This window comes from Bos indicus, chromosome 1 (assembly GCF_029378745.1).
Source record: "Bos indicus isolate NIAB-ARS_2022 breed Sahiwal x Tharparkar chromosome 1, NIAB-ARS_B.indTharparkar_mat_pri_1.0, whole genome shotgun sequence".
Classification (NCBI taxonomy): domain Eukaryota; kingdom Metazoa; phylum Chordata; class Mammalia; order Artiodactyla; family Bovidae; genus Bos; species Bos indicus.
The window spans coordinates 91,430,285-91,574,463 of NC_091760.1; the positions used below are offsets into that span (position 1 = coordinate 91,430,285).

Consider the following 144,179-nt stretch of genomic DNA (forward strand, 5'->3'; position numbering starts at 1 on the left):
GTTGGTGATGGATAGGGAGGCCTGGCGTGCTGTGATTCATGGTGTTGCAAAGAGTCGGACAGGACTGAGCGACTTAACTGACTGAAAATGGAATTATGGTCTTTATCCTGATGAACTGTCAGTTTAGTTTGTCCTGTTTATCTGTAGGGTCTGCAACCAGAGATTCAATTAATCTCTTGTTGAGTTGGTTGAACTCTCAGATCCAGTATCCTTGGTTATGAAAGGCCGGCACAGATGCACCATTTTATGTTGGAGATTGCAGCATCCCTGTATTATTGTATCTACAAGGGATCTGAAACCAATCCCTTGACGATACCTCAGGAAGACTGTATTAGTGAATATGAATACTTCCTATTTAACAAATATTCACTGACAATAAGACCAATTCCATTCTCATTTCTTATTCATGTTTGACTTTACTTTTATTTCTCATTGAACCTATCTCCTGTCCTAAGGTTTATTCCACTTCTCTTCTAGAACTTTATATTTCCCCTAGGTGTTTGATCTTACCTCATAGCTTTAAAGACACTTCTAGATTATCTGAATTCCATATTTCATGTATTAAACTCTCCTACTTGAAATTTCCATTTGAGTAACAATGTATCAAAATCAACACATCTGGCATACAGTTATTCATTTTGGAGTGTGTAATTAATTTTACCCTAGCCTTTGCCGACCTCAACAAATTATACTTCTATCTACCTACCTTTTCAAGGCAAGAACCGGAGTCATCATGATTCCTTCCTTTAACTCACAATTCCACACATTCTACCCAACAGCAAGTATTATTTGCCTACTGACAAAATTTATATCTCAATTCATTCAATTCGCTCTACTTCTATGAACATTAGAATTGATCACTTCTGGTTTGTATGACCAAAGTAGCTTCCTGACAAGTCTGGTCTTCCCACTTGCTTACTTTATACTGGTTGACTATACCCAAAAACCAGAAGGATCATGTAAAGATATAAAGTGTATGACCTTACTCTGCAAGAAGAAAAAGCCAAACTTCTCATCCTACTCTACTTGGATCTGAAGACAAGGTTTCTGCTTATTTTCTCCCTTACTATATTTCAGTCACACTGTTTTTTAGGCTGTTTCTTGAGTAACCAAACTCATTTCTACCATCAAAATTTGACATTTGCAACTGTATTTAACGTGAACATTCTCTTGCAGATACTCTGCAGCTCTTTATAGAGCAAGGTTTCTTCTTACATTGTATGTCTCAACTCCATATTAACTCTAGCAAGTCCTTTCTCCATGATCCTATCAAATGTATGACTTAACCCTTCTTTATTTCATTCCTAGTATTTATTACTATTGGGTTATCCATTTTCTGCTTGTATATGTTATTTGAATATAAAATAATACAGTTTATGAGAGCAAATATTTTTATGCATTATTTGCTGCCATATTGCCAACTGCCTAGAATATTTCTTAGTGTATACTCATTCTCAATGTATATTTATGGAACAAATGAATGGATGGGTAAAAAGATGGTGTATGTATTCATAGATGATTAAAAAAAAGAAAGGCTAAAGGGGTTTTAAAAACCTTAACCAGAAAAATTAAGAATAAACAGAGTTAATGGAAATAGGTGATTACAAATTGTATGTGGCATATATTTATAAAAAGTTGACACATACGATGGATTTATAAAATATACCTTAAGGAATTCTTCAGAGTGAATGTTTCCCAACCATAAAGGTATTTTTGAGGACTAGTGGCTTCAACTTGTATTGAAATAGGGTTGGGGTTAGGGTTAGGGTTAGCTAGTCTTTCATATATCTTTACTCAAGTAATCATGAAATTAACTAAGATACAAATTTCTTTCCACAAAATTTCAATATGGAATTCAGTCTGTAGTCAAGGCTATGGTTTTTCCAGTGGTCATGTATGGATGTGAGAGTTGGACTGTGAAGAAAGCTGAGCACAGAAGAATTGATGCTTTTGAACTGTGGTGTTGGAGAAGACTCTTGAAAGTCCCATGGACTGCAAGGAGATCCAACCAGTCCATTCTGAAGGAGATCAGTCCTGGGATTTCTTTGGAAGGAATGATGCTAAAGCTAAAACTTCAGTAGTTTGGCCACCTCATTCGAAGAATTGACTCATTGGAAAAGACTCTGATGCTGGGAGGGATTGGGGGCAGGAGGAGAAGGGGACGACAGAGGATGAGATGGCTGGATGGCATCACTGACTCAATAGACGTGAGTCTGGGTGAACTCCGGGAGTTGGTGATGGACAGGGAGGCCTGGCGTGCTGCAATTCATGGGGTCGCAAAGAGTCAGTCACGACTGAGTGGCTGAACTGAACTGAACTGAATCAAATATGACTAAACTATTCTTTTACAGTTGTTATATTGTAGTACTACCTGACAATATGGCAATTAAGCACCACCAAAATAGCTATCATGGTATCTCATTCTGTGTAATATAAATGTGTCACCCCCAACTGGAACAGATGCAGGCAGGGTTCCACAATCTCTCAGCTTCAAAGATATCTTCTATTCTCCACCTTCTGATGGTATGTAATGAGATAGCTCTGGCGATGATTAGAGTTTCATCTTAGCCATAGTACATTAATTAATTTGCATTTTTTTCCAACTCTGCTTGCCAAAATTCCGGCTCAATAGTCACACATTAAATGTGATTGTTATTAGCTAGCATAATCAATTGTAATATTGTATTTTATGTAGGGAGGACACAGTAAAGACTTCCCTGGTGGCTCAGACGGTAAAGAGTCTGCCTGCAATGCAAGAGACCTGGGTTCAATACTTGGTTTGGGAAGATGCCCTGGAAACAGAAACCACAACCCAATCCAGTATTCTTACCTGGAAAATCCCATGGACAGAGGAGCCGAGAGGGTTACAGTCCTTGGGGTTGCAAAGAGTCAGACACAACTAAGTTACTTTCACTTCACAACATGATCCATGAAGAAGTATACCATTAAGGTTCCAGAAGAATCAGGCAGATTTTTTAAATTAATTTTTTATAGGGATATCCCCACTCCAGTACTCTTGCCTGGAAACTCCCAGGGACAGAGGAGCCTGGTAGGCTGCAGTCCATGGGGTCGCTAGGAGTCGGACATGACTGAGCGACTTCCCTTTCACTTTTCACTTTCATGCATTGGAGAAGGAAATGGCAACCCACTCCAGTGTTCTTGCCTGGAGAATCCCAGGGACGGGGGAGCCTGGTGGGCTGCCGTCTATGGGGTCGCACAGAGTTGGACACGACTGAAGCGACTTAGCAGTAGCAGCAGATGATTTACAGTGTCCCATTAGTTTTGGTGTACAGCAAAGTGAATCAGTTATACATATATGCACTCTTTTTTAGATCCTATTCCGAAATAGGTCATTATAGAGTATTGAGTAAAGTTCTCTGTGCTGTACAGTAGTTTCTTATTAGTTATCTGTGTTATATATTCAGTCAGTTCAGTTCAGTCGCTCAGTCGTCTCTGACTCTTTGCAACCCCATGAATCGCAGCACGCCAGGCCTCCCTGTCCACCACCAACTCCCGGAGTTCACTGAGACTCATGTCCATCGAGTCAGTGATGCCATCCAGCCATCTCATCCTCTGTCATCCCCTTCTCCTCTTGCCCCCAATCCCTCCCAGCATCAGAGTCTTTTCCAATGAGTCAACTCTTTGCATGAGGTGGCCAAAGTACGGGAGTTTCAGCTTTAGCATCATTCCTTCCAAAGAACACCCAGGGCTGATCTCCTTTAGAATGGACTGGTTGGATCTCCTTGCAGTCCAAGGGACTCTCAAGAGTCTTCTCCAACACCACAGTTCAAAAGCATCATTCTTTGGTGATTAGCTTTCTTCACAGTCCAACTCTCACATCCATACATGACCACTGGAAAAAACATAGCCTTGACTAGACAGATCTTTGTTGGCAAAGTAATGTCTCTGCTTTTTAATATGCTGTCTAGGTTGGTCATATCTTTCCTTCCAAGGAGTAAGCATCTTTTAATTTCATGGCTGCAGTCACCATCTGCAGTGATTTTGGAGCCCCAAAAAATAAAGTCTGACACTGTTTCCAATGTTTCCACTGTTTCCCCATCTATTTGCCATGAAGTGATGGGACCAGATGCCATGATCTTCGTTTTCTGAATGTTGAGCTTTAAGCCAACTTTTTCACTCTCCTCTTTCACTTTCATCAAGAGTCTCTTTAGTTCCTCTTCACTTTCTGCCATAAGCATGATGTCATCTGCATATCTGAGGTTATTGATATTTCTCCCAGCAATCTTGATTCCAGCTTATGCTTCTTCCAGCCCAGCGTCTCTCATGATGTACTCTGCATATAAGTTAAATAAGCAGGGTGACAGTTTACAGACTTGACATACTCCTTTTCCTATTTGGAAACAGTCTGTTGTTTCATATCCAGTTCTAACTGTTGCTTCCTGACCTGCACATAGGTTTCTCAGGAGGCAGGTCAGGTGGTCTGGTATTCCCATGTCTTGAAGAATTTTCCACAGTTTATTGTGATCCACACAAAGGCTTTGGCATAGTCAATAAAGCAGAAATAGATGCTTTTCTGGAACTCTCTTGCTTTTTCCATCATCCAGCGGATGTTGGCAATTTTATCTCTGGTTCCTCTGCCTTTTCTAAAACCAGCTTGAACTTCTGGAAGTTCACAGTTCACATATTGCGGAATCCTGGCTTGGAGAATTTTGAGCATTACTTTACTAGCATGTGAGATGAGTGCAATTGTGTGGGAGTTTGAGCATTCTTTGGCATTGCCTTTCTTTGGGATTGGAATGAAATCTGACCTTTTCCAGTCCTGTGGCCACTGCTGAGTTTTCCATATTTGCTGGCATATTGAGTGCAGCACTTTCACAGCATGATCTTTCAGGATTTGCAGTAGCTCAACTGGAATTCCATCACCTCCACCAGCTTTGTTCCTAGTGATGCTTTCTAAGGCCCACTTAACTTCACATTCCAGGATGTCTGGCTCTAGGTGAGTGATCACACCATCGTGATTATCTTGTATTATATATAGTAGTGTATATTTGTCAATCTGAATATCTGAATTTATCCCCCCTTGGTAACCATAAGTTTGTTTTCTACATCAATGGTTCTATTTCTGATTTGTAAGTAGGTTCTTCTATCTTATTTTTTAGGTTTTTCATATCCTATGTGATACCATGTGATATTTTCTTTCTCTCTCTGACTCATTTCACTCAGTATGACAATTTCTAGGTCATGTTGCTGCAAATGGCATTATTTCATTCTTTCTAGGGCTGAGTAATATTCCATTGTATATTATACTAATTATCAGAGAAATGCAAATCAAAAACTGCAGTGAGGTATCACCTCACACAAGTTAGAATGGCCATATCATAAAAAACCTATAAGTGATAAATGCTTCAGAGGGTGTAGAGAAAAGAGAACCCTCCTACACTGTGGGAAGGTAAATTGGTGTAGCCAGTATGGGAAGCAATATGGAGGTTCCTTAAAATAAAAACAGAGGTGCCATGTGATCCAGCAACCCCACTCCTGGGCATGTATCTGGAGAAAACCATAAATCGATAAGATACATGTACTTCAGTGTTCATTGTAGCAATATTTACAATTGCCAGGATGTGGAAGCAATCTAAATGTCTATTGATAGAAGAACAGATAAAGAAGATGTATAGCAGATTTTTGGGAGAAGGCAATGGCAACCCATGCCAATAGTCTTGCCTGGAAAATCCCATGGACGGGGGAGCCTGGTAGGCTGCTGTCTATGGGGTCGCGCAGAGTTGGACATGACTGAAACAACTTAGCAGCAGCAGCAGATTTTTGAGGTGAAAGCATTTAATTCTGCAGAAGAAAAGTTTCCAAATGACAGATGAGGCAGAATAGAAGTTGAGTTAATATCTAAGATGACTTTCATTTCATCTTTAAGGAACTACCCCCAAATAGCTATGCGGTATTATATAAATTCTGCTCCAACCAGAGAGAAGAAGAGAGATGGCATATCCTTTGAGATTAATTCTTTGAGCTTTGCCTTATTTCACTATTCCCCGCTGGAATCAACCTCGTTCTCTCTGAACTCCAAAGGGTATTGCTGCTGCTGCTGCTAAGTCGCTTTAGTTGTGTCTGACTTTGTGCGATCCCATAGACGGCAGCCCACCAGGCTCCCCCATCCCTGGGATTCTCCAGGCAAGAACACTGGAGTGGGTTGCCATTTCCTTCTCCAATGCATGAAAGTGAAAAGCGAAAGTGAAGTCGCTCAGTCATGTCTGACTCTTAGCGACCCCATGGACTGCAGCCTACCAGGCTCCTCCGTCCATGGGATTTTCCAGGCAAGAGTACTGGCGTGGGGTGCCATTGCCTTCTCCGCCAAAGACTATTACCTTATACCTTTTTATAGCACAACTTATCACATTTCAGATTGCAATATGGTCAACTGTACCCATGTCTTCTGTCTCACTCTAGCTTAAAACCTCCTCAAGGGAATGATCTGAGCTTTCTTTTTCTATTTCTCATGAATGCTAATAACATGCCATATACTATTTTGCTTTCAAAGTTAAATCAGTAACTAAAAATGCTCTTTTTAAGTGTTCATGAGACATTTGTTAAGTAAGTTGCAAACATTATCTGTTGGTAGAAAAATGAAAAAGAGAGGAAGAAAAGCAAAAAGGAAGGAAGGAGATGAAAAAGGAAGGAATAACCCTAATTAAAGTTACTTTTTAGACAGGAAGGCTTTGATCTAAGAGGTTTAGCTAAGAGGTAAATTTTCTTCTCACATTTCAAACCTTTAGGTCCACTGATTGTAGCAACACCAAATATCCAGACACCAAGTAACAGCTTTCATCAACAAGATGACAGCTTGCTCCTAATGTTTAGGCAGTTAAAAGATCTATTTGGGAGGCACTGGTCTTGCCAACATGAAAGTCTTCTGCCTCGGTGACTCTACCACACATTCCAATCCCCCAACATGTGTCCCATTGATCTCTTAAGAGAGTGGCAATTAATTTCCAGGTGTCTCTTTGGGCAAAGCATATTCTTGGCTCATTTGTAAAATTGCATGTCTTCTAACAAGTCTCTGCCTTCCACATTCAAAGGAAGTTCGTTTACCTCTTCATGATGCAGTGTGCTCTGAGTCCAAGTTTTCTCCAGCAAATGTTTGCTACAAATCTCCCGTGTCTCTCAGGGCTTACCTGTATGACCTCGGACAAATCCTTCAACCTCAATTCTCTCTCTTTTAAATGTGAATTGTAATCATACCACTAAATGCCTTACCTGAATAATGCTGCAAGGAAGGTGAAAGAGTAAAATAAAATACTACAAAAGTCAGAAATAAAGATGTAAGGTCATAGAAGAAAATGACAGATAGGTAGGCTCCTTCAGGGACACTGCATTTTATTGAAAATACTCAATATGGTAGCATGTGAAGAGCCAGTATCTTTGCCTAAATGGTTTGAAGAGAGACAAATAAAGCATCTAAGTGAAAATATAAAGTACAAAAAAATCATTTACATTATTTTCCCCCTCTCAAGATTAGAGGCAAAGTACAACTTTTCCATATCATTAGTGTAAGCTATAGTAAAGCACAAAAGATAGTAAGAGCAACTCAGGTTAAATAGGAAGGAATGGAGAATGGGAGGGAGGCAGGGTGGGAGGCAAAGAAAAAGAAAGAGAAAGCAAAGAGAGGAACGGAAGAAATTCCTAAATATATTCTATAACTGCTTTTATTTTATTTATTTTCCTATCACAATTTTTATAAAGTAATTATTACCAAGAACAATTATTTAGCTAAGAGCAAAAAAGCAAAGGAAAACATATTCCTTAGTTGTGAAATAGATTTGATGACAATAATGTAGACTTCTAAGGTGTATGCTTCCTCTAATCTGTTGACTACCTGAAAAGTCTCTTGTATCATTTCTTATTCAATTTTGACCCAAAGAAAATAATATATCTTTATATGATATTTTCCTAAGTAATAAGAATCTCAAGGAGTTCAAAGTTGTTGTAACATATGAGAACTTTTCACATGCGGGATTTAAAAACAGTCTCTTGTTTAATGCCTAGAAAATGAACTGCTGCTGCTTCTGCTGCTGCTTAGTCGCTTCAGTCTTGACTCTTTGTGACCCCATAGATGGCAGCCCACCATGCTCCCCCGTCCCTGGGATTCTCAAGGCAAGAACACTGGATTGGGGTGCCATTGCCTTCTCCAGAAAATGAACTAGACTACCTAATTTACCCCAATATTTTGTTATTTCACTTGTTAGATTTGTAGCTGGACAGGAAGGAGAGCAACATGGTTGCAATAAGGAAGCATACTTCTAAATTCTTAACTTCTATTACATATTACTTTAGTATGAGAAAATAATTCATTTTCATCTTCAATAACTTGCTTCATTTCACATTTTTATTGCAGTGATTTTGATTTTAGGCAATATTAATTATAAGAATGGAATTTGATAACTTGGATCTAATGGGATTTTTAAAGTGATTTTGTTTTTTTTTTTTTTTATGAGTACAGGAAATTATATTACCCCAATGATTATCTTTTCCAGTTTATCATTACAAGTATCTGTATAACTTCAAAGGGAAAAAAAAATAGACCTCCAATTAAGAAAATAAATGTGTACAACTAAACATCAGTACCTTCTTAGAAAATTTTTATAACTAATAGAACAAAAAAATATGGGTTAATAATAATAATGCTCAGAAAGAATTTTTAAAAGAGAATTAACATGTCTGTAATGGTAAACTCAACTGAGAACCTAGTTAATTTTAATTCAATGATTTAAAGCATATTTTCAGAGGGAAAATAAATCCATATATTCACCTCTCTAGACTAAGGTACTGTATTCTGAGACTTAATATTTCTAGTTCTCCCATGTCCTGGCTAAATGATCTATTTCCTGTGCTTTCAGAAATCAAAATCTGTGTAGGTCAAGATTTAAAATCTTGCCTATATTCTCCTCTAAGAGTTTTATAGTTTCTCGTCTTACGTTTAGATCTTTAATCCATTTTGAGTTTATTTTTGTGTATGATGTTAGAAAGTGTTCTAGTTTCATTCTTTTACAAGTGGTTGACCAGTTTTCCCCGCACCACTTGTTAAAGAGATTGTCTTTTCTCCATTGTATATTCTTGCCGCCTTTGTCAAAGATAAGGTGTCCATAGGTGCGTGGGTTTATCTTTGGGCTTTCTTTTTTGTTCCATTGATCTATATTTCTGTCTTTGTGCCTGTATCATACTGTCTTGATGACTGTGGCTTTGTAGTAGAGCCTGAAGTCAGCCAGGTTGATTCCTCCAGTTCCATTCTTCTTTCTCAAGGTTGCTTTGGCTATTTGAGGTTTTTTGTATTTCCATACAAATGGATTAAAGATCTAAACGTAAGACCAGAAACTATAAAAATCCTAAAGGAGAACTTAGGCAAAACACTCTTTGACATAAATCACAGCAGGATCCTCTATGACCCACCTCCCAGAATATTGGAAATAAAAGCAAAAATAAACAAATGGGATCTAATTAAAATTAAAAGCTTCTGCACAGCAAAAGAAACTATAAGCAAAGTGAAAAGACAGCCTTCAGAATGGGAGAAAATAATAGCAAATGAAGCAACTGACAAACAACTAATCTCAAAAATATACAAGCAACTCCTGCAGCTCAATTCCAGAAAAATAATGACCCAGTCAAAAAATGGGCCAAAGAACTAAATAGACATTTCTCCAAAGAAGACATACAGATGACTAACAAACACATGAAAAGATGCTCAACATCACTCATTATCAGAGAGATGCAAATCAAAGTCACAATGAGCTACCATTTCATGCCAGTTAGAATGGCTGCGATCCAAAAGTCTACAAGCAGTAAATGCTGGAGAGGGTGTGGAGAAAAGGGAACCCTCTTACACTGTTGGTGGGAATGCAAACTAGTACAGCCACTATGGAGAACAGTGTGGAGATTCCTTAAAAAACTGGAAATAGAACTGCCATATGACCCAGCAATCCCACTGCTGGGCATACACCCTGGGGAAACCAGAAGGGAAAGAGACACGTGTACCCCAATGTTCATCGCAGCACTGTTTATAATAGCCAGGACATGGAAGCAACCTAGATGTCCATCAGCAGATGAATGGATAAGAAAGCAGTGGTACATATACACAATGGAGTATTACTCAGCAATTAAAAAGAATACATTTGAATCAGTTCTAATGAGGTGGATGAAACTGGAGCCTATTATACAGAGTGAAGTAAGCCAGAAAGAAAAACGCCAATACAGTATACTAACGCATATATATGGAATTTAGAAAGATGGTAATGACAAGCCTGTATGCAAGACAGCAAAAGAGACACAGGTGTATAGAACAGTCTTTTGGACTCTGTGGGAGAGGGAGGAGGGGGATGATTTGGAAGAATGACATTGAAACATGTATAATATCATATAAGAAACAAATTGCCAGTCCAGGTTTGATGCAGGATACAGGATGCTTGGGGCTGGTGCACAGGGATGACCCAGAGGGATGGTATGGGGAGGGAGGTGGGAGGGGGTTTCAGGATTGGGAACACGTGTACACCCATGGTGCATTCATGTTGATGTATGGCAAAACCAATACAATATTGTAAATTAATTAGCCTCCAATTAAAATTAAAAAAAAATAAAAAATAAAAGACTGGAAGCATAAAAAAAAGATTAAAATCTTGTACTTTGCCTCTTATTAACTTTTACATTTCAGATTATATCTTTAAAAGAAAATGACAAATCCTTTTTGGTCTCAGGCTACATCAAAACTAATGACTTCTCACCTCAAGGTGGGATGATATCCAGTTCAGAAGGCAAGTGATATGACAGAAAAATAGGTGACACCTTTGGTATGAATTTTTAAGTACTTTCTAGTTGAGAAGGATGCTAATGGGATAAGAACACTGAAAAAACCCTGAAGTTAAGTTCAGAAAAAAGACAAAAATATATTCTTAAAATCAACATTTTCTTTGAGGAACATGAAATAGAATATTAATTTTCATTATTGTATATCAAAAAAGATCTTCTCGACCCAGATAATCATGATGGTGTGATCACTCACTTAGAGCCAGACATCCTGGAATGTGAAGTCAAGTGGGTCTTAGAAAGCATCACTAGGAACAGAGCTAGTGGAGGTGATGGAATTCTAGTTGAGCTATTCCAAATCCTAAAAGATGATGCTGTGAAAGTGCTGCACTCATTTTGCCAGCAAATTTGGAAAACTCAGTAGTGGCCACAGGACTGGAAAAGGTCAGATTTCATTCCAATCCCAAAGAAAGGCAATGCCAAAGAATGCTCAAACTCCTGCACAATTGCATTCATCTCACACGCTAGTAAAGTAATGCTCAAAATTCTCCAAGCCAGGCTTCAGCAATATGTGAACCGTGAACTTCCAGATGTTCAAGCTGGTTTTAGAAAAGGCAGAGGAACCAGAGATCAAATTGCCAACATCCGCTGGATCATGGAAAAAGCAAGAGAGTTCCAGAAAAACATCTATTTCTGCTTTATTGACTATGCCAAAGCCTTTGACTGTGTGGATCACAATAAACTGTGGAAAATTCTTCAAGACGTGGGAATACCAGACCACCTGACCTGCCTCTTGAGAAACCTATGTGCAGTTCAGGAAGCAAAAGTTAGAACTGAACATGGAACAACAGACTGTTTCCAAGTAGGAAAAGGAGTATGTCAAGTCTGTATACTGTCATCCTGCTTATTTAATTTCTATGCAGAGTACATCATGAGAAACTCTGGGTTAGAAGAAGCACAAGCTGGAATCAAGATAGCCAGGAGAAATATCAATAACCTCATATATGCAGATGACACCACCCTTATGGCAGAAAGTGAAGAGGAACTAAAAAGCCTTTTGGTGAAAATTAAAGAGGAGAGTGAAAAAGTTGGCTTAAAGCTCAACGTTCAGAAAACAAAGATCATGGCATCCGGTCCCATCACTTCATGGCAAATGGGGAAACAGTGGAAACAGTGGCTGACTTTATTTTTTGGGGCTCCAAAATCACTGCAGATGGTGATTGCAGCCATGAAATTAAAAGATGCTTACTCCTTGGTAGGAAAATTGTGACCAACCTAGACAGCATATTAAAAAACAGAGACATTGCTTTGCCAACAAAGTTCTGTCTAGTCAAGGCTATTGTTTTTTCAGTGGTCATGTATGGATGTAAGAGTTGGACAGTGAAGAAAGCTGAGCGCTGAAGAATTGATGCTTTTGAACTGTGGTGTTGAAGAAGACTCTTGCGAGTCCCTTGGACTGCAAGGAGATCGAACCAGTCCATTCTAAAGGAGATCAGTCCTGGGTGTTCATTGGAAGGACTGATGCTGAGGCTGAAACTCCAATACTTTGGCCACCTCATGCGAAGAGTTGACTCATTGGAAAAGACTCTGATGCTGGGAGGGATTGGGGGCAGGAGGAGAAGGGCACAACAGAGGATGAGATGGCTGGATGGCATCACCGCCTTGATGGACATGAGTTTGAGTGAACTCCAGGAGTTTGAGACGGACAGGGAGGCCTGGCGTTTTGCGTTTCATGGGGTCACAGAGTCAGACACGACTGAGCAACTGAATTGAACTGGTTAAATAGTAGGTATACAATAAAAGAATGTTCAAACTATAGAACAATTGCACTCATTTCACACTAGCAAAGGAATGCTCAAAATTCTCCAGCTAGGCTTCAACAGTACGTGAATTAAGAACTTCAAATATTCAAGCTGGATTTAGAAAAGGCAGAAGAACCAGAGATCAAATTGCCAACATCTGTTGGATCATAGAAAATGTAAGAGAATTCCAGAAAAAAACATCTACTTCTGCTTCACTGACTATGCCAAAGCCTTTGAGTGTGTGGATCACAACAAACTGTGGAAAATTCTTTAAGAAATGGGAATACCAGGCCACCTGACCTCCCTCCTGAGAAATCTATATGTAGGTCAAGTAGTAACAGTTAGACCGAGACATGGAACAGACTGGTTCCAAATTGGGAAAGGAGTATATCAAGGTTGTATATATATATGTCACCCTGCTTATTTAACTTATATATAGAGTACATTGTGAAATGCCAGGCTGGATGAAGCTCACGCAGGAATCAAGATTTCTGGGAGAAATATTAATAACCTCAGATATGCAGATGACACCACCCTTATGGCAGAAAGAAAGAGGAACTAAAGAGCCTCTTGATGAAACTGAAATAGGAGAGTGAAAAAGCTGGGTTAAAACTCAACATTCAGAAAACTAAGATTACAACATCTGGCCCCATCAGTTCATGGCAAATAAATGGGGAAACAATGGAAACAGTGACAGACTTTATTTGCTTGGGCTCCAAAATCACTGCAGATGTGACTGCAGTCATAAAGTTAAAAGATGCGTGCTCCTTGGAAGAAAAGCTATGACCTATCTAGACAGCATATTAAAAAGCAGAGACATTACTTTGCCAACAAAGGTCCATCTAGTCAAAGATATGGTTTTTCTAGTAGTCATGTATGGATGTGAGAGTTGGACCATAAAGAAGGCTGAGCACTGAAGAATTGATTCTTTTAAACTGTTGTGTTGGAAAAGACTCTTGAGAGTCCCTTGGACTGCAAGGAGATCCAACCAGTCCATCTTAAAGGAAATTAGTCCGAAATATTCATTGTAAGGACTGATGCTAAAGCTCCGACACTTTGGTCATGTGATATAAAGAGCTGATTCCTTAGAAAAGACCCTAATGCTGGGAAACATTGAAAGCAGGAGAAGGGGATGACAGAGGACTAGATGGTTGGATAACACCACCTCAGTGGACATGAGTTTGAGCAAGCTCTGGGAGTTGGTAATGGACAGAGAAGCCTGGTGTGCTGCAGTTCATGGGGTTGCAAAGAGTTGGACATGACTGAATGACTGAATAACAACAACAAAATAGTAAATATAATTAATTTGTTTTTCTGGGAAATAGGGTGGTATAATAAGTATGGCTTTAATGAAATTAACTCTTACTGGTTTGTTTCTATGTTTTATTCTTCATTCATGTGACAATTATCTACAAACTATTTACTGAAAGAATAATAATAGCTAAACTTTATTCTAAGTTCACTCTTTCTAGACATTGTTCTAAGTATATTTTTAATGAACTGACTCATTCTGTCCTCTTAAGAATCTGTGAGATCAGTATGCTTCTAATGTCATTTTTTGGTATGGAATCTGAAGCAGAAGAAAATAATTAGTTTTAAATCACATATATATTAAATGGCAGAGTCTGAATTCTGGCTGCAAATTTCACCACATCTTTATTATATAGGAGCAGTGATAGAGGATATACTTGTTATGATTTCAAAAGCTTAATCTCTAGAAAGAAGTTAAAAGTGTTTAAAGTATAGAATATTCAGTAGAAATTCTAAAGGAATATAGAACAAGCAAGGTCATGTCAAAGATGATGATGCCTTGAAGGGCCTCACCTTGGATCAGAAGTGAAAGTGAAAGTCAATCAGTCGTGTCTGACTCTTTGTGACTCCATGGACTATACGGTCTTTGGAATTTTTCAGGCCAGAATACTGGAGTGGGTATCCTTTCTTTTCTCCAGGGGATCTTCCCAACCCGCGGATCAAATCAACATCTCCCACATTGCAGGCAGATTCTTTACCAACTGAGCTATCAAGGATAGGTAAGGGAATGTCAGTAAATGCAGATGCATGGCAATTAAGCCAAAGAAAGGGTTAAATACTATGTTAGCATTGTGTAGCAATCATGATGGAAGCACAGGAGAGAAGGTAACCTGTCTTCCAACAGGTGCAGAGAATAGTAGAAAAAGATTTATTGGGCCTTGAAAGAAAATTAGATGATTCCAAGTAACAGAGGGCATATAGGACAAAGGGAAAAAGCCAAGAAAAGTGAGTACTAAGAAGAAATAAAAGGTCAAATGGAGCATGAGGTGGCCAGGCCTGTCTGAGAATAGCAGGGACTTCAATTTGCTGGCACATGAAAGATGGGGTGGATGTCCATTTCAGCATACAGCCTTAGCCTTTAGAAAAGAGGTTCATTAAGGGAAAGAGATGAAATGCTGTTTACTTTTCCTCAGTGAAAATCCTCAGCCAATCACAAACTATTTTTTATAAAAAGAAGCAAAGTGAAGTGAAATCGCTCAGTCGTGTCTGAGTCTTTGCGACCCCATGGACTGTTGCCTACCAGGCTTCTCTGCCCATGGGATTTTACAGGCAAGGATACTGGAGTGGGTTGCCATTCCCTTCTCCAGGGGATCTTTCTGACCCAGGAATTGAACCTGGATCTCCTGCATTGCAGACAGACGCTTTAAGGGGTTTGTCAAAACATGAATCCTTAGTAATAGAGATTACTATGGATCACCCTCTATATTTTATTCAATCATTTATTCATTCATTCAGCCATTTAGTCTTTTCAAGCCACCTGGGATCACCTGTTAAGCTCAAGGCAGTCTTTATTTAATTAGTGCCCAGTTGTGCCTCCCTAGGTTGCAGAATAAATTAGCACACCTAGGTCACAATGTAGAGAATAAACTATTTATCCTTGGAAGTCAAATATAATTACCATCTCAGTACTTTCTATAAAGACATCTACCAGCCAATGACCCCTCAAGGTCAACTTGAGTGACTTGCTTTTCATGTGCTCATGACATGTCCTCCACCCCTTTCATAGTGCTTATCATGTTGTGTCAGGGTCAATTTTTGTGCATTTTCTCCCACTGTTTTGTGATTTCCCCAATAAAGAGCAGTGTATACTCTGAATCCTTGCATCCAGAACATGGAATAGTCTTTGACATATATCTGGCATCCAGTAACAGTGTGTTAAATTGAATCAAACTAAATTGATATTCCCATAGGTAGACGGTTTCAGTGTTTGGCACATCATAGGCACAATTAGTTTTTTAAATTAGTATTTTGAGTATAATTACTTATATTTTTAACCACATTATCTAAGCTGGAAACGAATCATTTGAGACAGTAGATAGGGGCAATTCAGGCTACAGAAATTATCTAATGGATTTTGCTGATAACATTAGAGGCTAGCAATTCCATTTCATAATTATATGAAGCTTAGAATGGAGTTGAATAAATACAGGGAATCATAACCTTAGGATACATAAGAAAATGAGCCAAGAGTCTGATAGAGAAATATATGTAGTTATGTTTTTAAAAAAGAAATGGATACACTGAGAATCAAACCAAAGAAATGAAAAGCTTACTTCCAATTAGTAATACAACTCAGTATTCTGCATTACCTAATAAGACTTTGGGGTTAAGGGTAGGTAATTCTTAGAATGACTGAGCTATATTATAGTGTCATATAAATTCATTGAAGAAAGTGAAAGTAGAGTCTAGGGAAGAGGATGTAATCCTAGCAGTATATTAAGATACTAGACATTATACTCAAAATTATTACAAGGACTAAAGGCTAATATATGGGCTTTCCTGGTGGCTCTGGTGGTAAAGAATCTGCCTACCAATACAGGAGATGTATGTTCAATTCCTGGGTCAGGAAGATCCCCTGGAGAAGGAATTCTCCAGTATTCTTGTCTGGAAAATCCCAAGGGCAGAGAAGCCAGGTGGGATACAGTCCAGGGGGGTCACAGAAGAGTAAGACAGGACTTAGTGACTAAATGACAGCAAAAGGCTGATATATTTGAGCCATAAGCGTTGATATCTCCAAGATTTAAGGAATGTTCATTGAAAGTAAAACAAAAAATGGCAAACTTAATATACTACTTGAATATTTAGACCAATCCTAACTCAAGTGTTGTAAATAATTTATAACAAATGAAGTAAGGTATGGCTAGAACCTCCCAGAATATTGTCACTCTTCATTCTCTAAATGTCTGGTCATGGCTTCCCCAGATTTCCGTTTGAAGTCCAATAGATCCAGCTAACATCGACATAACATTTGCTGAAGTGAAATATTCTAACATGCTTGTTACTTTTCTCAGGATTTTCTCTATGATTTAATCCTGGAATGAAGAGAGACCCCTGCTTATGCTGAACCCTGAGCTTAGATAGCAGCAGGGACTCTGGGTGCAGTAGACTTGGGTATGGCATAAGCCTTCTTGGAGGCGGTTACCACTAACCCATCATAGAGCCACCAGAACTTACACAGGACTGGGGATACACACAACAGAACCTTGTGTGCACCAGGACCCAGGAGAAAGGAACAGTGATCTCACAAGAAACTGACTCAGACTTGCCAATGAGTGTCTAGGAGTCTCTGGTAGAGGCGTGGGTCAGTGATGGCCTGCTGCAGGGTTGGGGGCACTGAGTGTAGCAGTGTGTACATCAGACCTTTTAAAGGAGGTCACCATTATCTTCATTACCTCCACCATAATTTGGCCTCAGGTCAAATAAAAAGGAGGGAACACAGCCCTGCCCCTCAACAGAAAATTGGATTAAAGATTTATTGAGTATGGTCCCACCAATCAGAACAAGACCCATTTTCCCCCTCAGTCAGTCTCTCCCATCAGGAAGCTTTCAGGAAGCTTTCATAAGCCTCTGATCCTTCTCCATCAGAGGGCAGACAGACTGAAAACCACAATCACAGAAAACTAACCAATCTGATCACATGGACCATGGCCTTGTCTAACTCAATGAAACTGAGCCATGCCGTGTAGGGCCACCCAAGATGGATGGGTCATGGTGGAGAGTGACCACCGTGACAAAACGTAGTTCACTGGAGAAGGGAATGGCAAACCACTTTAGTATTCTTGCCTTGAGAACCGCGTGAACAGTGTGAAAAGGCAAAAAGATAGGACACTGAAAGATCAACTCCCCAGGTTGGTAGGTGCCCAGTATGCTAATGGAGATCAATAGAGAACCAACTTCAGAAAGAATGAAGAGACAGAACCAAAGTAAAAACAACAGCAAATTGTGGATGTGACTGGTGATGGAAGTAAAGTCCAATGTTGTAAGACCAATATTGCATAGGAACCTGGAATGTTAGGTCCATGAATCAAGGCAAATTGGAAGTGGTCAAACAGGAGATGGCAAGAATGAATGTCGACATTTTAGAAAGCAGTGAACTCAAATGGACTGGAATGGGTGAATTTAACTCAGATGACCACTATATCTACTGTTGTGGGCAGGAATCCCTTAGAAGAAATGGCATAGCCATATTAGTCAACAAAACAGTCCAAAATATAGTACTTGGATGCAATCTTGAAAACGACAGAATGATCTCCATTCATTTCCAAGGCAAACCATTCAATATCACAGTAATCCAAGTCCATGCCCAGACCAATAATGCTGAAGAAACTGAAGCTGAATGGTTCTATGAAGACCTATAAGACCTTCTAGAATGAACATGCAAAAAAGATGTCATTTTCATTATAGGGGACTGGAATGCAAAAGTAGGAAGTCAAGAAATACTTGGCATAAATCTGGCCTTGGAGTACCGAATGAAGCAGGCAAAGGCTAACAGAGTTTTGCCAAGAGAATGCACCGGTCATAGCAAATACCCTCTTCCAACAACACAAGAGAAGATGCTGCACATGGACATCACCAGATGGTCAGATTGATTATATTCTTTGGAGCCAAAGATGGAGAAGCTCTATACAATCACCAAAAACAAGACTGGGAGCTGACTGTGGCTCAGATGATGAACTCATTATTGCCAAATTCAGACATAAATTGAAGAAAGTAAGGAAACCACTAGAACATTGAGGTATGACCTAAAACAAATCCCTTATGACTATACAGTGAAAGTGACAAAGAGAGTCAAGGGATTAGATCTGATGGACAGAGTGCCTGAAGAACTATGGACAGAGGTTCCTGACATTGTACAGGAGGCAGTGATCAAGACCCGTCCCCAAGAAAAAGAAATGCAAAAGGCAAAATAGTTGTCTGAGGAGGCCTTACAAATAGCTGAGAAAAGAAGACAAGTGAAAGATAAAGGACAAAAGAAAAGATATACCCATTTGAATGCAGAGTTCCAAAGAATAGCAAGGAGAGATAAGAAAGCCTTTATTAGTGATCAATGCAAATAAATAGAGGAAATCAATAGAATGGGAAAGACTAGAGATCTCTTCAAGAGAATTAGAGATGCCAAGGGAGCTTTTCATGCAAAGATGCGTTCGATAAAGGACAGAAATGGTATGGACCTAACAGAAGCAGATGATATTAAGAAGAGGTGGCAAGAATATACAGAAGAACTATACAAAAAAAGATCTTCATGACCCAGATAACCATGATGGTGTGATCACTCACCTAGAGCCAGACATCCTGGAAAGGGAAGTCAAATGGGCCTTAAGAAGCATCACTAGGAACAAAGCTAGTGGAGGTGATGAAATTCCAGTTGAACTATATCAAATCCTAAAAGATGATGCTGTGAAAGTGCTGCACTCAATATGCCAGCAAATTTGGAAAACTCAGCAGTGGCCACAGGACTGGAAGAGTTCAGTTTTTATTGCAATTTTAAAGAAAGGCAATGCCAAAGAACGCTCAGACTACTGTGCAATTGTACTCATCTCACATGCTAGCAAAGTAATGCTCAAGATTCTCCAAGCCAGTCTTCCACAGTCCATGAAGTGAGAAATTCCAGATGTTCAAGCTGGTTTTAGAAAAGGCAGAGGAACCAGAGATCAAATTGCCAACATCCGATGGATCATCAAAAAAGCAAGAGAGTTCTAGAAGATAATCTACTTCTGCTTTATTTATTATAACAAAGTCTTGGACTGTGTGGATCAGAATAAACTGTGGAAAATTCTTCAAGAGGTGGGAATACCAGACCACCTGTCCTGCCTCCTTAGAAATCTGCGTGCAGGACAAGAAGCAACTGGACATGAAACAACAGACTGGTTCCAAATAGGAAAAAGAGTACGTCAAGGCTGTATGTTGTCACCCTGCTTATTTAACTTATATGCAGAGTACATCATGAGAAATGCTGGGCTGGTTGAAACATAAGCTGGAATCAACTTTGCTGGGAGAAATATCATTAACCCCAGATATGCAAATGATACCACCCTTATGACAGAAGGTGAAGAAGAACTAAAGAGCCTCTTGGTGAAAGTGAAAGAGGAGAGTGAAATAGTTGGCTTAAAACTCAACATTCATAAAACTAAGATCATGGCATCCGGTCCCGTCACTTCATGGCAATTAGATGGGGAAACAGTGAAAACAATGAGAGACTTTATTTTTTTAGGCTCCAAAATCACTGCAGATTGTGACTGCAGCCCTGAAATTAAAAGACAGTTACTCCATGGAAGAAAAGTTATGACCAACCTAGACAGCTTATTAAAAAGCAGACATTACTTTGCCAATAAAGCTTCCTCTAGTCAAAGCTATGGTTTTTCCAGTAGTCATGTATGGATGGTGAGAGTTGGGCTATAAAGCAAGCTGAGCACTGAAGAATTGATGCTTTTGAATTGTGGTGTTGGAGAAGACTCTTGAGAGTCCCTGGATGGCAAGGAGATAAAACCAGTCAATTCTAAAGGAAATCAGTCCCAAATATTCATTGGAAGGACCAATGCTGAAGCTAAAACTCCAATATTTTGGTGACCTAATGTGAAGAACTGACTCATTTGAAAAGACCCTTATGCCTGGAAAGATTGAAGGTGGAAGGAGAAGGGGATGACAGAGGATGAGACGATTGGATGGCATCACTGAATCAATGGACATGAGTTTGAGTAAACTCCAGGAGTTGGTGATGGACAGCGAGGCCTGGTATGCTGCAGTCCATGGGATTACAAAGAGTTGGACATGACTGAGAATGAGCTTGGACGTATACTTCTGAGTCCTGCAACTTACTAGATCTTTCATCTTGTGCAAGTTTTCAAAGTGGCTAAATATCAGCTTTCTTATATGAAAAAGAATGATGATAATGTCTTATACTGTAGTTATTAATGGATATCTGATATCTTAGTTTAAATACCAATTAAGCTTAATATTCTGGTATGTAGTAGGTGTTTCAGATACATATGATCTTTCTCCCTTCCTTATATGAGGGAACTGCCTTGAGATTGGGATTTACTCTTAAAACTCAAGGTTTATAAAGGTGTTATTCTCAATGCTTAGGGTGACACTACTCCCACATTTTCTACGCATCTTAGGGTTGAGCTATCTTTTGTTACATTTCTCTTTGTACTTATCTTTTGGGAATGATGGAGTGAGTCTTAAGAAAATTCTCTCATATTGTTAAGCTTTCTTACTGAATGATAAATGTGTTAGTTCTTCAGTCATGTCTAACTCTTTGCAATCCCATGGACTATAACCTGCGAGGCTGCCCTGTTCATGGAAATCTCCAGGCAAGAATACTGGATTGGGTAGTCATTCCCTTCTCCTGGGGATATTCCCAACCCAGGGATTGAACCCAGGTTTCCTGCATTGCAGGTGGATTCTTTATAGACTGACTCACCAGGGAAGCTGAATGATTTGCAGATGCTAGTAAAAATTAAAACTGAGTCACACTATTTTCAATTTGCAGAGGGGATCCTATAACTGGCAGCTAAGTTAAAACAAGAAAGTCTCTAAGTTCTATTTTTATTTCTCTCTAGGTCTGTATCTTGCTACTAAACCTGTGATGTTTTTAGAAAGTAGACTGAATCAGAAACAACAAAAACTCTAACTGCTACAAAATTTGACACTGGGTGTATGATGCTCACTTGCACTAGTGACCTAGAAGTGACAATTTTGTGTATGCCAAGAACTCTTTTTCTGTCATCAAACAGAAAATAAAATAATTCTACAGGTATGGATTCTTCTGAGTTTTGTTTTGTTAACCATCAAGGAACAGAAGATACAGAAGATAAATAGTGTGATTTGTTTCTTAGTTTTAAAAACACTGCAAAGCATATTAATTTGAATTTTTAATTTCAAATTTAATTTTAAAGAATCATTTTTAGGAACAGATAAATGATTATGCCAGGTCTAGTTCTTTCTTACCCGTATTCAATAAAGTCAATTTATAAGGCAGTCATTTAGCTATTACTGAATTGCTTTACTTAAGACATAAAATTCTTAACATTTAAAAAATTCAATTTCTTAACATGCCATTATGTTTAATCAGCTCTGGCTTTATTAACAATTTTAATAGTATGTTAAATAAATTTAAATTAAAAATTAATGATAAATTAATGAGAATTATTCTCATGAGTGAGGTTTCTGTCACATTTCTGAGTAAAAAAGAAGAGTGTGAGAATCATCTCACTTGACTTGGCAGCATAAAGATTATACAAGGAGCACTCATTTTAGATGAAGAAGACCCTAGTTCTTCTGCCTCTGCCATTACTGTCTGTTTGGTATTGGTCAAGTCATTTAAATTTTATAAAAGCAGCCATGTTAATTTCAGTGCTCTCTACCTCACATGATTTCTTATAAATATAAAAATATGAGCTATGGGAACACACTTTAATTTGTGTTCATCTTTGCATCCTCATGGACTGTAGTCCACCAGTCTCCCCTGTCCATGGGATTGTCCAGGCAAAAGTACTGGAGTGGGTTGCCATTTCCTTCTCCAGGGGATCTTTCCAACCCAGGGATCAAACGCAGGTCTCCTACATTGCTGGCAGATTCTTTACTGTCTGAGCTACCAGGGAAGCCCCTTTAATTTGTAATTGTATGTAAATATTAAGTAATTACTTTTGTGATTGTTTCCAAATATAGACTCAAATTACCTTTGTTTTTGTGTATTTTAACAATTGAATTTTTATTTCATAAATGGAAATCCAATAAGTTATCTGCAGAACATGATAGACTCATGGGCTCATTTGGTATATGCATTCGATTTATCTGTATCAATGTAGTCTTCACAGGGGTCATTAGTACTGTTTGCTGAAAAAAAGAGACTGTGAAATGTTATATAATACATAACCAACATTTTGTATCTATTGCTTTATTTTTCCTTTCTATTATCTATTTAACATTTACCTCTATTATGTATAAATGCAGTATTAATGATAGTATATAATACTGTATAATACAGTATTATAGCTCCTAGAGTTAATGGGATGGTGCTAAGAAAAAAACTAAACCTTTCAAATATTATACAGTGTAGTACTACTGCTATACTAACAGGAAGACACATTGACAAAATAATTTTATAGCATATAGAGTACTTGAATTTGGATTTTATAAACACTCAAAATGGGGAAATTGATACTCAAGAGAAGTTATATCAATTACCTAGGGTCAATCAGTCAATTATTTGACAGGCATAGATTGATCATTTTTTAGTTATTTAGGAATAGTAATGTTGTAGCCACGTGTTCCGGGAAACAAACTCACTCAGAAGAACAACGCAGGTAGTGGGGTGCAGTTTATTACACCAGCGGGCCCAAAGCAGAGTCTCCTCTTAGCCAAGGATCCCAACCAATTTTTGTGAAAACCTTATATACCCTAAGTGTACATGTCCTTATATACCCTAAGTGTACATGTCCAAACTCCTTCAAATTCCCTGAAACTAGTCTGAACAAAGGAAAAAAAAAAAAAAATGACACAATCAAAGTTAACCAGTGATTCATATTCCTCAAGCCTAGGTAGTTAACAGTGGACAATTATCAATAGGCCTGTGGTCATACCCCAATAAGCATAATAGAATGTATGATTCTATTTGGTTACACATATAATTAGGGTATTCTTTTAGGCCACAGAGAGCCCTCGGGCTTTTCCTTCCAGGGGCCTGGTTTTCTAGTTGGTATGTCGTTTCCATAGATACTGGGCTTATAGCTCAAAGTCCGCAGTCTGGCCCAAGATGGAGTCCTGCTTTCAAGATAGAGCCTGTTCTTTTTCTTCCTTCAGTAAAATCTCAGATATCCATTTATTCGTCTACTGCTGCTGCTGCTGCTGCTGCTAAGTCGCTTCAGTCGTGTCCGACTCTGTGTGACCCCGTAGACGGCAGCCCACCAGGCTCCCCCGTCCCCGGAATTCTCCAGGCAAGAACACTGGAGTGGGTTGCCATTTCCTTCTCCAATGCATGAAAGTGAAAAGTGAAAGTGAAGTCGCTCAGTCATGTCCAACTCTTAGCGACCCCATGGACATTCCTCTACTACAGACAGCCAATCTTAACTTGAGCTATTAACTTGATAAAAATCAGCAATAAACTGTACTACTAACAACAGGTGAATAACTTTAACTGAAAGGATGGGTTATCATTAACAGTAGTATCCTACCTTTTCAAGTCACATGTAGTACCATGTGGTACTTTGAAACTCATTGAGTTTCTCAATAAAAACTGTCTTGAGAACCTAGCAATTCACTAGTTTCTTTGGAAGACTTAAAGATAAGGTATCTTCCAACAGTATAATTTATCTGACTCAAAACAAGAAAATATATTAAAACTGATAAACTCACAATGGCATAATCTAAGTACCAAAGTAAATGATTCAGAAAAAAATACCATAGGATAGCATGGATAGATGTCTGCATTCTTTTTCTGTCAGGCACTTGAAGGAAGATATTCCTGTATATGCTTCTATCTGAGACTAAGCTAGATTTTTTAACAGATTACATCTTGTATAAAGTATATAGGAATTCCAGAAAGCCACTTCTAATTCATTTCTAACTTTCTTTCTCCCTTTATTCTTTATACAGAAGTGTATCTGGATTCCATTAGTGGAAACCACTGCCCTAGGAATCTAGTCATGTAGAATGAAAAGTTTGGGATAGTTTAATGAAGTAGACAGGTTCCCTAGTTGGCGCTAGTGGTAAAAAGCCCACCTGCAAATGCAAGAGATGTAAGAGACCAGGAAGATCTGCTGGAGGAGGGCAGGAGGCAGGCTATATATTATTTATATTTTAGGTGAGTTGGAAACAGTGAGTGAGACATTCTGCATACAAGTTCAGGTTTGCAAAATTATATGAATAATGAGGGTAAGTGTTAACTTGCCCAATATTGATTTCTTATAGGATGACCTCCAAAATGGACAGAGATGGCCTCACAGAGTGAAGAATATTTTGTGAGTTGAAAACATCTTATGAAAAATATACAAGTAAGTATATAAGGCAGTCAATTTGGTATTGACGGGTCACATCAGTGCTAAAAATCACTCATAAGTGTTTTAATCACACAGTCGTGTCTGACTCTTTGTGACCCCATAGACTATAGCCCACCAGGCTCCTCTGTCCATGGAATTCTCCTGGCATGAATACTGGAGTGGGTAGGCATGCCATGTCAAGTAGCCACAATCACAAAGCTTGGACTGAAGACTTTGATCAAGCCAGAGAAGGGATTGTTTACCCCAGCCATGAATGGTGCATTGGCATTAAAGTTATGAAAGTACTGAATTGTTAGGAGAAGATTCCTATCTAGATCCTGATTACCTCAGAGAAGGAGCTGGTTCTTCCCCTAACACTCAACCTGGCTGAATCATTGTATACAGCCACAGAGCAAAATAGACAACAGGAAACCATGCACTGCTCCTATCTCCCAGAGTTTTCTCCCAGTAAACATGGTTCGAGGACTATTTTTGGTATTGTCTACAACACCAACATTGTTTGTTTAACCAATAATGATTACAATGGTACATTTCAAGAATGGATGGGGAATCTTTTTAGAGCAGAGACTTCCTATTTGATTGCATAGAGAGAGAACTTTACGTATAAAGTGATGCAATGAGTCATTGTTTATTATGAAGTTAGCCTTCAGATACATATAAGAATGTTCTTGTAATGAACTCTCATGGTTGAACCTCACACACACACTTTATTCAACACCAAATTTTAAGATATGTAATTTTCCTTTCAGGACTTCCCAGGTGGCTCAGTAGTAAAGAATCTGCCTGCCAATGCAGGAGATGTGGGTTCAATCCGTGGGTTGGGAAGATCCCTTGGAGGAGGAAATGGCAACCCACTTCAGCATTCTTGCCTTGGAAATCCCATGGACAGAGGAGCCTGGCAGGCAACAGTCCATGGAGTTGCAAAAGAGTCAGATATAATTTACCAACACAGTAGCAACAACACAGATTTTCCTTTCAGTTGTAGGATTGGGGATGAAGGATATTTATGATGATATTCCCCTTTATAAGAGGTATGATTTTGAAATTACTAAGTAATGTGTGCCCTGGCCTTTTCCTTCTCTCTTCTACAAATTTTGATGTAGAAATGTTAAAAATGCAGTTAATTAGAATGTAGATATATGTGTATGCATACAGATATGTCTATATAGATAAATATACTTGTCCCTCATTGAATTTTTAACTTAAATCATATTTTACATTTTTAAATCTTATTTGGTTAGTTTTGCACATTTATTTATTTTTATTATATTTGTATATTTTAATTGATTGATGATTGCTTTATAATATTGGATTCATTTCTGTCATACATCAACATGAATTAACCATAGTACATTTGTACATATGTACATATTGTACATACATAACAATTGTACATATGTCTCCTCCCTCTTGAAACTCCCTTCCACCTCCCGCCCATCCCAACTCCCCTAGGTTATTACAGAGACCCAATTTGAGTTCCCTGAGTCATACAGCAAATTCCAATTGACTCTCTCTTTACATATGTTAGTGTATATGCTTCCATGCTACTCTCTTCATTCAGTTTCCTATTTTCTGCTTATACTTTCAAATTTATATTTTATTTCCCCAAATCAATTTAGTTCAGTTGCTCAGTCATGTCTGATTCTTTGCAACCTCATGAACTGCAGCACGCCTGGCTTCTCTGTCCATCACCAACTCCTGGAGCCTGCTCAAACTCTTATCCATCAAGTTGGTGATGCCATCCAACTATCTCATCCTCTGTTGTCCCCTTCTCCTCCTACCTTCAATCTTTCCCAGCATCAGGGTCTTTTCTAATGAGTCAGCTCTTTGAATCAGGTGGCCGAAGTATTGGAGCTTCAGCTTCAGCATCAGTCCTTCCAGTGAAAATTCAGGATTGGTTTCCTTTAGGATTGATTGGTTTGATTTCCTTGCAGTCCCAATACCACAGTGAAAAAAATATCAATTCTTTGGGTCTCAGCTTTCTTTATGGTCCAACTCTCACATCCATACACGACTACTGAAAAAATAAAAATTTGACTAGAGAGACCTTTGTTGGCAATGTAATGTCTCTGCTTTTTAATATGCTGTCTAGGTAGGTCATAGCTTTTATTCCAAGGAGCAAGCATCTTTTAATATTATGACTGCAGTCACCATCTGTAGTGATTTTGGTGCCCAAGAAAACAAAGTCTGTCTGTTTCCATTGTTTCCCCATCTGTTTGCCAGGAAGTGGTGGGACTGGATGCCATTATCTTTGTTTTTTGAATGTTGAGTTTTAAGCCAACTTTTTCACTTTCCTCTTTCACTTCATCAAGAGGCTTTCATTTCCTCTTCACTTTCTGCCATAAGAGTGGTGTCATCTGCATATCTGAGGTTATTGATATTTCTCTGGGCAATATTCCTGCTTGTGCTTCTTTCATCCTGGCCTTTCACATGGTGTACTCTGCATATAAGCTAAATAATATTGGTTTCCCTAATAGTAGTAAGCATAGTTTTAAAAAATATTTGTCTTTGTTGGCTAGCAGACATTTGGCCATGCCAAAAGTTCCTTGCAATTTGGTCCTACCCAAAATGTCCATGAGTATATTTAGTCTATGCCAAATGGCTTGAGATAGGACTGAATATCAAGGATTTTTGACATAGACCAAATTTGTTATGAATGTTTTGGACATGACCAAACACCTTTCAAGGCTTTGTAGTCTCTGTAGGTCTAATTCTGTGTTTATCTAGACAGAATTTGTTTTGTTTTTCTGTGGTATTTTGGACATATCTGACCAAGGACCATATTAAAGTGTATTAACAATTTGAAAGTTTTGAGAATTCACAAATTTGTGAATTTGGATTGCAAACTCGTGAAAGAACTGGCTCTCAGAGGTAGGTCTTTCCACCATTGCTTTCTTTACCAACAAAGTATATATATATATATATGTCTTTTAATTTCTTACTTATAAGTAAAAAATAACAAGTTTGTGAACAAAGACAACTGATGCATGTTAAGTATTCCACTCATCTATATTGGCTTCGATCATTAAGACTTACAGAATTTATGGACTATTTGCAAGTCAGGTAAATTTAGGTAAGATATTTTTTTCTATATTTTATTTGGCCAAAGTTCAGAGAAATTGAGGTAAAATTGCAAGATCTAATAATGAATAGGTTGGATGGGAAACAAGCCATAAACACCTGAATTGTCAAGTCAGAAATTACAAATATTAATAAATTGGCTATGGAGTATCATTAAAGCTTGTATAGTTTTTTGTTTTACTATTAGAGCAAAATAAGAACTCCTTCTAAGATTATTCTACCAACAATGAATTCAAATGTTTTAATTATTTATGCAAATATGTAGACAAGTAGATCACTAGAGTTCTATCATGATAAGTCAGATGAGAAAGAAAGAGTTTGAACAAAGATAGTAGTACCAAGAACAAATAGGAAGGGCCAGTCTGAGAATCATTGAAGGATTTGAATGAAAAGGACTTAGCAAATGATAGGATCAGAAAAGGGCAGAATTAGAGATATTATATTATAGTTAGCATCTATCATCAATAACAAACTATGGCTTTAATTGGTAAGCATCACCTGTACTGTTAACATTTCTTTATTATTGTAAGGTATAGTTCGGACGGAGGCAGAAAAAAAGGAGAAATGACCTCAATGGAAGTAGGTTACCTTTATTCAGGCAAGGAGGGGTGACAGTTGGCCTAAGGACCAGGCTGAGCACAAGAGGAATCAGGGAGGCTTCATATTTAAAGGGAGGTTTGTGGAAGCGATAAGGGAAACATTAGTCAGGTGGGGAAGTTTTGGGTATTCTTTAGTTGAGATGGCATTTGTAGTTGGGTAGGGGGTGATAAGTCCTCTGGACAGGGGGTGATAAGTCACCTGGGCAGGGGGTGATAAGTCCCTGATAGATACAAACAGTCTGGAGCATCAGGGCGGGACCTAAAGTTAGGTTTTGTTTTCTCCCATGTTAGATGATTCAGCAAGGGCATTTGAGACTGTTGTTTTCTTTTCTAGGCCCAAAGACTCCTTCAATTATCAACTCATCAAGATTAAAGGTAACTAGGGAAGACTAAGTGATAACAGAATAGCAGTTATTTTGAAGAAATTAATTACTTTTAAAGGCTTGGAGTAGAAAACATCAAGATCTATTTTCTATTTTCCAATCTCACACAATATATTGTGTGTGTGTGTGTGTGTGTGTGTGTGTATAAAATCAGCATGAAGATAAATGCAGTCCCAATTTGATGTTTATTCCTTTTACTTAATCACTAATTTGTTAGCAAGCACCAAATGTATATAAACATTATGAAATATAGGGTAAGGAACTACATGTTGCTGCTGCTAAGTTGCTTCAGTCGTGTCTGACTCTGTGAGACCCCATAGACGGAAGCCCACCAGGGCCCGCCGTCCCTGGGATTCTCCAGGCAAGAACACTGGAGTGGGTTGCCATTTCCTTCTAGTCAAAACAAATTTCCTCAATTGAATTGCAAAATTTTGAATTACCATTATGATTCTTTCTACTTCCACTTAACAAGCAAAGATAATATTTGGACATATCAAAGATTAGAACTTCTTAACAGGATAAATGGGATGAAAAAAATTAAAAACCCTAAAGTTTCTCCCTACCTAGCAAAACAGCTGCTGCTCCTGACTGCTTCAATTTATGGTTGAATAAAAATTAAATACATGTTACCCTGAATAAAATTTTTCAGTTACATAAAATGAATAGACCATGATGACAGAATTAACTTCTGATACTAACCACACTGATACATAGATAAAATAAATTATTTGTATTATATTATTGTCTTTCATTCATATTTTAAGACAGAGTCCACATATCAGCAATATTAGAAGCTGAATATTTTTAATACCAACTTTTAATTATGTGATAATTAAGTTAATCAGAGTGGTAATACACATGTATCCTTAATATGACTGGAAGTAACAGATTGACTACATATACAGACTTACATATACACACACACATCCTTTGTGCCTTTGTTTTCTCTTTTGCGTTTAGCTATCATATGGCTTGTGACAACCTAGGAAAAGTGAAATGATTTTTCTTACTAACTGCAAAGACAGTAATATTTATTAAATGTGAATCAGATATATTTAATATTTGCATGTTATATGAAAACTCTTCTTTGCTCTACAACTTCAGCCTGTGACTTAACCTCTTATTTTTAAGTGTAGAATTCTGTCCTATTTCAATAAATTCAGTCTAGGAGTTGTATGTCCTAATACTTTTAGTAAAATTACTGTTACTGCTATTTTAATTACAACATGTCTTGGTGTATTCCTCCTTGGTTTCATCCTGGATGGGACTTTCTGTGCTTCCTGGACTTGGGTAATTGTTTTCTTTCCCAGGTTTAGGAAGTTTTCAGCTATTATTTTTTTCTAATAAACCATGATATATACGTATACAACTTATATGTAAACCGAAGTACTACTTCAAAGAAATATTTTCAATATTTTAATAATTCTAGGAAAAGAGGTCATTTAAACTTGGCATTCTGGATAATTCCTTCAGTCAATTTGAAGTTAATGGCATAAGGTTTTTCAGTAAAGCTTATATTGTCATCTTATATAAAACAAATGGTCAGCAGTGGGATTAGCTGCTCACGAACCTCCTACAAAGGCATTTTTCTCACCTCTACCACAGTCCTGAGGCCCCTGATTTAATGCCTTCTTAGATGTGCTCCAATTCCAGCATCAACCATTCTCCACATGCCACTCCCAATACCTCCTCTAACACAGAGCAAGGTGAGAAATACAGGCTTTCTATGATTCCCAAAAGTCAACCCACTCCAGCCTACTGATGGGTGTGGCCGTGTTTCTCACATAGTTAACAGTTTGGCCAGAGGGTCTCAGCACTAACACCTGCAGGCTGTTGGGCAGGGCTAGGCACCCACTTCTGGCTTCCAGATATGGCTGCTTCCAGACATGGGTGCTGCCAGTATCTCTGTCCCTGGGTGAGCTCCAGCCTTTCCTCACCTCTGTGAGAGACTCTCCAAAACCAGCAGATGGGTCTGGCTCAGGCTTCTATCAAATTATTGCTTTTGCCCTGGGTCCCAATGTGCTTGAGATTGTGTGTGTGCCCTTTAAGAATGGGGTCTCTGTTTCCTGAAGAGCCTCTGGGACTCCTGATATTAAGCCCCACAGACCTTCAAAGCCAAATGCTCTTGGGGCTCATCTTCCTGGGCTCAAGAGCCTGACATAGGTTCCAAACTTGTACTCCTGTTATTCTCTAGTTTATGGGTCACTCACCTGGGGATAGGAGACTTGATTATATCACAAGTCTACCTCTGTTATCCATCTAATTGTGGTTCCTCTTTATGTTTTTCGTGGTAGATACTTCTGGTAGATCTCGGTCTTTTTTCGTAAGGTGGTTATTCTGCAAGATAGTTATGGTTTTGGCATACTCATAAGAGGAAATGGTTTCAAAGTCATTCTTTGCCATCTTGGCTCAGTCTCTAGTTGCTGTCCAATTTGTAATTTCAACCTCAGAATTTTCTCTCCTACTGGATATTTTCCTTGATTTTGTTGCTGCTTTCTTGAGTGAAGGCCTATGTAAGGAAAGAAAATTTGTGAAGCTAGATATTGTTTGGGTTCTTCCCACCTTTTGGTCTCAAGTATTGTTGGTATAAACATCTTATCTGTGGGGTGACATTGGAGTAAGAGACTTGCCAGTGTCTTTCTTCCATTTGGTACAAATAACAGTTGTCTGGGAATTTTGGCATACCTTATCCGTGTGGTTTTCTTGGGAAGAATCCAATTTCACTTCACCAGTCCATAAAGGATCCACAGGAGACAAACACATTTCCCTTCATCCCCTGCCAGTACTTGCCCATGCCTCACCACCTTGCTGGCTGCAGTTATCAGACTTGGATAAGTAAGCACCAAGATAAAACAAATGTTTCTTCCTCAACTGTGTGCTCCCACTTCAAGAGCCCACAGGATCCAGCTGAGCACTCCTGTGCAAACACCCATTTCAAAACTAGCACATAGGTGACTCCATAATTTTCCTTCTATGCAAAATATACTGTGACTTTTTGATAGTCAGCAAAGGGTAGTTTGGCAAGTCTCAAGCTTAAGAAATGCCTGGGTGAGAAAACTGAGGACAAGTTCTACAGCTCTTCTTTCAGATTTCCCTAAATTGTCAGGGGATATATATTGAGTATGTTTCATTACATTGTATTGCAGAACTGAGAAACAGGTTAGATACAATGCATATTAATCCACCAGAAGAGCTCATCTGTCTCATTGAACATTCTATGGTACCATTTCACTGCAAATAGGTTGAAAACAATTCAGTTTTTCAATCAAATGCCACTGTTGTTAATGTTGTTCTTGTAGGAAACCTGCAGTGATTTGACTGGTAAAGAGTATGAAGAAGAAGAAGAAAAAAAAACTGGCGGTCTTATTTAACATGTAGCACCATGTTGCAAATGCTTTTGAAATCAGTGTATATTCAGCTACATTCTCTCTTTATGTGATGTATGATTATATTAAAATTATTCCCTATTACCTTAATATATCATTACATTTCTGCAGTACAAATTATTACTATGATTTTTGAAAACCTGCACTTTATATTAGTTAAGAAGATATAGCCATCAGTTGCCCAGTTTTCTTGCTTAAATGTATTTCAAAGTTCATTCTGGGTGCTGGCCAAGTTATTTTCAAGATTCTGATTATTAGCTCATATTTGAATTTATATTACCCTTCAAACTGACCTTTGCCATAAGAAGCAGCTCTGATTTGGAAAAGTGTAGTTTGTTAAATCTCATTTTTTATTTAATATCTCAAATAACTATAGCTTTCTACAAATTGCTGATCTTACTTTTAGAAAGAAATATAAACGTTTCAAAGTCACTTTGGGAACTTTAAAAGAATAATTTTATAATTTTCCATTTAAAATTTAAAATACTCAAAGTTCACACTGTGACATATACAACTTTTGTGTCACTTTAAAGCTCCTATAAACATTTTGTCAAGCTCATAATATATACCATGATAGATACATGTGTAGCTTAATATATTAATCAATTAAATCAGTAATTCAGAGAAATATTTTTAGTACTTTAATTTTCACATTTAGTCAATTCAAAATTAATATAAGATTTGTCATTTAAAAATATATATTGTCATCTTATGTAAAACAAATGGCCAATAATGGAATTAGCTGTTCTTGTATTTCTTACAAAGGCCTTTTTTCCCACCTCTGTCACAGCCCTGAAGTCCCTGATTTAAATACCTCCATAACTCCAATTCTGACATCAGCCATCCTCCACATGCAACTCCTGTTACCACTCCTGTCACATAACAAGATGAGAAATATGGAGTCTGTTGGATTTTGATAGTCATAGAAACTTGGAGTTTAGGTCTTATCAATTAAGTGAAAGTGAAATTGAAAGTCACTCAGTTGTGTCCAACTCTTTGTGACCCCATGGACTATACAGGCCTTGGAATTCTCCAGGCCAGAATACTGGAGTGGGTAGCCTTTCCCTTCTCCAGGGGATCTTCCCAACCTAGGGATCAAACCCAGGCCTCCCGCATTGCAGGTGGATTTTTTACCAGCTGAGCCACAAGGGAAGCCCAAAAATACAGGAGTGGGTAGCATATTCCTTCTCCAGTGGATCTTCCCAACCTAGGAATGGAACCGGGGTCTTTACCAACTGAGCCACCAGGTCTTATCAATATTGGCTGTAAATCAGAATTATAGTGCACTGTCTGAAAAATCATCCAAAATTGTAAAATAAGGCAAAAAGTAAATGATATGTCATTTAAAAGTTATACTAAGGCAAAGAGACTGAAAATAATTTAGGGAGATATCCCTTAGAGGAGGGCATGGCAACCCACTCCTGTATTCTTGCCAGGAGAATCCCATGTTCAGAGGAGCCTGGCAGGCTACGGGTCCATTGGGTGGCATAGAGCTGGATATGACTGAAGCGATTGAGTACTACAACTACTTAATTTGATTCATCATTTACCACTGATTAAACTATCAGACATGTTGAAGTTACAAGTTAGCTTGTAGACTTTTGTCCAGTAGAGATATAAATAATTTCTGTTCTGTGGAATACTGTAACTACAAAGATTTTGTTTCATAGCCCTGCTGGATAGTAACTAATTGTATCACCTACTCAGTGAACGTAACATCCTGTAAATAGACTAGCCTCTCAGAGTCAGTCATATTTTCTTTTTACTAAACTCTCATGAATTAATGAGTTAAATAATAATGAGTTAAATAATATTTTAGCATTTTTTTCTATATTTGCTTGAGAATCGTTAGGTTAAGCTATTTAAAATATATACTTTAAGCTATTTTAAATATGTAGTTTCAGTTCAGTTCAGTTGCTCAGTCGTATCCGACTCTTTGCGACCCCATAAATCGCAGCACGCCAGGCCTCCCTGTCCATCACCAACTCCCGGAGTTCACTCAGACTCACGTCCATTGAGTCAGTGATGCCATCCAGCCATCTCATCCTCTGTCGTCCCCTTCTCCTCCTGCCCCCAATCCCTCCCAGCATCAGAGTCTTTTCCAATGAGTCAACTCTTCACATGAGGTGGCCAAAGTACTGGAGTTTCAGCTTTAGCATCATTCCTTCCAAACAAATCCCAGGGCTGATCTGCTTCAGAATGGACTGGTTGGATCTCCTTGCAGTCCAAGGGACTCTCAAGAGTCTTCTCCAACACCACAGTTCAAAACCATCAATTCTTTGGCGTTCAGCCTTCTTCACAGTCCAACTCTCACATCCATACATGACCACAGGAAAAACCATAGCGCTGACTAGACAGAACTTTGTTGGCAAAGTAATGTCTCTGCTTTTGAATATGCTATCTAGATTGGACATAACTTTCCTTCCAAGGAGTAAGCGTCTTTTAATTTCATGGCTGCAGTCACCATCTGCAGTGATTTTGGAGCCCAAAACAATAAAGTCTGACACTGTTTCCACTGTTTCCCCATCTATTTCCCATGAAGTGATGGGACTGGATGCCATGATCTTTGTTTTCTGAATGCTGAGCTTGTAGTTGAAGCTATTTTAAATATGAAGCTTTTGAAATATGTGGATATCTGAGCCATATTTTAGGTTTCCTGTTTGGAGACTAGTACACCAGAGTTCATGTATTTTCTAGGGAAATATTAAGGAAAAATCATCAATGTGGCAAAGTCTATCCCTGTTGTGTTCTGTGCTCTACCTGTACCTAGTTGATGCTTCAGCCTTTTTAAAGGCTCCAGGTAGTATGCCTTCCCTCATCTTAGAGACCATCCAAAGACTACTTTCTGTTAGTCTTCTCCGATGCCCAGCAAATGCAGCTCAGAAAGTACTAGTTACCTTCCTCTTGCAATCTGATATTTTATTCACATTTGTATTGTATTGCAAATTTAGGGCATGTTTCACTTTCATTTAACTATCATCACTCCAAAAGAGGACCTATCTTAGTCATTTGTGTTTAGATGTCTCCTAATTCACTGGCAAGAAGAGAATGTGTACACAATGAAAGTATGCTAACACAGTAACCCAAAAATGAATGAAAAATGAAAGAGTATCTTAACAACAGAAGGGAAATTGTCATACTAGCACTAAAGCAAATAAGTCAACCTGATAAAAAGAGAGTAGAGGTTGTATTGTAAGCATGTAGGATGGAAAAGATTGGCACAATGATTGGCCAAATCAGGAGTGACTTTGCATATAGGATTATTAAAAGTTTTCAATTAGAAGAACTGACTTTAGTATCTTTATGTAAGTTCCAAATGCTTCGCTTTGTGAAAATATAAAAGCTTTAATCCAAGTAAATTGTTTAATGGTCTAAAACTTCACCCAAGTCAACATATTGTATACTGTTTTGTTGCCTAACATTATCTACAAACCTTAAAACATGTACAAATAAACAGCAACTGTGTTCCTTTTGAGATTTATTGAGAAAATAATTTTCAGCTATACTACACTTTGGATTGTATGAAGAACTTCATTTCTCAGTTTAACTCCTAATATGGAATAAAAAGTCCTTTTTTTCAATCCTTCCCTTGAGGGAATATTTCAGATTCACTGAAGAAGTAGGAGATAAAAGAAGCAGACAACTTTTTGTAGAATTTTTTCAAAGGGAAATTTATTTTTGAAAGTATGAAGGTTTTTTTTCTTTAAGTTCATGTGAATTGTATTCCCTTTCTGTGTCAGAATCCTGACCTGCTCCTGTGTTGTGCCTTACTTTTTTTCCCCAGCCCTTTCTGCTTTCCTTTCATCTTTCTCCTTGTTAAGCTGTGTCTTCTGTGCAGGATTAGACCTGAAGGTTTTAACATTTTATTTTAGTTTTTCTTAAATCAAGTGGGGTTGCAATCAGGTACCTGTTTGGAGAGGTAAGGAATAAAAGAAAGGAGTAAAGGGGAGGCCATGCTGGGAAGAAAGACCAAAATAGGAGCAAAGAGAAGGCGAAGCCCTGCTAGCAATTAACACAGTGTGTCCTTTTCACTTTAGGATCTAGAGAAATATTTGGTGAAATAAAGGAAATGACTCATAAGCTACCTCTGAACTTTTTATTCACCTACTTTTTTTTTGGCATGAAAAATATCTCACTTAATGGGATGACTACATTTAGAGATTTGAGACTGCTTTAGAAGTAATAAAGGCCTAGACCAAAGCTTTTAGAAATAACTGGAAAGAACAATAACAGTAACAACAAAAAAAACAACCAAACTTCTGGAAAATTCAATAGTGAGCTCCAATTAGATAAATCTTCAAAAGTTTATTTCTTTAAACTGTTATAATAGACAAGTAAATATTCGTACTCCACATTGGATATGCATCTTCATTTTCTTAGTTTTCTGTCTCTCACTTATATTCTGTAATCCAAAACTGTTTGACTTAATTCAGTGCCTTTTTGTTTGTTTGTTTAATGAGAGGGAAAGGACGTGCATCTTACCTTTGCTTAGTTTGCACATTGAGCTGCTGACCCATTAACCTTCCCTGTATTCTTGAATTTTTGATTGGTAGATTAGATTGCAACAATTCTTCAACTCTCCTCTTCAGAAGGATGGAATTTAGTTATTAATTAAAGACAAATCTGATCCTGGTTTCACCTTGATAATCAAATGCACTCTGGGAGGCCTATTAGAATTAGATTTCAATTGGCTGATTAGGATACTATTGAGACAGGAAATTTTAAAATGCTATACTTAGAAATGGGTCAGGAAAAAAAAGGAAATATATTTCTGTATTGAAGGAAACAAAAGAATCTTAATCAAGAGTTGTTTTCCCTGCTTCTTCCTGAATAATAACTAGGGAACTTCATCAGCAATTAAATCTACTTGATTCTTTTTTTTTTTAACTTTTGTATATATGTTTGAAACCTAACTCTGAAAAGCTTGTGAAAACTACCATTATAGAAAACAGTGGTTTTGTGTTATATCACAGACACTAGAGAACAAACACAAAAATAGAGGAATCAGAATGGTTAGAAAGTTGGCAGGTTGTCTAGAACCTTCCATTTTTCTCTGCCTAAGAAGGGAATTGCTACCAGTTGTTAAACTGAACTGATTAGAGATTATTTGTGTTTCCATTAGCCCTGTCCTATTCCTCATTATTGTGGAAATGGTAGATCCTTTGAATAGGCTTATTGAAACACAGATCCTCCAGATACAAGCTGAACTTTCATGATATGGGGTGTCTTGTGATAGTCCTGAGACTAACTTAGTCTCATGCATGTGGGCTAGCTTGTGCAAATTGGGACGTGGAGAGCAAGCCCCACTCACTATCCAGCATCTGCGCCTCAGGGTGGTGTCATTTTATTCTACCTGTTCTCTGCACAGTAACATGTTTAGTGACACAATCCTGTGGTTTTATGAGAAAATGGACTCCTAAAAAACAATCACTTTTACTGTGTTTAAAAATGAAATCTCACAGGAATAAAAAAAGGATAATTTTTATTTAGGTAAAAGGGATTTTGGAAAAATAAAAAGTAGAATATTGAATTTGCTTTTGTTCTGATATGGAAATGACAGATATTCCATAACTTTTATATGCAAACAAAAGAGAGGGGTAGAGAGGGAAAGAGAATGATATTTATAAAATTACCTTTTACTTCAAACAACACAACTGTTTTCAGTCTCCTTAAAAAGGAACTACTGAAATTTGAAAAACAAAAAAATGGTTTCATGAGATTTATAAATAATGTTATTTTTCATATATAGAATATTTATTTGTCTCAAAGGATCACTAAATATTTTCAGTTAAACTTCATATCATAGAGGAAATAGTGTAATTTTTAAATAGTCTTAGTAGACTTGGGGCTTTAGTCAATTATATAACCTTTATGTATGCCAAGTATTTACTGTAATTTTGTACACATGCATGTATTTTTTTTTAAAAAATTTAATTTTGAATTGAGATATAAGTGATTAACCATGTTGTGGTACTTGCAGGTGAATAGAAGGTGAACAGCAAAGGCACTCAGCCATACATATACACGTATCCATCTCCTCAAATTCCCCTCCCATCCAGGCTGCCACATAACACTGAAGCACATATTTTAATTGAAGATATTACAGCTTGTTGTTGTTGTTCAGTCGCTCAGTCATGTCCAACTCTTTGCAACCCCATGGACTGCAGCAAACCAGACCTCCCTGTCCATCACCAACTCCCAGAGTTTACTCAAACTCATGTCCATTGAGTCGGTGATGACATCCAGCCATCTCATCCTCTGTCGTCCCCTTCTCCTCCCACCTTCAATCTTTCCCAGCATCAGGGTCTTTTTCAATGAGTCAGTTCTTCGCATCAGGTGGCCAAATTATTGGAGTTTCAGCATCATTCCTTCCAAAGAACACCCAGGGCTGATCTCCTTTAGAATGGACTGGTTGGATCTCCTTGCAGTCCAAGGGACTCTCAATAGTCTTCTCCAACACCACAGTTCAAAGGCATCAATTCTTTGGTGCTCAGCTTTCCTTATAGTCCAACTTTCACATCTATACATGACTACTGGAAAAACCATAGCCTTGACTAGATGGACCTTTGTTGACAAAGTAATGTTTCTTGCTTTTTAATATGCTTTCTGGTCATAACTTGTCTTCCAAAGAGTAGGCATCTTTTAATTTCATGGTTGCAGTCACCATCTGCAGTGATTTTGGAGCCCCCCAAAATAAAGTCTGTCACTGTTTCCACTGTTGCCACTAAGTGATGGGACCAGATGCCATGATCTTAGTTTTCTGAATGTTTAGCTTTAAGCCAACTTTTTCATTCTCCTCTTTCACTTTCATCAAGAGGCTCTTTAGTTTTTGCTTGTGCCATCAGGGTGGTGTCATCTGCATATCTGAGGTTATTAAGATTTGTCCCAGCAATCTTGATTCCAATTTGTGCAACAATTATGTTAATACTTTCATATTGCTTGACTGAAACACACCCAAGAGAACTCCACAATAAATTCAGCAGTTTTAAAATAAACTTACATCTTTATCATAATGGCAGATACATTGGCAAATAGTATATTGTTCAATAGTATATTAAGCAAAGGGTAACTTTGATCAATTTATAAAGCTGTGGCTCCCCCTAATAGTTGGTTAGGCCCCCAAATATCTATTGTTTTGGAAAATAAATAAATCTATTGTACCATTTTTGTCATTTGATTATTAAAATTGGTTGGCAATTTTATGTTACTTTGCCTGCATGCTAGTGAGGCAAGCCATCCTACTGAAGAGGAGTTGTGTGTTGGTGAAAACCTATATTAAACAACTCTAATGCCTATTACACAGTGAACTTCTGAAAGCTGTGAGAGTAGCCTATAAGAGGACCTGGCAAGTTTTCCAGCCACATTCTCAAAGATGTGCACAGTGGCCAGCGTGAAAGTCCTTTTACTCATCATGCCATTCACCATGAAATCTGGTTGAGGAGATTTCATCATCTCCACAAAGTTCTTGCTGCTGCAAAAGTTGTTAACTTGTGAACCCTCAATATCTAATGTGGACTTTGCCCACATTCCCTCCAGGATTTTTGTGTTATAATATTATTTTTGTTTTAAAAGTGAGTATGTTTTCTGTTCCAAGCTATCATCAAGTGAATAAATAACCAAGATTTTTCTCCACATGTTTATATCAATAACAGTATTTTTATTCATATTCATAAACAAAAAGGAAAAATCTTGAACTAAATGTACATTTTTTCCAAATGCAACTCTTAAACTTTAGACTCAGATAATCTTGCATAATCTTTCATAAGAACATTATGAGCACACTATGATACAATTACTGCATTGCTAACTCACACAGATCAAAACTGCATGTGTGCATGTCCCCATGTGTGTGTTTGTACTCATTTTTACCTGCTATTATAATACCGTAGAAGTTATTGAATAAGGTACCACAATAAAATTATACACTTTTAAGTAACAACAACAACAAAAAAATTACAAGGAATTCTTAGCAGTCCACAGGTAACCAGAATCTTTAACATGCCTTATTTAGTCAGTGATTTTGATAACTAAATTGAATCAGTTTGCCTATAATATACTTTACTAAACTCAAGAATGGACCAAGTATAAGAATGAAAGTATTGATAAGACAAGAATGGCAAATGTTGACAATTAAAAAAATGATAGAAAGTACTTGGGGACTCATATGCTTCTGCTTATATTTTTAAATTTCCAAAATAAAAACTTTTCCCATCAACCAATTCTATACAGTTTTAGATGATAGTAATCTGTTTGGAAAGACAACACGGAATCATGGAGAAAATGTTTTATGTTTTCAGTACTAAATAGACCTCTATAAGGTTAGACATTCAGCAACACTTAAGCCTGAACTAATAAACAAAAATGAAAGTAATCTAGGAGAGTGTAATGGAGATCGTAGAAGCTAAGTAATGGATACATCAGATAACAGTTTAGTAAATTATAGATAGCATATAAGAATATTAACATTTTCCTTTATTGATTTCTTTGATTACCTGTATGACTGGCATGTTTAGCCCAAACTAGTTTCTGAAAATACCACCTAAATATTAATTAAATTTGTCTCATATACAACTATTAAATATGTCTAATTTTAAGTATAGATTATAGTGCTCAAAGGAAAGTTTATACATAGAAATTTTAAAGCAGGACAGGAAGATGCCAAAATAAATATAGCTAAAAATTATTCTGGTGAGTCTCACAGAATAGAAAGTTATGTGAGGTTATTTGCATAAAAATTAAGACAAAATCTTATGTAAAAAATATTTATAGAGGGACAAATTTAACTCTTGAAACCTGTCTTATTTTCTTTCAGAAATTCACTCCATATTCAAATAATAATGTTGATATTAAATATTCATCAACAGATAATTTATAAGATTGGGTTATTTATTCAAATAATATTATTTTACTTGTGAAACTGAAAACAGAAGCATATTTATGCTAGTTGCACAGATTATAATTTTGTACCCATCTCCTGTAGCTTTAACAAAACATATTAAAATATCTTTTCCCCAAAAAAACTGCATATACAAATAATAGATCTGATTGTTTGTAAAACACTTAGAGAACATTAATGAATTGTTCACATGCTTGTGTTTAAAACACAAACTTGCTAACTAATTTAATTATTATAGTTAACCTGTAACCTAGGCATATAGAGTTTGGATGTGAGTAAAGCGGATGTGACGTGAACTGATCATAGCTATGATAGGCAATTATAACACCTTTATTGTCATCATCTGAAATTATTCATCAGATGTGTTTATTTGATGAGCTAGGGCTTAACAAGTATTGCTTCATAAACTCAATCCAATATGTAAAGATCACATTAATTAAGCAAGATATTGTTAGGTAGTTTTCCATTGTTCAGATGTACCATAGTAAAAGCTTCTTGTTGCTGAACAATTTCCAATCTCACTGAGGAGTAAAATCTGAAACTCTTACCACGGCATATGAACTGTTTAATCTGTCACTTTCCTATTTTTCTGATCTTATGCCACTCTCCAAAATACCCACTACAGGAGATACGAATTTGGGAGTCATCAGCATAGATGATAACAGTGACGTAAGTTAACGTAGGAATGATTGTGGAAAGCAAACGGAAGAGATCCAAGGACTAAGTCCTGAGAACCTTAAACATTTGGAGATCAAGGAGATGAGAGACACCAGCAAAAATGATTTAAAGATCGTGACCTAAAAGAAAAGTAGGTTGCTGGAAGCCAGAGGAAAAAATGTGTTTAAGGAGGAGAGTGACTAGTTGTGTTAAATGTTGCTGCTAAGTCATTTAAGATAAGAGTTGAAAATTAAACTCTGAGTATAGCAATGTGGAGGATTTTGTGAGCCTGTTAACAGAAGTGTCAGTGAAGTGAGAAATATTGATTTGAATTAGTTTAATACATAAAGAATAAGAAATATTTTGATATTGTAGTGGAAAGAGGGAAAATTGCTTAAGCATTGTAAGGGAGACAGATGATGCTGTCTTGGGCTCAGTTACAGAAGTTGACCTTAGTGAGTATAGGAATAGGGCATTCATAGTAGTAGAACAAAAGGTACAGATTATGGGCACAGTTGAAGTTAAATGGATAGACATGGTCCTCCTGTTTTTCTAATGAAACTATTACTTTGTTATATCCTTTATTTTTTATAAAGTTATGTTTTTAGAAGCCTCTCACATATCTCTGAGGAATAGTTCAAGAATGGTAAGGAAGGGACAAAGATATAAAGGGTTTTTTGCTGAAAAAAACCCCAAATGTAGTCTAACATTAAAAGGTTACTGTAAGTCACAAAAAACAGACATCTCAAGTTAAAGATTTTACTGCTTTTCTATATATGGAAGATGCAAGAATCTTTGTTTGCTGTTCAGTCACTAAGTCATATCTGACTCTTTGCGACCCTGTGAACTATAGCACAGCATGCTTCCCTGTTTCGCTATCTCCCGAAGTTTGCTGAAACTCATGTGCATTGAGTCAGTGATGCCATCCAACCATCTCATCCTCTGTTACCTCCTTCTCCTCTTGCCCTCAATCATTCCCAGTATCAGGGTGTTTTCCAGTGAGTTGGCTCTTTGCATCAGCTGGCCAAAGTGTTGGAGATTCAGCTTCAGCCTCAGTCCTTCCAATGAATATTGAAAGATAATTTCCCTTAGGATTGCCTGTTTGATTTCCTTGCTGTCCAAGGGACTTTCAAGAGTCTTCTTTGGCACCACAGTTTGAAATCATCAATTCTTTGGTGCTCAGCCTTTTTTATGGTCCAACTCTGATATCAGTACATGACTACTGGAAAAACAATAGCTTTGACTATGAAAACCTTTGTTGGCAAAGTTATGTCTTTGCTTTTCTTAATATGCTGTCTAGGTTTGTTACAGTTTTTCTTCTAGGGAGCAAGTGTCTTTTAATTTCATGGCTGCAATCACCATCCACAGCGATTTTGGAGCCCAATAAAATAAAATCTGTCACTGTTTCCATTGTTTCCCCATTTATTTGCCATGAAGTGATGGGACTGGATGCCATGATCTTAGTTTTTTGAAGGTTGAGTTTTAATCCAGCTTTTTCACACTCCTCTTTCACCTTCATCAAGAGGCTCTTAGCTTTCTGCCACTAAAGTAGTATCATCTGCATATCTGAGGTTGTTGATGAGTCTGGCCTCATTTAAATTATTCCTTTGAAATGTATCTTAACTATCTATGGCCAGTGTCCTTTTTATTCTCCATCCTGAATTTTCTGATGCCCCTGAATAGGGGCAGCTGCAGTGTCTCCTGTCTTGATGATCAGCAACATTCCTTGTTAATGGAAATGGGAAATGTCAGGCAAAAGACTGTGTCCTCAGATTAAACACACATGCATACACACACGTTTCTATTATGGCTTTTTAACGTTCAATTCTCTTTAAGTTTTAACTAGCAACAGGACTGAGGGGGTTTTGCTTAAAATAATGAACCTATAGGCTATAGGCCTAGAGTCCTATGGAAAATTATTCAAATAACCCTAACAATTATACGTAATTAAACAAGAATGCCTTAATTTTGTCAAAGTTTGAAAATAGTGCTTGAGTATTATTAGCTTGTTCTCTTCAATTGTAATTAATTTTTCTGTTGACTCTGGGTTGCTTCTTCACAATGGAGCTTTGAAATGGAAAGATATTTGCATGGCAGTATATTTGCCCAGCTGTGCTGTAATTGTCATAAATGTGAGCTGATGGAAGAAAAACAATAAGAGACTTTGTCCACAACCCAGACACTGAAGATGAGACTAGTCAAAGCAAAAATGACATTGAGAGTAAAAGCATAATCCATTCCAAACTGGATAAGTAGGCCGTTTGTATTTAACATGAGATATTCTATCACAAACTATACTGAGGATAACTGTGGTGGCTAAAGGTTAAGGCTTAAAACAAAATCCAGAGAGAATTTCAAATTATCACACTTTTAATTCCTTCTATGGTATAGATTAATTTTATGTCTATTACTTTTATTTTTTTCTTCTTTAAAAGGAAAGAAAAAAACTGAGGTTTCTTTTAGATAAAAAATCTAGATGAAAAATAATATTCTTTTTTATAATCACTTTTAAAATTGAAGTATATTTAATATGCAATGTTGTGTTAGGTATACAGGTATATAACAAAGTGTATACAACAAAGTGATTCAGTTTTATATATATATATATATATTATATATTCTTTTTTTCAAGTAATTTTCCATTATATGTTATTATAAGACATTAATTTTAGTTCCCTTGCTATACAGTGTATTCTTATTTACCCATTTCACATATAATACTGTATATATGTTAATCTCAAACTCCTAATTTATCTCTCCTCCTCCCCTTGCTATACCCTTTGTTGTTGTTCAGTTACTCAGTTGTGTCTGACTCTGCAGCCCCGTGGACTGTAGCACACCAGGCTTCCCTGTCCTCCACTGCTTCCCAAAGTTTATTCAAACTCCTGTCCATTGAATTGGTGATGCCATCCAACCATCTCAGCCTCTGTTGTCCCCTTCTCCTCCTGCCTTCTATCTTTCCCAGCATCAGGGTCTTCTAAAATGAGTCAGCTGTTCGCATCAGATGGCCAACATATTGGAGCTTCAGCTTCAGCACCAGTCCTTCCAATGAATATTCAGGAACAATTTCCTTTAGGATGGACTGCTTGAATCTCCTTGCAGTCCAAGAGACTCTCAAGAGTCTTCTCCAACACCACAGTTCAAAAGCATCAGTTCTTTGGCGCTCAGCCTTTTTTATGGTCTAACTCTCATATCCATATGTGACTACTGGAAAAACCATAGCTTTGACTGTATGGACCTTTGTTGGCAAAGTAATGTCTCTGCTTTTTAATAAGCTGTCTAGGATGGTCATAGATTTCTTCCAAGGAGGAAGCATCTTTTAATTTCATGGTGGTAGTCACCATCTGCAGTGATTTTGGAGCCCCCCAAAATAAAGTCTGTCACTGTTTCCATTATTTTCCCATCTATGTGCCATGAAGTGATGGGACCAGATGCCGTGATCTTGGTTTTTTGAATGTTAAGTTTTAAGCCAGCTTTTTCACTCTCCTCTCTCACCTTCATTAAGAGGTTCTTAATTTCTCTTTGCTGTCTGCCATTAAAGTGGTGTCATCTGCATATTTGAGTTTATTTATAATTCCCCCAGCACTCTTGATTCTAACTTGAGCTTTATTCAGGCATTTTGCCTGATATACTCTGCATATAACTTAAATAAGCAAGGTGAAAATATATAGCCTTGACCTTTCTTGATTTTCAACCAGTCTCTTGGTCTATGTCTGGTTCTAATTGTTGCTTCTTTACTTGCATACAGATTTCTTAGAAGGCAGGTCAGGTGGTCTGATATTCCTGTCTCTAAGACTCTTCCACAGTTTATTGTGATCTACACAAAGGCTTTAGTGTAATCAATGAAGCAGAAGTAGATGTTTTTTCTCAAATTATCTTGCTTCTCCTATGATCCAGTGGATGTTTGCAATTTGACCTCTGGTTCCTCTGCCTTTTCTATATTCAGCTTGTACATCTGGAAGTTCTCAGTTAACCTGCTGTTGAAACCTATCTTGAAGGATTTTGAGCATTTGTCTTCTATGTCTGTGAGTCTGTTTCTGTTTTGTAAATAAGTTATTTTGTATCATATTTTTAGATTTCACATGTAAGTGAAAAATATATCATATATTTGTCTTTCCTTGTCTGACTTGCTTCCCTTAATATGAATGTAGGTCCATCCATGTTGTTGCAAATAGCATTAGTTCATTCTTTTTTATGGCTGAATAATATTCTACACACACACACACACACACACACACACACACACCCCCACACCCACACCCACACTATATCTTGATCCATTCATCTTTCACTGGTCATTTAGATTGCTTCCATGTCTTGGCTATTGTAAATAGTACTATTATGAGCATTGGGATGCATGTATCTTTTGAATATACAGTATTTTCTAAATATATACCCATGAGTGTGACTACTAGATCAGATGGTAGTTACGTTTTTTGTTTTTTAAGCAATCTCCATACTATTCTCCATAATGGCTGTACCAACATTCCTACCAACAGTGTAGAATGATTTCTTTTTGTCCACCCCCTCTGGAGTATTTATTATTTTTAGATTTTTTGATGGCCATTCTGACCAATGTGAGGTGATACCTCAGTATAGTTTTGATTCACATTTCTCTAAAAATTGAGTTATATTGAACATCTTACCATGTGCCTATTGATCATCTGTATGTCTTCTTGGAGAAATGTCTATTTAAGTCTTCTTCCAAATTTTATTTCTTAATTGTTAGAATTATGACAAACTTTACATTAAATATGATATTAAAATAACAGCTTTTTTAAAGGATATATTTTCAAAAAATGTGGTCATTTTGTATTGGATATACAATTCAAATAATTACCCACCTGATACCTCCATAACACCCTTTAAGTGTTAGCTTTCTCTAATGTGGAAAATTGGTATCCCCTTGGGGATTTAGAAACAAAACAAAAATTCTAGACCAGATTTTCATTTAATTGGTCTACCATAGGGCCTAGACATTAGTATTTTTAAAACTCCTCCCCCAGCCCAGATGGTTCTGATGTGCAACATGAATTTGGAGAAAATTTGCTTCTAAATTCATTCATATCTCAGCTGCTCTTCATAATGCTCTAAATTATTGGGCCTCTGCTTATTTAGTTTCTTGGTATTGTCTTAAATTTCAACGTTACCTCTAAATATCAAGCTTTCCTCAGCACCATGGTAATGTGTAGAAAGACTACTTTATCCATCCATGTTTCCACCCCCCCCCAAAAAAAAACAAAACAAAGTGGATTTATTTGAAATTTCTAAAGGGAGTTAACATGTAAAACAAAAAGAGTATAATCTGTTCCTAGAAAGAAAGACAATGTATAAACTGTTCAGAGATGATATGTTTATGGATGAACCTGAATTTCAAACTTTGCTTTCATGTGGTGATTTTATCCCCCTTTTCAACTGGATACTAGATCTTTTCAGATTTCTGGAGCATAAATACTATCTGTTCCATTTGGATATTTAAATTCCCATCAGTGTTTTTTTTTTTTTTCCCTGTGATTCATTCTCCTACTTCTGCCCAGGCAGTCCATAGTATGCAATATTTTTCAGAAATATTGTGCTTCATAATTAAATAACTCCTGAATACAAGCACAGGTGACTGCAATATTTAGAAATAGGATTAGCTGAGTTACAGAGACCTAGAATATAATTGCTTAAATAGTATCATCATTCATTTCTTTCTCCTATAAATATATAGATATATGACAACTGGGCTTCCCTGGTAGCACAGCTGGTAAAGAATCTGCCTGCAGTGCAGGAGACCCTGGTTTGATTCCTGGGTCAGGAAGTTCTCCTGGAGAAGGGATAGGCTACCCACTCCAGTATGCTTGGGCTTCCAAGGTGGCTCAGATGGTAAAGAATCTGCCTGCAGTGTGGAAGACCTGGGTTCGATCCCTGGACTGGTAAGATCCCCTGGAGGAGGGCATGGCAAACCACTCCAATATTCTTGCCTGGAGAATCCCCATGGACAGAGGAGCCTCGTGGGGCTACAGTCCATGGGGTTGCAAAGAATTGGACATAACTGAGCAACAAAGCACCTATGACAACTACAAGGTCTCTGGGACCCAAACAACTTGTCACTTTCTGTCTTCTGTATTTAGGAAACAGCCTTTAATGCATGACCCACAACGAAATTCTAGTCATTATATTCAGCAGGATGGAAGAAAAGAATACTTTTGCCTAATGGAACTTCTACTTGCCTTCAGTTTTCAAGTATTTGATTTCATGCCCACAAGAAAAGTTGGAAAATGTAGTCTTTATTGCAACTAATAAGACATCCAGATCAAAGAAAATGAGAATTCTTTGAGAAAGGAAATAGTTGCTAACATAAGCAGCTAGGGGTCTTTGTCCCAGAAAATTCAGCATAGCAAGCTAAAATAGGATTTGAAATTAAGGGTAAGCAAAAGATTTAGAGTAGATTTTGATTCTATGAAGCCAATGTCCTTCAAGGCATCTCTACCATAGTAGGGTGAAAGTGTACATGGGAGAGAGGATGTATGCCGCTCAGGGCCCCCGTTAGGACCCAGGAACTTATTTCCCCAAGTATTAGGAATCTGTTGTCTATGGATTGCTTGCAGCTAAGTCCTTCTTTGGGGCTTTTCTTTGACTAAATGGAGTTGCCTCACCCACAGGTAGATCCCTGGCTCTGTTGACAGTGCATGTCTGAAAATTAGTGACCGTAGAGGTAAAAAGATCTGCCAGATGCTTCAATTCTGGACAACTCTGACACACCATCCAGGCTCCCAAGTTCCATGGTGGGATGGACTGAGGCTACTGTTGCATTTTCATTTCATTGAAGATTCTCCTTCTATACAATCCTGAATTTCTCACTTCCTCCTAGGTATTTTCTTTGAAAACACTCAGTAAACCTATGCATGTGAATCTCTGTTACAGAGATGTTTCCAGGAACCAAGTCGAGGAGAGTTGATACCAGGACTGGTCTTAGCTGGTTCATCAGCATGACAGGCATGAGGGCCTCATGTAGACAGACAGTGGAGTACTACTAGCCTGTGACATGCTGTATTGGTACCACTGAAATGATACATTTCCTCTGAGAAGAACTGAAATGGCACATTCTTAGAAGGGAATGTACTGAAAAGTGCAATGTATCATACTTTTGAGAAGTTTTGGAAAAGAAGAAATTTTAAGGACTGTGGAATCATTGACAGTCACTGGAAACTTATCAGTGTATTAGGGAAAAGACAGTAAAAATCTGAGGGCAACTACTTATCAATTTAAGGTGATGTTAAAACTCACAGATTCTCCTTACCAGCATGTACAGAGTTTTTCAGCTTCTCTAGCAAGAAGACAGAACAATCTGAGGACCAGGCCCAAGACTTAAATATGTAAGGAAAGTAGAAATCCTAATTCTCATCTGTATCACTTCTGTTATGCCAAGGCCAGGTTCCTAATAAATTCTGACTCTTGGGACAAATATATTTGGATCAATTCAGTTCAGTCGCTCAGTCGTGTCTGACTCTTTGCTACCCCATGGACTGCAGCACTCCAGGCCTCCCTGTCCATCACTAATTCCCAGAGTTTACTCAAACTCATGTCCATTGACTCAGTGATGCCATCCAATCATCTCATCATATTTGGATAGATGAACTAAAAAATCATATAATTCCAGTTATCTCTAAACTCTGTAGGCCAGTCAAGATGATTAACCTATATTAAAGGTTAGTATTCCCCCTTGTTTAAAGACAGTACAGATGTCTCCTCAGCTTTCTATTCTCTGCTCCTGTGTTATAGCCCTTCTCTACCCCTCACCTCATCTCCCAGGCATAATACAAATAACTGGGATCAAGTTAAAATGTAGCATGGCTGGAGAAGTGCTGATCTGTCAAGGGAATAAATGGAAAACATACTAAATTTGCTAAACGTCCTAGCAAACACATATGATGAGAACCAGGAAAGTATGAATGAATCTGGATTGCGAAGATTCTAGCTTAAGGGAGGTGAAACTTAAAGTTGAATAGGGAAGAGAGTGTTAAAATGAGAGCACCCTTTCATGATATAAAAGTTAATAACTTTATTTCCAAAGGACCTTAGGAAATGATGCTAATATGTTACTAAGGTATCTCTTGAAAGCTTGGTAAAAGAGATGGCCCAAATTAAGTGAAGTAGTGTTGTGTGATAGACAAAGATGAAGAGATCAAAAGTCTCAGAGTATGGGTAGGCTAGAGTAGATATTAGGGTTGGAGAAGTCATCATTGGCTTCTTATATCAGTGAAGAACCAAAGGATCCTTCATTTACCAATGTGATAAGAGAACAAGCACTGTTGAGATGCACATAAGGAACTGTTCAGGTCAGAATTGACCATAAGAAATACTGTTACAGAATGAGGCTTTCTAACAGTAGTGGGATTAATAGGATTTGAAAATAATAGACACCATATTGAGTTGCTGAATCATCAGAAGCAATGTGATCATAGTTACTGTAAAGGGTGACAAAATGGCATTGAGTTGAAGGTATACTGATTTTCAGAAGGCTGTGGATACAAATGTAATTAATAGGACACAATGCTCTTAAGAGCAGAATAGATGGGCAGCCAATAAGAATATTGGGCGTTCAGAATTCTAAAGACAGCCACTCCAATAGAAGTACATAAGACTTTTTTCAATTTCTTGACCTAATATTCTGTGACTCAGAAACCACTGTCCGAAGAAGAAGCAGAATCCCCTTGAGAAAGGACTCTAGGATACCCCAAAGAATATATAGTAATAATTCCCCAAGGCGTTTTCAAAAGTACCTATGACAGTGCATGCAGATAACTTTATAATACAGGTCAAGGACTGATGTGTACATCATCTAAGTTGACATTAATACTTGGACTTGAGGCATCAGTATGATCTCCTTTTACCTCCATTAGAGTGAAGTTGGATGGAGTATAGATAATAAATAGAGTCCTGACTCTGGCCTGGCTCTCAGTGATTATACTGGGGTCTGTGAACTCATGTGGAAGTAATTTCCTGGTCTTCAAATATGTAATTCAGTGAATATACTTGGTAGTTGGCAGAACCCCTGCAATGGTCCATTAGCTTTTAAGAGTTGTTATAGTGTGATGAGCCAAGAGGAGGCAGCTGAAACAATCCCTTCTCCTGGCCAAGATAATACAAATCAATATCAATTTCCAGGGGACATAGCAGAGATTAGTTCCCTCCTAAATTATCTAAAGGATGCAAAGAGTTGGTCCTCATAATATTCTCATTCAATTCATAATCTAGCATCTACAGAAGAAAATGGATCTTGGCAAATGACAAGCTGATAGCTGACTATCACAAACTCAACCAAATAGTTGCCCTGGTTGTAGCTACTATGTCAAATATAGGACCTTTGTGAGAGAAGATTAACTCAGGTATGTGGTCATGATCAAGTAAAAATGTTTTATTCATCCTTTTCAAGAGAAATAATCAAAAACAGTTTATATTTATGTGGAACAAACAAGAAAATGTATTTAGCATGTGCTCCAAGGTTATGTCAAGTCTTATGCCTTAACTCAGAAGTGGCCTGGACCATCTGGACATTTCTTAGAAGACAAAGCTGGTCTACTATTTTGATGACATTAAGTTAATTAAACAAGATGAGCAAGACATGCCAAGTATATTAGAGCTTTTGGTAAGTTGTGTGTATGCTTCAGAAGTGAGAGAACCCTATATTGTTTCAAGGCCCTGAAGTTTTTAGTGGTCTAGGGGCCAGGGGCATTCCAGGAAAACCTCCCCTCAAAAGGGCAAAATTATTGCACACCTAAGAGGTAAGCAAAACACTTGGAAGTCCTCATCAAATTCCGGAAGTAGCCTATGCCTCACTTCAGAATTTGAGAATATAGCTCCTATTCCTTCCCACTGCAGTCATGACAATCAAACGTCTTCAGACATGGCCCAATGTCTCCTGGAAGGCAGAATTTTCCCTGATTGAGAACCATCGCTCTAGAGATATCTGTAGTGGGGAAAAGCACTATGTGGGTTTAGGACAAACATCAAATCATAAGATAGACCTGTGGGGGTTGAGTATGAAGACATGCTGTCTGCAGCAGAGATATACACCATTTAAAAGAGACCCCTACTGAAAAAGACTCTAAGCAGTAAATATCATGATGATCAACATTCATGTTGATATATGGCAGAAACCAACACTACTGTAAAGAAATTATCTTTCAATTAAAAATAAATACATTTTAAAAAATAACTAAAAAAAAAAAAAAATCAAACCACCACGAACCCAGAACTTTTGATCTGGGTGTGACGGATACACAAAATTATGAGATTTGACTGAGATGAGATACATGTGGGGTCAAAAGGCATTAGAACAATGAGCTGCACGAATATTCCAAACCCTATGTTATCCACCACTATTCTTCTGTACCTCTTCCTCAACTCATTCTATGGCCACGAGGGGAACTACTCATAACCAGCTGATGGAGGAGGAAGAAAGTGGAAATTGGTTAATAGATTAGTTTGTTCAGTAAATACGAGCAGAAAGTGAATTGCTGCTGCACTGCAGTCCTACTTAGGAATAGAACTGAATAGGACTAAAATGGTCAATGCATATTTAACATAGTTACTAAAGCAATTTAATTTGAGAAAAAGTTTTTTCATCAGATACTCCAGGGAAACTATAGCCATTACTTGATAACACATATGAAATTAACTCAAAATGAATCATAAACATAAAATGTAGATCTACAAAATCTCTAAAGAAAATATGTGACATCTTTATCATCTTTAGGGAAGCAATATTTCTTATATAAAACATAAAAAGCACAAATGATAAAATAAAATTAAACATTATGAAAATTAAGAACATCTACTCTTTAAAATATTTCATCCTAAGATGAAAAGACAAGCAACAAAGACAAATATTTACAACAGTTATATCTGACAAAGAATCTGATATCTGCATATAAAAAGAATGCTTGCAATTTGATAGTAAGAAAACAAATTGCAATAAATAAATGGGTAAAAGATTTAAACAAATCTTTCAAAAAGAAAGATATATTTGTTGAATAAACATATAAAATATATTAAGAATAATTTTTCATCAGAAAAATGCAAATTAGTTATCACAGTACCTTCATCAGAATGGCTCAAATTAAAAGGCTAATGCTGTCAAAAGCTGATAGGATGTGGGGCATTTGGAACTACATTTTATATTGGGGAAGTTATAAAGTAGTAAAAGTGCTTTCAAAACCACTTTGGAAATTTTGTTATATGTACTTATAATAGAGCCACTAATTATCTTCTACTTGTTTAAACAAGAGAAGCAAAAACATGTTTCAAAGAAATACTTGTGCATGAATATTTATGACAACTTTATTCTCAAAATCCAAAACTGGGAACAACCTACATGTTCATTCAGTGACTGTATTAAGAATGTATTAATGCAGTTAAATGTTACCCAGGAAAAAAGCAATTACTGGTATGTAAACAGCACAGATGAATCTCCAAATCATCTTGCTTAGTAAAAAGGGTCAGACATAAAACAGAAGATGTTATAGGGTTTCACTTATACAAAATCCTAGAGCACTACTTAAGATGGATAATTCACCTAGTGGTTAAATGTAAAAATACAATACTTCCAGAGGAAAATATAAACAATAGTTATACAAATTCTATTTCTTATGATTCCTTCCCTGAGTGTTTCTGTATGTGTTTTTGATCTCTGTTAGTTGGTGAGTTTCTTGATAACAGGAAAACTTAATGTATGCTTCTCTCATTGTCCACTAACTTGCCTAATATAATCCTATACTGATATTGATGATCACTAGAAACTTTTAGTTGGGTTAATTTGCTTTACATACTATCAGATCAGATCAGATCAGTCGCTCAGTCGTGTACGACTCTTTGCGACCCCATGAATCGCAGCATGCCAGGCCTCCCTGTCCATCACCAACTCACGGAGTTCACTCAGACTCACGTCCATCGAGTCAGTGATGCCATCCAGCCATCTCATCCTCTGTCGTCCCCTTCTCCTCCTGCCCCCAATCCCTCCCAGCATCAGAGTCTTTTCCAAGGAGTCAACTCTTCACATGAGGTGGCCAAAGTACTGGAGTTTCAGCTTTAGCATCAGTCCTTCCAAAGAAATCCCAGGGCTGATCTCCTTCAAAATGGACTGGTTGGATCTCCTTGCAGTCCAAGGGACTCTCAAGAGTCTTCTCCAACACCACAGTTCAAAAGCATCAATTCTTCGGTGCTCAGCCTTCTTCACAGTCCAACTCTCACATCCATACATGACCACAGGAAAAACCATAGCCTTGACTAGATGAACCTTTGTTGGCAAAGTAATGTCTCTGCTTTTGAATATGCTATCTATGTTGGTCATAACTTTCCTTCCAAGGAGTAAGCGTCTTTTAATTTCATGGCTGCAGTCACCATCTGCAGTGATTTTAGAGCCCCGAAAAATAAAGTCTGACACTGTTTCCACTGTTTCCCCATCTATTTCCCATGAAGTGATGGGACCAGATGCCATGATCTTCATTTTCTGAATGTTGAGCTTTAAGCCAACTTTTTCACTCTCCTCTTTCACTTTCATCAAGCTTTTGAGTTCCTCTTCACTTTCTGCCATAAGGGTGGTGTCATCTGCATATCTGAAGTGATTGATATTTCTCCCAGCAATCTTGATTCCAGCTTGTGTTTCTTCCAGTCCAGCGTTTCTCATGATATACTCTGCATATAAGTTAAATAAACAGGGTGACAATATACAGCCTTGATGTACTCCTTTTCCTATTTGAAACCAGTCTGTTGTTCCATGTCCAGTTCTAACTGTTGCTTCCTGACCTGCATGCAAATTTTTCAAGAGGCAGATCAGGTGGTCTGGTATTCCCATCTCTTGCAGAATTTTCCACATTTTATTGTGATCCACACAGTCAAAGGCTTTGGCATAGTCAATAAAGCAGAAATAGATGCTTTTCTGGAACTCTCTTGCTTTTTCCATGATCCAGAGCATGTTGGCAATTTGATCTCTGGTTTCTCTACCTTTTCTAAAACCAGCTTGAACATCAGGAAGTTCATGGTTCACGTATTGCTGAAGGCTGGCTTGGAGAATTTTGAGCATTACTTTACTAGCGTGTGAGATGAGTGCAATTGTGCAGTACTTTGAACATTCTTTGACATTGCCTTTCTTTGGGATTGGAATGAAAACTGACCTTTTCCAGTCCTGTGGCCACTGCTGCGTTTTCCAAATTTGCTGGCATATTGAGTGCATCACTTTCACAGCATCATCTTTCAGGATTTGAAAGAGCTCAACTGGAATTCCATCACCTCCACTAGTTTTGTTCATAGTGATGCTTCCTAAGGCCCACTTGACTTCACATTCCAGGATGTCTGGCTCTAGGTCAGTGATCACACCATCGTGATTATCTGGGTCATGAAGATCTTTTTTGTACAGTTCTTCTGTGTATTCTTGCCATCTCTTCTTAATATCTTCTGCTTCTGTCAGGTCCATACCATTTCTGTCCTTTATTGAGCCCATCTTTGCATGAAATGTTCGTTTGGTATCTCTGATTTTCTTGGAGATCCCTAGTCTTTCCCATTCTGTTGTTTTCCTCTATTTCGTTGCAATGATCACTGAAGAAGGCTTTCTTATCTCTTCTTGCTATTCTCTGGAACTCTGCATTCAGATGTTTATGTCTTTGCTTTTCTCCTTTGCTTTTCACTTCTCTTCTTTTCACAGCTATTTGTAAGGCCTCCCCAGACAGCCATTTTGCTTTTTTGCATTTCTTTTCCATGGGGATGGTCTTGATCCCTGTCTCCTATACAATGTCACAAACCTCATTCCATAGTTCATCAGGCACTCTATCTATCAGATCTAGGCCCTTAAATCTATTTCTCACTTCCACTGTATAATCATAAGGGATTTGATTTAGGTCATACCTGAATGGTCTAGTGGTTTTCCCTACTTTCTTCAATTTCAGTCTGAATTTGGCAATAAGGAGTTCATGGTCTGAGCCACAGTCAGCTTCTGGTCTTGTTTTTGCTGACTGTATAGAGCTTCTCCATCTTTGGCTGCAAAGAATATAATCAATCTGATTTCGGTGTTGACCATCTGGTGATGTCCATGTATAGAGTCTTCTCCTGTGTTGTTGGAAGAGGGTGTTTGTTATGACCAGTGCATTTTCTTGGCAAAACTCTATTAGTCTTTGCCCTGCTTCATTCCGTATTCCAAGGCCAAATTTGCCTGTTACTCCAGGTGTTTCTTGACTTCCTACTTTTGCATTCCAGTCCCCTATAATAAAAAGGACATCTATCCCCAAAATATTCCATGCTTCTTTTAACAGATGTTAATTTTCTTTCAATTTGGGAATATTATTAAGTGCAAAGAGGAGATTAACTGTTACATTAGCGACCATTTAGCAGGAGAGCAGAAGGTAGAAGTTAGGTGTTAGTGAGGTATAATTTTAGCTCACAGTGTGAGTGTTAATTGAATGTTATTGCTAATACCACAGTTATAACAGTAAATTCACTTGTTAAGTGTAGAAACAATGTGATTAGGAAGCCAAAGCAGTGAATTAAAACAGGCAGGTAATGGAGGGTCTTATTAGAACACAATCATTTTTTTTCCCCAAAAAAACTAAAATTGAATGTTCTAAGCCCCAGAAAAGGAGGTAAAATATTTGTTGTGTTCAAGTTAACTGTTTTAAACTTTACGTTGGAAGAGAATATTGGAGTTAAGTCAAGTATATATTATTAAATATTGAATGCATTTTCTCTGTGAAAGGCAATTACCACTCATATCTGTTGATTGAAATATTCTAGTACTTGATTAGTCCTGAAATTTTTGACTCAAGTTTATTATTTTAAATGCTTGTTTTGATGGATCATCTCCTAGTGGAATAAGTTTATATGAGTATAAACTCATATAGATGAATATAGTTTTCATTCATATTAACCCCATGCTGCTGCTGCTGCTAAGTCGCTTCAGTTGTGTCCAACTCTGTGTGACCCCATAGACGGCAGCCCACTAGGCTCCCCCATCCCTGGGATTCTCCAGGCAAGAACACTGGAGTGGGTTGCCATTTCCTTCTCCAATGCATGAAAGTGAAAAGTGAAAGTGAAGTCGCTCAGTCGTGTCCAACTCCTAATGACCCCATGGACTGCAGCTCACCAGGCCCCTCCGTCCATGGGATTTTCCAGGCAAGAGTACTGGAGTGGGGTGCCATTGCCTTCTCCTATTAACCCCATACTTGTTGATAAAAATTGAGGAGATACTGCTCAATTTGAAATAATGGACTCCTTCATAAAATAGAAATTAAGGTAAATGTAAAGAATTTTATCAATGGATAAGAATTATGAAATAAAATCCAGAAAACATGCCTTGTTTATTTTACCAGTTACATATGAAACCATGATGATTATATACACTTTCTGATTTCTATTCTGTTCTCCCTATTTCTAGGTATAGGGTGTTAATAGTGTTTTCATATGTCATGTAGAAGTCAGAATTAGTAATGTTTTAGCATATGTGGGAGTCATATGTATGGTCATGCTTGAAGCATTTGCCTGCCAAAGCAAATGTGGAAATTCGGTATTCTCTCTTAACCGTATCAGATCAGATCAGATCAGTCGATCAGTTGTGTCCGACTCTTTGATACCCCATGAATCACAGCATGCCAGGCCTCCCTGTCCATCACCAACTCACGGAGTTCACTCAGACTCAAATCCATTGAGTCAGTGATGCCATCCAGCCATCTCATCCTCTGTCGTCCCCTTCTCCTCCTGCCCCCAATCCCTCCCAGCATCAGAGTCTTTTCCAATGAGTCAACTCTTTGAATGAGGTGGCCAAAGTACTGGAGTTTCAGCTTTAGCATCATTCCTTCCAAAGAAATCCCAGGGCTGATCTCCTTCAAAATGGACTGGTTGGATCTCCTTGCAGTCCAAGAGACTCTCAAGAGTCTTCTCCAACACCACAGTTCAAAAGCATCAATTCTTCAGCGCTCAGCCTTCTTCACAGTCCAACTCTCACATCCATACATGACCACAGGAAAAACCTTAGCCTTGACTAGATGAACATTTACTAGTATAAAAAACTCATTATTACTTGATTCAAAAGGAGAGGTTCTCTGCACATAAAAGCTAGAATCAGAATATCACTAGAGATGAGCACTTCTTTTTGTGGATGTAGAAGAGACTAAAACTAACAAATCTCTCTTTCATGCTCCATCACCTCTTTTCTGTCTTTCTTTTGTTCATTCTCTTTCTCATCTTCCTCTTTCTTGCATAATTAGAAAATGAATTTGAGATAGCAATGAAAATTACTTAATATAAAATTATCAAAATAAATGGTTGATGGAATGCAGTAGAGGGAAAGTAAACACAGTTCTATTATAAAGATGGTAGGGAACTAACAAACTTTAATGTGTATCGCAGTAACCAGAAATACTAACAAGATACTATTCCCCATTAATGCATTTAGAGCTCCTTCATTTTCTACACATGTATTCAAAGTGATGTTGACTGACTCGTATTTGGAGTGATGTAATGTCATTACTTTGCCAACAAAGGTTCGTCTAGTCAAGGCTATGGTTTTTCCTGTGGTCATGTATGGATGTGAGAGTTGGACTGTGAAGAAGGCTGAGCACCGAAGAATTGAGGCTTTTGAACTGTGGTGTTGGAGAAGACTCTTGAGAGTCCCTTGGACTGCAAGGAGATCCAACCAGTCCATTTTGAAGGAGATCAGCCCTGGGATTTCTTTGGAAGGACTGATGCTAAAGCTGAAACTCCAGTACTTTGGCCACCTCATGCGAAGAGTTGACTCATTGGAAAAGACTCTGATGCTGGGAGGGATTGGGGGCAGGAGGAGAAGGGGACGACAGAGGATGAGATGGCTGGATGGCATCACTGACTCGATGGACGTGAGTCTGGGTGAACTCCGGGAGTTGGTGATGGACAGGGAGGCCTGGTGTGCTGTGATTCATGGGGTATCAAAGAGTCGGACATGACTGAGCGACTGATCTGATCTGAATGTCAATTCACTCAGTAAAGAGGAAAGATATATGTGAGAGGGGGACGTAATAGGTGGAAAAACTAATTTTCTGTGTTTCAGACCCTAATTTCCACAAAATAAAATATTTATAACATTTTTAGAATAGTTTGAAGTTCTCTGGGTGCTATAGCAGCCTATATGACTGAAAGTTTTTTTTTTTTTTTAAACATTCTTTAAGATACCATTTAATTGCTGTTTTAGAAGTTAGAATTCTATACAGATCACAAGTGGAACAAATACTTTGAGTATGATCCCAAATTTAGATTTTGAGCCCCTGAAGAGCTTGAATTGAATCAAGTCTTAATTCCTTCTCATCACTAGCACAGGACTTAGATATAATACTTAGATATAATAATGTGAAATAAATGTTGGTTTGATTAAAATGCAACAGACTCCTTGTTTTGTTTAGTTTATTCTCTCATAAATGCAAACTGGGTACTACATACAGATACTTAAAAGTTGTTAGATTCTTCCTGGAGGGATAAGTACTTTTATGATCTTAGGTGTGGGTCTATTAGGAGGGGAAAAAGAAGAAAAGTGAGAAATTAAACAGTTGCATAATATATAGATGTGTGTGTAAATCTATCTGTATATCTGCACATATATATTTAAAAAATTTCTTGTTTGATATACCCATGATAGCAGATACTTTTAGTTGCCTACCCAATATCTATTCTCCCTGTCTCCTACAGCTAACAAAATTAATTCTTTCAGAGGCCCAAGTTGTCTGAGGAAAAACAAAAACTTGCGTTCCCAGAATGTCTTGCAACTCATGGTCCTCATGCAAGTCAATTTTAACAAATAACATAAAAAAGAAGCACTATGGATGAGCTACTATTATTATTAATAAAAAAAAAAAAGCTATAATCAGCCAACATGTGCCTCTGTCCTTCTGCTTTTTGCCTCCTGGTGGAACACCAGTCATTCTGCATGTGTGAGGGACAGAAGCCAAACTAAAAAGACCCCGAGTTCATGAAGAAGCCAAAAATGGATCCAAAATTCTAGACCAGTACTGTTTATTTCTAGACTTATTTTATATGAAAAATATATACCCTAATTTGAATAAGAGATTAGGAAGTTTTTTGTAGCCTGCAGCTAAATGCAACCTATATGATACATTAGCCTCTGGCTCAGAAGAGACTTCAGATCAGATCAGTAGCTCAGTCATGTCCAACTCTTTGCGACCCCATGAATCTCAGCACACCAGGCCTCCCTGTCCATCGCCAACTCCCGGAGTTCACCCAGACTCACGTCCATCGAGTCAGTGATGCCATTCAGCCATCTCATCCTCTGTCGTCCCCTTCTCCTCCTGCCCCCAATCCCTCCCAGCATCAGAGTCTTTTCCAATGAGTCAACTCTTCACATGAGGTGGCCAAAGTACTGGAGTTTCAGCTTTAGCATCAGTCCTTCCAAAGAAATCCCAGGGCTGATCTCCTTCAAAATGGACTGGTTGGATCTCCTTGCAGTCCAAGGGACTCTCAAGAGTCTTCTCCAACACCACAGTTTTAAAGCCTCAATTCTTCGGTGCTCAGCCTTCTTCACAGTCCAACTCTCACATCCATACATGACCACAGGAAAAACCATAGCCTTGACTAGATGAACCTTTGTTGGCAAAGTAATGTCTCTGCTTTTGAATATGCTATCTATGTTGGTCATAACTTTCCTTCCAAGCAGTAAGCATCTTTTAATTTCATGGCTGCACTCACCATCTGCAGTGATTTTGGAGGCCTGAAAAATAAAGTCTGACACTGTTTCCACTGTTTCCCCATCTATTTCCCATGAAGTGATGGGACTGGATGCCATGATCTTAGTTTTCTGAATGTTGAGCTTTAAGCCAACTTTTTCACTCTCCACTTTCACTTTCATCAAGAGGCTTTTGAGTTCCTCTTCACTTTCTGCCATAAGGGTGGTGTCATCTGCATATCTGAAGTGATTGATATTTCTCCCAGCAATCTTGATTCCAGCTTGTGTTTCTTCCAGTCCTGCATTTCTCATGATGTACTTTGCATATAAGTTAAATAAACAGGGTGACAATTACAGCCTTGACGAACTCCTTTTCCTATTTGGAACCAGTCTGTTGTTTCATGTCCAGTTCTAACTGTTGCTTCCTGACCTGCATGCAAATTTCTCAAGAGGCAGATCAGGTGGTCTGGTATTCCCATCTCTTTCAGAATTTTCCACATTTTATTGTGATCCACACAGTCAAAGGCTTTGGCATAGTCAATAAAGCAGAAATAGATGTTTTTCTGGAACTCTCTTGCTTTTTCCATGATCCAGCACATGTTGGCAATTTGATCTCTGGTTCCTCTGCCTTTTCTAAAACCAGCTTGAACATCTGGAAGTTCACAGTTCACGTATTGCTGAAGGCTGGCTTGGAGAATTTTGAGCATTACTTTACTAGCGTGTGAGATGAGTGCAGTTGTGCGGTAGATTGAGCATTCTTTGGCATTGCCATTCTTTGGGATTGGAATGCAAACTGACCTTTTCCAGTCCTGTGGCCACTGCTGAGTTTTCCAAATTTGCTGGCATATTGAATGCAGCACTGTCACAGCATCATCATTCAGGATTTAGAATAGCTCAACTGGAATTCCATTAGCTCCACTAGCTTTGTTCATAGTGATGCTTTCTAAGGCCCACTTGACTTCACATTCCAGGATGTCTGGCTCTCGGTCAGTGATCACACCATCATGATTATCTTAGCAGCCTACAGATATGTAAAATTATAAACAGTTTAAGGGGGTGAATGAAAATAATAACATGGGAAAAATGATGGGTTTACACATTAAATTATTGCAGGAGGGAACAAAATGGTCATAAAGCTTTGTTAGAAGAGGCTCACAAGTTTGGCATTGAGTTTTCTAGGAGTCAGAACCAAAGTAGATCATAGTCCCATGGCTAAAGGACATCAATTGTATAATTAAAGTCCAGTTATTCCAAATGCTTTGGTTCTAAAGTAGAACAGGTTGAGGAGGGAATGATAAACAGAAGAGCAGAATAGGAAGTAAACTGGTGGAGTGTTTAAGTAAGAGGGGTAATGATTACTTTTCAGTGAAAGAGTAATCATTGTGGTAATGGTCAGCCACTTTCTGCTCTGCTGTGTCAGAAATGTGAAATCAATTCTGAAGTTGCTTCGTAGTGTATGAAATCTCACCCAACTACAAAACAGTAAATTACTGGTTAAGGCTTTGATATAAACCTACTTCTTAAATCGTGAAAACCATTTATATATTATGGTGAGTGTAGGACCTCCTTGGGATATTCATGGCCCATCTATGTATATGACTTTGATAGTGCCAAGTAATTTTTTGAGTCTTAAATAATTTTCAGACTTTTAAAAATAGTAAACCCACAAAACTAATCTAGCTTATACTAGGGAGCAGTGGGAGTCTTTGAGGCAATGCTTATCCTATTTTAGGAAAATTGCATGACAGCCACCTGATCAAATTCAGGTCAGAGATATAAGATTTGGTAACAGAAAATGATATGAGACAGGGAAACACATTTGAAAGAAAACTTGGTAACCCCTTTCTCAGCACTTTCACATATTGTTAGGCTTCTAGGTTACTATGGAAAGGTAAGGTTCCTGTTCCTTCTGCATTTCAATACAGTACCTTACAGATAGACTTATATATTAGAATTTCTAGAGACTTCTACTTTTTCCTCCCTTTGTTTTACTCTTTTTTTTTTTTTTTTAATTTACCAGGATGCATTGCACTAATTAAACTCAGCTAAGGTCTGATGGCTTGTCAGGATGAGAAAAATCTTTATGATAAAAATATGTAAAGCTATTTATATTAGGCATGCCTTTTCTTCTAAATTCTTGGTGTTTGAGTTATAACCAAGACAAGATACTTTTGTTTTTCTCTCTGCTTTAATGAGTGCTCTACACCATTCGTAGTACACAGGATTGCACTGTTTTCCAATTAGGAAAGTATACAGGATGCAAGGCTTATCGTTATTCTGCACATAATTGAGCCATGCATCTTCTACCATCATCATGGTTTTATTCCCTCAGAGATTCTCATTATCATATATAGCTTTTGCTTTTTTGGCAGACTCAAGAATGTCCTTTGGGGGTTGAACCTCAAAGTAACTTGACATCCTCTTTAACTTTTATGGCAACTAAGGCATTGAGCTTTCTTACTCTGAGGAGTTGTGTCAAATTGTTATTGTTTCTTTCTTTCTCCATCCATTCATTAATACAATCTTAAATTTATTAGCAGACCAGAAAAAGTGAGAAGAAAACCAAAAGAAGTCATCTAGGTTTTGAATATATTTTTAATGTGTGTCTAAGTAAGAAGAATAGATGCTTTTGAACTGTGGTGCTAAAGAAGACTCTTGAGAGTCCCTTGAACTGCAAGGAGATCCAACCAGTCAATCCTAAAGGAAAGCAGTCCTGAATATTCATTGGAAGGACTGATGTTGAAGCTGAAACCCCAATATTTTGGCCACCTGATGTGAAGAACTGACTCGTTTGAAAAGACCCAGATGTTGAGAAAGATTGAAGGCAAGAGGAGAAGGGGACGACAAAGGATGAGATCATTGGATGGCATCACCAACTTGATGGACATGAGTTTGAGTAAGCTCCAGGAGTTGGTGATGGACAGGGAAGCCTGGCATGCTTCAGTCCATGGGGTTGCAAATAGTCGGACATGACTGAGTGATTAAACTGAACTGAACTGAAATAGGAATAGCAATTTTTTTTTCTCTCATGAACTAAGAGGTAGGTGTTCTATTGCAACAAACCTTTAGTACTTCACTAAATAAAAAGTAAATAACCATTTAGTTTTGTTATTTTAGAGAATTTGAAGCCTGAAAGATGTGTTAGTGGTGACTGAGATTACCTATTTTATTTTATAGATGAAGTTGCAAGAACCAAAAGAGTTAAAGACACCAAAATTAGCAAAAAAAATAAAATTAAAATAATAGACTATTTTTCTAGGGTAACTGTGTCTAATGCACATTACAGGATGCTAAAATGTTTCAAAATATGAGTATTTAACACTGGTTGGGCAGAGAGAATTATCCAGATTTCATCCCTTGGCAGATCATCCTTCAGATCATCTGAATATGGTTTTCCTCTGTCTCAAATGCTTGTTCATCCTTCATCACCTAACACATTGTTTCACATACTAGTATGATCATCAGAATCTCAATCCCATAGGACCTGTCATATCATGCTCCTTATTCAATATTCAAACAAATAATGTCCCATAATTGCCCACAGAATGTGTTTTCATTGGAAGACCACTGGGATGGACCTTTTTTTCTTCTTTCTGGATTGTATGTTGGAAAAATCTATGATCAGTCTTTTCCTACCAAAACATATCACTCCTCCTTTGTTTGGACTGGAAGTGTGCTGTCTTAAGTCACCTTATGAGATGTCCACCTTATGAGATGTCCAAGGGGAAGTGTGAGCCATTCATCAGGACCAAAGGGCTACTTGGGGTGTATGGTAGTGAATTAAGAAATGATTGTGACTTTTACCAGTGCCAGAGGTGGCCTTGAAATGAAGTAATTGGTGGCCTGCTTGACTTAGAAAAAGTCTTTGTAAGCTAATTCATTTTAGCTAATCACACAGCTATGAATCATATTTATAATTGTGGAATAGATACATAAGTGTACATCTATATCCACTCAGATCTCCATTACATCTCTGGAAATTGGAGATCCACGTGTTCCAGTTCAGAATAGTGTTGCACTTATTTAATCATAGGTCGGTCTCTGAAAGTAATATTAAAATAACTCAAAGCCTTTACTTTTATTCTTGAATATGTTAAAAGAGGATTCAAAAGATACAATTAACATAGTTAAAACTCCTTCATTTCTTTTTCCCTTGATTCTTTAGTTTCCTAAAGCCTTCTAAAATTCTTAATCCACAAGCAAATCTTCATATTCATGCCATTTTAAATTTTTTTCAGATAATTCATTTTCTTGATCACTTTTGTCCCCATCAGAACACCTACCCATATATATACTCATATATATCCATGATGCATCCTCACAGCCACCATGATGTTAACCTATGAAGCTCTCAGCAGCTCATTTCTGGGAGAAGTAGACTTTAATGTTTGCTGCTTTTCTTACTAAAATGAGCCCTATCTGCTTTCCTCCCCTTATCTAATTCTGCAGAAGTTGGGAATACATGATTGTCATGTTAATAATTGTACATACACACACACACACACACACACACACACACATATATATATATATATATGTACATATATTATTATTTCTAATTTTAAACATTTAGTGTAAAAACTACATACAATAAAATATAAAACAACATACATTACTACAAGCCAATGCTAAATAAAATTACCAGATCATTGTGCCTTTTTTTCCAGTCATATATAGATATATTTTTTCAATACATACAATCCAATAACAGGATTTGGACTATGTTGTATGTAAAAATTTTTATTTACAGTTATTCTGTGATGATATTTTTCTAAGTACATTTTAAATGTCTCTGTAAAATGTGATTTTTAAAATACTAGTGTTACGTTTTATTATTTGAATATACCATAATTTTTAAACCATTCTCAGATATGTGGACATATATGTGAATAATCCATATTCAGATGAAATGAACCTCAGCAGTTTCCATTTTATAGAAAGAACAATCTGATTTCAATATCTGAAAGATTTACAAATACTTTTGAAAACTGTTTAGAACCTTCAAAGAACCAAAGATACTTTCAACTTCAAAAGAAAATATTTGGTGTAGAATGAAACTGGCTTGGGTCCAGTTAAATATTCTTTTAAGTCACTTAGAGTAAGTCAAGGTGTTACTTCCTCTATCCCAGTGGAGGAAATATAAAGTTATTAATTTCAATTTTTTAAAATTGCATTTTAGGTTCAACTTGCAAAGTTATTTTTTAAATTTTGTTTTCATGATAACCATAAGTATATGCTCATCAGAAGATATTTTATGCTCACTGTAATCTTTCAATTACTTCATCAATCTAATGCAGACAGTACTTACTTTTCATGGTAATTTTATTCAGTATTTTGCAGTCCAGACACACTAAAAACACATTTTTTTAAACAAATGAAACTGAAACAGGCAGTAAAAAAAGGCTAAATCTGATGAAATTTTTAAGTAAGTGCTGACTTTGGTATCCAATTTATTTATTCAACAAGAGGGCAATTGACAGGTGAAAAGAAAAATGATGTTTTAATCAGATTCTAAATTCATAGCTTAGCTCTGTGACAGAAGATACCAACTAGTGCAGAATGATACTTTTCCTTCTCTGAGCCTCTTATTGAAGAAGCATTAAACATTGCAACTGTTTACTTTCCTTGCAACCTTGTAAAACTGACACAATCCACACTTTTCAGCTAAAGAAACTAAACAACCAAGAGATTAAAATCATAGTGTAAAGAAAAAGGACAACTTAACAAGCATAGCCAAGATAAATTTTATACTATCTGATGCCAGTCTTGGCCAAGAAAAAATGCATTTTGATAACAAAGACACTGATGGTGTTAAAGGTCAACAACAGTAGCTAATAATGTTCCTCTAATAATGATGATAATAGCAATAGCACTCAAGAAAAAAGATTATCATGAATGGGAAAGTTGGAGTTTCAAAATTCATCACCATCATTAATGAAAATGTTGGAGTTTACTCAGGCAGCATCTCAGAAGCAGCCCAAATATCTGACTGTGGCTGCTCCATCACAGCTCAGCCCCCAGAGCATACCAAGAATCCATGTGGGGTCTACCTGCCTGTCCGGTGATTCCACAACAGAGTAGGGGCAGCAGAAGCTAAGGGCAAGAACTGACATTAAGAAACAAAAGGAACTTGCACCCAAGTCTGTGCTGGAGTGGAGTCATGGATACCTGCACCAGCAGTGCACTGGACCTCTGTCTGTGGCTGACATGAACCCCAGTAGTGGAGGTTCTTCAGCACTCCCTCATAGCAGAGCAAGGATCCTGGTGTAGGGATACCTGGTGGGTAGAGGGAAATACACACACTCAAAGAGAGCAAAGCCAGCTCAGGCTGACCCTCAGGACTTCTGCTCCTTGCCTGTTAGGTGGGTGACAGCAACTGAGTGGAGGGGAAGTCCTACCTCACACCCAGTGCCTCCTTTAGGCCATTTATCTCACCTGGTAGACTCCACCTACCAAGCTGAGAGCTGCCAGTGCTTCCTGGGAAAGATGTGACTTGTCTCCACTTCTAATCCAGTTCTCCCACCAGAGGAAGTAAATACAGCCTGTACAGGGATGCTTCCACACAAGATCACTGCAATAGGCAACTTTTCACCTACATGCATAGAGGCAGAGAAAGTTAAACAAAACAAGGAGGTTATTGTCAGTTGAAAGAGAAAGAGAAAAGCTCTGGAAAAAAAAAAAAAAGTTGAATCAGAAATAATTTACCAGATAAATAATTCAAAGCATTCTTAATAAATAGGTTAACAGGAAAAGTAATTGATATACACAGTGAATACTTTAATAAGGAAGTAGAAAATATGAAAGAGACCCAATCAGAAATGAAGAATTCAATAACAGAAATAAAAAGCAAATGGAATGAATAGCAGGCTAAGCAATATGGAAGAACACATAAGTGTTCCTGATCTTATACAAAAGCTTTTATGTTTATATTGTTTGTATTATATTAGTTAACTGTGAGCTTGTCATATATAGCTTTTATTACAATGAGGTATGTTCATTTTAGGCTTCTCTGGTGGCTCAGTTGGTAAAGAATCTACCTGCAATGCAGGAGACCCCGGTTTGATTCCAGGGTCAGGAAGATCTGCTGGAGAAGGGAAAGGCTACCCACTCCAGTGTTCTTGGGTTTCCCTGGCGACTCAGATGGTAAAAAATCTGCCTGCAGTGTGGGAGATCTGGGTTCAAGCCCTGGGTTGGGAAGATCCCCTGGAGAAGGAAAAGGCTAACAACTCTAATATCCTGGCTTGGAGAATTCCATGGACTGTATAGTACATGTGGTCCCAGAGAGTCAGACATGACTGAGAAACTTTCACTTTCACATGTTCATTTTATGCCAAAAACTCAGCAGTGGTCACAGGACTGGAAAAGGTAAGTTTTCATTCCAATCCCAAAGAAAGGCAATGCCAGAGAATGCTCAAACTACTGCACAATTGCACTCATCTCACACACTAGTAAAGTAACGCTCAAAATTCTCCAAGCCAGGCGTCAACAATATGTGAGCCATGAACTTCCAGATGTTCAAGCTGGTTTTAGAAAAGGCAGAGGAACCAGAGATCAAATTGCCAACATCCATTGGATCATCAAAAAAGAACAAGAGTTCCAGAAAAATATCTATTTCTACTTTAATGACTATGCCAAAGCCTTTGACTGTGCGGATCACAATAAACTGGAAAAATCTGAAAAAGATGGGAATACCAGACCAGCTGACCTGCCTCTTGAGAAATCTGTATGCAGGTCAGGAAGCAACAGTTAGAACTAGACATAGAACAACAGACTGGTTAAATAGAAAAAGGAGTACATCAAGGCTGCATATTGTCACCCTGCTTATTTAACTTATATGCAGAGTACATCATGAGAAACGCTGGACTGGATGAAGCACAAGTTGAAATCAAGATTGTCAGGAGAAATATCAATAACCTCAGATATGCAGATGACACCACCCATATGGCAGAAAGTGAAGAACTAAAGAGCCTCTTGATGAAAATGAAAGAGGAGAGTGAAAAAGATGGCTTAAAGCTTAATATTCAGAAAACAAAGATCATGGCATCTGGTCCCATCACTTCATTGCAAATAGATGGAGAAACAGTAGAAACAGTGGGAGACTTTATTTTTGGGGGTTCCAAAATCACTGCAGATGGTGACTGTAGTCATGAAATTAAAAGATGCTTACTTCTTGAAAGAAAAGTCATGACCAACCTAGACAGCATATTAAAAAGCAGAGGCATTATTTTGCCAACAAAGGTCCGTCTAGTCAAGGCTATGGTTTTTCCAGTGGTCATGTATGGATGTAAGAGTTGGACTACAAGGAAAGCTGAGCGCCAAAGAATTGACGCTTTTTAACTCTGGTGTTGGAGAAGATTCATGAGAGTCCCTTGGACTGCAAGGAGATCCAATCTGTCCATCCTAAGGAAATCAGTCTTATGTTCACTGGAAGGACTGGTGCTGAAGCTGAAGCTCCAATATGTTGGCCACCTGATTGCGAAGAGCTGACTCATTTGAAAAGACCCAAAAGACCCTGATGCTGGAAAAGATTGAAGGCGAGAGGGGAAGGGGTCAACAGAGGATAAGACGGTTGTATGGCTTCACCAATTCAATGGATATGAGTTTGGGTAAACTCCAGGGGTTGGTGATGGACAGGAAGGCCTGGCATCCTGCATTCCATGCGATCGCAGAGTCAGACATGACTGTGCGACTGAACTGAACTGAACACAGTCAAACCTTTTCAAATGTTTGTTTGATGGGTTTTATCATACAAATATATCAAATCTTATTAAATATTTTTTACATCTATTCTGATGGTCATATGATTTTTAGACTTCATTTTGTTAATGTGATATAACATCTATTAATTTGCATATGTTGAAATATCTTCACATTCTGGGAATAAATTTCACTTGATCATGTTGTATAATCCTTTAATGGGCTTTTTAATTCAGTTTGCTAGTATTTTATTGAGAATTTTTGTATCTATTTTAATTATCAATATTGATCTGTAGCTTTCTTCCCATTTGGGTGATGCTGGATGCTATGCTTCTTGGTTTAATAGGGTTGCTATCTCATCTCCTTGCCTGGGCAAGGCCACAATCTGTGCTCAGCAAACAGACAGGGCCATAGTCTGGACTTTGCTGCAAAACGGTCATAGTCTGGGCATTAAGGTTGTTCAGTGTTACTGTTTGAGCTCCCTGGCTAGGCAGGTCAGTGGCTATATTCAACAGTCAGGCAGGGCTGCTGACTTTGCTGTGCCTAAGCAGGGCTGTAAAATGGGTTTTATGGCTAAGTGAAGTTCTCTATTTACATTTTTGGGTCTCCAGGGGCTGCTGTTTGATAGGAATGCTGACTTGCTTTGCTGCTCAGATGAACCAGAAGCTAGGCTCTGAGCCTGCCTGGCATCTCAGGCCATACTTCTTGCAGATGGGCGAATGGGGCAAGTATGGAACCAGAAGATATGCTACGTAGCTGGGCAAGGCTTCAAACTTGCCTTCCGGCCCAGGTGGGCTCATAGAATAGGCTCCATTGCCAGTATGGGCTATTGGCTGGATCCCAAGCCAGGCAGACATGCCAACTGAGCTCCTTGGCCAGATGGGGCTACCAGCTCAACTCGAAATTGACAAAAATCCTGGCTAGGATCTCTGCTTTGATGCTGCTAGTAGAAATGCAGTTGGCCAAGATCCAAGTGCTGGTTTCTATAAGCCCTGTCTCCCCTCTTCTGTCTCAGTCTGATCTGCAGTTATCCAGCTATCAGATTCCCCCAGTGAACTAACTCCAAGGTCAGGACCCAGCAGGGCTTTTCCAGGAAGAATCCTGCAATAATGGGAAAGCTAGATGTACATCTTGGGCTCTCTTTCTTCCACTGGAAAATGCATAAGCTTTGTGTGAGTTATGCCAGTCTGGGAGAGGACGTTCAAAATGAAACTATGCTTATTATCCTTCTAATGTGGTCCTTCTCTGTCTCTGTGCTCCAAAAGAGACTTCTGCTTCACCTCAGGGTCTGGGATTTGCACAAAGGTATATTGTCTGTGAATAATTGTTGGTCTTCCTGTGAGGGAGACTGAAGCCAGGAATTACCTATTTTGCTACTTTGATGACATCATTCCCCTTTGACTAAAATTTATTTCCTATCAATTTTCTTATTTCATATTCTTTCAACCAGATCTTGAAATGATAATTTGTTGTTCAGTTCAGTTCAGTTGCTCAGTCGTGTCTGACTCTTTGCGACCCCATGAACCACAGCACACCAGGCCTCCCTGTCCATCACCAACTCCCGGAGTTCACACAAACCCATGTCCCTTGAGTCCGTGATGCCATCCAACCATCTCATCCTCTGTCATCCCCTTCTCCTCCTGCCCTCAATCTTTCCTAGCATCAGGGTCTTTTCAAATGAGTCAGCTTAATAAAAATTTAGGTTAATGATTCTCCATTCCAAGACCAAGTTGTTGTATTTCTTTTACTCAAAGATCTCTCCCTTAAGTTAGTTATGCTTTATTTTTTGTTTGTGGTTTTCCAGGTTTTTTTTTTTTTTTTTCTGGAAAACCTAAGGTTATCAGCTCTAAATAGATAAAACAAAGACTTTCAGGATCTAAAAGTAAGTTATAAAATCAAACATTTTAGATAATTTTGGAATCTTGACTTTAAAAGATTAATACTATTTCTAGCACACTTAACCTCTTCTCCTACCTTTAGGAAAAATAAATATATATGTAGTCAAAGGAAAAAACGTGAAATAAAAAGTCTTTGATATATTTCTTAACTGGTCTTTTTGGATGATAGAAGACTGTTTTAGCCCTACTTGTGTTATTTACATACGTATGACACAGTGAGTGTGAGTGGAGACTATGTCCTTTATGCATGAGGAGCATGGGTCAACATGTGTGCAGTGGTTTGAGTAATGTTCCCCCAAAACTCCTTTCTATCCAGAACCACAAAGTGCAATCTTATTTGGAAATAGGGTCTTTATAGATGTAGTTAAGTTTAGATGAAGCTACACTGGATTAGGTGGATCCTAAATCAAATGACTGATCTCCTTATAAAAAAAGAGGAAAGGCATTCAGACATAGACAAAGAACATGTAAAGATGGAGGCAGAGAAGGAAATGATGCTGATACCAGCCAAATGTTGGCCAAGATTTTCAGAAGCTAAGAAGAAGGAGGAAAGGATCCTTACCTAAGGCCTTCAGGAGGGAGTTTGGTGCCTGCTGACACCTTGATTTCAGACTTTCAGTTTCCAGAACTATGAAAGTATAAATACCTGTTGTTTTTAGTCTCCGAGTGTGTGTTATTTCATTACAGCAGCCCTGGGGATCTAACAGTGTGTTCTGTAACCTTTTGTATGTCATGAATTGTAACCTATGGAGATTGCTCTTAATAATCTTCCCATTCAGACAATATAAATTTATGTTGTTTTTTTTTTCCACTTCTCAAGTTTACCCACTTAAGTTAGCTGAAATTTATTCAGAGTCAATAATATTTATAGTGTATTGCAATGAGTTATATTTCTTTACATATTCTTTCTGGCAAATAGTTATAACTTCTCCTTGATATGAGCTATATTACTTCCATATATCCAGAGGCAATCAATGAGTGTTTAAAGACAAATAAGAGAAGTGGGGAGTAAAACAAGAAGGAAAAGGATAGAGGAGAAAGAAGAGGAAGGAAGGAAGAAGAAAGGAAAAATTTGAAAACTTTAATATTGCCACCATTTGACTTGAAGATTGTCAGAACCACTTGAAAACTTTAAGTTATGTAGGAGGAAATCTCCTCACGAGCATTGAAATAGGATAAAGACCAGAAGTGAGTATAAATATTGTATTATATTAACAAGAGTAAATATTATTACCTACTCATCATGTGCAAGGTACTGTGTTAGATATTAGTCATGCTGCTGCTGCTGCTAAGTTGCTTCAGTCATGTCCAACTCTGTGCGACCCCATAGACAGCAGCCCACCAGGCTCCACCCCTGGGATTCTCCAGGCAAGAATACTGGAGTGGGTTGCCATTTCCTTCTCCAATGCATGAAAGTGAAAAGTGAAAGTGAAGTCGCTCAGTTGTATCCAACTCCTAGCGACCCCATGGACTACAGCCTACCAGGCTCCTCCATCCATGGGATTTTCCAGGCAAGAGTGCTGGAGTGGGTTGCCATTGCCTTCTCCATTAGTCATGAGTTATGCTTAAACCTTGCAGCAAACTCCTGAGGCAGCTACAGTGTTGCTGTAATCAGGGTATCTAAATCCTAGATGTAGAAAATAGCAAGATGGGCATTTAAGCCCAAGACAGCAGCAATTCACAGCACTTTTCTTGACACTTCTATTACATCTCCAAACTTGGCCTAGAAAGGACACCATCCTTTGCTTCTATGACCTTCTTACTTACTTTGTTCTATGGTCTCTTGACTTTTTCTCCTTTGGTTCTCTCATGCCAGCTACTGGGCAGACTTTTCCACCATAAATTTTTTTGCTCATTTTTTCCACTCATTTATTTCTCATCCTCATTGCTAGCAAGACATGTCCCTTCTCATTAGAATCAAATGTGAATGAAAATTTTACTGTCTCCTGAGTCAGTCATGTCTACAAATATGCAAGCCTATTTCCTTCCCAATTCTGATCCTTGGAACTGAGAGAGACACTAATGTTAAAGCAATAGGGACAGCAAATGCCAAACAATAGCAATGACATTACCATAAAAATGGTCCTCAAGTTTTTTACCTATCATGAGTCTTCTGAAAAGGAATAATTCAACAAATGTTAGAAGTCTTTTCTTTTCACACTTGGCTCTCCTTGTGAATTCTACAGCAAATTTATTTAACTCCAAAATACGCTTATTGTTAAATAGCAAATTCAAGCTGGAAAATTAATTTTAAGCATATGCTAAAAGCACCTATATTATTCTTTTGATGACACTTAAATTGCATATTGACCACATCATCTTGGGGGGGAGGGGGAATGATACTGACAACCATATTCAGACTGAAACCATATTGGAACAACACATTCTTAGAGAGAAAAATGGCACAGTCTGTGAGCCAAAAAGAGAAATGCAAAAATGTGCAGCCATTTAAAAAATGAGATTAATTATATCCAGCTTCATATATCTTAGCAAATAGTTTTTAATCTATTATATAGTGGCTCAAGCTTAAATGGTGCAAGAGATACCAGCTTTAACTCAGGAGTAGGCCCCACTGTCTCTGAATGTGATTTTTTAAGAACAATTTCAAATTTTCCATAAATAAGTACAAAATCATTTTCATTTTGAAAATGACTGAACAGTCTAGAAACAGAGATACTACTTTTCATTGTCGTTAAACCCAAGTCGAGCAGTTTCCATAAAGTTTATGATAATCAGCCTTTCTTTTTAAGCATTCTGTATAGTTAATCAGTACATCAGGAGAGATTTCATTTCTACTTAAAATTTAGTTATGTAAATAAGCATAATGGACAGAGATCAGACAGTTGTTAACTATCATATGAAAATTTTAAAGAGGAGTAAATTAGAAAAAAATGTTTATCGCTTATTTGCATTTTCTGAGGGAATATACTGCAGTTTCTCTTGCCTCACTTATTATGAGGCTTAATAATTAGCTCCAGTGAAATTAACTGTTAAATCAAGAAAATAAAACCAGCTTTGCTGATGAGAAATTTAAGTGGTGCTGTACAAAACATCATTTCCTTAAAGTATACAAATACTCTGCTATCTTTCATTCATATTTTCAGTTATATGTATCCATTTTGGAGATGTGACAGTTTAATAAATTAAGGATCTTAAAATATTAAGCATTAATGATAATACTTCTATGGCATGGAATATTTTTGTTGTTAAAATTGTTTTTAGATAAAGCACTTTATTGATAAAATTTCAGTGTTATATATTTTGCAAGGGCCCTTCCAAAACAGTGTATATTGACAAAATTAAAATGTAAGGTGCTTTGTATTCTAGATATTTTAAAAACAAGATACTGTCATCTAGAATAGAGAGCAAAGTATAAAAATCAAAGAAAAAGGAAAGAAAGATTTCTTAATTTCCTTCAAATATAATTAGATACATTAAAATTAAAAATGTTTCATCAAAAGACACATTTAATATGCAAAAATAAAGAGTAGGAAAAGATTTATATAAGGACATGGTAAGATGTACAAAGTACTTTGTACTTGAACAGTTGAAGAATTCATTCGAGTCAACAAGGAAAAAATATGACACAATTAAAATTAAAAGCACAGAATACTTGAATCAGCACTTCATAAAAAGGGTACCCAAATGGTCAATAAACATTAAAATATGTTTGCTAGCTATCAGGGAAATGAAATTGAAAACCACAGAATTACAAACAGTTTCACCTATTGGTGAATAACTGGAACACATATAAGGCTAGTAGAAATATGAATTGGGCAACACTTTAGAAAAATGACTGTCTCTCTCTACTGGAGTATACTAAATGACTTAGCAGTTCCACTCATTTAACTAAAAGAAATTCATTCATATATGTAAAAAATGATGTTTGAGACTGTCAATAGTATTATTCTTCATGATAGTCCCAGTTCAGTTCAGTTCATTTCAGTCACTCAGTCGTGTCCGACTCTTTGAGACCCCATGAATCGCAGCACGCCAGGCCTCCCTATCCATCACCAACTCCCGGAGTTCACTCAGACTCACGTCCATCGAGTCAGTGATGCCATCCAGCCCTCTCATCCTCTGTCATCCCCTTCTCCTCCTGCCCCCAATCCCTCCCAGCATTAGAGTCTTTTCCAGTGAGTCAACTCTTCACATGAGGTGGCCAAAGTACTGGAGTTTCAGCTTCAGCATCATTCCCTCCAAAGAAATCCCAGGGCTGATCTCCTTCAGAATGGACTAGTTAGATCTCCTTGCAGTCCAAGGAACTCTCAAAAGTCTTCTTCAGCACCACAGTTCAAAAGCATCAATTCTTCGGCGCTCAGCCTTCTTCACAGTCCAACTCTCACATCCATACATGACCACAGGAAAAACCATAGCCTTGACTAGACAAACCTTTGTTGGCAAAGTAATGTCTCTGCTTTTGAATATGTTATCTAGGTTGGTCATAACTTTCCTTGCAAGGAGTAAGCGTCTTTTAATTTCATGGCTGCAGTCACCATCTGCAGTGATTTTGGAGCCCAGAAAAATAAAGTCTGACACTGTTTCCACTGTTTCCCCATCTATTTCCCATGAAGTGATGGGACCGGATGCCATGATCTTGGTTTTCTGAATGTTGAGCTTTAAGCCAACTTTTTCACTCTCCACTTTCACTTTCATCAAGAGGCTTTTGAGTTCCTCTTCACTTTCTGCCATAAGGGTGGTGTCATCTGCATATCTGAGGTTCTTAATATTTCTCCCGGCAATCTTGATTCCAGCTTGTGCTTCTTCCAGCCCAGCATTTCTCATAATGTACTCTGCATATAAGTTAAAGAAGCAGGGTGAAATATACAGCCTTGACATACTCCTTTTCCTATTTGGAACCAGTCTGTTGTTCCATGATAGTCCCAAATGTCTATTAAAATAAGAATAAGTAAATATTTGGTTTTATTCCAACATGAAATACAAAACTATTGCTCCACATAAAGCATGGATGAATTTTACAAACAGCATTGACTTAAAGAAGCTAGGTACAAAGAGAACATGTATGTATGCTGGTGAAACTCTGTTTCTTGATCTGGGGGCTGGTTACATAAGTGTGTTCATACCATGAGTTACTGAGCTTATGATTTATATACATCTGCATGTAATTTATACTTCAGTAAAAAGCTAAAAGTGAAATAGAAAATCAAGTAGCAAAATGGTATTTCAGGGAAAATAAACCTAGTAGAAAATTTTATTTAGGGTAGATATTAAGAAATATTGGAATTATCCATGATCATAAGATCAAACCCACACATAAAGAAACACATTATTTTAGGTAGTCTTTAGTCTGATAGGCAATAAAGAAGCAGAATAACTTCATAGAAGGTCATAACTTAAGAGTTAAACATGCCTAGGAAAGAATCCTAATTTCAAAACTTTTTTTAGTTATATGATTTTAAGCAAGGAGCCATTTAGACATTAATGAATTGGTGATAATAATGCCTACCTTAAAAGATTTTGCTAAGGATTAGAGATAAGTTTAATTTATAGTTCTTGCCATACAATATTGCTCAATATATAATATATTAAAAATATAAACTTTATAGATACCACCTTTTATATATGCAAACCAAAGTCCAAGGATATGAATAAAGGATATGTTCAGGGATAAGAATAAACAAATGAAGCCACAGAAAAAGAAAGTTTAAAGAAATAAGGAAATAGAGGAATTTATTATTGGACCACAATATCACAGAAAATTCCCTTTGTATTTGTTAGAAAATTTAATCAATTTCAAGTGTGCATGAATTAGGAAGGAAAATCCTATAAATAATTATCTAGTAATTAATGTATTTATTTGCCTAATTTACTGCAAATATAAACATTTTTTTTAAAGATTTAATTGGCAGGCAGGTTCTTTACTGCTAGCATCACCTGCAAAGCCCAATAGTCTTTAAACCACAGAAGAAAAACTAGAATATCATTGAATAAGTTTTGCTGCCTCTTGCAATGTTTATCATTTTATATAATTTGAGTTTTAAAATGGAGTACCAAGAAACTCTTTATTTTACCCAAAATTAGGAGAATATAAGCAGTGTTCCTTATAGAAACTTATGCTGGGACATGAATGAACCTTGAAAATTCATGTGTAATATAAATCTATATAAAGCAAGTAAGCTTTTAAATAACAGAATACATATTTTAGAAGATGTTATTCATAATGGTAGCTAAGATGTATCATCTTTCCATAGTCTAAGTTGACTGAAATGGTTGTGAACAATATTAAAATTTAAAAGGATGTGATTGTCAAAAACTATGACTTGTATATTAATAAAACAGAAAAACCTAATATTGTGGCTCTTATATCAATGATGGCAGTTCTGTTATCTTAGTATAAAAGCAACCATAGAAAATATGTAAACAAATGGATGTCCCTATGGTCCAATACTGGAGAAGGCAATGGCACCCACTCCAGTACTCTTGCCTGGAAAATCCCATGGACGGAGGAGCCTGGTAGGCTGCAGTCCATGGGGTCGCTAAGAGTCAGACACGACTGAGAGACTTCACTTTCACTTTTCACTTTCATGCATTGGAGAGGGAAATGGCAACCCACTCCAGTGTTCTTGCCTGGAGAATCCCAGGGACCGGGGAGCCTGGTGGGCTGCCGTCTATGGGGTCACACAGAGTTGGACACGACTGCCGCGACTTAGCAGCAGCAGCAGCAGCACTGTAATGTTTACGTAACTTAATCTACTTTATCTCTTGTTTCTTTCATATGCTTGTTCATAAACTGGGGTAAATAATAGAACCCACTCATAGATTTATGGTGAAGAGTAAATGTCACCACATTTAAAGAATTTTGAATGCTTTGAAACAATGCTTCAAATTACTGTTACATCACTCAGTTCAGTCAATCAGTCCTGTCTGACTCTTTGCTACCCCATGGACTACAGCATGCCAGGCTTCCCTGTCCTTCACCAACTCCTGGAACTTGCCCAAACTCAGGTCCGTCAAGTCAGTGATGCCATCCAACCATCTCATCCTCTGTCCCTTTCTCCTTCTGCCTTCAATCTTTCCCAGCTTCAGGGTCTTTTCCAATGAGTCAGTTTTTTGGATCAGGTAGCTAAATTATTGGAGTTTCAGCTTCAACATCAGTCCTTCCAATGAATATTCAGGACTGATTTCCTTTCAGGTTGACAGGTTGGATCTCCTTGAAGTCCAAGGGACTTTCAAGAGTCTTCTTTAGCACCACAGTTCAAAAGCATCAAATCTTCGGTGCTCAGCTTTCATAAATATATATATATATGTGTATATATATATATATATATATATATATATATATATATATAAACCATTCCAGTATTCTTGCCTGGTAAATTCCATGGGCAGAGGATGTATATATATGTGTATATATATACATGTACATATATATACATATATGTGTATATATATATACACATATATATATATGTGGGCAGAGGATATATATACATGTATACGTATATATATATATATATATAAAGAAACTTTCACATTCATACCTGACTACTGGAAAAACCATAGCTTGACTACACGGACCTTTTTCAGTAAAGCAATGCCTCTTCTTTTTAATATACTGTCTAGGTTGGTCATAGCTTTTCTTCAAAGAAGCAAGTGTCTTTTAATTTCATGGCTGCAGTCACCATTGCAGTGATTTTGGAGCCCAAGAATATAAAGCCTGTCACTGATTCCATTGTTTTCCCATCTATTTGTTATGAAGTGATTGTTACATCACTAGAGACAATATTAATTTCTATTTAATAGATTGATAAACAGAGGTTCAATTTTGAGTGCTTTGTTTAAGATCATATATCTAATAGATGGCAGACCAAAAATGAAACCAGTTCCATTTTTCTTTCTCAAGATTGCTTTGGCTATTTGAGGTTTTTTGTATTTCTATACAAATTGTGAAATTATTTGTTCTAGCTCTGTGAAGAATACCGTTGGTAGCTTGATAGGGATTGCATTTAATCTATAAATTGCTTTGGGTAGTATACTCATTTTCACTATATTGATTCTTCCAATCCATGAACATGGTGTATATCTCCATCTATTAGTGTCCTCTTTGGTTTCTTTCACCAGTGTTTTATAGTTTTCTATATATAGGTCTTTAGTTTCTTTAGGTAGATATATTCCTAAGTATTTTATTCTTTCCATTGCAATGGTGAATGGAATTGTTTCCTTAATTTCTCTTTTGGTTTTCTCATTATTAGTGTATAGGAATGCAAGGAATTTCTGTGGGTTGATTTTATATCCTGCAACTTTACTATAATCATTGATTAGTTCTAGTAGTTTTCTGGTGGAGTCTTTCCGGTTTTCTATGTAGAGGATCATGTCATCTGCAAACAGTGAGAGTTTTACTTCTTCTTTTCCAATTTGGATTCCTTTTATTTCTTTTTCTGCTCTGATTGCTGTGACCAAAACTTCCAAAACTATGTTGAATAGTAATGGTGAAAGTGGGCACCCTTGTCTTGTTCCTGACTTTAGAGGAAATGCTTTCAATTTTTCACCATTGAGGATAATGTTTGTTGTGGGTTTGTCATATATAGTTTTTATTATGTTGAGGTATGTTCCTTCTATTCCTGCTTTCTGGAGAGTTTTTATCATAAATGGATGTTGAATTTTGTCAAAGGCTTTCTCTGCATCTATTGAGATAATCATATGGTTTTTATTTTTCAATTTGTTAATGTGGTATATTACATTGATTGATTTGCGGATATTGAAGAATCCTTGCATCCCTGGGATAAAGCCCACTTGGTCATGGTGTATGATCTTTTTAATGTGTTGTTGGATTCTGATTGCTAAAATTTTGTTAAGGATTTTTGCATCTATGTTCCTCAGTGATATTGGCCTGTAGTTTTCTTTTTTTATGGCATCTTTGTCAGGTTTTGGTATTAGGGTGTTGGTGGCCTCATAGAATGAGTTTGGAAGTTTACCTTCCTCTGCAATTTTCTGGAAGAGTTTGAGTACGATAGGTGTTAGCTCTTCTCTAAATTTTTGGTAGAATTCAGCTGTGAAGCTGTTTGGACCTGGGCTTTTGTTTGCTGGAAGATTTCTGATTACAGTTTCAATTTCTGTGCTTGTGATGGGTCTGCACAAAGACAGAAATATAGATCAATGGAACAAAATAGAAAGCCCAGAGATAAATCCACGCACATATGGACACCTTATCTTTGACAAAGGAGGCAAGAATATACAATGGATTAAAGACAATCTCTTTAACAAGTGGTGCTGGGAAAACTGGTCAACCACTTGTAAAAGAATGAAACTAGAACACTTTCTAACACCATACACAAAAATAAGCTCAAAATGGATTAAAGATCTAAACGTAAGACCAGAAACTATAAAACTCCTAGAGGAGAACATAGGTAAAACACTCTCCGACATACATCACAGCAGGATCCTCTATGACCCACCTCCCAGAATATTGGAAATAAAAGCAAAAATAAACAAGTGAGACCTAATTAAACTTACAAGCTTCTGCACAACAAAGGAAACTATAAGCAAGGTGAAAAGACAGCCTTCAGAATGGGAGAAAATAATAGCAAATGAAGCAACTGACAAACAACTAATCTCAAAAATATACAAGCAACTCCTACAGCTCAACTCCAGAAAAATAAATGACCCAGCCAAAAAATGGGCCAAAGAACTAAATAGACATTTCTCCAAAGAAGACATACAGATGGCTAACAAACACATGAAAAGATGCTCAACATCACTCATTATCAGAGAAATGCAAATCAAAACCACAATGAGGTACTATTTCACGCCAGTCAGAATGGCTGTGATCCAGAAGTCTACAAGCAATAAATGCTGGAGAGGGTGTGGAGAAAAGGGAACCCTCTTACACTGTTGGTGGGAATGCAAACTAGTACAGCCACTATGGAGAACAGTGTGGAGACTGCCTTATGATCCAGCAATCCCACTGCTGGGCATACACACTGAGGAAACCAGAAGGGAAAGAGACACGTGTACCCCAATGTTCATCACAGCACTGTTTATAATAGCCAGGACATGGAAGCAACCTAGATGCCCATTAGCAGATGAATGGATAAGAAAGCTGTGGTACATATACACAATGGAGTATTACTCAGCCATTAAAAAGAATACATTTGAATCAGTTCTAATGAGGTGGATGAAACTGGAGCCTATTATACAGAGTGAAGTAAGCCAGAAGGAAAAACACCAATACAGTATACTAACACATATATATGGAATTTAGAAAGATGGTAACAATAACTCTGTATACGAGACAGCAAAAGAGACACAGATGTATAGAACAGGCTTTTGGACTCTGTGGGAGAGGGAGAGGGTGGGATGATTTTGGAGAATGGCATTGAAACATGTATAATATCATATATGAAATGAGTCGCCAGTCCAGGTTCGATATACAATACTGGATTCTTGGGGCTGGTGCACTGGGATGACCCTAAGGGATGGTATCTGGAGTGAGGAGGAAGGAGGGTTCACTATGGGGAACACATGTATACCTGTGGCGGATTCATTTCGATATATGGCAAAACCAATACAATATTGTAAAGTTAAAAAATAAAATTAAATTAAAAAAAAGGGGATACCTTAAAATAAATAAATAAATGAATTGTTTGGTTCTCAGTAAGGGTCTTGAATATTAGATGAAGAAATCTGTGGCTTTATTAAATGGACAACCATTCCTCATTTGTGAGAAGGGCAATCACAGTACAGCATGTGTTTTTTTAGAATGATAATATTGAAGGTATTGTAGAAAACAAAATTAAGATGGTAACCATCTGGGCAGTTTCAAGATAGGGCTCGTATTTAAGATTGGTCAAGAAAAATTAACTTCTTGACTTTCAAGCCTCACCCACTGTTAGTACAAAGACATTCTTGACATAAAATAGATTATGTCAGAGACTGTGAACTCTATTCTGCCTCCCTTTTTACCCTGGGTATTCTTAAGACTTGAAGAAGTATGAAAAATAGATCTGGAAAATACGGCCAATCCTGGTTAGGACTTTAAACAAACTGAAGAGCTCTCATTTTCAGTATCTCTTATGATCATAAAAAATTTGTCCTTTGGTAACAGACAAGCCTGGGAAACTTTAAAAATACCCATGCCTATGTCCCATCCAAGTCTAATTACATCAGAATCTCTGAGTGTGACAACCAGTGATATCTCTCAGGTATTTGGTACAAACTTGGATATTTAATAACCAGTGACTTTGGTGGCCAAGTGCATGCCATCCTTTGTAAATATTCTGTGAATGTATGAAATAAATGATTATACTCTAAAAAAAAAACAAAAAAAAAAAAACAAAAATGAAACCAGGTCTTTCTGATTTCATACTTTCACTACACCAAACAATGAGCACAGAAAAAGGACACCAATGAAACAAGAATGTGTGCCATTTTTAAAAGATAGATGGTGTTATAGCATATTTGCATGTTGACCGGTTGACCTATTAGGAAGGTAAATATTAATGGCAAGGGAGTAGAGAAAGGTAATTCCAGAGGAATTCCTTCTTGAATTGGCAAGGAGGTTGTGATTAAGTCCATAAACACGTTTTGACCATAGACATGCAAATATATATATATAGTTGCAAGCAGGAGGAGAAAGTACATGAATATTAGATGTAGACAGGTTAATAGGGTGTGGTGTCTGATGTGGTAGCATAAAAAAGTTTCCTTCTAGTAGCTTTTATTTCTCTCTAGCTTTTTTAGAGGTACAACTGACAAATAAAATTGTAAGATCTTTAAAGTGTACAATTTGATTATTTCATATACCTACACATCATGAAAGAATTCACTCCATTAAGTTAACCATTATTTACTTATTTATTTTAGTAAAAACATTTAAGTTCTACTTTCAGGAAATTTCAATTATATGGGTATTATTAATTATGGGCTTCCATTGCAGCTCAGCTGGTAAAGAATCTGCCTGCAATGCTGGAGACTTGGGTTCGATCCCTGGATTGGGTAGATCCCCTGGAGAAGGGAAAGGCTAGTCGCTCGACTATTCTGGCCTGGAGAATTCCGTGGACTGTATAGTCCATGGGGTCGCAAAGACTTAGACACCACTGAGTGACTTTCACATGCACACACACACATTATCAGTTATAGTCACCATGTATAGTGACTTATTCATCTTATAACTGAAAGTTTGTACCTTTCACCAACCTCTTTCTATTTCCCTTATCCCTCATTCCCTGGCAATTGCTTTTCTTGTTAAGTCACAAAGTCATGTCTGACTCTTTTGCGACTTGTCTGCCAGGCTACTCTGTCCGTGGGATTTCCCAAGCAAGAATACTGGAATGAGTTGCCATTTCCTCTTCCAGGGGGTCTTCCAGACCCAGGGATCAAACCCATGTCTACTGCAATGGCTGGCGGTTTCTTTACTACTGAAATACCCTGTGTGTGTGTTTGTGTGTGTGTGTGTGTGTGTTTTAATATTCCACATGTAACTGATACCATGACATATTTGTCTTTCTCTATATGGCCTTTTTACACAACGTAATGCCTTCCAGTTTTATTCATGTTCTTGCAATTTATAGAATTCCTTCTTGTTTTGGAGTTGAGTATATTCCATTGTGTGTGTTTGTGTGGGAGTGGTACAGTGTTTCTTTAATCCATTTATTCATTGATAGATACATGCATGCATGCTCAGTCACTTCAGTCCTGTCTGACACTTTGTGACCTCATGAACTGTAGCCTGCCAGGCTCCTCTATCCATGGGGATTCTCCAGGTAAGAATGCTGGAGAGGGTTGCCATCCTCTCTCTAGAGGATCTTCCTGACCCTGAGATGGAACCATGGTCTCCTGCATGGCAGATGGATTCTTTACCACTGAGCCACCTGGGAAGCCCTTATTCATTGATGGACACCTACTTTTTTCCCATACCTGCGCTATTGTGAATAATGCTGCTATAAACGTGGGGGTACAGATTTCTCTTCAAGATAATGATTTTATTTCCTTTGGATATGTATCCAGAAGTGGACTTAATTAATCATATGTTAGTTCTATTTTAATTTATTGAGGAAGCCTCATACTGTTTTTCATAATGCTGTATCAATTTACATTCCTACCAACAGTGTACAAGGGCTCCTTTTCTCTTGCTTGCCAACATTTGTTATCTTTTTTTTGTTTTGATAATAGATAGACATTGTAACAGATATGAAATAATATATTGTTCTGGTTTTGATTTTTGTTTCCTTAATAATTAGTAAAATTAAGCATTTCTCATTACCTTTTGGTCATTTGTATGTCTTCATAGGAAAAATGCAGTTTTTGGATCCTTTGCCATTTATTTCATTGATTAGTTTTTTGCTATTGAGTTGTATGAGATCCTTGTATATTTAAAATGTTAGCCCCTTATCAGCTATATGGTTGCAAATATTACCTCTCATTCTGTAGGTTGCATTTAATTCCACTGATCATTTTCTTTGCTATTTAGTTTGTTGAAGTCCCACTTGTTTATTTTCTCGTCTGTTGCCTTCCTTTTTAGTGCCAAATTCAAAAATTCATTGCTAAACCAAAGTCAAGGAGATTATTTACTATATTTTCTACTAGGAATTTTTCAGTTTCAGAGCTTTCATTCAAGTCTTTTTTTAATATACATTTATTTATTTTAATTAGAGGCTAATTAATTTACAATATTGTATTGGTTTTGTCATGCATTAACATGAATCCACCACGGGTGTACACGTGTTCCCCATCCTGAACCCCCCTCCCACCTCCCTCCCCATGCCATCCCTCTGGGTCATCCCAGTGCACCAGCCGCAAGCATCCTGTATCATGGATCAAACCTGGATTGGCGATTCATTTCATATATGATATTATACATGTTTCAATGCCATTCTCCAAAATCATCCCACCCTCTCCCTCTCCCACAGAGTCCAAAAGACTGTTCTATACATCTGTGTCTCTTTTGCTGTCTTGCATGCAGGGTTATAGTTACCATCTTTCTGAATTCCATATATATGCATTAGTATATTGTACTGGTGTTTTTCTTTCTGGCTTACTTCACTCTGTATAATAGGCTCCATGCTCATTGAAGTCTTTATTGCAATTTGAGTTGCTTTAGGGTAGATTATATTTTTTTACATGTATGTATCCAGTTTTCCTAACATTGTCTATTGAAGAGACTGTTCTATCTTGATTTTATGTTCTTAGCTCCTTTTTCAGAAATTATTGATCATATATGCATGAATTTATTTCTGGGCTCTTTATTATGTTACATTTATCTATACTTCTTTTTTTTGCTGCTGTTGTTGTTGTTATTGTTTGTGTACATTTTTCCTGCCTTTACTTACTATTTCGTTTACTATAGCCTTTAGTAGAGTTTGAAATCAGAAAGTTTGATGCCTTCAAATTTGTTCCTCTTTCTCAAGATTGTTTTGGCTATTTGGAAATTTTGTGGTGACATGAAATTTTAGGATTTCTTCATATTCCTATGAAAAATGTCCTTGGAATTTTTGTAGAAATTGAATTGAATCTATAGATTGCTTCATTTAGGATGGACATTTTAAAAATAGTAATTCTCCTAATCCATGAACACAATATCTTTCCCTTTGTTTCTTCAATTTCAGTTCAGTTCAGTACAGTCGCTCAGTCGTGTCTGACTCTTTGCGACCCCATGAACCACAGCACACCAGGCCTCCCTGTCCATCACCAACTCCCGGAGTCCACCAAACCCACATCCATTGAGTCAGTGATGCCATCCAACCATCTCATCCTCTGTCATTCCCTTCCCCTCCTGCCTTCAATCTTTCCCAGCATCAGGGTCTTTTCAAATGAGTCAGCTCTCCGCATCAGGTGGCCAAAGTATTGGAGTTTCAGCTTCAACAGTCCCTCCATGAACACCCAGGACTGATCTCCTTTAGGATGGACTCGTTGGATCTCCTTGCAGTCCAAGGGACTCTCAAGAGTCTTCTGCAACACCACGGTTCAGAAGCATCAATTCTTCTGCATCAGTATTTGATAGTTTTCAGTATGCATATCTTTCACTTCCTTGGTTAAATTGTTTCCTAACTATTTTATTATCTTTGATGCTATTGTAAATGAGAATGGTTTTCTTAATTTTTCTTGTTGATAGTTTGTTGTTTTGTATGTTGATTTTGTGTCCTACAATGTTATTGAAATTGTTTATTAGTTCTAAGATTTTTGGTGGTATCTTTAGGATTTTTATATATAAGATCATGTCATCTGCAGATAGAGAAAATTTGTCTTCTTCCTTTCTGATTTGAATGCCTTTTTTTTCCTTTGCCTATACTAATTGTTCTGGATAAGACTTTCAGTACTATATTGAATAAAAGTGATGAGAGTAGGCATCCTTGTCTTTGGTCCTAACCTTAAAAGGAAAAGCTTCAGCTTTTCACTATTTAATATTATGTTAACTGTGGGCTTATCATATATGGCCTCTATTATATTGAGATACATTCTATGTAAACTCAGTTTGGTGAGAGTTTTTATTATGAAAGGATATTTTATTTTATAAAATGCTTTTTCTATATGTATTCAAATTATCCTATGATTTTTTTTTATTTGTTAATGCGGTGTACCACATTTTTTGATTTGCTGGTATTGAACTATCCTTGCATCCCTGGAATATATTACAAAATCATTTTGTAGACATTTACTTGCTTAGCATACCAGGTAACAGGATCATAATGAGGAGAATGGAGCATTGTTAAAGGCATGAAAAAATGGTATTAAAGAATTTTCTCTCAAGGCAGAAGTATATTTAGACAACAACAACAAAAAACATAGATAGAATCTAGGCTGCATTAAGTACCAAGTAATTGGTCTATTTTTAAAGAACACAGCATCAATATAATTTTGACTTTTTCCCCACCTAAGTCAACTGCCAAAATGCAAATATAAGAGATACAGATAGTTGATTAACAAGGTTTGGGGTTTCATTAAGTGGATATCAGGAGACAGGATCATATAGAGCTAGAGTCCATGCAAGATAAATTAGTCTAAAAATGGGCCGCAGAAACGATGCTGAGTAGTAAGGGATTGGAGAATATAGAAGAGTAATAAATAGTAACAAACTTGTAGAATCAAATGAAGTTTTATTTAGGGTCTAGTGGAAAATCCCATGGATGGAGGAGCCTGGTGGGCTGCAGTCCATAGGGTCGCTAAGAGTAGGACACGACTGAGCGACTTCACTTTCACTTTTCACTTTCATGCATTGGAGAAGGAAATGGCAGCCCACTCCAGTGTTCTTGCCTGGAGAATCCCAGGGATGGGATTCTCTGTCTATGGGGTCGCACAGAGTCGGACACGACTGAAGTAACTTAGCAGCAGCAGCAGCAGCAGCAGCAGTGAGGGCAAAGAATTGTACTACTTGGGGAAGAAGAGTGAATAAACTGGAAAGATAGAGACTTGTATTCAGATGAGGAGATGTTGAAAGTGAGATGGTGGAAGAGGGATATTGACAGTAACTGTGGTATCTGTGGTTGTAGCAGTGAGGATTGAGGAAATGTGGCAGATAAGATCAGAGGGAGAGGGCATCAAGAAACCAGGAGAAGCTCAAAAAGTATTGTAAAAGGTAACACGGATATTGAAATTGCTAATAATTAGAGAGGTATTGAAGAGAATAACAGTAGATAAGGTGCTAAAATATTCAAGGAATTGGAAGCAGTGATCAGTGGACTTGATGATCGCAACAAGGAAGGACTGAAATTGTAGATCGGTGGTAATGACTGTACTGTAATTATATCTGTGTGTTTTGTGTTTTCTTTTCTTTTGTCAAGTATTAAGTGAATAAAAAATCATTTAGTATGAATGGCAATGATTTTCATAATTGAAAACAACACACAGGAAGGTCTGTGGAGTTCATTTCCTATAGTTCAAAAAAACGTCACAATAGAAGCAATTAAGTCTATCTAGTGAGAGGAGACGCATTTGAAATAAAGCTAATGAATTGACCTTTGTTTAAGAAATGTTTTGATAATTGCAATTAAATTGTTTAAAAATGCCCTGGTCTCAGCTAAATTTTAGTGACTAAGAGTAGCACATAATTCCTAAAGATATGCATAAGTAAAAACAAATGATAACTTGTGAAAAAGTCACATTATATACAAACACATTGGTAAAGGACCTTGCATGTGCAAACATTAGTTCTGTATAACTATAAGTAAGAAATTTATAACATTTAATATTTATGGAATTCAATGCAAATCCAACTAACACAACGATATAAACATTAAACAACATTATACCAGGAATAAAATTGGTTGTTCGCAAAACATATGAGTTAGAAAATATTAAGGTACCATTTGGAAAGAATGATTCTGATTTTAAATCATGTTTAGTGTTTCAGCACACTTATGCTCTGTATATATATCACTAAAACATTAGGGTATTTTAATTGACCAAAGAACTAGATTCACTACATTTTAAACTGAATTTCTAAATTTACTTAGTTACAAACTTAACAAAACCATAAAATGGAAAAAGGATTATTATTTCTATCTCTGTGTACTTAAAGAGCAGAAAGGCTTAGGAAATCTTGTTAATATAATAAAGTGAGCAGAAGCACCAAATCTGAGGATCTTTGATATTTAATGTCATGAAAAGACAGAAAAATAAGGAGTGAGACCTTGAGGCTCAGGTCAGGAGCACAGGAAAGCCCAATGACATAACTAAGGCAAAGTGGGATTTTTAATGCCAGCCACATAAATTGGTGTGTAGCAATGGCCAGAATGGATTTCACAAAGTCAAAGCAATTCAGGGGTCCAGCTTTACTGTTCTGATATGTACCAGGAAACTGAGGAGGGATGTATCGCTAAAAGTTAATAATATTTTATTAAGCTGAGAACACCTTACGACTTAGGTATTAAGAAAGTCTATCCTTTACATATATGGCTTTTCTTCTAAACCATTGCTGGCTTTCTGACGTTTATGAGAGGGTTAGCCACTCTTTTAAGGCTGGCTTATTTTAACAAGGAAGGAGTAATAGCAATTAAGAAGAAAGTGACTAAGCTCTTTTACCTTGATCAATATTTTTTTAAAGAGCCTTATTGAGATATAACACTTAGCCATGATTCAACCGTTTAAAATATGTGAAGTGAAGTGAAAATTGCTCAGTTGTGTCTGACTCTTTGCGATCCCATGGGCTATATACAGTCCATGGAATTCTCCAGGCCAGAATACTGGAGTGGGTAGCCTTTCCCTTGTCCTGGGGATCTTCCCAACCCAGGGATCAAACCGGGATCTCCTGCATTGCAGGCAGATTCTTTACCAACTGAGCTATCCGGGGAGTGGTTTTTAGTATATTCACAAAGGTGTTCAGTGATTTTAGATTTGAGTCATCTCCAAAACAAACCAAGTAACCATTAGCAGTCTATCACCATTCTTCCAATCCTCAGCTCATCAACCACCAGTCTGCTTTCTATTTATATAGATTTGCTTATTCTGATCACTTTATAGAAATAGGGTTGAAAAAGTTCTCTTCTATGCCAAGTGTGTCAAGTTTTACTCTTTCTATAAAAGGTATTAGAGTTTATCACACGTTTTCTAGGTATCTACTGATATGATCATATTGTCGTTCTTTATTCCTGTTAACCAAAATTTTCAGAAATGAAGATCTAATTGAGATAAAGAGGCATTTATTTAGGATTTGTTAGTACTGCAGCCTCAGAGACACAGATTCAAGAAGCACGTAAATTGTGTCATGTGGGAAAGCATGAAAGTGTCTGTTGCTCAGTTGTGTCCAACTCTTTGCAACCCCATGGACTGTAGCCAGCCGGCCTCCTCTGTCCATGGAATTATCCTGGCAAGAATATTGGAGTCGGTAGCCATTCCTTCTCCAGGGATCTTCCCAACCCAGGGATCAAACCCAGGTCTCCCACGTTTCAGACAGATTCTTTACCATCTGAGCCACCAGGTGTCAGACTACAAAATAGAGGAAGCTTATAAAGACAAAGCCTGCAAAGCCACTGTTAGTTACATAAGCTGTTTGCCAGGAATTATGATCGCAACTGGCAAGAAGTAAGGGTGCTTGTTAAAAGGATGGTTTGAGGTCTAAAAACTTATGTAGATGCAGTGGAGGGTGGGAGGGGTAACTCTGAGACCACAAGGTTGCAGCTAGGAGATGTTGTTCTAAATGACTGGTGGTGTCTTTGGGAGGTCATTGTTTGGTACAGTTCAGAAAAGTCACATTCTCAGTGGCGCAGAAACATTTTTGAGACCAGATGTTCAATGGCCACCTGAAGACATTTTGTATGCCTAACTATGATTACTCCACTGTAATTTTCAATTTGTCATCATTCCATTTCTATGACATTTTACATTAATGGATTTTTGGGTGTTAAAAATAGGCTTGTATTCCTGAGCTAAGTCCTACTTGGTTATGGTATATAATTCTTTTTTATATGCTTATAGATTGGATTCCTACTATTTATTAAGGATTTTTATATCCATCGTCATAAGAGATATTGGTTTGTAGTTTTGTTTTCTTTGATTTTGGAATCAGGTTAATACAGGCCTTATAGAATAAGTTGGAAAATATTTTCTCTGCTATTTTTGGGAAAGAAATGGTGAAGGATTTGTGTTTATTCTTTAACTTTTTGGAAAAAGTCATAGGTGAAGCCGTCTGAGTCTGAATTTTTCTTAATGAGAATTTTAAAATTATGAACTCAATCTCTTTTTATTTTATGTATTTATTTTTTTGCTTTCTTCTTCTAGGGTCAGTTGTGTTTTTTTTTTTTTTAATTTTTCCTCTAGAGTAATATTTAGTAATTTGCATTTTTTAAAGAATTTATCCCCTTCATTTAAGCAGCCTAATTTTTTGGTAAACAAATGGTCATAGTGTTGCCTTCTAAAGCTTGTTCATTTTTGTAAGTTTGGTAGTGACTTTCCCTCCTTCATTTCTTATTTTACTAGTTGACCACCCCCATCTCATTGTAGCTAAAGGTTTGTGAATTTTGTTAGTTTTTACAAAGAGACAACTTTTGGCTTCCTGTATTTTTCTGTTTTTTTTATTTCCTATTATCTACACATTTCTGTTCCATTCATTAGTATTTCCTTTGTTTATTTTATTTTATTTTATTTTTTTCATATGAATTTTATTTTATTTTTTTCTTTTTTAATTAATTTTATTTTATTTTTAAACTTTACATAATTGTATTAGTTTTGCCAAATATCAAAATGAATCCGCCACAAGTATACATGTGTTCACCATCCTGAACCCTCCTCCCTCCTCCCTCCCCATACCATCCCTCTGGGTCGTCCCAGTGCACCAGCCCCAAGCATCCAGTATCGTGCATCGAACCTAGACTGGCATCTCATTTCATACATGATATTTTACATGTTTCCATGCCATTCTCCCAAATCTTCCCACCCTCTCCCTCTCCCACAGAGTCCATAAGCCTGTTCTATACATCAGTGTCTCTTTTGCTGTCTCGTACACAGGGTTATTGTTACCATCTTTCTAAATTCCATATATATGCGTTAGTATACTGTATTGGTGTTTTTCCTTCTGGCTTACTTCACTCTGTATAATAGGCTCCAGTTTCATCCACCTCATTAGAATTGATTCAAATGTATTCTTTTTAATGGCTGAGTAATACTCCATTGTGTATATGTACCACTGCTTTCTTATCCATTCATCTGCTGATGGACATCTAGGTTGCTTCCGTGTCCTGGCTATTATAAACAGTGCTGCGATGAACATTGGGGTACACGTGTCTCTTTCCCTTCTGGTTTCCTCAGTGTGTATGCCCAGCAGTGGGATTGCTGGATCATAAGGCAGTTCTATTTCCAGTTTTTTAAGGAATCTCCACACTGTTCTCCACAGTGGCTGTACTAGTTTGCATTCCCACCAACAGTGGAAGAGGGTTCCCTTTTCTCCACACCCTCTCTAGCATTTATTATTTGTAGACTTTTGGATCGCAGCCATTCTGACTGGTGTGAAATGGTACCTCATAGTGGTTTTGATTTGCATTTCTCTGATAATGAGTGATGTTGAGCATCTTTTCATGTGTTTGTTAGCCATCTGTATGTCTTCTTTGGAGAAATGTCTATTTAGATCTTTGGCCCATTTTTTGATTGGGTCATTTATTTTTCTGGAGTTGAGCTGTAGGAGTTGTTTGTATATTTTTGAGATGAGTTGTCAGTTGCTTCATTTGCTATTATTTTCTCCCATTCTGAAGGCTGTCTTTTCACCTTGCTAATATTTTAAAAATAAGATATTGAAGTCTTCAACTTGCTGTTGTTAAATTATCTATGGTGGTTTAGTGCCTAAGTCATGTCTGACTCTTGCCTGCCAGGCTCCTCTGTCCATGGGATCTCCCAGGCAAGAACACTGGAGTGGGTTGCCATTTCCTTCTCCAGAGGATCTTCCTGACTCAGGGATCATACCCACATCTCCTGAATTGTAGGCATATTCTTTACCAATGAGCCACTCTGCTGCTGCTGCTGCTGCTGCATCACTTCAGTCCTGTCCGACTCTGTGCGACCCCATAGATGGCAGCCCACCAGGCTCCCCCGTCCCTGGGATTAGGTCCATACCATTTCTGTCCTTTATCGAGCCCATCTTTGCATGAAATGTTCCTTTGGTATCTCTGATTTTCTTGAAGAGATCTCTAGTTTTCCCCATTCTATTATTTTCCTCTATTTCTTTGCACTGACTGCTGTGGAAGGCTTTTTTATCTCTCCTTGCTATTTTTTGGAACTCTGCATTCAAAATGGGTATATCTCTCCTTTTATCCTTTGCTTTTCATTTCCCTTCTTTTCACAGCTATTTGTAAGGCCTCCTCAGAGAGTCATTTTGCTTTTTTGAATTTCTTTTCTGGAGATAGTCTTGATTCCTGTGTCCTGTACAATGTCACAAATCTCCATCCATAGTTCATCAGGCACTCTATCTATCAGATCTAGTCCCTTAAATCTATTTCTCATTTCCACTGTATAGTCATAAAGGATTTGATTTAGGTCATACCTGAATGGTCTAGTGGTTTTCTCCACTTTCTTCAATTTAAGTCTGAATTTGGCAATAAGGAGTTCATGATCTGAGCCACATTCAGCTTCCGGTCTTTTTTTTTTTTTTTTTGCTGACTATATAGAGCTTCTTCACCTTTGGCTGCAAAGAATATAATCCATCTGTTTTCAGTGTCGAATATCTGGTGATGTCCATCTGTAGAATCTTCTCTTATGTTGTTGGAAGAGGGTGTTTGCTATGACTAGTGCATTCTCTTGTCAGAACTCTATTAGCCTTTGCCTTGCTTCATTCTGTACTCCATGGCCAAATTTGCCTGTTACTCCAGGTGATTATTGGCTTCCTACTTTTACATTCCTGTCCCCTATAATGAAAAGGACATCTTTTTTGGGTGTTAGTTCTTGAAGGTCTTGTAGGTCTTCATAGAATTGTTTAACTTCAGCTTCTTCAGCATTACTGTTTGGGACATAGACTTGGATTACCATTCAGGTTTGACCTAAATCAAATCCCTTATGATTATACAGTGGAAGTGAGAAATAGATTCAAGAGATTAAATCTGATAGAGTGCCTGGAGAACTATGCACAGAGTTTTGTGATATTGTACAGGATACAGAGATAAAGACCATCCCCAAGAAAAAAAAAATGCAAAAGAGCAAAATGGCTGTCTGTAAAGGCCTTACAAATAGCTGTGAAAAGAAGAGAAGCGAAAGGCAAAGGAGAAAAGGAAAAATATACCTATTTGAATGCAGAATTCCAAAGGATAGCAAGGAGAGATGAGAAAGTCTTCCTCAGTGATCAGTGCAAAGATATAGTGGGAAAAAATACAGTGGGAAAGACTAGAGATCTCTTCAGGAAAATTAGAGACACCAAGACCATTTCATGTAAAGGTGAAGACAATAAAGGACAGAAATGGTATGGATCTAACAGAAGCAGAAGATATTAAGAAGAGATGGCAAGACTACACAGAAGAACTGTACAAAAAAGATCTTCAGGACCCAGATAATCACGATGGTGTGATCACTGACCTAGAGCCAGACATCCTGGAATGTGAAGTCAAGTGGGCCTTAGAAAGCATCACTATGAACAAAGCTAGTGGAGGTGATGGAATTCCAGTTGAGCTATTCCAAATCCTCAAAGATGATGTTGTGAAAGTGCTGCACTCAATATGCCAACAAATTTGGAAAACTCAGCAGTGGCCACAGGACTGGAAAAGGTCAGTTTTCATTCCAATCCCAAAGAAAGGCAATGCCAAAGAATTCTCAAACTACCACACAATTGCACTCATCTCACATGCTAGTAACATAATGCTCAAAAATCTCCAAATCAGGCTTCAACAGTACGTGAACTGTGAAATTCCAGATGTTCAAGCTGGATTTATAAAAGGCAGAGGAACCAGAGATCAAATTGCCAACATCTGCTGAATCATAGAAAAAGCAAGAGAGTTCCAGAAAAACATCTATTTATGCTTTATTGACTATGCCAAAGCCTTTGATTGTATGGATTACAACAAAGTGTGGAGAATTCTTTAACAGATGGGAATTCCAGACCACCTGACCTGCCTCTTGAGAAATCAGTATGCAGTTAGGAAGCAACAGTTAGAAGTGAATATGGAACAACAGACTGTTTTCTAATTGGAAAAGGAGTACTTCAAGTCTGTATATTGTTACCCTGTTTATTTAACTTACATGCAGAGTGCATCATGTGAAATGCCAGGCTGGATGAAGCACAAACTGGAATTAAGATTGCCTGGAGAAAATATCAATAACCTCAAATATGCAGATGACACCACACTTAGGGCAGAAAGTGAAAAAGAACTAAAGATGAAATAACTCTTAAACAAAATGAAAGAGGGGAGTGAAAAAGTTGGCTTAAAATTCAACATTTAGAAAACTAAGATCATGGCATCCGGTCCCATCACTTTGTGACAAATAGATGGGGAAAGAGTGGAAACACTGACAGACTTTATTTTTCTGGGCTCCTAAATCACTGAAGGTGTTGACTGTAGCCATGAAATTAAAAGATGCTTACTCCTTGGAAGAAAAGCTATGACCATCCTAGACAGCATATTAAAAAAAAGTACATTACTTTGCCAACAATGGTCTGTCAAGTCAAAGCTGTGGTTTTTCCACTAGTCTTGTATGGATGTGAGAGTTGGACTCTAAAGAATGCTGAGCACCAAAGAATTGATGCTTTTCAATTTGTGGTGTTGGAAAAGACTCTTGAGAGTCCCTCGGCCTGCAAGGAGTTCCAACCAGTCCATGATAGAGGAAATCAGCCCTGAATATTCATTGGAAGGGACTGATTGAAGCTGAAACTCCAATACTTTGACTCCCTGATGTGAAGAACTGACTCATTTGAAAAGACCCTGATGCTGTGAAAGATTGAAGGCAAGAGGAGAAGGGGATGACAGAGGATGAGATGGTTGGATGGCATCACCATCTCAACAGACACAAGTTTGAGTAAACTCCAAGAGTTGGTCATGGACAGGGAGGCTTAGCGTGCTGTAGTCCATGGGGTTACAAAGAGTCAGACACAACTAAGCTACCGAACAGAAATGAGAAACCAAATAGGCTTAATTCTATTAGGTAAATCATGAAATTGCTGACATTTGACTCTTTTTGACTTATAAAACAACCATTTCACTTAGCTCAACCCATACATTCCTGGCAAAATGAGGGGGGTAAATGGGCCATTATTCTATTTTAAAGCTAATCAGTTGATAAACATAGAACAAATGAGACTGTTTTCCAGAAAATGATATCCATTTTTTATCTTGCCCCCTATCCTTATTTAACCTCAAGAATAATAATCTTAAGAAAATCTTCTCTTTAAGATACAGATTTTCTTTCAAAGAGCATTGCTGCCTCATGCAGGCTTTTCCTCTAGACTGGATGGCCTCTGCATCACATGGTCAGGTCTTTTCCCTGGTTGGGGCCACCCGAGATCCAGAGCTGCACTATGAGAGGGCCAGTGCAGGCTCTCAGCTTAGGCTGGAAAGCAGGGCAAGGAGCCACAGGAAACCCAGCAGCCACTGCATCAGAGCTCTCTGAACCCTCACTCAAGTGCAAACCTTATTTGATCTCTCCTCACATGCACAGTCCAGGCTTCCTACAGCCCTTCTATTGGTCTCAGCTGTCCTCTGAACAGCCAGAGGGCTGATCTCCCCTGTGTAGGACCTCAGGACTGGGGCATCCAATTTGTGGCTTTTACCGCTCCTTCCCCAGAGCAGGTGTATATCCATCCCTCCCCTCTCCATATTATCTCCCTTTTCCTCTGAGTCCCCTCCCAGGGGCACAGGTCCTGACCCAATCACTTTCTTCCCTTACTACCCAATTGCCTGTGTATTTTTCTTATAGCCTTGGTTGTCCAAGTGTCCTTTTGCCAGTTTCCAGTTGGTTTTCAAAGAGAATTTTTCCACATGTATATGTACTTTTGATGTGTTCATGGTTGGAGGTGAGATCCATTGTCTTTTACTCTGCCAACTTGAGCCAAACCCTCAGCCTGTGTCTTTTGATGGATGGATAAAGAAAATGTGATAGATATAATGAAATATTAGTTAGTCATTCAAAAGAAAGAAATCCTGCCATTTGTAACAACATGGATAAAGCTTGAGAGTGTTATGCTAACTGAAGAAAGACAAATAATATATAATCTCACTTACATGTGGAATTCAAAAATTGATCTTTAGAAGCAGAGAATAGATTGAAGTTTGTCAGGAGCTAGCGGTGGGGGGGATAAATGATGGGAGTCAAACTTCCAGTTAGCTATAAAATGAGTAAGTTAAAAGATCTAATGTATAGCCTGGTGACGATAGTTAACAATACTACATTGTATACATTGCTAAGAGAGTAGATTTAAAATATATTCAGCTCGTGCCATCCCATAAAGTAACTAAGTGAGGTAATGAACGTGTTAACTTTATTTTGGTAGTCATTTCGCAGTATTTTTCATTTGAAATCATCACATTGTATATCATAAACTTACAAAATGTTAAGTCAATTATACCTCAATAAAGTTGGGAAAAAATGAATAAGAGTTTAGTATGAAAGAGAAAGACAGGAAGATGGAAAAATAGATACAGATCTTTCTCTCTCTCTCTCTTTTTTATTCTTCTGAGGTTTCCCTCATCCCTAGCTTCTTTCTGCATCTCTAATATCCTGACAATCTAACTTCACTTTCTCCATAAACCTCAGTTCCCTGGACTACAGAGATGCTGAGACCACAGCAAATTTCACCACATCTGACAAATGTGACTGCATTTTGTCCAGGCTACTTTAAGAGCAGCTCCTATTTCTCTTAAGAATTCCTTTGTTGTGTACCGAACACCTCTGAGTCATTTATCAAGAGTTGGTTCCATACAGCTGGAATGTCTTCTACTTTGTTTGCATTTATCTCTGTTATTCTTCACAAAAGTAAGAAATTCCAAGTGAAACATTTGGAAAATTCCCCATGCCACTCTAAATTTTCCTATCTCTTTCATTGAGCAACAGTGATTTTTACAATCAGTGAAATGGATGTGCCTTTCTTCCCTAAAATGACGAACAGTGCCTATAATATTAATTACTTAAATCATCATCATTTAGTGAAATATTCTAAAAGTGTTTATTGATCTTTATTTAGCGGCAGGTCCCCTGTGTAGGACCTCAGGAATGGGGCATCCAATTTGTGGCTTTCCCCACTCCTTCCCCAGAGCAGGTATGTATCCATCCCTCTTCAGCATGTTATCTCCTTTTTCCTCTGAGTCCCCTCCCAGGGGCACAGGTCCTGACCCAATAGCTTTCTTCCCTTCCTACCCAATTACCTGTGTGTTTTTCTTGTAGCCTTGGTTGTCCAGGAGTCCTTTTGCCAGTTTCCAGTTGGTTTTCAAAGTGAATTTTTCCACATGTATATGCACTTTTGATGTGTACAGAAGTACTACTTCTCCCAATGTGAGTAATAACATATAGTTAGACAATTTTTTAAAATTACATTGTGATTCTTAGTTAAAAAACATGTCATCTGCTTTGATGATTGCCTAGTTTTAGAAAGAAATTATAGTATCCAATATGATCCTTCACAGAGTTTATAGGAGAGGTATAAAACAGTATTGTCATTTTCACTGAAAATTAATGTGATCTTTAGAGCAAGATATTGTAGTACGACCTCTGCATTGCAAAATAGGGCATTTACACACAGACGCAAACTCTCAAAACAACTAGCCTCAAGGTTAAAGAACATGCTGATGCTAAGGGAATAAGCAGGAACTGTTATGGAGTACTGCTTGGGGTAAAAAAAAAAAATATATATATATATATAAAATATATATATATATATATGTATAAATAAAAGTGAAAGTTGCTCACTCGTGTCTGACTCTTTGCGACCCAATGGACTGTACAGTCTATGGAATTCTCCAGGCCAGAATACTGGAGTGGGTAGCCTTTCTCTTCTCCAGGGGATCTTCCCAACCAAGGGATCAAACCCAGGTCTCCTGCACTGCAAGCAGATTCTTTACCAGCCGAGCCACAAGGGAAGCCACAGGGTAACAAGCAGTTCACAGGGAGTGAACTGTTGACCACATTCTCATTGAGAACAGAAAGGAATCAATTGCCAGGTGCTAATTATGCTCTTGGTACTTTTCCAAGAAAGGATAAATGATTACTAAGTGATTACAATTCAGAAGAGCAAAATACCTTTGGTGTTGGCAATTCATGAATTCAATATTGTTTGGAGTTGCTGCTGCTGCTAAGTAAGTCTTTTCAGTTGTGTGCGACTCTGTGCGACCCCATAGACGGCAACCCACCAGGCTCCCCCGTCCCTGGGATTCTCCAGGCAAGAACACTGGAGTGGGTTGCCATTTCCTTCTCCAGTGCATGAAAGTGAAAAGTGAAAGTGAAGTCGCTCAGTCATGTCTGATTCCTAGCATCCCCATAGACTGCAGTCTACCGGGCTCCTCGATCCATGGGATTTTCCAGGCAAGAGTACTGGAGTGGGGTGCCATTGCCTTCTCCTGTTTGGAGTTAAAATACGTGTTAGAGCTCAGATCATGGAAACATATGTAAGAGGGAGCTTCTTTTAGTAACTTGGCTCCTTGAATGACTGCAGTGGAGAATCACCATTGTGAACTCATAACAGACATACTGTGAGAGCAAAACATGAATTAATTTTGTGATAAAAGACCAACAATTCATGTTGTTACTGTAGCATAACCAGGTTTACTCAGACTAGTTTATGCCAGAGGTTGAATTGGCTCCATTAGTCCAAATAAAGGCATGTTTGTTTGGCAAACATTTTTGTTGTTGCTGTTTTTGTTTTCAACTCAGAACCTAAGAAAGATTTTAGGCAAATAGTTAATCACTAAGTTACTTGCCTTAGGTTGCTTGCTAAAAGCTAATAGGGGAATAAGTAGTGATTGAAAATCTTCTAGTCCTTCTGAGTTCTTTGTTAATTTTATAATGGTATTAGATTATTACATGAGTATTAATATTATTATCCAAGTTTTTGTGAAAATTAGAGTTTAATGTAACAGATTAAATGTAATGAATGTAGTGTGTGGCCGCTTTAGTTCGTGGATTAACCCAGAGGCTGAATCAGTCATGGTATTCCAGTAAGTTTCCCTTTCCTCTCCTGAATGATCATTTTTAACTCTATTCATTCTATTTTCAAATACATACCCAGTTATACCCCCATCTTAAAATACAATAAAATACAATCTCAACTACCTTTCTACTTCTGGTTGTAGTCCTGCTCATCTCCTTCCTTGTAAAGCAAAACTCCTTGAAGTAGTCTATTCCAGCTGCTCTTCATGCTTTCTTTTTTGAACCTGGTCCAATCCTGCAAAAATGTTCTTGTCAGTATAACCTGATTACCTCCCCCACAGCCTGCTGCTCTCTCAGTCTTTCACATCTTAGTTAATAACAACTCCATTTCTCTTGATGTGTATCCTGAAGAACTTGGTGCCATTCTTGACTGTTTTATTTTGTACGTACTCCATGTCCAATCTATCATTAAATAATTTTTCCTCTATTGCTAAAATATATCCAAAATCCAATCGTGTCTACACTGCTTCCAATATTCTACCTGAATCCACACTTTCCTTATATCTTGTTTGCTTTTAAGCAATAGCTTCCTAACTGGTATTTCTGATTCTGCTACGGCTCCTAAAGTCTATTTTTAATTCAGCTGCCAGAGTAACTTAGATCATGTTATATTTCTGCTCGACAAACCGTGAATGGCTTCGTATATCATTCACATTGAAAATCTAAGCCCATGGTGATGTGTAAAGCTGTATATAGTTGACAACTTTGAACCTGGGTTATTTTATCTTCTGCTACTCACTCTGTCTTGTTTGTTTCCTTTTAGTTGTGTGGGCCTCATTGTCTCTGTTCAAAAATCATCCTAGGTACCTCCTGCCTCAGAGAATACCTTTGCATTTTCTGTTGTCTCTTTCTGGAATGTTCTCTGATATTTGTATAATATACCCTTCATTAATTGTATTCCTTTAAGTAAATGTGATCTCTTCAGTGAGACCTGCCCCATTACCTCATCTATATAAGAATCTCCATTTCCACATCAACAATTTTTTTAATTAATTAATTTTTAATTTTTGGCTGCACTGGGTCTTCATTGCTTTGTGTGGGCTTTCTCTAGTTGCAGCAAGCATGGGTTACTCTCTAGTTGCAGTGCCTGGGCTTCTCAGTTTGGTGGCTTCTCTTGTTGCACAGCATGGGCTCTAAGGCATGAGGCTTCCATAGGTGTAACACACAGGCTCAGAGGTTGTGGCACACAGGCTTACCAGCTCTAAGATTCCACTGCATGTGCATTCTTCCCAGATCAGGGATCAAACTTGTGTCACCTGCATGGGCAGGTGGATTCTTATCTACTGCACCACCAGGGAAGTCCCCACATCAACAATTTCTCGCCCTCTTTTCAATTTTGTTCTGCTCCTTAGAACTTATTATATGCATCCCTATATACTGCTCTTATTTTTTTATTCAGTCTTTTTTGCAAGGTAGAATGTAAGCCCCATAAGTGCAGAGATTTTGTATGCTTTTACTGATATACTATTATTGTCTAGAAGAAAGCTTATTTATTGAATTATTTAATTAAAGGCTTGACCCCTACCTTCAAGTTATGTGCTAGCTAGTAATCTACAAGGATGGTGATGCATGCCTCTCTCAAGAAGCTTCCTTTGTTTGTTGTCCCCTTTCCCTGGAAAAATGATTGAGATAAGCTACTCCTTCTAAAGCATCTGTTTATGAACATAAGGAAAGAGTTAGCATTTATTGCTCAATCAAGGGTAAATGCTATTCTTTTATCCCCATCATTAGTTGCTTACAATTTAAGAAGATATGATGAATAAAAATGGAAGACCAATATAGACTCATTATAAAAATGTAATTCAAGTATTCAAATTAGCAAATTGCAATAGCTTGGGTTCAAATGTGACAATTAATGATTACATTACCTTAGTTTTCAAAATGCAATTATCAATATTAAAATGTTTACTATATAAAGCAGATCCTTCAATTACTCTCCTGTGTTCTTTTGCTTCCTATTTAAGAAACTAATAAAAAGAACCAAAACTAAGGATCAATATAATTTGACCTTATTAAAACTCTGTCATCAACTTTAATATTAAGGTGTGAATGAAAATTCTTGATAACACAAAATAAAAACCATGCCAGAAAACATTGGTGAGTTCCTACTAATTTCAACCCCAAGTTCTTTTTTTTTTTTTTTTTTCCTAACTCCGTTTGTGTTTTAACTTCCAGCCGGAATTTCTCAAAACATAATTCATATGTTTATTGTGCTTTCAAAGTACCTTCTAATTTTATAGCCAATGAGGGCAATCCAATTATTGCTGTTACTTTCCTGATTTCTTTAACATTTTCTCATCACATTTCTCTTCATAACTCAGTATCAACTGGCCTGTCCTAAACGTAAACTTTCAAAGTAATGATAATCTTATCATAACCAAAAAAAGTCTCATGTTGGAACTTCCCAAGGTGCTGTTTGGTAAAATATGATCCCTTTTCATTTATGTTCTCTTTCTGCCCTCATGAGATTCATTACACTGAGTTTTATACCTACTCCAAGCAAACAATCAAAGAACTATTCTCCAGTGACTTCCAGCTTAGTTTTTCTTTTATTCTTCATAATGTTTATTGAATGGCATATGTTCCTCATCTCTCTGAATCTACAGTACAATAAATTTATGTTATCAGTAAACTAAACCAGACATTAATGGTAAAATTGTTTTGACTCAGATTATATTTCTCACATACCTCTGATTTGCCATCATCATAAAACTCATTTATGTGGATTATAAAAGTGGCTTTCATGATGAATTATGTAAAGCTCTACTTACCAGTCAAGAAAAAATGCCATTTATATTCATTTCACTTGCTCTCTTCAGCTGAAATTATTCTTATTTCCATTGTTATCAGATTTCATAAAATATGTGTTGAAAATCCATATTCAATGTATAACATATATATTTTTTATAGTTCTCATATTGTCTTTCAGCACCTTATGATTTGATTTCTGCTGTGTATCTTTTAAGAGTTCCCTATTTTCTTGGAATTTTAAACACAAACAAAACACTTTCAAAGGATACCCACAATCTCTCTTACAATCAGATTTCGCTGTTGTTACTGTTTCTTTGTAGCTGCTGTGTTCTGTCCCCATTTTTGCTAGGAAGAGGGAATGCTTGACACAGACAGCCCTGATTCCTACGCTAATAACTTAGAATTTCCCCTGAGCATATTCTTTCTACATGTGGGATTATTTTACTGAATAACTTTTACTGAAATCATGCCAAGGCACTCCAAATGGTTTCAGTAGGAAATTTCTCTTTTCTTAGCCAGTTCTATAGACTGAACTATAGAACTATAGACTGGTCTCACATCTACCCATAGTTAGCATGATTGAAACCAATTTGACACCCCCTAGTTAGCAAGAAGTTTCTCATTAAATGACAAGATAAATTCAATATATAGAGGTATGTCTGTCAATCCACATGAGTGGCATTGTAGTATTTAAACAATGTAGTATTTCTAGCAGAAGTCTATGGAAAATATTTTGGCAGTCAGTGTGGGGGAAATTAATATACAGGGTCAAAAAAAATTACACTTTTTCTTCCATGTATCAAGAAACAGCCATGTTTGGAGAGCAGAAATGAACAAAGTAAATGAAAAAGTTATATAGAAAGAAAATTAGTGCTAAAACAGATTATGAGTTTGGATAATTAGGAAAAAATCAGCTAAACAATAATGAATGTTAATATACAAAATAATTTAGTGATTCAGGAATAACAAAGTCCAATCTTCTTGTTATGTCTAAATAATTTTATTTATGTTACTTAACCCATGTCCTGTATCATGTAAGTTTCTTAGATCTATGTCAAACAAAAATTTCAAGGAAGATCATGATGTCTAGATTTTTCAGAACAAAGTATCAAAGAGGCAGTCTCTGTATAGAATCTTCTTTAAGTACTCAGTAGATAATGACTACTGAATATGTTTGAGGAAACTAGCTAAGACTAGGAAAAGAACCATCTAAATTATAAGAAAGAATATTGTTCAGGATTTTACAATACCAAGAACAGTGCCTATTTCAACCAGTCAGACTGGAAAAACTTATTAAAATATGGAGCATTGAGTAAAGTACCCAGGAATGCCTAACCTCACTAGTGGAAGGTAGTTAGCCCTAGACTGACCTCTGCTTCTAATCAGCCAAATGAAAAATAAAAGCAAGATCCAAACCCATCAGATTGTATCCACATAACCACATGTCAGAACAAAGTTAAAGAAAGAACAGTAGAGATACAAAAACAGCCAGAACCCAACAAGGTGAAGTTCAGTTTTGTACATCCAATGAAAGAAAATCAGGCATACAAAGAAGCAGTAAAACATGACTCAGAAGGAGGAGAATAATCATTCCTTTGTTTGAAAACTGATAAAGGACAGAAGTGGTATGGACCTAACAGAAGCAGAAGATATTAAGAAGAGATGACAAGAATACACAGAATAAGTGTTCAAAAAAGATGTTCACAACTCAGATAATCATGATGGTGTGAATCACTGACCTAGAGTCAGACATCCTGGAATGTGAAGTAAAGGGCCTTGGAAAGCATCAGTACAAACAAAGCTAGTGGAGGTGATGAAATTCCAGTTGAGCTATTCCAAATCCTGAAAGATGATGCTGTGAAAGTGCTGCACATAATAGGCCTGCAAATTTGGAAAACTCAGCAGTGGCCACAGGACTGGAAAGGTCAGTTTTCATTCCAATCCCAAAGAAAGGCAATGCCAAAGAATGCTCAAACTACTGCACAATTGCACTCATCTCACACGCTAGTAAAGTAATGCTCAAAATTCTCCAAGCCAGGCTTCAGCAATATGTGAACCATGAACTTCCTGATGTTCAAGCTGGTTTTAGAAAAGGCAGAGGAACCAGAGATCAAATCGCCAACATCTGCTGGATCATGGAAAAAGCAAGAGAGTTCCAGAAAAACATCTATTTCTGCTTTATTGACTATGCCAAAGCCTTTGACTGTGTGGATCACAATACACTGTGGAAAATTCTGAAAGAGATGGGAATACCAGACCACCTGATCTGCCTCTTGAGAAATGTGTATGCAGGTCAGGAAGCAACAGTTAGAACTAGACATAGAACAACAGCCTGGTTAAATAGAAAAAGGAGTACGTCAAGGCTGTATATTGTCACCCTGTTTATTTAACTTATATACAGAGTACATCATGAGAAATGCTGGACTGGAAGAAGCACAAGCTGGAATTAAGATTGCCGGGAGAAATATAAATAACCTCAGATATGCAGATGACAACACCCTTATGGCAGAAAGTGAAGAGGAACTAAAAAGCCTCTTGATGAAAGTGAAAGTGAAGAGTGAAAAAGTTGGCTTAAAGCTCAACGTTCAGAAAATGAAGATCATGGCATCCGGTCCCATCACTTCATGGGAAATGGATGGAGAAACAGTGTCAGACTTTATTTTGGGGGGCTCCAAAATCACTGCAGATGGTGACTGCAGCCATGAAATTAAAAGACACTTACTCCTTGCAAGGAAAGTTATGACCAACCTAGATAGCAGATTCAAAAGCAGAGACATTACTTTGCCAACAAAGGTTAGTCTAGTCAAGGCTATGGTTTTTCCTGTGGTCATGTATGGATGTGAGAGTTGGACTGTGAAGAAAGCTGAGCACCGAAGAATTGATGCTTTTGAACTGTGGTGTTGGAGAAGACTCTTGAGAGTCTCTTGAACCGCAAGGAGATCCAACCAATCCATTTTGAAGGAGATCAGCCCTGGGATTTCTTTGAAAGGAATGATGCTAAAGCTGAAACTCCAGTACTTTGGCCACCTCATTCGAAGAGTTGACTCCTTGGAAAAGACTCTGATGCTGGGAGGGATTGGGGGCAGGAGGAGAAGGGGATGACAGAGGATGAGATGGCTGGATGGCATCACTGACTCGATGGATGTGAGTCTGAGTGAACTCCGGGAGCTGGTGATGGACAGGGAGGCCTGGCGTGCTGTGATTCATGGGGTCACAAAGAGTCGGACACAACTGAGTGACTGATCTGATCTGATCTGATCTGATAGATGTTAGAGTTAGACAAGGACATTGAAAAAATGTGTTATAACTGTATTCCATATGTTCAAAAAGTAAACAAATTGAAGCTGTAAAAATAGACTCAATTAGAACTTTTTGAAGTGACAACAATAATTTCTAAAAAATTTCGCTGAATAGGATGAATGGCAAGTTAGATGTAGCATAAGAAAATGAGTCGGTGAGTACAGTGTTAGCTGCTCAGTCGTGTCCAACTCTTTTATACCGCATGGACTGTAGCCTGCCAGACTCCTCTGTCCATGGAGTTCTCCAGGCAAGAATACTGGAGTGGGTTGCCATTTCCTTCTCTATTTGGGTATAGTAGACTTCTCTAAACCTTAGGATTGGCCAGGCCTCAGGAAGGACCTCTTGTCCTATCCCTGTCTTTTGCGAGTACACGGACGTGGAGGAAAGGATTCCCTGAGAGTCTGAGGATCTTCACCTCTAACCCCTCAGACGTTTTTATCAGCAGGAAGGGAGCAAGAGGCAAGAGCTTTTTCTGAGCTTATTGTTTTCAAATTAAGCCCTTGACTCTCCTATTCTCCACAACTAGCAGGCATTCTCTCTTTCTCTTTGCCAACAACTAAATTTACCTGTCAGTGACATAGTAAAAAAACCAACCAAACAAACAGAAAATAGAGTGAACTGTGGGAATATTTCAAACATGCTAATGTATATGTAACTGGAGACATTAAATATGAGAAGTAGTACATAAAAATATTTAAATATTTACTGAAAATTTCCCAAACCTGATATAAAGTATACAACCACAGATCCCTAAAACACAAGGGGAAAAAAAAAAATGAAAGTGCCCAAGATACACTATAGTCAAACTTTTTTTTTTTATTTTTTTTATTTTTTTTTAAATTTTTTATTCCTTTATTTCTCATGTGTTCCCCATCCTGAACCCTCCTCCCTCCTCCCTCCCCATACCATCCCTCTGGGTCGTCCCAGTGCACCAGCCCCAAGCATCCAGCATCGTGCATTGAACCTGGACTGGCATCTCGTTTCATACATGACATTTCACATGTTTCAATGCCATTCTCCCAAATCTTCCCACCCTCTCCCTCTCCCACAGAGTCCATAAGCCTGTTCTATACATCAGTGTCTCTTTTGCTGTCTCGTATACAGGGTTATCGTTACCATCTTTCTAAATTCCATATATATGCGTTACTGTACTGTATTGGTGTTTTTCCTTCTGGCTTACTTCACTCTGTATAATAGGCTCCAGTTTCATCCACCTCATTAGAACTGATTCAAATGTATTCTTTTTAATGGCTGAGTAATACTCCATTGTGTATATGTACCAATGCTTTCTTATCCATTCATCTGCTGATGGACATCTAGGTTGCTTCCATGTCCTGGCTATTATAAACAGTGCTGCGATGAACATTAGGGTACACGTGTCTCTTTCCCTTCTGGTTTCCTCAGTGTGTATGCCCAGCAGTAGGATTGCTGGATCATAAGGCAGTTCTATTTCCAGTTTTTTAAGGAATCTCCACACCGTTCTCCATAGTGGCTGTACTAGTTTGCATTCCCACCAACAGTGTAAAGGAGTTCCCTTTTCTCCACACCCTCTCCAGCATTTATTATTTGTAGACTTTTGGATTGCAGCCATTCTGACTGGTGTGAAATGGTATCTCATAGTGGTTTTGATTTGCATTTCTCTGATAATGAGTGATGTTGAGCATCTTTTCATGTGTTTGTTAGCCATCTGTATGTCTTCTTTGGAGAAATGTCTATTTAGATCTTTGGCCCATTTTTTGATTGGGTCATTTATTTTTCTGGAGTTGAGCTGTAGGAGTTGCTTGTATATTTTTGCAAACTTTTAAGATATAATCTTACATGCAGCCAGAGAAAAAAAAGAGAAAAGAGTTCTTAACACAAATTAGTAGAACTGGTCAATAGAAAATCACTAAAAATAAAAGAAAGAAAAAGGAAATCACTATGGATAGATAGTTCTTGAACTCTCCACCCAATGACATACTAAACATTCAAATATGCAGGAATCATTTTCTAACATAAAGCATTTTTTTAATTCACAAAAGAAGATAAGCACATTTAAAAGTATTTAAGTCATAGAATGTATTTTCTTTTTTTTTTATTTTATTATTATTTTTTTAAATTTTATTTTATTTTTAAACTTTACAATATTGTATTGGTTTTGCCAAATATCAAAATGAATCCACCACAGGTATACATGTGTTCCCAATCCTGAACCCTCCTCCCTCCTCCCTCCCCACACCATCCCTCTGGGTTGTCCCAGTGCACCAGCCCCAAGCATCCAGTATCGTGCATCAAACCTGGATGAAAAAAATGAGATGAAATTAGAAATCAAAAAATATATCTGGAAAATTCTCAAGTATTTGGAAACTAAATAGCATACTTCTGAGGGGAAAAAATTAGAAAATACATTGAACTGAGAAAAATTAAAAACTAAATGTATCAAGATTTGTAGAATGCAGCTAATATAGCACTTAAGGGAAATATATAACACTAGATGTCTATATTAGAAAAGAAGAAAGTCTCAAATTGAATACCTCAGCATTAAGCAATCAGAAAGAGTACAACAAATAAAATCCAAGGGAAGCATAAGAAAGAAATAAACAAACAAAAAAAGAAATCAGAAGGAGAGAGAAAATGAGGGAAAAAAGAGTGAAAATTAACAGAAATCAAAGGCTGACTTTTTGGAAAGATTAACAAATTTTGATGAACTTCTAGCTGGACTAATTTTGGGAAAAAAAAAAAAATATATATATATATAAGAAAGCAGCATCAGGAATGAATGAAGTAAAATCACTCTAGATTTCATGTATACTTTAAAAAAAAATGGTAATATTCAGTTCAGTTCAGTTCAGTCACTCAGTCATGTCCAACTCTTTGCGACCCCATGAATTGCAGCATGCCAAGCCTCCCTGTCCATCACCAACTCCTGGAGTTCACTCAAACTCATGTCCATCGAGTCAGTGACACCATCCAGCCATCTCATTCTCTGTCATCCCCTTCTCCTCCTGCCCCCAATCCCTCCCAGCATCAGAGTCTTTTCCAGTGAGTCAACTCTTCGCATGAGGTGGCCAAAGTACTGGAGTCTCAGCTTTAGCATCATTCCTTCCAAAGAACACCCAGGACTGATCTCCTTTAGGATGGACTGGTTGGATCTCCTTGCAGTCCAAGGGACTCTCAAGAGTCTTCTCCAACACCACAGTTCAAAAGTATCAATTCTTCAGCACTCAGCTTTCTTCACAGTCCAACTCTCACATCCATACATGACCACAGGAAAAACCATAAGCAATTTTATACCAATATATCCCACAATGTGGGCTTCCCTGGTGGCTCAGTGGTAAAGAATCCTCCCGTCAATGCAGGAGAGGCAGATTCAATCCTTGGGTCCAGAAGATTCCCTAGGAAAGGAAATGGCAACCCACTCCAGGATTCTTGCCTGGGAAATCCCATGGACAGAGGAGCCTGTGGTGTGCAGTGCATGGGGGTCACAAAAGAGTCAGACATGAATTAGCAACTAAACAACAGCAATAGTAACAAAATCCCACAATTAAGATTAAATGGATAAATTTCTTGAAAAAGACAAGGCTGACTTAAGAAGAAATAAAGTCTGAAAGCCCTATATCTATTAAAAAATGAAAAAAAAAAGTATAGTTAAAAGCCTTCCATGAAGGAAAACTCCAGGCCCAGAAGGCTTTGTTAGTACATGCTGCCAAATATTTATGAAAAAAAAAAAAAAATACTACCACTGAATAAGCTCTCCAAGAAAGTTGAAGAAGAGGATATTCTTCTCATATCATTCTATGAGTCTAGTATTATTTTGATACTAAAACCAGAAGAGGATATCAGGAGAAAACTACTGACCAATATCCATCATGAATCTAGATGAAAAAATATTTTAACAAAATATTAACAGACTGAACACAATAATGCATAGAAAGATAATACATGATGAGAATAAGCTGGATTTATCCTAGGAACACATGACTAAATATTACAAAATCAATGTACTAATTGCATAACATATTAAAAAATAGAAGTTTTATGAAATTTTCAAATATATAGGAAACATATTTAAAGTTTTCAGGAAAGTAAAAATATAAGAGATCTTTCCTATCTTGGTAAAAGTAATTTATGAAAAACTATGCCCAATATTTAAGACTGAAAGAATGAATGTTTCCCTGTAAAGTAAAAATAAAATAGCAAGGATTTCTGCTCTCACACTGCTATTCAACATTGCATTGAAAGCTTTAACCAATGTAATATGCCATGAAAGTAATGAAAGGCATAGAGATTTAGAGGAAGAAACAAAATTATATTTATTAGCAAATTGCCAATCATATGTGTCAAATATGATGGAAGCTGGAAAGAAGCAGAAGAATTTAAGTGAGTTTAGCAAAATGTTATAGGATATAAGATCAACGCACAATCAATAGTAGCAAAAAATAAAACAAAACTAAATTTTTTGTATTTTGTTTATTTTTAGTTCCCTGACCAGGGACTGAACCTATGGCCCCTGCAGTGGAAGATTAGAACCTTAAACACTGGATTGCCAGGGAAATTCCCAAGAAATTAAAATTTTTTGAAGTTACCATTTATACTAGTATAAAAAAACAAGTACTGAGGGATAAATTTAACCAAAACTTAAAAGAGCTCTACGTTGAAAACTACAAAATATTTTTGAATTTAAAAGACCACAATAAATGGAGAATGTGTGTTTTTGGTCCCAAAATTCAATGTTGCTAATTGGTCAGTTCTCTATAAATGTATCTAAAAGTTGAATGCAATATGGTTAAAATTCTGAGTATATTCAATTTAATCTTCATTAAATTGACAAGCTAACTCTAAACTTCATATGGAAGTTAAAAAAAAAAAAATCTTCGAAAAAGTAATAAGTTTAATACATCTACTACCTCTACTACATATCCCCAGTATTACTGCCAGGGAAATCCCATGGACAGAGGAGCCTGGCATGCTATAGTCCAAGGGGTCACAAAAGTCAACCATGACTCAGCAATTAAACAACATCAAGAATGTACATCATATTTTACTTTGCACATTTTAAATAGATGCAATTAGTTGTTATGTTGATTATACCTCAGTAAAGCTATTAAGAGACCACGGTATTTATTTCATATTAGTTCTCCTTAACTTCAAAATCCTATGTTAGAGAAATATTTCATTTTCTGCCAAAGCTCGGAACATATAAAGAATTTATTCTCTTATATAGTGCTCCAGTACTCTGACAGAGCTATGTTTGGATTGCTCTGTGGTTCACTTGGATTTAAAAACTTTATACGGGGAATGCCATGACTGAGTGAATAAGTATGAATTCACAGTTTTGTTTTAAATGAGAATCTGAAAAACAACATTTTTCAACATAACAATTTAAGAAGAAATATCTGTTTTCTTTTCACTTTATCGTTATGACTAACAAATAAAAGAACTTTCACTTAACCTCCAACTTCCTTAAATGTATTTGTGTGTGTAACTGGAGCCTATTATACAGAGTGAAGTAAGCCAGAAAGAAAAACACCAATACAGTATACTAACACATATATATGGAATTCAGAAAGATGGTAACTATAACCCTGCATGCAAGACAGCAAAAGAGACACAGATGTATAGAACAGTCTTTTGGACTCTGTGGGAGAGGGAGAGGGTGGGATGATTTGGGAGAATGGCATTGAAATATATATAATATCATATATGAAATGAGTCGCCAGTCCAGGTTCGATGCATGATACTGGATGCTTGGGGCTGGTGCACTGGGACGACCCAGAGGGATGGTATGGGAAGGGAGGAGGGAGGAGGGTTCAGGATGGGGAACACATGTATACCTGTGGCAGATTTAAAATTTTAGAGAGAAAAAAAAAAAGATACAAATAGACAAACACATGCATTTTACATACACATGTATGTACATGCATATAGATGTAAATAGACACCTGTATATCTATACACATATACACATGTTACTATATATTTATACACATACATATACACATCTATATCCTGGAAAAGGGAATGGCAACCCACTCCAATATTCTTGCCTGGAGAATTCCATGGACAGAGGAGCCTGGAGGGCTGCAGTCTGTGGGGATACAAAGAGTCAGACATAATTGAGTGACTAAGCACTCACACACACACACACACACATACTTATATATGTATTCACACACATTTATGTTAAAAACAGATCTAATTTTCAAAAATAAACTAAATTTTAAAATTAGTTTTTATTTAGTTTTTATTTTGCTCACATTCTTTGCTTGTAAATATAATGGCAAAGAGAAGTGTTCAGTTTTTCTTTTTCACTCTTTGGCTTCCTCTCAAATATTTGTTGTCTTTATTTGATGACCGTGGTTCTCACAGTGAGGAAATCTGCAATGAAAGCTCCTGTTTTTAGAATGCTTTTTTAATCCACCGTGCATTTGAGCCACTGTAATGTACTTGGTGGGTTTGAATTTTCCCCTGAACATATCACAAACAAAACAGATTAGTTTTTATGACTGAAGTATTGCCTGTGTTAAGTATCTCTTTAGTCTTCCTGCAACTCTGGTGCCAAGAAGAAGAGAATGTGATATTTTCATGTGCTTCATTTTAATTGAATCAGCTGCAAGAACAAAATACTTTTTTAGATTGAGTGAGAATTGCTGCCTTGGTTCCAATTCACTGCTTTGTAACCAAATAGCTCTTCTTCGTCTAGATTTATTGTATTCCTACCTCCATCTTCTTTGGGACATTGGCTGCTGAACTCTTTCACTGACACTCTTCTCATTAGGCTACTGAGAAAATTAAATAGATTCTATCAGTCTCTTTCCTAACATTCTGGTGATACTTTATGGACTATAGGCTGAGAGTGAGGAAATTTAACTGTAACTTCTAAGAACTAAGTTCCCATTAGGGGAACAAAATATTTTATGTTTCTTGTCAGGGTGGATGTGGTGGCATGAATGGGAAGAATGCCTTCATCCCCTGTGAGCAAGATGAAAGCCCCAAACTAAACCCTAGAGGTGTCTTTTCTAGCACATTATCTACCACTTTTTAAAACAAATATGAAAGAGCCAAATATTCCCTAATTAGTGTTACTATGTATCCTAAGCTTTAATCAGCAGTAACTCTGAGGTTAGCATTTATAATCACGTTTGAGAACGGGGCACTTGGATCAGACTTTCCCTGCCCGGGAATCAGGCATAGAATTCACAGGCTTTGGAGTCAGAAGTCCCACTCTTCACACATCCCTTTGCCACTTTCTATGTCTATGATCATGGACAAAGTCATCAATTTCTCTGAATACAAATGTATTCTTCTGTGATACATACAGGTTAATATTAATTATTTTATATAGAGAACAAGTTAAAGTTAGTGTGGTATCACAAAGAGATACAGAAACATGATGACTTAAGTAAGTAAGAAATTTATTTCTCTCTCATGAAAACAGTCCAGGACTGATGAGGAGGCTTTGTAAACTTTAACACATGGCTTCTGGCAACCCACTCCAGTGTTATTGCCTGGAGAACCCCAGGGATGGTGGAGCCTGATGGGCTGCCGTCTATGGGGTCGCACAGAGTCAGACACGACTGAAGCGACTTAGCAGCAGCAGCAGGGTTAAGGATGGTGATCATCATTTCTAGCCAGTGGAAGGTGAAGGGAGAATGAGGGCAAGTAGCTTCTCTGCTGAGTTTGTCACTCAGAATATACAATCAGTGTTGTTATTTCTTCCCCACTGGCCAGGGCTTGGCCAGAGGTCAACATGCCTGTGTGTGAGTCTGAGAGACTGTGTTCCCAACTGGTAGGCCATGTGCCCAGCTAAAACTTGGAGGGACCTTTCTTTAAAAGAAAGAGATAAGAATGTATGTTAGAGAACAATGAACAAACTCTAATGTTAAAATATGCAGGTAACAAGATTCAAGAGTTATTGTCTGAAACCAGGTTAGGTATAAGGCATGTTGAAATAAATGTCATTAAATGCTCAAGTATTTTAAATAATGGAATAATCATTTAATCTATACTTGTAGATTAAATAAAATAATTATTTAATCAGACACCTCCCAGAATCTGAATCAGACAAAGGAGCTTTGTCGGATGGTGTGAACTTTCCTTGGCTTCTCCCAAACTAGTGACTTCATGCCCACCTGAGCAAAAAAATGAAAGATATTCTCTATGACCTAGAAGAGATCCAGGGAAAATTACAAGAAAATTTCACTCAGCAATGGGCCCTTGAAGAACAAACACAGGTTGAACTCCCGGAAGCTCCATCTTCTTCCTCATGCTCACTGCCTGACCAGAGCCACCTTGCACCCAAGAGGTTTCTTCATCTGCTCGATAGACCATCATCAGTCCAAACTTTGACCTTGGGAGCCTCTCCTATAATCTGAAGGTGTCCACAGATCACTGGACAGTGACTGTATCTCACTTTCCACACACCTGACCCTGGAGTCCTGAGAGGTTTGCCTCCAGCCAAGCCATATGTTTCCAGGCCCTCTCTTCTGGGCAGCGGTATTGGGAAGTGGACACTCAGCATTGTAGCCACTGGACAGTTGGGGTGACCTTGTGGAGGGATGAAGAAAAGCCAGATCCTAGGAAGGACCACAGACTCCTGGTGTATAGAGTGGGAAAGGGACCAGCCAGCTGTCTGCATGGTGCACAGTCAAGGAAACTGTCTTCGACTCACACAGACCTAGTGTGGTGGACATCTGGCTAGACCTTGAGGAGGGAAATCTTGCCTTTTATTCTGTGGCTGATCTGGCGAAGCCTCTGTATGAGTGCCCAGTCTCTGTCTCTTTTCCTCTGCACCTTGCCTTCTGCCTGTATGACTTATACCCTGGAAATTCTCTGACTATAAGGCAAAAGAACATGTAAACATTCCCTGGGTGTTAAAACATATTGATTTCCCAGTCTCTCAGGTGGGAAGCTTGTGATAAAGTGATAAAGCATCACTTTATCACTAGTGAAGCTGGTGGTAAAGAATCAGTCTGCCAATGCAGGAGAACTAAGGGATGTGGGTTCTATCCCTGGGTTGGGAGGTTCCCCTGGAGGAGGAAATGGCAACCCTCTCCAGTATTCTTGCTTGGAAAACCCCATGGACAGAGGAGCCTGGAGGGCTATAGTCCATGGGGTCACAGAGAGTCGGACATGACTAAAGTGATTTAGCACACAACCTGCTTGTAAATAGAAGCTTTTAGAAGTTTCTTTATTAAAGTTTTAGAAAATACATTCATGTGTTTGTTTCTATCTGCTAAAGCAAATGTTTAAATTGAAGAACTTGAACAAGTCAGTTTTCACAGTTAGCAAAGACAGGTAAATACAAAATAACCAAAGAGTAGGACATACTTACATAGGAGATTTTCAACTATTTTAGACTATAATGTAGCAAAGAATACAGTTTGAAACAAAATTGTATAGCATCATGATGGTCATCAATTTTAGAATCAGAAAAATATCATTTGGGATTCCAGGTCAGTCTCTTTTACTAGCAGTATAGTCTTAAAGCAAGTATTTTTCCTTTTAAGTGAAGTCGCTAAGTCGTGTCAGACTTTGCAACCCCATAGACTGTAGCCTACCAGGCTCCTCTGTCCATTGGATTTTCCAGGCAATAGTACTGGAGTAGATTGCCATTTCCTTCTCCAGGTGATCTTCCCAACCCAGGGATTGAACCTGGGTCTTCCACATTGTAGACAGATGCTTTTACCGTCTGAGCCACCAGGGAAGCTTTTAAAGGACAGTGTTAATTTTTAAAAAAAAAAATATATGGATCTATACAATAAACACTCATACACCCACCACTAACAAAAATAACACCCTTTTTCTATTTAAATTTGATATTATCAATCCCCTTGAACAAATAAAAAAGACTGAAAATAAAATTGAGTTCCTTTTATACTCCTTTAGCCAGCTATTGTGATTTGTATATAGCCTATTATGTATTTTGGAGAAGGCAATGGCACCCTACTCCAGTGTTCTTGCCTGGAGAATCCTGGGGACGGCGGAGCCTGGTGGGCTGCCATCTATGGGGTAGCACAGAGTTGGACACGGCTGAAGCGACTTAGCAGCAGCAGCAGCATTATGTATTTTTAGACTTATTTTGCATGTATACCTATGTATCTTATATATGTTGTTGTTCAGTCACTAAGTTGTGTCCAGCACACTGAGACCCCATGGACTGCAGCACACCACACTTCCCCACGGACAGCAGCATACCTGGAGTTTGTGCAAGCCCATGTCCATCGAGTCAGTGATGCCATCCAATCATCTAATCTTCTGTTGTCCCCTTCTCCTCCTGCCCTCAATCTTTCTCAGCATCAGGGTCTTTTCCAATATGTATCTCGTATATGAAAATATGTGTGTCTATCTTTGTTTCACATTCTCTTTTTCTCTTCTGTGACTTACCTGTTTCTCACTGAGCATTTTTTAAAATGTATTTTCCCTGTTGATGTGTGGGTATGATAATTAATCAATATCTAATGCTTTTCTATATCATATATGTTGTAAATATGTTTTCTGTGTTTTTCACTTCATTTAAAATTTTCTTGTGATGCCTTGCTCTATAGTTTGTTTTTTTTTTTTGACACCAATGAAAGTATTTTCTTTTTACTTGTAAACATGTTCATTTGTTTTTAAAAGAAATGTTTCCAATTCTGAAGCTGTAAAATATTCTTCCATCAGATCAGATTAGTCGCTCAGTCGTGTCTGACTCTTTGGACGCCATGTATCACAGCACACCAGGCCTCCCTGTCCATCACCAATGCCTGGAGTTCACTCAGACTCATGTCCATCGAGTCAGTGATGCCATCCAGCCATCTCATCCTCTGTCCTCCCCTTCTCCTGTTGCCCCCAATCCCTCCCAGCATCAGAGTCTTTTCCAATGAGTCAACTCTTCGAATGAGGTGGCCAAAGTACTGGAGTTTCAGCTTTAGCATCATTCCTTCCAAAGAAATCCCAGGGCTGATCTCCTTCAAAATGGACTGGTTGGATCTCCTTGCAGTCTAAGAGACTCTCAAGAGTCTTCTCCAACACCACAGTTCAAAAGCATCAATTCTTCGGCGCTCAGCCTTCTTCACAGTCCAACTCTCACATCCATACATGACTACAGGAAAAACCATAGCCTTGACTAGACTAACCTTTGTTGGCAAAGTAATGTCTCTGCTTTTGAATCTGCTATCTAGGTTGGACATAACTTTCCTTGCAAGGAGTAAGTGTCTTTTAATTTCATGGCTGCAGTCACCATCTGCAGTGATTTTGGAGCCCAGAAAAATAAAGTCTGACACTGTTTCCACTGTTTACCCATCTACTTCCCATGGAGTGATGGGACCGGATGCCATGATCTTTGTTTTCTGAATGTTGAGCTTTAAGCCAACTTTTTCACTCTCCACTTTCACTTTCATCAAGAGGCTTTTGAGTTCCTCTTCACTTTCTGCCATAAGAGTGGTGTCATCTGCATATCTGAGGTTATTGATATTTCTCCCGGCAATCTTGATTCCAGCTTGTGTTTTTTCTAGTCCAGCGTTTCTCATGATGTACTCTGCATATAAGTTACATAAACAGGGTGACAATATACAGCCTTGATGTACTCCTTTTCCTATTTGGAACCCAGTCTGTTGTTCCAAGTCCAGTTCTAACTGTTGCTTCCTGACCTGCATACACATTTCTCAAGAGGCAGATCAGGTGGTCTGGTATTCCCATCTCTTTCAGGATTTTCCACACTTTATTGTGATCCACGCAGTCAAAGGCTTTGGCATAGTCAATAAAGCAGAAATAGATGTTTTTCTGGAACTCTCTTGCTTTTTCCACGATCCAGCGGATGTTGGCAATTTGATCTCTGGTTCCTCTACCTTTTCTAAAACCAGCTTGAACGTCAGGAAGTTCACAGTTCACATATTGCTGAAGCCTGGCTTGGAGAATTTTGAGCATTACTTTACTAGCGTGTGAGATGAGTGCAATTGTGTGGTAGTTTGAGCATTCTTTGGCATTGCCTTTCTTTGGGATTGGAATGAAAACTGACCTTTTCCAGTCCTGTGGCCACTGCTGAGTTTTCCAAATTTGCTGGCATATTGAGTGTAGCACTTTCACAGCATCATCTTTCAGGATTTGGAATAGCTCAACTGGAATTCCATCACCTCCACTAGCTTTGTTCGTAGTGATGCTTTCTAAGGCCCACTTGACTTCACATTCCAGGATGTCTGGCTCTAGGTGAGTGATCACACCATCGTGATTATCTGGGTCCTGAAGATCTTTTTTGTACAGTTCTTCTGTGTATTCTTGCCATCTCTTCTTAATATCTTCTGCTTCTTTTAGGTCCATACCATTTCTGTCCTTTATCGAGCCCATCTTTGCATGAAATGTTCCTTTGTTATCTCTGATTTTCTTGAAGAGATCTCTAGTCTTTCCCATTCTGTTGTTTTCCTCTATTTCTTTGCATTGATTGCTGAGGAAGGCTTTCTTATCTCTTCTTGCTATTCTTTGGAACTCTGCATTCAGATGTTTCTATCGTTCCTTTTCTCCTTTGCTTTTCACTTCTCTTCTTTTCACAGCTATTTGTAAGGCCTCCCCAGACAGCCATTTTGCTTTTTTGCATTTCTTTTCCATGGGGATGATCTTGATCCCTGTCTCCTGTACAATGTCATGAACCTCATTCCATAGTTCATCAGGCACTCTATCTATCAGAATTAGTCCCTTAAATCTATTTCTCACTTCCACTGTATAATCATAAGGGATTGGATTTAGGTCATACCTGAATGGTCTAGTGGTTTTCCCTACTTTCTTCAATTTAAGTTTGAATTTGGCAATAAGGAGTTCATGGTCTGAGCCACAGTCAGCTCCTGGTCTTGTTTTTGCTGACTGTATAGAGCTTCTCCATCTCTGGCTGCAAAGAATATAATCAATCTGATTTCAGGGTTGACCATCTGGTGATGTCCATGTATAGAGTCTTCTCTTGTGTTGCTGGAAGAGGGTGTTATGACCAGTGCATTTTCTTGGCAAAACTCTATTAGTCTTTGCCCTACTTCATTCCGTATTCCAAGGCCAAATTTGCCTGTAAACACCAAGAAACTCCAGGTGTTTCTTGATTTCCTCCTTTTGCATTCCAGTCCCCGATAATGAAAAGGACATCTTTTTTGGGTGTTAGTTCTAAAGGTCTTGTAGGTTTGAAAGTTTTATTTGAAACATTTAAATCTTTCATCCATCTGGAATTTATTTTTTTATGGGGTGTGATAAAACAGTCCAATTTTATTTTTCTATATGCATAGTTAATTATTACAACACTATTTATTGAATAGATAATTTTCATTACTTCCTATTCTATTTCCTTTTCTTACATACTTTCTCTTCTCCTCTTCTCTCAAGTTCATACCATTCCTCTACCTTCCCTTTTCAGCCTTTCACCTTATCTGTCTTTTGCTTCTTTCCTATTTCTTTTTCCTCCTTTCCATCTTTTTGTCTTCTTCCTTTTCTTTTTCATAATAATAATATTATGTAACTAGTGGATGTACCAAGTTAAAATACCAAATAAAATAATATGTGTAAATAAATAAGCTATAATAATAGGCAAACCAATAATTATTCCCTCCAAAGTTCAATAAAGGTATCCATTGTTGATTTATTTTTTATTCAGTAGATTTTTATTAAGCAGCTATTAGGTTGAAGGCACTAGGGATTCCAAAGTGAACAAAAAAGAAATCTCCAGCCTAAAGATGTTTAAAGAAGCACATGCAAAGATCAAAACCTCTTTATTAAGATAGGTACAGTTTTTAGAAGCAGTTAACTTGTCACCTCCAATGCATTTTCAAGAGTTACAGATGAATAAATGTTATATAAATATATATACTTGTTAAAATATATATAAATATTTATATGTGGTATACAATATTTTGCTATATAATAAATACATAACATAAATATGTGAAATTATCATAAATATAAATATTCATAAATATAAAGAAATAAATATATATATATTACTATACAGATATACTTCTATCTAGGAGTATGTGAACTGTGAACTTCCAGATGTTCAAGCAAGATTTAGAAAAGGCAGAAAAGCCAAATTGCCAACATCCATTGGATCATTGAAAAAGCAAGAGAGTTCTAGATAAACTTCTGCTTTATTGACTACATCAAAGCATTTGACTGTGTTGATCACAACAAACTGTGGAAAATTCTTCAAGAGATGGGAATACCAGACCACCTGACCTGTCTCCTCAGAAATCTGTATGCAGGTCAAGAAGCAATGATTAAAACTGGACATGGAACAACAGACTGGTTTCAAATCAGGAAAGGAGTATGTCAAGGCTGTATATTGTCACCCTGCTTATTTAACATATATGCAGAGTACATCATGAGGAATGCTGGGCTGGATGAAGCACAAGCTGGAATCAAGATTGCCAGGAGAAATAACAATAACCTCAGATATGCAATAACCTCAGATGACACCATCCTTATGGCAGAAAGTGAAGAACTAAAGAGCCTCTTGATGAAATTGAAAGAGGAGAGTGATAATGTTGGCTTAAAACTCAACATTCAGAAAATGAAGATCATGGCATCTGGTCCTATCGCTTCATGGCAAATAGATGGGGAAACAGTGACATTTTGGGCTCCAAAATCACTGCAGATGGTGACTGCAGCCATGAAATTAAAAGACGCTTGCTCCTTGGAAGAAAAGTTATGACCAACCTAGACAGCATACTAAAAAGCAGAGACATTACTTTGCTGACAAAGGTCCATCCAGTCAAAGCTATGGTTTTTCAAATCATCATTTATGGATGTAAGAGTTGGACTATAAAGAAAGCTGAGCACCAAAGAATTGATGCTTTTGAACTGTGGTGTTGGAGAAGATGCTTGAGAGTCTCTGGGACTGCAAGGAGATCCAACCAGTCCATCGTAAAGGAGATCAGTCCTGAGTGTCCATTGGAAGGACTGATGTTGAAGCTGAAACTCCAGTACTTTGGCCACCTAATGTGAAGAGCTGACTCATTTGAAAAGACCCTGATGCTGGGAAAGATTGAAGGTGGGAGAAGAAAGGGGATGAAAAGGGTGAGATGGTTGAATGGCATCACTGACTCAATGGACAGGATTTTGAGTAAGCTCCGGGAGTTGGTGATGGACAGGGAGGCCTGGAGTGTTGCAGTCCATGGGGTCGCAAAAAGTCAGACATGACTGAGGGATTGAACTATTTGTAAATATAAATTTTTGTTATAGTCTGGGATGTAGTTAAACTTTTATATTAAAAGAAATAAGACTTTTGTGGCTCCTAGGTGGCCACATAAGTGGTAAAAACTCTGCATGCCAATGCAGGAGACTTGTGTTCACTCCCTGGGTTGGGACGATCCCCTGAAGGAGGAAATGGCAACCCACTCCAGTATTCTTGCATGGGAAATACCATGGACAAAGGAGCCTTGTGGGCTGTAGTCCATGGGTTTGCAAAGAGTCAGACATGGCTAAGGCACACACATACAAATAAGACTTTGACATGCTCTTGCCTGTTTTAAAGACCTAATTTCCCCAATGAAGAATGTAAAAACCAGTCTGAATTCAGGTTCCTAATCTTGTAATAAAGACTGATCACATTATTCTCCCATTGTAGGTGATAATAGTGTATTGAGTTAATTTTAATCTTATAAAAATTATAATTACTTTGAATGGAAATGTATGTGTCTGACACCAGTTACAATCCACAGCTAAGATATTTCTTCAGAGTGCATGAAGCATCATTATGTATATTAAACAAATAAGCTAGATCTTATTTAAGGGAATTACAGAAATTCAACTTGACTGTATCACTACACTTTGCAGTACTTGGCAGACTCTGACAGCTTTATCTCCCAGTGGCTATAATATACAAAGATCATTTTTTTCTTGCAGAAATATGTTGGTCTGTCTTCCCTGAGGCTGCATCTACCTGTAATAATTTTTGGATATTTTTAAGAGCCAAAAATAGGTTTTGGTGAAACAATCAAAGCATGACTTAATTTGATAAAACAACAAAAGAAGAAAAAAAGGAGCAGGAGATGAACTATTGGCAAAACTAATACAATTATGTAAAGTTTAAAAAAAAAAAAAAAGAGATGAACTACAAGTGGAAAAGATGAAGCATAAGTGGAAAACCTCATCCCATTATTGAAAAGACACCTGAGTTTTGTTCTTTAGAGATTATAATGTTATCAGACCACTCAAGAAATTTTAAATTGTAGTAGTTTCCCGCTTAGTCTCCATTTCACTACAGTGATTGCAGTAACCCACAATTAACCCATGATCCAAAACTACTAACTAGAAAATTTCAGATATTAAAAATGCATGCATTTTAAATTGCCTGCCATTCTGAGTAGCATGAGGGAATCTCATGTTATCCTTCTCCTTTCTGCTCAGGACTAGGATGAAATCATCCCTTTATCCAGAGTATTTAAGTTGTACAGGAGCCTTGCCTTGTTAGTATGTATAGACAAAAACATAGCACATATAGAGTTTGGTACTATCCCTGATTTTAGGTATCCACTGGAACCTTGAAATGAATGACCTGCAGATAAGAGGAGACTATTCAGTTAACATCAGTCAAATTCTGACCCTGGAGATGTTACCTGTACTTTGTAAACCAGTCTGGCTTCTTGGCAAATCTCATGTGATTTTTTTGGTTAAAAAAAAAAAAATAGAGAAAAGATAAATACTTTTGCTAGATCCTTAGTCCTTAAGGCTTGTCAACTTGCTTAATGCTAGCTTAAATTCATTTATATATGTTAATAAATATTTTCAATTGTTTTATATATCAGACTTTAAATTTGGTTTAAATAAATAAGAAATAACTGGTTCAGATCAGTAAGAAATAATCTTTGACCAACCTGTTGTAATTTAAACCAAAAAGAAAAAGCTGCTAATAAGAAAAAAACAGAATTAATTGCAAGAAGTATTGTGATGTTAGTTTGTTTGAAATTAGTATAAGATTTGTAAACTTACTTGAGCAAATTAGAGAAGGTGACTATTGAGCTTTGAAACAAAAGATGATTCATGTTCATCAGAGGTCAATTTGGGATACAGTGGAAACAAAATTAGAAGTAAGCATTTTCACATAGAATTATGTGTTCTGAGCAAAGGTACACAGGTATACATTAGCCCAGGATATAAAAAGACCTGTAAGAATTGTATTATTATTGTTTTAATGGCAAAGCAATAAGGATGCAGGAGTAACCCTACTAAAAGCTATTATGGACAAAACCAGTATCATAATCTCAGGAAAACTTGAGTACCTAAGCAATCAAAAAAACTTCATCTTGAAACTTGAAATGTTTAAATGAGATAACATTATTGGGCTTCCCTGGTGGCTCAGACAGTAAAGCATCTGCCTGCAATGCAGGAGACCTGGGTTCAATTCCTGGGTCGGGAAGGTCCCCCTGGAGAAGGAAATGGCAATCCACTCCAGCACTCTTGCCTGGAAAATCCCATGGATGGAATTAGACACATGCATAAATCAGTCATCATTTAGGAAATAATTGCAGAAGTTCATTTTGAGAAATAGTGAGAATCTAAACATATGCAGTGTAAATGGTTATGGAGGAGATGTTAATAAAGATTGAACTGGCAGTTTTCTATTAGATACAGGGATATGAGGGAATATAATCAGAGGAGACCCATTCACTAACATAGAGCATATAGTAATTACACAAAGAAGGGTTTGTGAGAGAAAAAGAATTGTGTGTAGGAAAAAACTCGATCTGGAGGGTAGGGTAGCAGATAGTTGGATGATTCTACTAAAATTGGGACTTTAGGAATTTTGATGGACAAAACTGAAAATAAGATTGATGTCAGGAAACATTTAACAGGAGGCATCCTGTGTGCTGTTTTGGATCTGTCAGGAATTCTCTGTTCCTTATTAATTTCCTGAATATTCAGGAATTAAGAGGAGAGGCAAGCCTCTCCCAGGGGCTGAGGAATCCAGGCATTTCCTTCGTTAGTTTTTCTATACGGTGATAAGTACCCTGTTCCTTTTTATGAACCATATGGTAAAAGTGATTATTTACAACTCTTTCTCTCTTTAATATGGATTGCCTGTGTTTTGTAAGTCTGGAATTTTAATCTTTATCTTTGCTGAGAATAACTACAGTATATATACCTACTGCTGCTGCTGCTAAGTCGCTTCAGTCGTGTCCGACTCTGTGCGACCCCATAGACGGCAGCCCACCAGGCTCCCTTGTCCCTGGGATTCTCCAGGCAAGAACACTGGAGTGGGTTGCCATTTCCTTCTCCAATGCATAAAAGTGAGAAGTAAAAGTGAAGTCGCTCAGTCCTATCCGACTCAGCGATCCCATGGACTGAAGCCCACCAGGCTCCTCCGTCCATGGGATTTTGAATAAAACACCTTTGCTCCATCAGAGCTTTGGTCCCCGTGTCTTGCTTGCTTGCTCTCTCTCTCCATAAACCAAGGAATATCAGCCTCTTGCTCTCTCCTTTACTTTCTTATCGGTCGACTCAGGACCACCAAGTTCCGGTAGATTGAGTAACATGTTTGCAAGCATTTGACTAATGTTTCAATCAAATATAAACCAAGCCAACGAACTACCATTATCAAAACATGATAGATTTCTTAACATTAGTATTTGTAATTGGGAAAAAATACTGTGGATGTTATTAATGTAAAGACTCAAAGTTTGCAAGAGTAGTGGTATTATCACAAGAAGTATTTGCAAAATGTGTATATCTTCATTTATCGAAATGATTAGCAGCACACCATACTTCGAGTGGGACATGACTGAAGCAACTTAGCAGCAGCAGCAGCAGCATACTTCAGTGGATAGTGGTCAGAGCAACTAGACAACATACAAGGTTCACAATTGACCTACACAGCATAGAATTATCTCATAGCCTACACCCATTTTGAATGTCTCCTAGATTTTCAGGTAACTGAAAACCTGGTTTAAAGCATTTTGGCCTAGAATTTTACTCCACATTACAAAAAATAAAATTTATTTTTTAATATAATTTAATGTTTACAGAATTTCCAGAAATGCTACTAACTTGCAAATAGAGAAGTATATTTTTGGTTCAAAAGTTTACAAGAATTGTTCATTATTTCATAAAATCATATCAATGTGGTTTTAAAACTGTCTTCATGACTTAGCTGTGGCAGTCTGCATTTGTGGCTATGATTTTCTCAATGATTCTACACATATTTGTACTATATGGCTCATTTGTTATGTTTTCTAGAAATGTAATGTCCTAACATTTGCATAGTGGTGATTTAGTCGCTAAGTTCTGTCTGACTCTTGCGACCCTATGGACTATAAACCTCCAGGCTCCTCAGTCCATGGGATTTCCCAGGCAAGATTACTGGAGTGTGTTGCCATTTCCTCCTCAAGGGAATTGTCCCAACCCAGGGATCAAACCTGGGTCTCCTGAATTGCAGGCAGATTCTTTACCAACTGAGCCATCAGGGAAGCCCAACATTTGCATGATGAAATATATATTATATAATTATAAATTATTTTCTTTTATTACATCTTTATATTATCGTTTGGTAATTGCAATGTTTGTTTTTAAGATTATGTATGTAACTTATTTGCTCCATTTTTTTCATGAAAGATAGTAAAGATGGCAAAAAAAAGTGCTAGAAAATCATAGGTTTAAATACATTGGTTAGAAATTACCAATGCAATAATGTGTATGGAACATAAAAATTTAGTAGTTTCTTTCATCCACATTTATCATTCACTATCCATACCTCTGTATAAGGTAGACAGGGTAACCATTATTTTTTTATTATCTTTTTCACTAAAAGAGGCTGAACAGAAACAGGCTGAACAGAATCTCAGGACATGACAGTGATCATACAAAATTAATAAATGGCATTCAGAATCAGAATCCATGTCTTTTTTGCTTCAACACTGAACTTATACCCCAACTAAGTTGTAGTGAACAGACACTCTTTGATAATAATTTTCTTCTTCTTCTTTATTGCCAGAAGTTTCTTGCATATAAGTTGTTGTCCACTGTTAGGTCATTTCAAGCTTTCTTCAGACTCAAATATGGCACAGAACTTTTCATTCCCTATTGTACTTTTATACAAGTGTGCATCTTTACTGATAAAGTGGACTTGAATATTGAGGCAATATTCTGAAAGTTTCAAAGCAAGAACAAAACAAACAAAAACTCAACCACAATTTTAGCCTTAATTGTCTAGATGTTTCAAATCAAGGCAATATTTTTCTTTTCAGTCTGGCACTATTTCCCGCCCCGCCCCCCCCCCCCCCCCCCCCCCCCCCCCCCCACCAATCCTGACCTGTTCTGGTAATTGCCACAAACACTTCATTTCATTTTCTTTCTATCTACTTAAGTCTGGGTAACTTTCTGCCTACTGCTATCAGCCAATGTTCTGATGGAACAAACTATGATTAGTGGCAGTAAAGGACACACTGATTGCCTCTAATGAATGGACTTTGTGATTGTGGGTTTCTAACTGAACCTTTAAGAGTAAGCCTGTTCAGGCCGAGCCTAAATAGCAATAGCACTGTGGTAAGATTTTTTCCCTGCTGTTCACTAAAAGCTTTTATCCTGAAAAGACTTCACCTCTTAATGCTAAATAAATGTTGAAACATTTAATGGAAAAATTATAAATTTTTTAGGAATAATAGAAGAAAACATATTATAAAACCCAAAAGCTTGTCCAGAACTACAAATTTAGTTGAATGTCTGATACATTTGGGTTTCTGAAGTTTTTTATTAGAGTAAGTGACAAGAGATTCAGATATATACTTACAGATTTCAGAAATGCATTTAAGCCAATTATTAGTTGCTGGAAAAATTTTTGGCTAATCCTGAATATATTAAATAGATATCTTAAAAAAAAAGTTTGTCTCCGAGTAGGAGGTTAAGAAGCATGTCTAGTTAGCATACTTAACAGATAAATATTTCAGAAAATATGCATAATAATTGCATTCTCACCAAAATTTATCAACTTTCAAATTTCTCTTTATATTATTTTTCCTTCTAGTTCCCTTTCCTTATCCTTGTTTTCCTTTCTTCTTTCCTCTGTTCCCTCTATCTTTCTTTTCTAGATTTATACTCCACCAAGTTTAGTAACATTTGAAGGCAAGAATCATTATATGCCGTATTTTAAAAGAAACAAATAGAAAAGTACCCATGGGAAATAGCTAGCATGGTGAACTCCAAATGAAGATATTGTGGAATAGCCTTGCCAATTTTTATATTTTTCACTAGGTTATATTTTCATCATTATAATGGATGAAGTATTAATACTTTCTGAAAGCCACACTGATGTTAAACATCTGTTATATTTATAAAATCAAGTGATATTTGGAGCTCTAAGAGGGTAAACTAGGCAGGTGGGTGAGGTCAGATAAGAGATCACAGCCACGGCAAACTTTTGGAGAAAGTTTCAGAGTGATTAGGGTTGGTTTACCATATACTTGACTTGATTTCCATTCTAAATATAAACATTCCAAATGTTTGGATTTTTCAATAATGGAAAATGTTTTATTTGCAATTGCTTATGCTGGGGATATTTTCCTCTGTACTAGCTTTTTAAAATCTGAGTCTCATTTCAGGACCTCTTGGAAGTATTAATAGTAATGCCAACATATAAATACTGAGACAATATCTGTCTTGATAACTTCCTTTTAACTGATATTATTCTTTAGCTTCCATTTTAGCAATTTTTTTTACAAAGTCATAATATTCAAAGATATTTGATTATATCAAGTTAAAAACCAAATGATTAACAATGTTGATCATTATTGTTTCCTTGAATCATCATGTTTTCTGAGGATTAGGCTATTCTTGAATGAGAAAATGTTGAGTAGAATTAAAATCTTGACAAGAAGTATATAATGGTTTAACCATGTGTATACATACCAGATAATTTTTGGCTTGATGCATTTATTTAGTCATATGCATATAACTGGTTATATGTTTTGGTTGTTTATTAACATTAAAACATGAAAGTTGATGATTCTTTCTGGTGCAAAGTTAATTTATCAAAAACTATTTTTGTGAAGGCTGTAAAGAGTAGGAAGCTGAGTAGAAATCTTATTAGCATCAATATTCTTGACTATAAAAAAAATCAGAAAGAATTACAGGGTTTATAGGACAATGATGACTCCTCAATTTTGAAATTCTCTATAAATCCTTCACCAAAACAGTACAGATCAGATCAGTCACTCAGTTGTGTCTGACTCTTTGCAACCCCATGAAATGCAGCACGCCAGGCCTCTCTGTCCATCACCAGCTCCCGGAGTTCACTCAGAATCACGTCGATCAAGTCAGTGATGCCATCCAGCCTTCTCATCCTATGTCGTCCCCTTCTCCTCCTGCCCCCAATCCTTCCCAGCATCAGAGTCTTTTCCAATGAGTCAACTCTTCACATGAGGTGGCCAAAGTACTGGAGTTTCAGCTTTAGCATCATTCCTTCCAAAGAAATCCCAGGGCTGATCTCCTTCAGAATGGACTCGTTGGATCTCCTTGCAGTCCAAGGGACTCTCAAGAGTCTTCTCCAACACCACAGTTCAAAAGCATCAATTCTTCAGTGCTCAACCTTCTTCACAGTCCAACTCTCAGATCCATACATGACCACAGGAAAAACCATAGCCTTGACTAGATGGACCTTTGTTGGCAAAGTAATGTCTCTGCTTTTGAATATGCTATCTAGGTTGGTCATAACTTTCCTTCCAAGGAGTAAGCGTCTTTTAATTTCATGGCTGCACTCACCATCTGCAGTGATTTTGGAGCCCAGAAAAATAAAGTCTGACACTGTTTCTACTGTTTCCCCATGTATTTCCCATGAAGTGATGGGACTGGATGCCATGATCTTCATTTTCTGAATGTTGAGCTTTAAGCCAACTTTTTCACTCTCCACTTTAACTTTCATCAAGAGGCTTTTGAGTTCCTCTTCACTTTCTGCCATAAGGGTGGTGTCATCTGCATATCTGAGGTTATTGATATTTCTCCCGGCAATCTTGATTCCAGCTTGTGTTTCTTCCAGTCCAGCGTTTCTCAATATGTACTCTGCATATAAGTTAAATAAACAGGGTGACAATATACAGCCTTGATGTATTCCTTTTCCTATTTGGAACCAGTCTGTTGTTCCATGTCCAGTTCTGTTACAATCAACAAGGAAATCAAACAATAAAGATACAAACAATGCAATAGAAGAACTAAAATATTACAACTTTTTAGTTACTTACAATTCAAATTCTCATAAAACCCTGTTACTTATTGCTCTAATCTGAAAAGACTTAAAAGACACTGTGAAATCAGAATAGATACCTGAATAGCTTAGATGATGATGGACAAAACTAATCCAAACTAGTAAAGATTCAAAATTAAATATTAGTATATCTCTGGGCTTTCTATTTTGTTCCCTTGATCTATATTTCTGTCTTTGTGCCAGTACCATACTGTCTTGATGACTGTGGCTTTGTAGTAGAGCCTGAAGTCAGGCAGGTTGATTCCTCCAGTTCCATTCTTCTTTCTCAAGATCGCTTTGGCTATTTGAGGTTTTTTGTATTTCTATACAAATTGTGAAATTATTTGTTCTAACTCTGTGAGGAATACCGTTGGTAGCTTGATAGGGATTGCATTGAATCTATAAATTGCTTTGGGTAGTATACTCATTTTCACTATATTGTTTCTTCCAATCCATGAACATGGTATATTTCTCCATCTATTAGTGTCCTCTTTGGTTTCTTTCACCAGTGTTTTATAGTTTTCTATATATAGGTCTTTAGTTTCTTTAGGTAGATATATTCCTAAGTATTTTATTCCTTCCGTTGCAGTGGTGAATGGAATTGTTTCCTTAATTTCTCTTTCGGTTTTCTCATTATTAGTGCATAGAAATGCAAGGGATTTCTGTGTGTTGATTTTATATCCTGCAACTTTACTATAATCATTGATTAGTTCTAGTAATTTTCTGGTGGAGTCTTTAGGGTTTTCTATGTAGAGGATCATGTCATCTGCAAACAGTGAGAGTTTTACTTCTTCTTTTCCAATTTGGATTCCTTTTATTTCTTTTTCTGCTCTGATTGCTGTGGCCAAAACTTCCAAAACTATGTTGAATAGTCAAGGTGAAAGTGGGCACCCTTGTCTTGTTCCTGACTTTAGAGGAAATGCTTTCAATTTTTCACCATTGAGGATAACGTTTGCTGTGGGTTTGTCATATATAGCTTTTATTATGTTGAGGTATGTTCCTTCTATTCCTGCTTTCTGGAGAGTTTTTACCATACGTGGATGTTGAATTTTGTCAAAGGCTTTCTCTGCATCTATTGAGATAATCATATGGTTTTTATTTTTCAATTTGTTAATGTGGTGTATTACATTGATTGATTTGCAGATATTGAAGAATCCTTGCATCCCTGGGATAAAGCCCCCTTGGTCATGGTGTATGATCTTTTTAATGTGTTGTTGGATTCTGATTGCTAAAATTTTGTTAAGGATTTTTGCATCTATGTTCCTCAGTGATATTGGCCTGTAGTTTTCCTTTTTTGTGGGATCTTTATCAGGTTTTGGTATTAGGGTGATGGTGGCCTCATAGAATGGGTTTGGAAGTTTACCTTCCTCTGCAATTTTCTGGAAGAGTTTGAGTACGATAGGTGTTAGCTCTTCTCTAAATTTTTGGTAGAATTCAGCTGTGAAGCCGTCTGGACCTGGGCTTTTGTTTGCTGGAAGATTTTTGATTACAGTTTCAATTTCCGTGCTTGTGATGGGTCTGCTAAGATATTCAAATCCATGCACATATGGACACCTTATCTTTGACAAAGGAGGCAAGAATATACAATGGATTAAAGACAATCTCTTTAACAAGTGGTGCTGGGAAAACTGGTCAACCACTTGTAAAAGAATGAAACTAGAACACTTTCTAACACCATACACAAAAATAAACTCAAAATGGATTAAAGATCTCAATGTAAGACCAGAAACTATAAAACTCCTAGAGAACATAGGCAAAACACTCTCTGACATACATCACAGCAGGATCCTCTATGACCCACCTCCCAGAATATTGGAAATAAAAGCAAAAATAAACAAATGGGACCTAATTAAACTTACAAGCTTCTGCACAACAAAGGAAACTATTAGCAAGGTGAAAAGACAGCCTTCAGAATGGAAGAAAATAATAGCAAATGAAGCAACTGACAAACAACTAATCTCAAAAATATACAAGCAACTCCTATAGCTCAATTCCAGAAAAATAAATGACCCAATCAAAAAATAGACCAAAGAACTAAATAGACATTTCTCCAAAGAAGACATACAGATGGCTAACAAACACATGAAAAGATGCTCAGCATCACTCATTATCAGAGAAATGCAAATCAAAACCACTATGAGGTACCATTTCATGCCAGTCAGAATGGCTGCGATCCAAAAGTCTACAAGCAATAAATGCTGGAGAGGGTGTGGAGAAAAGGGAACCCTCTTCCACTGTTGGTGGGAATGCAAACTAGTACAGCCACTATGGAGAACAGTGTGGAGATTCCTTAAAAAACTGGAAATAGAACTGCCTTATGATCCAGCAATCCTACTGCTGGGCATACACACTGAGGAAACCAGAAGGGAAAGAGACACGTGTACCCCAATGTTCATCACAGCACTGTTTATAATAGCCAGGACATGGAAGCAACCTAGATGTCCATCAGCAGATGAATGGATAAGAAAGCAGTGGTACATATACACAATGGAGTATTACTCAGCCATTAAAAAGAATACATTTGAATCAGTTCTAATGAGGTGGATGAAACTGGAGCCTATTATACAGAGTGAAGTAAGCCAGAAAGAAAAACACCAATACAGTATACTAACTCATATATATGGAATTTAGAAAGGTGGTAACAATAAGCCTGTATACAAGACAGCAAAAGAGACACTGATGTATAGAACAGTCTTTTGGACTCTGTGGGAGAGAAAGAGAGTGAGATGATTTGGGAGAATGGCATTGAAATATGTATAATATCATATATGAAACGAGCTGCCAGTCCAGGTTCGATGCACGATACTGGATGCTTGGGCTGGTGCACTGGGACGACCCAGAGGGATGGTATGGGGAGGGAGGAGGGAGGAGGGTTCAGGATGGGGAACACGTGTATGCCTGTGGCAGATTCATTTAGATATATGGCAGAACCAATATAATATTGTAAGTTTAAATAATAAAATAAAAAAAAAATACATATTCAGTACTAAAAAAAAAAAAAATAGAAAAGGCAGAGGAACCAGAGATCAAATTGCCAACATCTGTTGGATCATCAAAAAAGCAATAGAGTTCCAGAAAAACATCTACTTCTGATTTATTGACTATGCCAAAGCCTTTGACTGTGTGTATCACAACAAACCATGGAAAGTTCTGAAAGAGATGGGAATACCAGACCGCCTCTTCATGCACATTAAGAAGCAACAGTTAGAACTGGACATGGAACAACAGACTGGTTCCAAATCTAGAAAGGAGTATGTCAAGGCTTTATATTGTCACCCTACTTATTTATCTCACATGCAGAGTACATCATGCGAAATGCTGGGCTGGAGGAAGCACAAGCTGGAATCGAGATTTCTGGGAGAAATATCAATAACCTCAGATATGCAGATGACACCACCCTTATGGCAGAAAGAGAAGAAGAAATAAGAACCTCTTGATGAAAGTGAAAGAGAAGGGTGAAAAAGGTGGCTTGAAACTCAACATTCAGAAACTAAGATCATGGCATCCAGTCCCATCACTTCATGGCAAATAGATGGGGAAACAATGGAAACAGTGACAGACTTTATTTTGTTGGGCTCCAAAACCACTGCAGATGGTGAATGCAGCCATGAAGTTAAAAGACACTTGCTCCTTGGAAGAAAAGTTATGACCAACCTAGACAGCATATTAAAAAGCAGAGACATTACTTTGCCAACAAAGGTCTGTCTAATCATAGCTGTGGTTTTTCCAGTTGTCGTGTATGGATGTGAGAGTTGGCCCATAAAGAAGACTGAGAGCCAAAGAATTGATGCTTTCAAACTGTGGTGTTGGAGAAGACTCTTGAGAGTCCCTTGTACTGCAAGGACATCCAACCAGTCCATTCTAAGCAAAATCAGTCCTGAATATTCATTGGAAGGACTGATGCTGAAGCTGAAACTCCGATGCTTTGGCCACCTCATGTGAAGAACTGACCTCACTGAAGAAAACCCTAAGGCTGGGAAAGACTGAAGACAGGAGGAGAAGGGGACAACAGATGGTTGGATGGAATCACCAACTCTATGGACATGAGTTTGAGTAAGCTCAGGGAGTTGGTGATGGACAGGGAAACCTGGCCTGCTGCAGTCCATGTTGTCACAAAGGGTCGAACATGACTTAGTGACTGAACTGAATTAAACTGAATATTATCCCCTTATTTTCATAGCATTCTTTGTTTCTATATTAGTAAAAGGTTTTCCTCTTACATTCCTGACTTTAAATATTTAGCCTTGTTCTCCCTTGCTTTCTTGCTCTTTTGCTATCTCACTATCTTTGCTTAGTAAAGCCAGGTAAAGTTTTATCAATTTATTAATCTTTTAAAAAATAAATCAGTTTTGTTGCTTTACTGAGCACTAAAAAAATAATAATAAAAAATAAATATTAGTATAATAAAACCGGTTGGGACTTGGTAATCACAACTCTCACTCTAGGGAGGAGTTTGAAAGTGAGTAAGGCTATTAGAAGTAGAAACAGAGAAACATCACCTCTAAGGTGGATATACATCAGATGTGTACAGAGGGGGCTGATCCTCTTGGATTGGTAGACTTTAAGAAAAAAGAAAGGAAATAATGGAGGAAAATAAGGATCCCATAGAAATGAAAAGAACTAAGACATGCCAGTCATCTCTCTACAACAACCAATAAGACATCCATAAAAGAAACTGAACAGAATAAATCAGAAATGGCAGAATGGGGTAGTCTCATAATGAAAACACTGTTGAAGAAAGTAGGTCATGCCATATAGAACTACTGGAAAAAAAATCAATAGATGTAAATCCACATGTGTCTGGTAATTAAACTTCTACAAGCTACCCTCAAAAAAGGAAGAGAAGAGAATTGCAATATATCAGTCCAAACTGAGTTTAAGATCCTTAGATAAAGATGTGGTAATAAAGATCTGCTAATGAAAATTCTCTGCCAAAACAAAGCAAGTAAAAAAACAAAAAACAAACAAAAAAACAAGCTAATGGTAATTATATTACAACACCCCAAATATAATTGCATATGTTCAACAGGATGTAAAGAATTGTGGACAAAAATAAAGAGAAATAAAATGTGAATTGTTTGAAACTGTGAAAGAAATAGAGAAAAAGTAAATCAGAAGTAAACCTTAATTTACTAAATGCCTAAAGTGGAATTTATTTAAATGAAAATGTAATAAGGGGCTCTAAAAAAAGCAAGATAATTACCAAGAAAATAAAAATAAAGACTAAGTAAGGGCCAGGTACAAATTTGTTGAAATGGAAGACAGTCAAGAAAGAACTAACATCTGTAAAATTAGTATCTCAGAACCATATTAAGTCAATAGAAAATTATTGACATTTAAACCTATAATCCAGTATTTAATCATAGCTCCTTAAGATATGTGGATTTTTGTTGCAAATGTGTAGAGTTCTGATGAAAAATATTTTAAGTTAGTGAATATAAAATAAGAAGCTTAGATATTCAGAGAAACCTGAAGAAAACTTTAGAAGACCATAAATGCTGTAATTTTTGAATTACCATTTTGTTCTGATTTTCTTTTGAATAGTTGTAATAAAAAATGACAAGTGGAAAAATGAATTGTATCTGCATTGTATAGGCACTTTAAAAGCATTTTCTCATTTAATCATTCTAATAATCCTATCATTGTTATTTTCATTGTGCAGATGGAAACAGTGAAGTTTAGAGGACTTAATAAGAGTTGGGATTTTTATATAACTTATTTTTTATTCCAAATTAGTTGATTTTAAAAATTAAAAAGTCTTCTCAAGAGTGGAAAGGTTAAGAAATGAAATATTCAGAAATTATTTTTCCTATCTCTTTTTTCACTGGCAAAGAATGAAAGTTTACATACAAGCTTTTGTGCTGTGCTGATATGCTGAAGGCATTGCTTTTATCTGCTAGATAATTTATTATATGTTAATATATCTTGCATCTTCTGATTTTAAAGTGAAAAAAGACACATCCTGATTAGAATTTCTATGGCAGTTCTATATAGATTTTACATTATTTCCAGATAATTATTTGAACTTTTATCTTAGTTTTCCATTTCCTGCTTTCTCTTTTCAGAGAGGTAATTTCTTATAAAAATAACACCTAATTACAAAGACTAGTACATTTGAGTTTCTTTAAAACTTTTTATTCTTCCACTTTTATTTCTATTCTTGCTCTTCAAAGCAGCTTTATTTGTTCACCAATCAACTTAAAGTACCTTTATACTATCAATCAATCATAAGATTTGAATGAATCATTTTCTTAAATATTTTTAGCAATAAAAATTAATGTCTTAATATTAAATGTTAGGGACTGTTTGTAAATTTCTATTTTCTTTTTACCCTTTTCTATCATATTGGACTCTTAAATTTGACAAAAATAATACTAGAAGTAAAATTTGTCTTGTTTTAATTCTTTTTTATAAGAATAAAAATAGGACTTTGTTAGTTATATTTAATCAAAATTGATTCTAACCATTAGAAAAAAAATGAGTGAGGCAAAAGCTCAACTGGTATAATTCTATATTTTGTATTCTTTTTTGAGTCATGCTCCTCTAATTTTATCTTTCAGACAGTATATTCCCACTCAGCTAGAGTTTTCCTTTTGAGAATATAGAGAGATCCCAGCACCCTCTGCTAAGCTATCTCAGTGGCTTCCCAGCTTTATGGGAAGTCTAATAACTCCTCTTTAGCCTCAAGGCCCTGCAAGATCTTCCCATTTTCCAGCTAAACTTATTCTGACCTGGCTCACCCTTCTCTTGGTCTTAATCATTTTGCCATACCCACACAGACCTCATTACTAGGTTGGCTTTTGCCTACACTTTTCTGATTGAAGGTAGCCCTTCCCCACTCTTCCCCTCCTGTATGCAGCAGAACAGCCCCTTCCTGGGAAACTCATCCTCAGCTGAAATATTGTTACCCTAATTTATTAATTATAGCTAGAACATATAATGTTGCTGTCTTATTCAGAATGCAGGGCCCGTTCTTTCTTTTTTCTTTGTGGGATTTCCTGATCTGCTTGCCTTTTTTCCAAACTGAATTTAAGCCCCATCTTTATTAATTGTTACATTCTTTTTATCTATTCCCCTTATTTAAGAAAGCTTGGAGGTTTGTGAACCAGTAAAATGTTGTAACTTTTCCTTGTTCATGGTTTATATAGCTCCTATCCAATGTGAACTGGATTAGAAAGTCAAATATACTGCACCAGATTAAATTACCTCACTCTTCTTTGTCTTCAATAATTCTGAAAGAATGTCATCTAAAGAGAAATATATTAATTGGACAGATAAAGAGAGCAATTTCTGTTAATGTAGCTTTGCTTTGAAAGCTTGAACACTCAGTTTGACCCTTTGAAAAAAATTTTAATATTTGCAAAATTGGATTAATCATATTTACATCCAAACAGAATTATGAGAATGAAATAATTATAAAACTATATGTAGAAAGATTGGGTCTATGGACAGTAATTTTTTCTCAAAATAAAACAGAAAAGGAAAATCCAAGATCTCAAACACTCAAGAGATTTTCTATATATACTTTTTTTTTTTTTTTTTACCAAGACTATCAAAAGCTAATTGTATTTTAGAGCTGCTGGGCCTTTGGTGAAAATATTCACAACCATATCTTATAGATATTCATTTTCAACTTATAAAAATAGATTTGTGACAATGGAAAAGACTACTGGCAGATGAGATTCTAACTAATTTCTGTTTTAATGTTAGTTAATATCATGTAAGTGATTAGCTGCCAGTTGTCCTGAGAGGCAGTTGAGACCACAGGACTCTATCAGTATATACAAGATAATCACACTCCTTAGTAGGGTGGTGTATCTGAATAGGTCATAGAAGAATCTACTCTTCTTTAAGAATAATAATTTTAAAAAGAGACATAAGCAGTATAATAGAAATATCCATATATTGTTTTCTTATTGAAATACATGCTACGTTGAGAAACAAGTCACTGTGGTGGGGGGGAAATATCTGGTTATTTAAGCCAAATCAAATACTCAAATTTTGAAATTTTATCAGAAAATTTCAATAGGCTAATAACTGAGACCTATACTGCTAATGTATCAGAAATGTTATTCCTTTGACTGTTGATAATGAACCAAAAAGAAATTAATTACATAAAAGCATAAATAATTATGTTAGTAAGAGGAAACTGATTTCATATTGCCACAACTGCATAAATATTTCTGTTAGGTAGTTAGAATAGGAAAAAGGAGTCCAAAATGACAGTGGCTAAAGACAAAGAAGGGAAAAGCCCATGAACATAGAACAAAGGAAAGTCCAAGGACTGGAGTGAGACAGATGTCAGGGGAGTGTGTAATTTCCTCGGTTCCATCTCATCGCAACAAAAATTTGAAGTGACGGACCAGTGTTACACCCCTCGAATGGACCAGTGTTACAGATCTGTGTTACAGCTCAGCTTTATTTAAAAAGTGAAGGAAAATACATCCTCGAGGCATGAGGGCATGCCAACCCAAAAGACAAAAAGAGAAGAGAGGCCCCAATCCTTTTAGGCTTCCTCCTCTTATACATTTCTCTCCTCCCCCCTGAGCCTGTCCTGTGTAAATTGGGATAGCCAGGAGGGGCGTTTGTTTTACTTGAAGTCCTCACTCTGGTCCTTAGACCTTCCTTTGTACTATTTTCACGTGCTTTTCCCTTCTTTGTCTTTCAGCCACTGCCATTTTAGACTCCTTTTTCCTATTATAACTACCTAACATTCCCTCCTCAAGAGGTGGGAGGCCCAGTTTTTTGGGAATAGGGGCATCAAGGTCTCTCTGGCTACTTCCTGATGAACTGGGACAGCAAGGGTCATTGGGCCTCCCTCTCTTGCTAGTCTCAAGCCTCAGAGTCCTTATAGTGGTGTCCATCTAAGGATGAGTGATATTTTCTGTGGTTGGCTATAGTTTTATATATCCTTGTTGAACTGGCACAACATGTTGTAGCTTGTTGACCTAGACAGAGACGAAATGAGTTAAACTATTGATAATACATGGAGCAATCATAAGCAGCATCAATATGGTGATAACAAGGATTAGTAGGGGCATTAGCCAACTCAAAATTCCCTATCGCAAGGAGAAGGATCCTCAAAGAGAGATTGTAGCCACCCTGAGAACTCACCAGCTCATTCTTTGAGATCCAGTAGGATCTGAATGTTTTTCTTGAGGATTGTGAGACTTTCTTTAACCTAGCTGGAGGTATTTACTCAGAAACAACATATCTCATTCAAGATGGCTCAAGTCCTCCTTGTTCAGTGATCAAGAGACCTATCATCTGTCTGTTTTGGAGTACAATGCCTGCCAAGCTGTGTTGGCTTTTTAGAGCTGTCCTGAGAAATCTTATCCCCAGAAAATTAACTTTCGGGTTGCTCGTTAGAATGGCAGTTCTGAATAGGTATCTGAGATCTCCCAGGGGCTCACAGGTGTATTGAGTGTCCTCTTCTGTTTTCTTCCATGCTTGACTTGTGAGTAGTGAATCCAGAAGTCATGTCCTGGTACCTTGACTGCTGTGGGGGTAGAAAGTATTACAGGGTAGGGGCCCTTCCATGTGGGCTGGAGTTGAGCCTTTGGGGACCCATCTTTCCAGATTTTAATTAGGACTTGAGTCCCTGGAGCATATAGTGGTGACTCTTTAGAATCTTTTGAGTCCTAGTTGACATCCCACAAGTATACATCCTGTTGGAATTGCCCAATGGTTATGGTATAAGACCGGAGGGTCGGAGCTTCTGGATCTAGGAATAGGTCATTGACATAAATAAAAGGTCTCCCATATAGCATCTCATAAGGACTAAGACCACCTATTCCTTAGGGGCAATACAGGTGTTGAGGAGAGCTATTGGTAAAGCCTCCTTCCATCCCAGGGAGGTCTCCTGGGTTATCTTTCATCACTGATTTTAATAATTGACTGACTCTTTCTACTTTTCCTAAAGACTGAGGCCTCCAGGCACAATGGAGATAATAAGTAATGCCCAATGCTTTACAAACCCCTTGGGTGACCTTAGAAGTAAATGATGTTCAATTGTCACTTTGTAATGACCTGGGCAGACCAAATCTTGGAATGACTTCATGGAGCAGGTTTTTTTTTTGTTTTTTTTTTTTTTTACCACCTCTTCAGCCTTTTCAGTCCAGGTGATAAAGTCTTCAGTCCATCCTGTGAATGTATCTATCATGACTAATAGGTATTCATACCCTTGAGAAACTGGCATCTGGATGAAGTCCACCTGCCAGTCCTCTCCTAATGGGTAAGTCCAATGCCATTGGACATGTTGGGCCAGCTGGGATCTTTGAGCTGTTTGGGGATTGTTTAAGTGGCAAGAGGGACAAGAAGAGACCCCCATCTTTGGAGGGCCTTCTCCCCTAAATGTAAGGAATTAACCAACTTTCACTGGAGGTTCCCAGGCAGAAAAAGGAATCCCTTCTTGTGGAACCACCCCATATGATCTTCTTGAAAGCCCTCACTCTTATCTTTAAGAGTCTCACCTTCAGTATATGCAGGAGTTTCTGGTATATTAGTCTGTGGAACCAAGGTGGCAACCCCTGTTAAGTCATTGTTCTGTAATGCTGCTCTCTTAGCTGCCTGATTAGCTGCTTAGTTCCCTCGTGCCACTTTCATGCTCCCTTTTTGGTGTCCTTTACGAGGGGAGACCCAAACCTCAGCAAGCAGGTGTACTACCTCTAAGAGCCTAAGGATTTTATCACCATCTTTGATTGGGGACTCTTGGGTGGTCAAGTGGCCTCCTTCTTTCCAAATAGCATCATGTGCATGTAGCACCAGAAAGGCATACATGGAGTCAATGTAAATGGCTACTCTTTTCCCTTCTCCCAGCTCTAAAGCTTGTCAGGGCTATAAGCTCAGTTAATTGGGCTGAAGTACCTGGCAGCAAAGATTTAGACTTTATGGTCTCAAAATTGGAAACTACTGCATATGTGGCTCTTCTTTTTCCAAGACAAAGCTGCTTCCATCAGTGTACCAAATTTCCTCAGGATTGGTAAGAGGATCTTCTGAAAATCCCTCTCAGTGTTTTGTCCAATGGGCCAAAGTTTCTATGGAAGAGTGAAAGGGGAGAGAATGTTGGGTTGGGTTAAGAACCTCACAAGGGGATGTAGTCAGGCCTGGATTTTCCATCAGCACTACTTGATATCTGAGAATCCTTTGATCAGACATCCATAAATGGCCTCTCCCATTCAGGAGTTGTTTCACTTGATGGCTAGTAAAAATAGTTAATTTGCCCCCAAGACAGAGTTTTAAAGCATCTTCTATCAGGACTGCAATAGCTGCAAGACTTCAAAGGCAGGAAAGATCTCTTCCCAATAAGGGAGTTGGACACTCAGAAACTGGTGGGAAAATATTTGTCCATTCCAGCAACAAAGAAGTGCTCAAGTGAATCTTTTTATAATTGTTTTTCCTGTAGCACTCAAAATGGTACAGGTTTGGGGGGGAGAAGGCTCTGGAGCAGGGGATCAAGACAGAGTAGGTAGCCCCTGTGCCAACCAAGAAATTCTTGGAACTACCTGCCACATCCATCTAGTTGCACCCTTGGCTCCAGTCCAGTGATGGTTATCTGTGACAGGTGGGCTGGCTGAGTGGACCACTTCAGTCCTGTTGAATTATCTTGAGGGAAGGCTTGGCACTTGGCCTTGAGGCTCTTGGATCCCAAGGGCAGAGTGCTGCCCAACGTCCCAATTGATGGCATTTGTAGCAAGCCCTTTTAGGAGGCTTGTCATGGTTTAGACATTATTTGGCCCAATGTCCTGCCTGTCTACAGATTAAGCATTTGCTTTATGCTTTGTCCTTTAAAAACTTGGGGTTTGTCATAGGGCTTTCTTGAAGGGCAGCCAGCATCTGGGTATGCCTTGTCTGTTTCCTTCTCTCCCCTTCCTGGGCCTTGGCTTCCCTCTCCTGTTCTCTGTTATAGAAGGTATTGGTGGCTATCTGGACCATCTCATCTAAAGAGGCCTCAGGGTCCTGCTGCTGTATCTGTTGTAACTTTATCCTGATGTTTGATGCACACTGGGACAGGAATTTGTCCTTTAAAATCATCCATTCTTTGTAAGAGTCTAAGTCCAGATTGGTAAACTTTTGGAGGGTCTTTAAGACTTTTCAGAAAAGCCATGGGGGTTCTCATTGGATTCCTGTTATTGCTGAGACTGGGCACAGTCCCACAACTAATAAGTTTCCTTCTATTTTCATGGGTGGACTTCCTTAGGGGTGAGTCTTTCTGAAGCTTATCCTACCCAGTACTGTCGAAACCTGAGAGCCAGGAATCCCTGGGTCAGGGTGTGGATCCCCAGGCAGGCTGAGGCATGACAGGCTACTGGAGATGGAACCCCTGAGCTGGTCGAGGCAGGTTGGCTGCCTAAGAATTGGGTCCTTGGGTGGTCCCTGGGCAGGTCAAAGAATGTTGACGACCTGGGATACCTGGAGTGGTGGATCCCCAAACAGGTTGAAGTGTGACAACCTTTCCAAGACTAGATCCCTAGGCAGGTCAAGGGAGGTCGACTTCCTAGGACTCCCAGACTGGATTTGGGCATCCCCAAGGTCTCCAGCATGATGAATGCTGTGTATGATTAAGAGGTTGTAACAGTGACAGACTGTATTGTTTTGGGCTCCAAAATCACTGCAGATGGTGACTGAAGCCATGAAATTAAAAGACGCTTGTTCCTTGGAAGAAAAGTTATGACCAACCTAAACAGCATATTAAAAAGCAGAGACATTACCTTGCCAACAAAGGTCTGTCTAGTCAAGGCTATGGGTTTTCTTGTAGTCATGTATGGATGTGAGAGTTGGACTATAAAGAAAGCTGAGTGCCAAAGAACTGATGCTTTTGAGGTGTGGTGTTGAAAAAGATCCTCGAGAGTTCCTTGGACAGCAAGGAGATCCAACCAGTCCATCCTAAAGGAAACCAGTCTTGAATATTCATTGGAAGGAATGATGATGAAGCTGAAACTCCAATACTTTGGCCACTAAATGAGAAGAACTGACTCATTTGAAAAGACCCTGATGCTGAGAAAGATTCAAGGTGGGAAGAAAAGGGGATGACAGAGGATGAGATCGTTGGATGGCATCACTGACTCAATGGGCATGAATTTGAGTAAGCTCTGGCAGTTGGTGATGGACAGGGAGGCCTGGCATGCTGCAGTCCATAGGGTTGCAAAGAGTCAGATATGACTGAGCGACTGAACTGAACTGTATTTTAACTCATTGCTGGTTTTTCCACCGTGGATGGGAATAGATACCACAATGTAATCCAAGCCTGTGCTCTGAGACTGGGAACCTGGTGAAACAGCCATAAGCCTTATCCTCTTACTGCTCTGAGGGAATGTAAGTCACTGATTTCTTCCCTTAGTCCTCTATAAGAACAGTTTAGGGTGTTTCCAATGGTAAATATTTCACTGTCATAGACCCACTGTAGGTAATAACAAAAGTAATGACAAAGGAGTGGGTTATCTGGTCTTGTTAGGGTCATTTAATAATAGAGGTGTTTTAATAATAGGCTGGGTGGAGTGATACTGCCTACAAGGGGGCAGGGTGCTGGTTGTAGGAGTTAGTAAGTGGCTTAAGAACAAATTGATAAGTGACAATAAACCAGATGTTCCATAAAAGTGGAGTGGAGATTTGATCCAGGGGTATGTTTGTAACTTTAGAAGTGTGGTAAAGGTTTGGGCCCAAACGGCCTGCAGAGCTAACTCCCAAAGTGGCAAACATTATCCCTGGAAGCCCAATTGCCCTTGAAGGGATGCCACCAGCAGATGAACTTCTAGCAGGCATTGTGTCCTTGTCACCTGCCTTAGCAGGTTCACTGAGAGATACTGTTGTTGCACACGTTATAGGAAACATGGAAGATGAAGACCTGAATACCTAGAGGGATTGGATATCATACAGTATTTCCTTCCCAAAGGCCAGTTATTTTCTGGTTGTCCCTCCGTAAGATTGTAGAGGCAACATTGTGGGCCCAGACAGGGCTCAGGGAAAAAAAGTGTGAAACAGGAGGGAAGGGGAGAGGGCACAACTTTTGAAAGAATGACATAGCCCAAGGGCATAACATAAACCAATTAAAATCAAATGGGTCCAAGATGACAAGTCAAATTCAACTAAACCTTGATCTCCAATCTGCAAGCTAAATGACACCCTAGAGGTGGCAGGACAGTTCCAGTTCAGTTCAGTTCACTTGCTCAGTCATGTCTGACTCTTTGCAACCACATGGACTGCAGCACACCAGGCCTCCGTGTCCATCACCAACTCCCAGAGCTTACTAAAACTCATGTTCATTGAGTCGGTGATGCCATCCAACAATCTCATCCTCTGCCATCCCCTTCTCTTCCCGCCTTCAATCTTTCCCAGCATCAGGGTCTTTTCAAATGAGTCAGTTATTCCCATCAGGTGGTCAAAGTATTGGAGCTTCGGCTTCAGCAGCAGTCCTTCCAATGAATATTCAGGACTGATTTACTTTAGGATGGACTGGTTGGATCTGTTTGCTGTCCAGGGGACTCTCAAGGATCTTATCCAACACCACAGTTCAAAAGCATCAATTCTTTGGCGCTCAGCTTTCTTTATAGTCCAACTCTCACAACCGTATATGACTACAGGAAAAAACATAGCTGTAAATAGACGGACCCTTCTTGGCAAAGTAATGTCTCTGCTTTTGAATATGCTATCTAGGTTGGTCATAACTTTTCTTCCAAGGAGCAAGCGTCTTTTAATTTCCTGGCTGCAGTCATCATCTGCAGTGATTTTGGAGCCCTCCAAAATAAAGTTTGTCACTGTTTCCACTGTTTCCCCATGTATTTCCCATGAAATGATGGGACTGGATGCCATGATCTTAGTTTTCTGAATGTTGAGTTTTAACCCAGCTTTTTCACTCTCCTCTTTCAGTTTCATCAAGAGGCTCTTAAGTTCTTCACTTTCTGCCATAAGGGTGGTGTCATCTGCATATCTGATGTTACTGATATTTCTCCCGGAAATCTTGATCGCAACTTGTGCTTCATCCAGCCCAGCGTTTCTCATGATGTACTCTGCATATAAGTTAAATAAGCAGGGTGACAATATACAGCCTTGACATACTCCTTTCCCAATTTGCAACCAGTCTGTTGTTCCATGTCCACGTCTAACAGTTGCTTCTTGACCTGCATACAGATTTCTCAGGAGGCAGGTCAATTGATCTGGTATTCCCATCTCTTTCAGAATTTTCCACAGTTTGTTGTGATCCACACAGTCAAAGGCTTTGGCATAGTCAATAAAGCAGAAATAGATGTTTTTCTGGAACTCTCTTGCTTTTTCCATGATCCAGCAGATGTTGGCAATTTGATCTCTGGTTCCTGTGCCTTTTCTAA

The 144,179-nt window shown here is 37.6% G+C and overlaps 1 pseudogene; it reads left to right on the forward strand.

Moving 5' to 3' along the window:
- The first annotated feature begins 69,974 nt into the window (after positions 1-69,974).
- LOC109562851 (E3 ubiquitin-protein ligase RNF135-like) lies at positions 69,975-114,539 on the forward strand (annotated as a pseudogene).
- Positions 114,540-144,179: the final 29,640 nt, after the last annotated feature.